The sequence below is a fragment of the Miniopterus natalensis genome, chromosome 3 (genome assembly GCF_054644295.1).
Source record: "Miniopterus natalensis isolate mMinNat1 chromosome 3, mMinNat1.hap1, whole genome shotgun sequence".
Classification (NCBI taxonomy): domain Eukaryota; kingdom Metazoa; phylum Chordata; class Mammalia; order Chiroptera; family Miniopteridae; genus Miniopterus; species Miniopterus natalensis.
In genome coordinates, this window is record NC_142083.1 from 6,674,411 (window position 1) to 6,818,589 (window position 144,179).

At 42.4% G+C, this 144,179-nt stretch overlaps 3 protein-coding genes and 1 long non-coding RNA gene across 6 annotated transcripts; 3 read left to right on the top strand and 1 right to left on the bottom strand.

The window, feature by feature from the left end:
• Window positions 1-3,007: 3,007 nt before the first annotated feature.
• Window positions 3,008-27,569, top strand: PRKAA1 (protein kinase AMP-activated catalytic subunit alpha 1). 3 transcript variants are annotated; one of them, XM_087815285.1, is made up of 9 exons: window positions 3,008-3,128; window positions 13,363-13,504; window positions 15,107-15,200; window positions 18,352-18,496; window positions 20,190-20,277; window positions 22,271-22,495; window positions 23,744-24,230; window positions 24,329-24,455; window positions 27,225-27,569. In XM_087815285.1, exons 1-9 carry the CDS (start codon window positions 3,029-3,031, stop codon window positions 27,467-27,469), a joined length of 1,653 nt encoding a protein of 550 aa, XP_087671411.1. In that variant the 5' UTR covers window positions 3,008-3,028; the 3' UTR covers window positions 27,470-27,569. The 3 variants fall into 3 exon arrangements, with proteins under 3 accessions (XP_087671411.1, XP_087671409.1, XP_087671410.1); XM_087815283.1 differs by lacking the exon at window positions 3,008-3,128 and adding an exon at window positions 3,773-4,334 and having other exon boundaries at window positions 13,363-15,200; XM_087815284.1 differs by lacking the exons at window positions 3,008-3,128; window positions 15,107-15,200 and adding an exon at window positions 3,773-4,334.
• A 6,649-nt stretch (window positions 27,570-34,218) lies between these two features.
• TTC33 (tetratricopeptide repeat domain 33) lies at window positions 34,219-61,905 on the top strand. Its single transcript, XM_016223796.2, has 5 exons — window positions 34,219-34,409; window positions 38,369-38,590; window positions 52,223-52,304; window positions 53,676-53,807; window positions 56,934-61,905. The coding sequence occupies exons 2-5, from the start codon at window positions 38,370-38,372 to the stop codon at window positions 57,285-57,287; spliced, it is 789 nt and encodes a 262-aa protein (XP_016079282.2). The 5' UTR covers window positions 34,219-34,409; window position 38,369; the 3' UTR covers window positions 57,288-61,905.
• Window positions 61,906-67,563: 5,658 nt separating this feature from the next.
• On the bottom strand, window positions 67,564-77,666 carry PTGER4 (prostaglandin E receptor 4). Its single transcript, XM_087815047.1, has 2 exons — window positions 76,771-77,666; window positions 67,564-68,577 (listed from the first exon to the last, which is right to left on the bottom strand). Exons 1-2 carry the CDS (start codon window positions 77,629-77,631, stop codon window positions 67,999-68,001), a joined length of 1,440 nt encoding a protein of 479 aa, XP_087671173.1. The 5' UTR covers window positions 77,632-77,666; the 3' UTR covers window positions 67,564-67,998.
• A 3,476-nt stretch (window positions 77,667-81,142) lies between these two features.
• On the top strand, window positions 81,143-86,888 carry LOC107545964 (uncharacterized). Its single transcript, XR_001604081.2, has 3 exons — window positions 81,143-81,414; window positions 85,151-85,279; window positions 86,810-86,888. It is a non-coding gene; the product is annotated as an uncharacterized LOC107545964 (long non-coding RNA).
• The last annotated feature ends 57,291 nt before the right edge of the window (window positions 86,889-144,179 follow it).

Consider the following 144,179-nt stretch of genomic DNA (forward strand, 5'->3'; position numbering starts at 1 on the left):
ACCAGAGCCGGGAGCATGACTCTTCATTTCCTATCTATTCAGTGTCTGGTGGTTCTCAGATGCCTGAAGAAAAGGAAGTGAAAGTCGGGAATGGATCAATGGGAGCATGAAAGGAAGAGAAAGTGGAAGGAAATATGACAAAGTTTTTTAAAAAGGAATGAAGGAAAGAGAAAGCAAGGAAATAAAGACGTCTTATTACTTTCTTAGAAACTGTTAGTTGGAATCAGTTTTTAACGGGACAAGAAAAACACCAGCTGCTTAGACTATGGGAGACTGGATGACTCCTAACTTTCTATTCAATCCTTTGATCTATGATTTTAGGTTTTATTTCTCCAACAATGCTTTTGAGTGAATGCTGGCATTTAATAAATATTTATTAATAGAATTATAGTCTAAAATAATACCAAAGCAGAAGCAAACTGATGTTTCTGCTAAAAAAAGTTTACTTTCTTAATTGGGCCTTCATTGTTTCATGGAGAGATTGGCAGTGGGCTTGTAAAATTCAGCTTCCGTTTGCTCTGTGGCTTAACTGGCACTGTACTGAGCTAAGGGACCTTGTGATTTTTCTTTTAAAGAAATAACTGAAACTTGGGTTAAATTCTAGACATGATACAAATTTAAAGTAATTGAAGATACTATTTCAGGGGGTGGGGGGGATTACAGTGCTTTGTTTTCCCTAAGAGAGTCCAGAGAGCTCTGTGCTTTGTGGAGATCCAAAAAGCCTGAGGTGCGGAAGCTCACAAGGCAAACCAGGGAATGACAGGTGAAGAAACCGGAGAGCAGAAATCACGATGGTAACCACTTCTGCCCCCCGCCCCCAATATCTCAGCAATCAATAGCTTCTCAACTTTTTGCCTTTCAAAATATGAGCAGTCCATAATAAGTAGGAACTGATGATCTCTCCAAGGCTAGCTGTAACGGACTCTGCTTATCAGATGTAAGTCTAAGCTCAGGGCTTGCCTTCCCCTGCAGTCCTTGCTTGAAACAACACAGCACTTAATGCACGATTTCAAACATGGGAAACATTGAAAAATCACGACAGTTGGGTAACTTCCACTGGAAGAAAGTAACATTTTTAGTCTTTTACTTTTTTATATTATTTTCACGAAGAGTCCATCTCTTTGCCCATTGACACTGGCCCAAATGCTATGACACTGCAAAATTGAGATCATATAAGCTGGTTTTGGGGGTTTTTTGGACACTGGATTCTGCTCATGTTAGAGAAACATAGCTGACTAATAAACTCACTTTTTTTTTTTTTTACAAATCAAGTATATTTATTAAAAGTAAGTATACTTTCTCTACTTCCCCTATGATAGGGCGTGATCCCATTGTATAGGGAATAGTCTACGTCCTACTCTCTCCAACAAAGATAAATATTTGTCCATTCCTGTTGGCTTCCTCTCTGCGCCCTCTTTGGTCACCACACTCATGGTTGGGATTTCTGCTCAATAGTTAAGAGGCCCCCAGCCAGACTACATAATGTGACAAAGTGTGGAGTGTCTCGTTTGTACAGGTAGGATCTGTCATAAATTTACCAAGACAAGAATTACAGAAAAAGGGTTTCTGCATTCACCTGCAGCTCATGAAAAATACAGTGGGATCCACAGCACCCTCAAAACCAGCATGTTGTGACCACAATAAAAAGTGCAAAAGGGCAGATGTCCGTACTGTGAAAAAGTTGCAATAAAGATGCTTGGATTGGAAAAAGCACGCACTCACTCCTCAAGTTCACAGGAGCATCCCTTCAGCGAGTGCAAAGCAGAAAGTGGCCAAACCTTTGGTAAGATTCAAGCCCCAGGTGGCCTCAAGGACTTCCAGCCAGGAGGGCATGGCTCACACCTGCCTCAAGGGCCCTGGCGTTAGAGCCCTGGCACCTCAGCCTCCTGAACCACGAGGGAATTAAGTCCTAATGCCGCAGCTGTTTCAGATTAAAAAGTGCAAATCATTTTTATTTAAAGATGGTGAGAAAGTGTTCTCATCAAAACACTATTTTAGATGCTGGTCATTGTTACCTGCTAAAAAACAGGTTGCCGACTGACCTGATGCATGCACCCGCGAGCCTTGCTTTCAGTTCAGCGAAAGCCTACATTTTATTGGTCATCTGACAGACTAATTCCAATCCATCGAAAGGTCTGGGCGATGCCCCAGTCCTGGACCCCAAACAGCCGCACGTCCCCGACCTGGCCCTTCCCAGGAGCTCCCCCTGGGGAGGAAGTTTCGGGGAAGCGTCCGGGAGGCGGCGAGGCTCACGTCGCTGCCGGAGCTGCCGCGGTGCCAAGAGCAACCTACCGCTCCAAGTACAAAGACCCGGGCGCAGCGGGTACGCGCTGCTCCGTCAAAGCAGCGAGCGGCAGCGCAGCGCGGCTTCTAATCCCCCGCGCGGGGAAAGTGCAAGGGCTGGACGGCGCCCGACACGTGTCAGGTCAGGCTGCCGGGTAACGCCGCGCGCGGGCGCCGCTCGAGCGGGATCGGTCACCGGGACGGTCCCCCAGCCGGCGGCGATCGCCGGGGGGACGGCGGGGGGCAGAGGCTCGGCGGGGACGGAGGGGTGGGCGCCCGGGAGGCGTGGCCAGAGGCCAGCGACCAGCGGCCGGCGACCAGAGACCAGCGACCAGAGACCAGCGAGTTGTCCCGCGCGCAGGAGGGCTGTGCGGGGCGGGAGGGACGCGGGACGCATGCAGGACGCGGATGCGGGAACGCGCAGGTGGGCGGGGCCGGGGCCGGGGCCGAGGGCGGGGCGCGGGGACGCGCAGGTGGGCGGTGCCGGGCGGGGGGGCGCGGGGACGCGCAGGTGGGCGGGGCCGGGGCCGAGGGCGGGGCGCGGGGACGCGCAGGTGGGCGGGGCCGGGCGGGGGGGGCGCGGGGGCGGCGCCGGCCCGCAGGGGGAGCGCGCGCGCCGGCGGCGGCGGGGCCTCGGTGCGCGCAGGGCGGCGGCGGGCTCCCTCCGCGTCCCACCTCCGCCCCCCGCCCGCCCTCCGCCCCCCGCCCCCCCGGCGCCCTGCGCAGACTCAGTTCCCGGGGAAAGATGGCGGCGGCCGAGAAGCAGAAACACGACGGGCGGGTGAAGATCGGCCACTACATCCTGGGGGACACGCTGGGCGTGGGCACCTTCGGCAAAGTGAAGGGTGAGGACCCCGGGGCGACGCTGGGCCCCGGCCGGGACCGGCCGCTCCGCTCCTCGCGCCTCCATCCCCCGGCCCCGCGCTCCCGGGCTCCGGGCTCGGCAGCCCCGGTCCCGCGTCCGGCGGGAGCCGAGCCCGAGGCCGGCGGGGCTGCGGCGCGGCCGGGCGGGTGGGGGCGGGGTGGGGCCGGTCGCCTTGGCGACGGCGCCGCGGCCGGGGGCTGGTCGGGGCGGCGGCGGCGCGAACTTGGCCAGGGGCGCGGCGGGGGGCGCGGCGCGGGGCCGGGACCCGAGCCCGGGAGCGGCCCGTGTGCGCTCCCTCGGCCCGGGGCCAGCGTCGCGCCCTGTCCGTGCCGGGCATTGTCCTTGTTTCCGTCCCCTCCGGGAGGCCGGCGACCTACCTGCTCGCCGCTGCCCCTGGGGGAAGTGTGTTCCCCCAAAGCCAGGTTGCTGTGGGGGAGCTCAGGGAATGGAACCGTGGAAGAGGCCGTGTGTCGGGAAGGACCCTCCCGGGGGAGGTGACGAGGGGCCCGGTCCCGAGCGCACGCCGGGCCCCGCCGCTGAGCGGGGCGCAGCCCGTGCGCCAGACCGGGGGCCGGGCGGTGCTGCCCCCAGACGGTGCTCGCTGGCCCGCGGCTGCAGCGCCTTCATCTGCACAGGGCATGTATGTGTCGACGAACAATTTAGTGCCCGTCATTTGAAAACATTTTTCTGTTTTTTGTTTTTTTGTTTTTGAGAACATTGTGGGCTCTCTTACCCTTGGGTTTCAACACAGTATTCTGGAAATAGCAAACTTGCTCTCTAGTCCTCCAGCTTCTGGCACAAGAAGTTTAATTGCAAACTTTGTGAGGCATACATATATATATTTTTTTCTTTAAAATATTTGACTTTGCTTTTAGGACTGCAGAGGAGAATAGTATGAAACAGGTAATAATTTATGGCTTTGGATACGCAAGAGCCTATGACTTACGTATAGATATTCGATGTGAAAGAAGGAAACGTTTCTGAAAGTCTGTACAGTGAATTGACTGAGCCTTGCCCTACCAGAGCTAAATAAACATTTTCTGATTTTATCTAGGGATGGAAGAGGAGAACCCTTCCTTCTCTTGCCCTTTCTGAGTCATAGAACTGGAAAATTGCTGTGTAGCCCACAGGGAAGCAGCTGCCTAAACCTTCCTATGAAAATCAGCAAGGCCAACAATCTAAGAAAGTAAGACGCAAATGCCAGAATAGGGCGATAACAGCCATTAATTAGGGTGGGTCTGGATTAGGTCAGTAAGACGGTTCTTTCTGTGCCCTTGAAGTTATCTGTTTTGGCTATGCTGTCTCTTTACTTGTTCACAAATTACAAACTGCTTTTAGTTTGCAAGTATTGGTAAAAAATGCTCATTGATGCCCCCAGATAGTGATGACTCTCGATGCCGTCACCTCTCCCACAGTTTTGCTTGGATTAGGTTGCTCATCATGCTCCTGCTGTAGACCTGAGAGGAGTCAGGTCTCACTTTTTTCAGTTTGCTAGGGGGCTTTTGGCCTGGCAGATAGGAAAGCAAGAGGAAGTCTTGTTTTCTGGACTTGGTCTGTGGTATGGTTGTGACGTGAGGAGCAGTGGCTGCTCTTCCTGAGCCTTCAGGCCTCCACTCGTGCCTCGCTCACACTGTCCGTCCGAGTCAACAGCTTCATCAGGTAGGTCAGCAGCTTCACCCCGCACAGAAAGGCCAGCACTGGTCAAAGCGTCGCAGATGTGGTTCAGTTTGTACGTAAATACATTAGTTGATGTTGGTCAAAATCCTCAACCGGTACTTTTTCTACCCTCACCCAAGTATTATGTTTACTGATTTTTAGAGAGAGGGAGGGAAAAAGAGAAACATCGATGTGAAAGAAACATCGATCAGTTGCCTGTCATAGGTGCACCAACTGCGGATGGAACCTGGGTATGTGTCCCGACCTGGACTTGAACCTGTGACCTTTTGGTGTACCAGACATTGCTCCAACCAGCTGAGCCACCTGGCCAGGGCTCACCCATTTTTAACAGTTAAACAGTTGGGATGCCTTTTGCCCCAAGTAATAGAAAATCCAGCTGAACCTGGCCAAGAACATCTCTTTGGGCAGTCCTCTCTCCAGAGGAAGTGCTCGTGCACCTCTTCGAATCTCACTGGCTCATCCTGTCCCTTAGGCCAGGGATGCCTTGTGCCAACCAGCTTAGGCTATGTTCCTAAGTCGGCACTAGCAAGGGAGATGGAATTACCCTTACAGGGACATGGACACTCTTGGATATGCGTGTGTTGTGTGGGGGTGGGGGAGGGGATCTTCGAAGTACTTGGGTAGTGTGGGGAGACAGGGTAGATACACAGACATGGGTATTATTAGGAGAAAGGGGGATATAGATGCTCAGAGAGCAGGCAAAGATAACTACTATAGTGGTGATGTTGGTAACTTACACTACCCCTAATTTGACAAGAATTCTTATGAATAATATGATTAGCCATGTATTTCAATGGAGACAGTTTGGAGTAGATAGAGCTTTTAAAGTTAGTTAAGCACATTGGTAAATTTCACATAGAAAAGGAATCTAATAGAAGATGTGATATTGATAATGCCGGAGAATTCCCAATGTAATATTCCATGCTTAGATGAAATTTAATTTTGGGGAAGGAGGGGACTGTAAATTTATAGTGATTATTTTGTTTCTTATTACAGGCTAAAAAACTTAATGGTAACATTTTGAGGGGAAAGTTGAAACAGACAACAGGGGTAATTTGGAATTATGCTTGAATTATCTTTTATTACTTCCAAGGTCTCCCCCCATGTGACTATTGCAGTAAATTAAAATGGCAGTTTTTGTTAGTTTTCCAAGAGAAGGCTGTTTTTTTTTAGTGGGGTGGATGGTCTTTGGCAAATGAGTTGCTTATACATAGAATCTATTAAGTTGGCAAGTATTTCTACATAAAACTGCAGTGTCAGGTAAATAGATGACTGTTCTCTTTGTGAATGAATCATAGTGGAAGTTACTTAAACATTTCTTTAAGTAAAAATCTATAATTGAACTAGAGCTATATATATATACACATCAGCATGGGTGAATCACAAGTATATAAGATTAGGTCACTAAAGCAGAAGCAGCAGAAGAATGTTTACACTCATTTATATAAATTTTAAAAACATGCAAAAGCATTCATATTTTGCTAGTGGGAGTATAAATTGGTACCACCTCTGTAGAGTGTGACAGTATTTATTAAAATTAATCCAGTAATTTATTTTCTAGGAATTTATCCTATAGTTATATTCATGTGTGTGAAATGAGTTATTTATTGCCATATTGTTTGCAAATTCAAAAGATTGGAAGCAACTTTCTAATAGGACATTAGTTAAATTATGGTTTATTCATACAGTGATGTGTCTTGCAAACATGAAAATAAAAGCAAGAGACTTTATATAATTTAGGGGACAATTTCAAGGTATACTTTTAAGAGGAGAAATGAGGGAGTAGCAGAATGATATGTATAGTATACCTACCATATATAAATATTAAAACCAGGCAAATATGTGTCTAAGTGTAACTGCTTATTTATGAATAAAGTGTCTCTTTAAAGGTACACATGAAACTGCTACATTAGTTGTTCAGGGGAGGGGAGCTAGGTATCGGGACATTTCACTGTGTATCCTTTTTGCACTTTTGAATTGTGTAGTACGGGTATTATGTGTTCAAAGAATAAACAAAATTAAATTTGCAAGAGAGGCACAGGAAAACAATATTGTATTGTTTATGGGTTCAAATTTGTGGGAAACACTGCATTCAAAATAGTGGTTATCTCTGGGGAGAGGAAGGAGAAAGATCTGGGAAGAGTCATACTGGATTTCAGCTGTACTATTTTACTGTTTAATGGTGGGTGAGACATGGATATTTGGTATGCCTTTTGGGATGGCTGAAAGTGTTGTTAAAGGTAGATTTCCCCCCTCAGTCGGGTAGGTCAGTTGGTTGGAGTGTCGTCCTTACACCAAAAAGGTTGTGGGTTTGATTCCCGGTCAGGGCATATACCTAGGTTGCAGGTTCGATCCTCGGTTGGGGCGCATGTGGGAGGCAACTGATCCGTGTCTCTGTCTTACATCGATGTTTCTCTTGCTCGCTCTCCCCCTTCTTCCTCTCTCTAAAATCAATGACCATATCTTTGTTGAGGATTAAAAAAATAATAAAGGTAGCTTTCTCAAATTTCCACCAATAGCTTTTAAAGTTTACCCCTCTCTAGGATTATTTTTTTGCTAATATTTTTATAAATGAGACTTTTAATGTTACAGTGGGGAAGTAATCATTAGGTGATTAGAATATCTTCAATCGATATTTCTATCTGTAGGTGGCATCTCTTTCCTATTTAAAATCCTCTCAAAGTATGATCTTGTTTCACTTCAAGATTGCATATCCACCCAGCCGCCGTGGCTCAGTGGTTGAGCATTGACCTATGATCCAGGAGATGGAGGTTCAATTCCCAGGCAGGGCCCATGCCCAGGTTGTGGGCTCAATTCCCAGTGGGGGCCTTGCAGGAGGCAGCCGATCAATGACTCTCTCATCATTGATGTTTCTGTCTCTCTCCCTCTCCCTTCCTCTCTCTGAAAGCAATAAAGATATATTTTTTAAAAAAGATTACATATCTGATTAGAAGAGCAATTGTTACAATGTTCTACAGTTAGACAAAGTTCCCTTTAGAGAGCAAGAACAGGTTGTTAGCTAAGATTTAGTTGACTAATTTCCTGTTCGTGTGAGGGAGAGGTGAATTCTGGTAACCTTTGCTTAATGATGTACAGGTCTTCCATTTCGTTCAAAAGTAACGCCTTAGCACTACTGTTACACAGCGAGAGTCTGAAAAGTAGAATTTTGAGCTTTGGAAAAGGGACGCATCTCTTAGTAATGCATATCCTGGCAGGGTCCATTTATGACATTGATCAATTATGAAGCAGCAATTAATTTGGCTGCAACTGAGCTTAGTCAGTGGCGAATGTTTAGTTTACTTTTGAGAAAGCTGGGTTTATTGTGAGGCTTAAATGTGAGAATGTGTGTTTTTTCCGTAAGCTATAAGACACGATAGTTTGAAAAGTATTATGCAACATAAATTCTAATTTTGAAGTATTTTGGTAATTGGGTTCAAGGCAAATATTTCTGTTCCTGTAAGTAAGGAAAACACACAGATAATCATGTGATGGCCTTAAATTACCAAGATTTGCTGGGAGGAAATAAACAGAGGGAATATTGCCTACTCTGAAAGAGGAAATATTTTAGACTCATCAATGTTGGACATTATTTGAAAACCTCGGAAGGAAAAACCTATATCCAGTTAAGACTGGGAAATACCAGGTTAAACAACTTTTAACAGGTTTCTTTACTACAGGGCTTTTCAGAGCTTCTATAGCGTTAATATGCATAGTGAGTTGTGTTTTTTTTTTAATCATGAGAATATCTGACTTTTTAAAAAAAATTACTGATTTTAGAGAGAGAGGAAGGTAGAGAGAAATATCGATTTATTGTTCCACTTATTTATGCAGTCATTGGTTACTTCTTGTATGTGCCCTGACCAGGGATTGAACCCGCAACCTTGGCGTATCGAGATGATGCTCTAACCAACAGAGCTACGTGGCCAGGGCCCATAGTGAGTTTTGAAAGGGGAGAACATATGTCCTTTCCCAGACTTCCTTGATTATGGAGGTTTTTTCCTGTGGAGAGTCTCCAGTCCTGGTGTTTTGTAGAGCATACTTTATAAAATTTATTTTAATAATTTAGTTTTATAAGTTTTCTAGCCCACAGAAAATTAGAACTCCTAAATTAGAACATGGGAGAGGAGGCTGTAATAGTTGGCTCTTGATAGACTGTGAATGATGGGACACAACTTTAAAAAGCAGAAAACCACAGGAGCTGGACATACAGTCTAGGAGCAAGAAGTCCCATCCAGCCAAGTGACTCCCATGATGTCACCATGCGAGGGTGCTGGGAGTAACTGATGCTCATAGGTGTCGAACATCTGCTTGGTCCCTAGTCATGTACAGTGTGTTCCATTTAAGAGCGCTTGGGCATGTGGAGTAGTTTAAAAAGCCTGCTTTCAGAAGAGATTACTTCTGTTAGCTTGTTAATGTTAATGGTAAATATCATTTTAGAAAATTCACTTATAAAGTGATAAACTTATATCAGTTTCCTAGAGCTGTAGTAACAAAGTACCACAAACTGAGCAGCTTAAAACAACACATTTATTCCCCCACAGTTCTGGAGGCCAGAAGCCCAGAATCAAGGGGTTAGTAGAGTCACAGCCCTTTTGAAAAAACTAGGGGGGAGTCTGTTCCTTGCCTCTTCTAGCTTCTGGTGGCTGCTGGTGTTTCTTAGGTTGTGGCAGCAAAACTGCAATCTCTGCCTTGGTCTTCACATGGCCACATCCTGTGTGTGTGTCTGTGTTTCTTTCTGTGTTCGCTCCTCCTCTTATAAGGACGCCGGTCACTAGATACAGAGCTCACCCTAAATCTAGAGTGATTTCATCTTGAGATCCTTAGCTGATGAGGTCTGCAAAGACCCTTTTTCCAAATAAGGTTACTTTCTGAGGTTCCAGGTGGACTTGAATTCAGGGAGGAGAGACACTATTCAACCCCTACACTTGCCTTTGTATTTTATATGCCTATAGTTTTATGCTCTTCATTTCTCCTTAATAATACCTTAATTTTTTTAAAAAAAATAGGTCTTTCTTGATTTGAGGGAGAGAAAGGTAGAGAGAGAGAAAGGGAGATAGAAACATCAATGATTAGAGAGAGAGTCATTGATGGGCTGCGTCCTGCATGCCCCCGACGGGATCGAGCCTGCAACCGGAGCATGTGCCCTGACCAGAAATCAAACCCCGATCTTCTGGATCCTAGGTCGATGCTCAAATGATGAGCCACGCCAGCCGGGCAATACCTTAATTTTTGAGTAACTTTTAAGTTGGTTTGATAGAATAAATAAAATATCTTCTGGTATCCTGTCTTAAAACATTGAAATTGATGCCAGGCAGGTTTTTAGTAGACAGGGTTCATCTTCTTGTACCGAAAGAAGGTCACAGTAGCAGTGCCTGGCGTATAGTAGTTGCAGGTACTCATTAACTATTGCTTAAATAAGTAAATGAAGTTTTAGCATAATTATTGTCCTTTTTAAAACTATAAGACAATAAACTAAGGGTTCCTCTGATATGTTTAACTGTTTGTGTTCTATGAAAAGGATATTTATATTTGTGGTGTTGTACTAAGTAATATCATTTGAGGATTGTCGTTTTTTTAAAAATTACTACCTTTCACTTGGCCCTTTTTGGAAAAAGCACAATATTTTGAGACAGACCTGGGTTCAAGTTTGGCTTTGCAGGCCACTAGCTGTGCGACCGTGGGCAGGTTAATTCCTCTTACGGTGCTTTGCTCCCTGCAGAGTGTTGCTGACGACACGGATCTTCAGGGCTGCTGAGGGGTCTGCATATCTGGTACACGGTGGGAATGTCGTGAATAGTAACTAGTATATTGTACGCCTAAGTTACATTGCATATTAACTAGATTTAAAATACTATTTAAAAATAGTATTTGCTGAAAAAATCTGATTTAAATTCAAGTCAGATGCACCTGTTTTTTCCTCTGCTCTTCTGTGACTGAACGTGTTCCTACAGTTTTTAGATAGTAGGTGAAATCCCTGCCAGGGACTTGGTGCTCTGTGAATACAGTAAACCCTCGATTTTGCGGACTTCGATTTAGCGGACGAAATTTCCAGTCCATATGTCGTATGTGAAAATTAACACCCTGTTCATTTTAAAATGCTTTTAACCAAGATTTGTGTATAATTAAATAAACAGGTGGGTTGATCCTCTGCTCCCTAATTACTCATGAGTTGGATTTTACTTGATTCCCTGTCCCGTTCCCTCCGATTCTTGCTCAGTTCTTCCTCATTTTTGGTTTGTGTTGCATAAATGTTTCTGTCACATTTGTGCTACAACTTACTGCTTTCGAAATGATTTGTTTCTGTTGCAAAAGTCATCTTACTCTGCTCTTATTTCATAACTTCTATATTCTCTTAACTATCACCTTAAAATAGTTAATAATGTGTCCTAAAACACTCATTTCTTGGGTGACCTTAATGTGTATTCCCCCCTCCCTTTTTATTCTTTTGTACTGTAATTTTTTTATTTTTTTTTAAACTCATGGCTATTTTGGTCACTTTCAGAGGCTAGGAAGGTCCGGGAACCCAGGTCGCTTTGGGTCAGTACTGTTTTCCCTGGCAGCATTAACTGGCATGCAGGAGATGCTTACTGCATGATGCCAAACGAATGGATTTGAGAGAATGCTTTGGAGCTCCTCTTGCATTTCCTTATTTAATGACAGAATGTACTTCTGGGGTTTGTGATAATTCCAGTTGTTTCTTAAAGCTACTCAGGATTGAAACTAAATTAAGCAGGGTATGACATGAGAGGAGACTGGCTGATTTGTGTTGGAGTTTAGCCTAAATGGATTCTGCTTTAATATTCTTTCCAGGTCTCAGTCTGCGGTATTATCTAGTATTGTGCATATTTCCCAGTCTGTCTCAGCTGTGCAATTAATGGGAAAAGGTTCCTAGGAAGCCAGGGCTTGGAAGTTTGGGGGGTAGTTGGGACAGAGGTGATTACTATTTCAGGTATCAATAAACTGGGCCTCAGAAAGAAAATGCTTCCTGAATTGTGTGTATGTTTACTGATTTTAGAGAGAGGAAGGGAGAGAGAGAGAAACATCGATGTGAAAGAGAAGCATTGATCAGACCTGGGCATGTGCCCTGAGTGGCAATCGAACCTGCGACCTTTTGGTGCACCAAAGGACACCCAGCCACCTGAGCCACACCAGCCAGGGCCTGAATTGTGTTTTTACAACCAAGCTGGTTGCTCTCAATCACATCTGGTTGGTACTGGAGATTGGAGAAAGCCTTATCAGAAATAGGAGTGTGCTTGATTCCCACAGTTCATTTTAGCTCTGACTGTAGGGTTTTCCTCCTCACTAATTTCATGTATATTTAATAAGGTTTTGATAGGAGTATATCCAGTGCATTCTGTTACTCTGCCATTTCAGGAAGCTGCTCTAATTTCTTAGCCATGGGTGGTTCTGAGATTAGTGGAGCTATATAAAGGGCAGTTAAATTTAGAGATTCCTTTTACCTTGTAGTAATTTAAAAATGGATTTTCACCTTATGATTCTGTGATAATCCTTTGGGTTCCAGTAGACTGTGCTGCAGTTGCACATTTGCTCCTTTGCTGGGAAGGTTGTGTTGTAGGGATATTGTGAAGGTTAAAGGATCTCTAGATTGGAAGCTGAACTTAGGTGGAAAGTTGTATTGGAAAGGATTGCGCGTCAGGACTCTGACTTAAACACACTGAGTCTTATTTAACAAAGATTTTCCTCTCCCATTGCGGAATATCTGTATAACTTGACCTTGGATTTAATACTATTAATTAAAATATTTAAGCAAAGTAGCTTAAAAAAATTCAGAATACTGCGGAAGTAGCCCGCCCTGGTTCTGGCTGAGTTGGGCTTTGGTGGGCAGGGCGCCGTCACTCGCTGCCTTGGTTAGCCTGCTGGGGCAGGGCACTGACTTGTTGAAAACCATTGTACCCGATGATCTGTAAGGTTCTTACTCCTGGGTTTTTGGTGTTGGTTTTTACATCCTCAACCGAGGACACTGATTTTAGGGCGTGGAAGGGAGAGAGAGGGAAACGTCCATGGGAGAGAAACGTCGGGTGGTTGCCCTCCTGGACGTGCCCAGCCTCCAGGGTCTGTGAGTGACGCATCCACACAGGCGCCTGATTCCGCGCACAGGGTTTCTGGTCGACCGCCTCTTATGGTAGATGGATGTTAGCTCTTACACCTTTTCCTCTACACCTTCATTCTCCTAATAAAATTATATCATTCTTTAAAAATCCATATTTGGTGTTTTCATAATTGTGATTGTATGTCTGATAGCTTAAAGAATGAAAAATAAATGGAGAGACGATAAAAGAAAAGGAAGTTTCTTTTCTCTCTCCCTCCGCCGCCCAGCCTCCCTCCCTGGAAGGGGACCCCTGGTACCATGTTCCTGTGTGTCCTCCCACTTAGTCACTCACTCAGATATTCACGGGTAAATCGGGCGGAACTGGAAGGAAGTTAAACCCGCTCAAGTATTTTCTGAGAATGCTAAGATTCCTACTCTTAGAATGTGTCTAACTATGTACTAATTCATTAAACGATTTCTCCTGCAGTTGGCAAACACGAATTGACGGGGCACAAGGTCGCTGTGAAGATACTCAATCGACAGAAGATTCGCAGCCTCGATGTGGTAGGAAAAATCCGCAGAGAAATTCAGAACCTCAAGCTTTTCCGCCATCCTCACATAATTAAACTGTAAGACCTGATTATATTAAATACAGCCTTACCACTTTCCATCATCTTTGTTAACCTAATTAATACGATGAGTGAGGGAGACGACCGGCGTTTCCTCGGTCTGTTCCTGAGGGTGATGTTTCTCCCTGTTCTGTATCTGACCCCACTCAGGGTCCCGGAAGCCTGCGTTCCCGTTTCGCCCTGTGCGTGTCAGCAGTTACCATTCTCACTCGTTCTCTTCTGGATCGATGCCCTTCTGATAGATAACGTTCAGCGCCCTGTTTGCTGCAGGACCAACAGGGATTTGCTAGGACAAACTCTTAATCCCCAGATTTCCACGTGTCAGTTACCCTCACTAGAGACAGGCAGTCAGAAGGGTTTTCCCCAAGCTGCTGACATCTGATAAGACAAAGAGCAGATAATAGAATGTCAGGAGTCCACTTGTGCACAAGGGCAGTAACATTACCGGTGCTTCTCAGTTGCCAGTTGTAGGGTTTTTAGGTACTTTGTTCACCGCTCAGCTTTATGCTACAGGTTGTAAGTTAAAACTGCTTAGACTTTTGTCTGAACTCAATGACTCAAAATCTGTTTCACTCTCACCTCTTCTCGTGTTGAGGTGTCATGGTTTCAAATATGTCCGTGTGCTGATGGCCCCTAAGCATCCACCTCCCGCTTTGAAGCCTTTGCCCTGAACTCCAGACTCACGCCCACTGCCTGCTTTCTACGTCCGTGTGGATGTCCGCGAAGCACGTGAAACTCCACGTGGCTGAAACAGAACTCGCTGTTCCCCTCCCAGACCGGCTTTTCCCCGTCTCCCGCATCTCAGTTAACATCCAGCTCCTCAGGGCAGAAGCTTGGGAGCCACCTTAACTTCCCCACCGCCCTCACGTCTGCCGTCCATTCCATTCTCTTGTCTCCGTTCCGCCATTGCCATCACCCCGGTCTGAGCTCCCTTCATCTCGCTCACGGACTGACCGCTGCACCCACCGGGACTGTCTACGGTCAGTGGTCAGTTCTTCACGTTGCTGCCACAGTAACGTGTGAATAGGCCAGATCACGTGACTACTTTGCTTGAAACCTGCATCTCTCTTAGAGTAAGAGCCAGATCTCCATCCCGGCTTGTAAGGTTCTGTGTCCTCAGGTCTCCAGTCACCTCTTTGACTCCACATCCTATTTCCCTCTCCCAGGGCCCTCTGCCAGCCTTCCTAACATCACTTGAACATGCCAGGCAGGCTTCCACGTGGGGTCTTTGCCCTTGCTGTTCCCTCTGCCTGGTTCACCTTCTTCCTAGGTAATGGCACAGTTTATCCGGTACTTCCACTAGGCTCTGCTAATACCACTTTACCAGAGAGGCCCTCCTTGAACACTCCAGGTGAAAGATCCCCTTTAGTTGCTTTATTTCTCTTTATAGCATGTTCCACCCCCTGAGATGACGCTTATTTATTGAATGTTTGTTGCCTGGCTCCTAGAACATGAACTCCAGGAGGGCAGAGAAGTTCTGTTTCCTGCAGTTATCTCAGCTCCTAGCACAGTACCTGGAAGATTGTAGGTGCTTAATAAATATTTATTGAATGAATGAGTTCATATGTGTTAATATTGGTAGATAATGTTTTCTCTCACCAGGTACCAGGTCATCAGTACACCATCTGATATTTTCATGGTGATGGAGTATGTCTCAGGAGGAGAGCTATTTGATTATATCTGTAAAAATGGAAGGGTAAGCAGCTCCGATTTAATCCTGTATCTGTTTGTAACTCCCCCCATCCCTTACTGGCTTCAGGACACTGAAAGCAGTTTTGTTAAGAGGTCTATTTAATAACCATTTCCCTTACTCTTATGTTTGTCTAGAATCATAGAGTATTTAGAGCTAGTAAGGACCTTAAACATTATTTCCTCAGCCTACTTACACAGATGTGGAAACTGAGACCCACGGTTTATATGTTTGCTCGAGGTCACATGACTTACTAATGACAGAACTGGAATGAGAGCACAGAACCCATGATTTTCAGACCTAATTCTCGGGGGCATACAGATACTTTACATATTTATCTTTAAGTATATATTTAATCCTTACTAGGCCTTGCTCGTCAACCCTAGCCACATTTAAATTGCATTCATTTTCTGGTTTCAGAAATCTGTCGTACCTGAAGTAGTAAGGACAGGCTCCGTGAAGGAGGTAGGAGTTAGACTTACAGAATGTAGAGCTGGAAGGAACTATAGAAGACATTTTGAACAGTATCCTAAGTTACGGATCCAAAACCTGAACGCTGCCCCCTGCCCACACTGTTTCTCACACCCAGGTTATGTGGTTTGCAAAAGCCTCTTACTGAAAAGCTGCACCTAGCACTGAGAATCCATTTTCCCCCCTCTGAACCTTTCTTTATATCAGTCATTCACTTGTTCTGTATGGCCTATGTTTATTTTCATCAAACTCAACTCATTAACCAAGTTCATCCTGACTTGCCATATCTTAACATGGTTCATGTAAATTTCAGGATTCCACTTCTCTATTCACCGTGTATCCCTCCACCTCCCTTTTTCTGCCTGGAGAAAATGGAAATAGACACAGGTTTAGTTGGCATCTTGTTTTCTTTTCCATTTTTCATTTCTTTGTCAGTTTGCTTTACATTATGGGAATTTTCTTCAGCTTTTTCTGTTGCATATTAAAATTTCAGTTGTCATATTTTCTGTTTCAAAGATCTTTCTTATATTCTGAAATTTTCTTTCTTTAAATAGCCTGTGTTTTCTCCACAGGTGTAATGATCTTATCTGAAGATGACAATTAGTTAAATGTTTTTCTCGGGTTCCCTGCATTGTTCCTGTACGCTCTGTGCTCCCTGCTCCCTGGTTTTTTAATTCACTTTATTGGTCTTCCTTTGTCTTTTGTGCATTGGCCCTTCCTCACTGGCTGTCCACTCACTTGAGAATGGGGTACTAAATGCCAAGCTCATGTGGGTGGAACTTACTGATAGGTGGGCCTCCCATAGGTTGATTAGGTAGGGACCTGTCCATTTTATTAGGGTACACCAAATGTCAGTAACAAAAAACATCTTTCCTTGGATCAGATAGTTGCTCCAGAAAAACCTTGCAGTTTCTCTGAGGGTATCAGCTTAGCTGCCAGCGCTCGGAAGCTGGATGGGGAAGAGGCTGCAGGTGTCCCTAGTTAGTATGTTAACTTTCACTTAATCCCCTTGTTTTCCTTCTGGTGCCTCATCCCTGCCTTGGTGTCCTTGAGGACAGAGCTGAGTCATCCTTACTAAAGAGTAAATCACGGGTCTTATTCCCTAGTAGAGGTGAGATTAAAACGTCTTTCTTCAACCAGTGTCCTCTGTTTTCGGCCCACCTCTCACATCTACCTTCAAAAATTCCCAATACTTCCCATTTCTGAGCCTCTCCAGGGTTCTGTGTACAGACAAGTTTATTACTGGTCTCTGTCCCTGTAGGCTTGGGTTTCGCTAGCGTCCTGCCTGGCGAAGTCTTGGGCACTGTTCATCTGCTCTCCAGCATGGTGACTCCTCTTGATTGCTGTTGTCTCTTCTCTGGTTCTTTTGTCTTTATGTGCTGATGTCATTTTGGTAATGTTTCAGGGAGTGGAGACCAAGGCTCAGTCTGTCGTGTTTAACTGGAAATGCGCTTTGACCTTTCTAACCGACCTTGTAGATCTTTCCCTCATCCTTTGTACTGTATTTATTATCAGTTCAGTATAATCTTCATTGTTTTGTAGCCTCTCGAGTTATTTTACCTCTTATATTTTGTTTAGTCAATTAAGTTTTCTTCTCTTTCACATTTAGAACACATTCTTTTTTTATTTAGCACAGTTGATATAAATATTTTAAAAATCAACTTACATTTCTTCTAGAAATAAAGGTGTTAGATTGCTAATTCATTAGTATTCTTTTCGGAGGAAGGGTGGGTATCTCATAGTACTTTGATCATTTTAATTTGGTTTTCAAAAAAAATTATTTCATCTTTTCTCCCAGATCATCCATGCAATTTAAGGTATAAAAGTCTGGTTTTAGAATGCTAATATGTGGTCTGAGTTAGAGAAGTGCACATTAGAGTTCGCTGCCTAAAGAATTAATAGCAAGCATGTCCAAGTAATGATTATGGAAAAAACAAGAAAATATGGATAAATGAAAGATAATTTTTAAAAGAATATTTTTTAAAATGTAGTTTTAGCATAAGATAATCATTTCAGTACGTAGATTAAAGGTAAATGCTTTTATATTTTATAAAATAAGTGGAATTAAGGTTTTCCTTTTGTTAGAATTAGAACGTCTTTTATTTCAGAACATGAGATGGTTGCTTGCTAATTCATTGACCGTACTTAAGTGTCTTCCTCATGAAGTCTAACATGAAGTCCCCACCACAGCATAACTGTGTCCTTGCCCTGCCTTGTTTTTCTTCCGTGCACTATATCACGCATTCCTTTTGTCTGTTCTCGTCAACTGTGTTAGGTCCTTTATTTTGTTTCTATATATCATTAAACAGTGCACGGCACGCAGTAGGTGTTCAATAAATATTTGTTAAAGGAGTGAAAGATGAAACGTTTTGAATTTATAGAAAACATGTCTGGTTTTAGGCAGAAATTGAAACTATTTGAAATAGCTCATGAGATATAAAGGAAAGCAAGCTGTAACAATGTGGCCATGACAGTGGTAACATTAAAAACTTGTTACTGACTTGGGTTCCAAGATCCTCTCAGCATTTCTGTTTTGTGCTGCATCTCCTCTGCATTTCAAACGTGCATTGTAAATGAGGTTCATTTGGAAGGTTTCATGCATTCATACAGTTTTGTAGATTGGAGAATTATAGGTAAAAGAACTTCTTTTGCACACACCTTTAAGATGCCTCTCTACTTTTTTTAGCTGGATGAAAAAGAAAGTCGACGTCTATTCCAACAAATCCTTTCTGGAGTGGATTACTGTCACAGGCACATGGTGGTCCACAGAGACCTGAAACCCGAGAACGTCCTGCTTGACGCACACATGAATGCCAAGATAGCTGATTTTGGTAAGGAGGTTTTTATAGTCATATGTTCATCACGTTTAACGAGCAGGAGTAGCATTCTTCAGGTAACTTCCACTTTTATGTAGTAGACCTAGTATCCCAGAGTAGTATAGCTTCACCATTTTGTTCATGAGCATACAGAAAGGCGAAAAGATAAGGCATTCTATTTTTTTAGCTTTATGTCTTCTTTAAAATTGAGTTTTGTGACAGTAGGTAAACAATTTAAGTTGGTGGCAGTAGAGACGTCATCAGAAGGAGCCTATTATGTGTGAAGGAGCAGCCTATTTCCAGTGTGTTCTTTTGATCAGTTATGGAGCAGGTGGAGAGACTGGGATGGAGTTATTCAAACTTTGAAAGCCAGAAGGTAAACTATATGAACAAAATTGTTTAGGGGGAAAAAAGGTATTTTAAATATTAGAAAAACAATTTTATCTTGAGAAAAACGTCATTTCAGCTTGAGGAACGTTATTTGGATTGTGAAAGATGAATTTAATTTCCTTTTATTTCCTGTATAAACTGCCATTGACATTAAATCTAACAGAAAAGTGGATCTCTGCAATGTTTTTTGCTTAGCTTCATTTCAAATCAGAGATTTTCTTATAAATATTTTTCTGTTTTGAATATATATATATTTTTTAGTGTATAGAAATTAACTGAACATGCCAACCAGCCCTGAGCTGCTATTTTTTTGTTCTGTTTTTTGGTAACTGACTAAATTATTTGACTTCCTTATACCTCAGTTGTCATAATTACTTTTATATAGAGGACATTTTTAAGAAGGCAGAGGTGTCTTTTTGGAGTAAAACTGTGAGGGAACTCTGATTTTCAAAATTATTATATTCTGTTAAAGAAACGGGGGTTAGGAAAAACTTTCCATTTTAATTCTCTGTTCTACATTTTTTCTAGTAATTTCTGTATTAATAAAATTTAAACTTTTTTTTAAAAAAAAATATCTTTATTGATTTCAAAGAGAGGAAAGGAGAGGGAGAGAAAGAGATAGAAACATCAGTGATGAGAGAGTCATTGATCAGCTGCCTCCTGCACACCCCTGACCAGGACCGAGCCCGCAACCCGGGCATGTGGCCTGACCAGGAATCGAACCCCGATCGCCTGGATCGTAGGTCGACGCTCAACCGCTGAGCCACGCCTGGCCAGGCTGTATTAATAAAATTTATTTATTTATTTATTTATTTATTTATTTATTTATTTATTTATTTATTTATTTATAATATTTATTGATTTCAGAGAGAGGAAAGGAGAGGGAGAGAGAGAGAGAAACATCAATGATGAGAGAGTCATTGATAGGCTGCAGCCCGCAACCCGGGCATGTGCCCTGACCGGCAATTGAACCCTGATCGCCTGGATCCTAGGTTGACACTTAACCACTGAGCCATGCCTGGCCGGGCTGTATTAATAAAATTTAAACATGCCAAGTTTATTCCAGTAAGCTCAGTGACTAATAGCTTAATATATACTCATTAAACTCCAAAAATGTAATAACTTTAAATGTTGAAATAGAGTACAAATTTTAGGGCACAGGTGCAAAATATTTGGGAACAGTAAAGACTAGAGGATTTTGTTGAAGCAAAGAATAAAATGATTATTTTAATGCAGATTCAGTTGTATTGTTTAATGGAGTTTTGCTTTTATTTTTGTCCTTGGAAAATCCTGAGGAGTCGATTTTGTGCATTTCTAGGTCTTTCAAACATGATGTCAGATGGTGAATTCCTAAGAACCAGTTGTGGCTCGCCCAACTATGCTGCCCCAGAAGTGATTTCAGGAAGGTAGGATTGACACTCCCTCCCCTCAGTACCCCTGTAATTGTCCTTTCCTCCTGGATGTTGTTAGTCTATAGTATGTATAATGTTTAATTTAGTGAAAGGAAAAACATTTAAGGCTTATTCTTTTCTTATCCAGAAAGTATTCTTTTTTAAATTTTTTTAAAATATATCTTTATTGATTTCAGAGAGAGGGAGAGAAACATCAGTGATGAGAGAGTCATTGATCGGCCACCTCCTGCATGCCCCCCCCCCCCACTGGGGATCGAGCCTGAAACCCGGGCATGTGCCCTGACCGGGAATCGGACCGTGACCTCCCGGTTCATAGGTTGATGCTCAACCACTGAGCCACGCCTGGCCGGGCAAAAGTGTTGTTTTAAAAATAAAACATTACAATTAACGCCTCCATGTATAGAGGAGAATGTTGGTATGCAAGGTCAGTGTTATATTACAGTAGTTAGATGAGAATACTTACGTTTCCCCTCCTGTGGAAGAAATTGAAGGTTTAAAATCAGTGAGGTTTAAAGGTAGGTGAGACATTAAAAACTTGAATAATACTGAAGTATCTAGTAGTTAGAAGTGGTTTACTGTTTACTTAGATGAAGAATTAAAAGGGTAATGTGTAACTTTAATTTTTCAAATAGATGGTATTTTGGTCGTAGCTTAAGGTTTTATGATAAGGTGTATTATCACCTTATTACAGAGAAGGCTCAAGTATTAGTAAAATCTTCAGACTTCATTTATTTTGAATTTTCACTTTAAAAATCTTTTAGAGACTGCAATATTATAAGAATTCTAACCTCTTTACTAAGCTAATGTGTGAGGTGAAAATCTTTGTATGGTGCAGCTTTTTGAATAGTTTAGACGACAGGGAAGTCAAGTTGTTTGAAGACTAATTGTTCCTCGTGATACCACTGAGATTCAACACAAAGTTGATTTGATTTTCTTTACTAGTTTTTATAGTTAGCTTGTAAGAACTTTTATTCAAACCACGTTTCTTTGTTTCAGATCTTGATTAATTCATAATGCAGAAATATTGTAGTACTTTCTTCCTATTTTCATAAGCTTGCTTGCCTAACCTGCTCAGAGAAATTATATTTCTGTAAAGTCATGGCTATGAACAAGGCAGAAGTGTCCTAATTTTAGATTTATCAGGTTTTATCATTTTATGTTAACTTAATGTTCAGAGTTCTTTAAAAAATCATTTGTGTTGTCTGAATTCTTTTGGGAAGAAAACAATTCAAGACTTAGATACTGGGGGCAGGGTTAAATAAATGAAAATAAACGTATTGTAATTATGAATATATGCAATTGGGCCATGACTAAAGTCTGATTTTTCTAGTTTGTATAAGGTCTTTCTGTAAGATCTGGAAGAATGGAAACTTCTGTTTTCAAAACAGTGTTTATGGATCAGTTTAACAACTTCTTTGACCAGCTTAAAGAAACTGTTTCTCTGAAGCCAGACTTTGATGGGTTATCTAACCAGTCTGCAGCTAGTCTAGGCAGTTGGCTGCAGTGTGTTGCAAGTAGAACCGTCTTTGAACCAGTTGGCTTGGCTTCCGCCCACAGCTGCAGGCCCGCTTTACCTTGAGGACATCTCGGGTTATTGGGGAGGCTGGATTTAGAGTCCATCAGTAAAGAACATTCTCAGTTGGTGAAAGATCATTTCCTCTCTCTTCTGGAACCAAACAACAGTGGTTTTAAATTCAGCAATGACATATTAGTTCAAGGTTTGGCTCTATTGGTTGGCTCTCAGGAGCACATAGGTAGTAAGAACAGAATTTTAGCTATAGACTGTAACTTAAAAAACAAATTTTTGACTTTTGCTTTCAAAGAAAATACTGATAGAATTAGTACAAAATCTTCATGTGTAGTATATAGCACTGATTACACAAACAACATTCTGACTAATAATTATCTGTACTTAAGATTTTTGATTAAATGATTGACTCTCAAGTTACTAATGATTATTTAATCCAACGGGCATTTCCTGTTGCAGACTGTATGCAGGCCCAGAGGTAGACATATGGAGCAGTGGGGTTATTCTCTATGCCCTGTTATGTGGAACGCTTCCATTTGATGATGACCATGTGCCAACCCTTTTTAAGAAGATATGCGATGGAATCTTTTATACCCCTCAGTATTTAAATCCTTCTGTGATTAGCCTATTGAAACATATGCTGCAGGTGGATCCCATGAAGAGGGCCACAATCAAAGATATCAGGTAATAAAGCAACTTGGAGATAATCAGATCTAATAGTATCAATATTGTAAATTAAGTGAAAGAAAACATTGCAGGACAGTAAGCACTGTTTCTATGTTAAACAATTGTGTATAGACACATTTATTTATTTTATTAAAAAATATACACTGTACTGTAAGATTGGTAGGAGGGAGGACTTTCACTTTTTACTTATGCATCTTTGTTTGTTTTGAAATTGTAATAGTGAACATTGTATACTTTTTAAGTTAAAAAAATAGCTAATGAAAAATGAAAAGGACCCTGGGAGGGTATTAGATTTTGTAGTGATTCTTTAAGATTTTTTATAGTATGCTTCATATTTGACTTTTATGTATTCTCATTAGGATGAATACTTTTTAATGGTAAATTTATGTGTAGCTATTTGAGTTCTAATCTCATGAATTATATTTTTTCCTCTCGTTCATCTCAAGGAATTTGAAAATTTTAATATAATCAATGACACATACTTTTTGTAGTAGCAGATGCTGAATCCCATGAAATTGCTGTTTTGTAGGTTAAAAAATCCATTAATGTTGCCAGTTACTTATGGTTTAACGCAATAGCTTAAATAAGCCAAAAGTGATGGTGAAAAATCTGCTTCTTAAATTTGGACGAGACATTTCAGAGGAACACTTAAAATTTGCTGCCGACCATGTTTCGTCTACCATTATGTCCGTGTGCCCTCCTTCCCTGGAATTTCTCTTTGGTCTTATAATAGCTCAATAGCACAGTTCTCTGAGATGGAAGGAAGAAATGAGATGCAGCTCTGGGGCTAGTAAACGAAGGCATTAGGGTAACAAAGGAGGAGGAAAGGTTTTATGTATGTAGACTTCAGAGCCTGGTGCCTTTCCATTCAGTCCGTATGCTGTAGACTAGCCAAAAGAGACCAACTGATGAAATGGACAAATCATTCTCTAAAATTTATGTTTTAAAATATCTGAGAGATCTTTTTTCTTGTTTTACATATTTTTTCCAACTTAAATGTAACCTCAGGTATACACATTTCTTTTCCTGTTACTACAGTATTGCTTTCTCCCTTTTAAAATCAAAGGGAGGCTGCAGCATTTCCCCTAATATATACAATGAATTGTGAGCCAGAAGAGGAAAATCTCAACTTAAAAAAACATGAGTATAAACATAAATGAATTTATATGCTAAATTCCCCAAACTGTTACTTTCAGTCTCACCTCTACTCACAACCCTTCTTCTTGCCCTGCCTTTTTCTCTCAGGGAACATGAATGGTTTAAACAGGATCTTCCAAAATATCTCTTTCCTGAGGATCCATCATATAGTTCAACCATGATTGATGACGAAGCCTTAAAAGAAGTGTGTGAAAAGTTTGAGTGCTCAGAAGAGGAGGTTCTCAGCTGCCTCTATAACCGAAACCACCAGGACCCGCTGGCAGTTGCCTACCACCTCATAATAGACAACAGGCGAATAATGAATGAGGCGAAAGACTTTTACTTGGCCACAAGCCCCCCCGATTCTTTCCTCGATGATCACCACTTGACTCGGCCCCACCCCGAGAGAGTGCCCTTCTTGGTTGCTGAAACACCAAGGGCACGCCATACCCTGGATGAATTAAATCCACAGAAATCCAAACACCAGGGTGTAAGGAAAGCGAAATGGCATTTGGGAATCAGAAGTCAAAGTCGACCAAATGATATCATGGCAGAAGTCTGTAGAGCAATCAAACAACTGGATTATGAGTGGAAGGTAGGAGAGAAAGCATTCTGACGATTAGCCCATTGGGCAGACCTGTAGTGTTTTATAGAATTGCTTTTGACTTTGTTTTTGTCCCTACCATATGCTAGGTTGTAAACCCGTATTATTTGCGTGTTCGAAGGAAGAATCCTGTGACAAGTACGTACTCCAAAATGAGTCTACAGTTATACCAAGTGGATAGTAGGACGTATTTATTGGATTTCCGAAGTATTGATGGTACGTCCTTGACAAAACGCCAGAGGTGACATACTGGCCCTTGTTACTGAACTGGGCTTTTTGTCTTTGATTCTTTTGAAGTTTCTTGAATTGTCCCTAGTAACTCAACAGCAAAAGAGTATGAGATGTGAGATCCTGTGCCCTCGTGATGTCAACATTTGTGAATCTTGTTATTATAGTCTTAGAGTATATTGTCCTTTTAAGATTATCTCGTAGCCCTGGCTGGTTTGGCTCAGTGGTTAGAGCATCGGCCCTCAGACTGAAGGGTCCTGGGTTCGATATTGACCAAGGGCACATACCTCGGTTGCAGGCTCAATCCCTGGCCAAAGCTGGGGCATGTGCGGGAGGCACCTAACCTATGTGTCTCTCACAGGATGTTTCTCTCTCTTTCTCTCTGTGAAAAGCAATCGGAAAAATATCCTTAGGTGGGGATTTAAAAAAAATTATTTTGTAGAATCCTTAAATTCTTAGGATCAGACTGCATTAGTATGTGTTAGCAGTTAAACATTTCTGTTTTTTTGATGTGGTTTATTCTGGTAAAATGTTTTATTTAGAAATGTTGACTTTTCCGTAAGTGTTTATTAATTTTTTGTATCTGATATTTTATAAAATTTTTATTTTTCATGTAAGGATAAGAGTATAGTTATTAGTTTTTAGAGTTAAGTGACAAGGCACTGTAAATAGATTTGATTAGTAGCTCATAGGACAAGGGATTATTTGCTGAGTAAGTTTTCTTGCAGGGCACTTAGAAATGTTTTGTAGGAATTTCTGGTTATTTTTCTCTGCTGAACCAGCCTTTTCCTCTCAGCCTGACACTATAGACATTTTTACGAGTTACATGATTCCAATTTTACCTTTCCATAAGTGTGCTTGAATAATAGGTCATTTTTTTATTTTTAAATATATCTTTACTGATTTCAGAGAGAGGAAGGAGGAGGGGGAGAGAGAGAGAAACATCAATGATGAAAGAGTCATTGATCGGCTGCCTCGTGCACGCCCCCCACTGGGGATCGAGCCCACAACCTGGGCATGTGCCCTGACTGGGAATCCAGCCATGATTTCTTGGATCCTAGGTCGATACTCAACCGCTGAGCCATGCCCAACTGGGCAATAATAGATCATTTTTATATAAAATGCACTGTAGAAGGATTCCTGAGACTAAGCATCTTATGTCCAAGGTAACTATCATAGTTAGCCAACAGTGACACCTTAAACCTAGACTGTTGTACATTTCTATTTACCAGCTACTATAAATAATCAGAGACAACCTGATGATCAAGTCACTGAAATATTTAAAATTTTAAATTAGGTCTTTTACTTGGTCATTAAATTAATGACCTTCCTAAAATACCTTGAATTTTATTAAAGAAACATTAATTATATTGAATATCGTTTTACTGTTTCAGTAGTTAGAAAATGAAAATCTGTATTTAGCAAATGCATCTCTGATTACCATTATGTATAGTTTGCCAGAATATATCCTCCTCAACTATTTAGATTGATTAACTTGAAGTAATTCACTGGGGAAAGCAGACATTTGGTTTTGTTGTTGCTTTTATTTTTCAATACGGAAAATATCTTGAATGGCAAGGTATATACATATGATAGACTATAATACTTACAGTAAATGGTAAATAATCTTGATGTGGTTTGAAATTTACATTAACTCAGATTTCCCATCTGTATTGCTGTTAAAACTAATTTACCTTATATATTAAAAAGCCTGTTGGAACACATTTGACTCATAATTCAAGTAAATATTCTTTCTTTCTCCATCATTATTAAAAGGTATAGATGTATATATAAAAGTTCTCTCATAAACAAAGCCTATAATTGTTTATGGCAATTCTTCATTGGCCCAATCGAGTTAAGATGTGTTGCCATTTTTGTTCATCTGAGATTGTATGGGATTGTCAGGTGAGATTCACCTATGAATATCTTTTCTTTATAAACTCAAAGATAGTTTCTACATAGTATCAGAAAGACAGGTTTGGGCTGCGACATGCTAGCCAGACTTGTTTGTCTGCTTATCTTTATGTCCAAAAGGTGTTTATCTGCTAATACATACTAATGCAGTCTGAGATATGGAATGGGCTTTACTTTTCTCATTGTTTTTGGATCAAATTCTCAACCTTAGCACCTGGGTTTACCAATGCAATGACCATTTATTGTTTTTGTATTGTGTTCCTAAAACTTTAGTTTTTCCCTGCTTTTGTTCATTAATTTGTTCATTGTTGCTCTTTTATGAGATCTTAAAGTAAATATGAAGAGAAAATGGGTGAGTGAAAAGCACTGTGATGAGGGTTAGGAGACTTGGGTTCTTGATTTACTGCTCAGTTCGTACCTATGGCAAGTCACTTAACTTTTGTGGTTTGTTTTCATATTGATGAAACAAGGAGTTGGATGAGATATCTTCCAAAAGTGCATTTATTCTATGATTTCATTATAGAGGGATTCATTTTTATTGCTAAGGACTGATGTTTATTAAGCCCCAAGTTATTAGTTTTTGGGCTCTTAATCTTGGATTGCAAGATTGATGAGTAGCTACGTACTGTACCCCACCTTGATTAGCCATCAGGAGAATACATGTTGTGTGTAAAAAAGATGAGTAATTTAATACTGTACAGATGCTCTGCCTGTGTTTGAGAAGGTATTCAAAATAGACAGGATCTGATAGCTGGTCAGTGGTTGCAAAGAAGAAAATGAAATACTATTAAAAATTTTGGGGGGTGTAATGGATTATAATAAATTGAATTATTTTTTACCCAGATGAAATTACTGAAGCCAAATCAGGGACTGCTACACCACAGAGATCGGGATCAGTTAGCAACTACCGATCTTGCCAAAGGAGTGACTCAGATGCTGAGGCCCAAGGAAAGTCCGCAGAAGCTTCTCTTACCTCATCTGTGACCTCACTTGACTCTTCTCCTGTTGACTTAACTCCAAGACCTGGAAGTCACACAATAGAATTTTTTGAGATGTGTGCGAATCTAATTAAAATTCTTGCACAGTAAACCTAAAACTTTGCTTATTTCTTTGATAGCAATAAGCATGCATAATAAATCATAGCCAAATGCTTCCATTTATAATCAAGTTATACATAATTATAACTGAGGACTGGCCTTTTGGAATGCATTTTGCACAGGGATTGGGACATGATTAATAGTTAAAAGCCTAATGTGCAAAAATGAATCAAGATAATTTTGTTCACTGTTCAGTGGGCATATAGCATCATATAATATACACAATGAATTATAGGTCTCAGGCTCACTTGATTTTTGGCTATTTTATATTTAGTGTACACAGGGCTTTGTAGAATATTAATTTACCATAAAGGCCTTCATATGTTATTACATGTTGTTACATATTTGCTTCATAAATTTATTCAATAAATATTTGCCTAGAATCCTCAGAGAACTTTATAGCTGGTTTTGTTTTCTGAGCTCCTTAACTTCTTAAGTAGCAAGTATCTTCCAACAGTAGGTTCAGTCTGAATGACTCTTCCATATCCCACACTCTAATAGTCTATAGAATATAGTAAGTCACATCAAAGATAGTAGACACAGGAAAAGTCTGGTTAAGTCCAAAAAACACACAGCACTAACATATTCAGATATTCTAGGCACTGGGCTTAATTTTCACAATCTGTCTCATATTCTGTACATAAATTGCTCTTTTTGTCACAAGAGCTGAATTGCATATACTGTAAATAAATCTTGTTTTTGCCAATCTCACCTGTTCCTCTGCTCCTCACATCAGTCAGTATTGAATGTATGCAAACACTTCTTGTCATTTGATCACCTGTCTTTTAAACTGATTCAGTGCACAGAACATCTCTTACAAACCATTTTAAATGTTCAGATGTGACTTTTTCTCCCAAATTTTATTATAAACATTTATACATGTGTATCTACCACTGGGATTCATCACTGGTTAACATGTTGCCGTATTTGCTTTCTATCTGTGTATATGGGTTATAGTTATAGGTATACGTGCGTACACATGTTCTTCCATGCACCGCTTGGGTGTTGCAGACATACTCATCGCCCTCAACACTTCAGGCATGTTCTAAAAAATATTTTTAAAAATAATATTGTCCCCCCTAAACCATAATCCTGTTATAAAAATAATTCCCTGATGTCATTTAATCATGTGTATTTAGATTTCTCCAGTTGTCCTCCAAATTTCTTTTATAGCTGGATTATTTCAAACCAGATCCAATTAAAGTTTACACATTGTATTCGGTAATGGCTTCTTAATCAGGTATGACATGATTATTTCAATAAAATGTGGAACAAATTGGGTAGTTCCAAATGGTCACATTTACTTTGAATTTGAATTTTTTAAAAGCAATATGGGAACTGCCTAAAGATGCTGAATCTTCCTAAGATTTCTGATTGATAGTCTTTTTCTTGCTCTTAGTAATAATGTTACATAATAGGTGTAAATGAAGATTTAAAGTCACCTCAGATAAAATTGGTATCGTGTATGCTAATAAGAAATAAAAAGGATTACCCATAATTGCCTTATACTATTTTAACTTCAAGAAATGGATTTTTTCCTATTAATCATTTTTCCATTGCAACAGAGCTATCTTTTTTTTTTCTCTTTTAAGACTGTTAATGTAGGATTGTTTTATTTTGTCTTTTTTTCCCAAATACAGTGAGCACCTGTGTAATCAGACAGTAATGTTCTCAGATGTCATGATAGCTTGTGTAGTTACTGTAGTTGCAAATTTGGCTCCAGTGCCCCTAGAAACATGCACTGAATTCAAAAGAAAAAGGCTTCTTTTTGTCCAGGGCTTGTTCTATTCTATTTAGAATCTGAAAGCTATATAAAATAATAGGAGTTCCATTTAAATATAAGTTCAAAACTGTGTTTTAACTTGTACGTGGCCCTCTGTTTTGAAGATACTGATTTTATGTAGGCTCTCTAAATGCAGCATTGTTCCTGATGTTAAGAACAGAAGACTATTTTTAAAGTTACAAATTTGTATATAGAACTAAGACATTGTTGTAATGTCTCTCTCTAAGCTGTTGTGGGGGGGGGGCAAAAGGAGGGCCAATTAAATAGGACCTTCTAAAAATTGTTAATTTTGTAAACTTTGCTTCTTTTTAAGTTATTGTGATTCCTTTTTAGTTATTGAGTTTTATTTTGAAGATATTTAAGTGTTGCACTTGTACAAACAGTATGATAAATGCACAGACTATTGCAGTAAATTCTTTTTTAAGCTGAGATATTTGAAATGACAACTTTGGTTGAGTATATAAAGGTTGCATCAGATTTTTCACAAATTTATTGTAGTTTGCAAATTCTTACTAATTGAAGATGTAAAGGAAGTCAATGCAAATGATTTTTAATCTTTTTTTATTATCTTTTCAGCAATTTATATTTTTTGTGATTTTATGCAACCACATTTTTACTTTGTTTTGACAACTGAAAGATGTATAAGGTTTTTGCCAGAAATGTACTATATACATAGTTTTAAATATAACAGATTTTACTGATATGTAAAAAATTTTGCCATTAAAATAAATGATTTCTCACTGAGAGGAACTTTTCTACCAGGTTGGGGGATATGGGAGCTTAATATATCATATCTAATTTAAAATAATTTCACTGAAATAAACTCCATGGCTTTTACTTTGATTATTTATTCTCTTGAGCTCCTTTTATAGTTTTTCAGAGTGTTCAATGATTTTATACAAAAAGTTCTGCCGTCTCATACCCCTGCCCCGCCCTTTTTGACCTTGTAGTGATACCATTCACACTGAATTCCTGCTTGGTGGACTGTGGCCGTGTGTAGAACTCCATGCATCCATGTTCTGTCACCTTTGGAATGAAAGAAAAATATGTGGTGGTTAAATCTCTTCCCCTTAACCCCTTGCACTGCCCACATCCACAATAGAAATCTCTTTTACATTCTGAGTTCTGGCCAGATGAATGAAATTCTACATACAACATAACTGTAAATTGGTATAGTAGGGTAGAAATCAATCTTTGTGGTGCAATGTGCTGAGATACGTTCATGTTTGTTTTAAATGGAGTATATTTAAGCATAAAATTTAAGATACTTTGATTTAGAAATGGATAATAAAAAAACCATCGTTTTTCATTTGTTACAACGTGCGTAACTTTTTTAACCTCTGGGGAAAATCAAAACAAAACAACCCGCTTTTTTATAGCTGACCATCTGTGCACCTTCCTTTTACAATGACATGCCTAAATATGAATCACAGTGCTTGAACAAATTTTAGCACTCAAATACTGTAATTTTTGTCTCAACTAAATTAGTTTTGAGTTTATCTAAAAATCAACCACCTGAACAAAATATTAAGATATATGTGAGAAAAGCAAAAGCAGCTACCATTTCTCTCTGGCTGCTAACATTAGATTTAATTAGAATTCCACTACTGGTATTAAGCCTTGTATCCCACATGACATTGTTAGGCAGGGCTTGTACTACATCAGCCATTTTCAACCTTTTTCATCTCATGGCACACATAAATTAATCGCTTAAATTCCACAGCACACCAAAAAATATATTTTTTGCTGATCTGACCAAAAAATAGGTATAGTACTGACTTATTCACACTGGACGGCTATTGCTGTATTGGTTGTTGTCATTTTATTTGACCATCTAAGGGAAAAAAGGCCAGTGCCCCTGACTGAATAGGTATTGCATGTTTTAAAAACTCTTGCGGCCAAACCACCAGTTGAAAATCGCTGTACTAGATCGCTGACGTTCTAAATCTTTAAAATAGCTGGAACAAAACAGTACTAAAGACCATTATGGCCCGGCTGGCGTGGCTCAGCAGTTGAGCATCAACCTAGGATCCAGGAGATCGAGGTTTGATTCCAGGTCAGGGCACATGCCCAGGTTTCAAGCTTGACCCCCAGTGGGGGGGCGTGTTGGAGGCAACTGATCAATCACTCTCATTGATGTTTCTATCCCTCTCCCTTCCTCTCTCTAAATCAATACATTTTTTTTTAAAAAAAGGACATGAACAGCACATAAGGTTATTTTATGGAACTTATAAACTGTTCTAGGTACTTACCCTGACTACACAATTATATGAAAATTGTTTGAAAGTCTATGTTGAATTGTTTATTGTGAGTGCCAAGAAATCCTATAATCAATTTAGAGGATTGCTAGCAATTAGGAAGATGATCATGTCTGTAGGCAGAAAGCACGGTAAATGCATTAAATTTACCAATAGGTGCATCAAGATCATAGACCAAAGTACGTAGAGAAATGATGGGTGGGGGTGGCCTTTACCAGAGTAGAGTGGATCGAGTTGAGTTGTGAGAAATTTAGGAAAGACCCCTAGAAAGCAGTACAGCTTCACAGGGCAGATGTTTTCTAAAATCACAATTTTTGTTTCAATTCTTGAATTTTATCAATGGCAACTCTATCATTTGTTTTCATGAAGAAACTAGCTCCCTTTGTTCAATGTCAAGGCCTCAGAAATACCCAAGCCTGCATAACCAGCTGGTCAGCTGTGAGTGAAAGCTGTGTTCTGGTGAAAACTACACATTTCAGTTTGTACTGCAGTCTCCCAGGTGCCTGTACTCGAGACATCACACTTTGTGGGTACAGCACAAGTACTTGGTGAATACTCCCCAACCTTGTCATACGCAGTATTAAAAGGTGTACTCAAGGGTCATTTTAATAATTTTTACTGCTTCCTCAAGGCCATTTTTGAGTGTGTGGGGGGGAAGAGAATGACCACTTGAATAGTGTTGTCACTGCCTTGACAGGCACCCAGGGGCCATCACTTTCACCCACTACACTCTGCCACTTCCAGTGCAAATGTCAACATTGTGAAAATGTCCTCAGAGCAGCATGAAAATAGTTTTGACTTTGAAAGGGTTTCCGGGTCCAAGTGTTTACCGCACAGGGACTGGTCTGGAACCGGTCCGTGTCAGGCCGGCCTGTAGTGTGTGGATTCTTGACTTTGTGTAGGAGAGATGTCACAGCACGAGTCCAGGTGGGTTTGAGTACGTTTTTTAAAGCTGGGGATGGCGAAACAAAGGAAGGCCTTAGGGTAGAAGCAGCAACAGGAGAGAGCCTAAGTGCTGCTCTGTTTTGGCTCCCTAGAAATGTTATAGGAAAGAAGTGAGCCAAGATGGGGCTGCTGTTAGCTCACTGGGAAGTCAGAGAAAGGGGGGGCCTTGGAGACAGATCAGGCGGTGAGCCCGGGTCGAGCTGCCACTGCCTACTACTTCCCTGGCTGCAAGTCTCATGGCACCCTTAGAATTTAGGAAGAAATAGTTTATGCCGGGGAAGGGGGACAGGAGTGCTCTAGAGTGAGCCCCCATTGAGCCTTTGTCCTGAGGGCTTTTTATCCCTCTTTTTTCCCTGCAGGTGAGAATCTTAGGGGAGGGTTTCAGTAAAATATCCATCAGCTTTCCTGGTGCATTCTTAATATGCTGATGAATCAAAAGGAGTGTATAGAGTTTGGGGTTATTCTTTGGTTGGTTTCCTTGTTACGTCTGTCTGGCTTTAATGGGATTTTTGTTGTTTCCGGACTTCGTCTGCCCTTGGGTTTAGCTGGCACAACGGGCAGTAACTGGGCCTTTGCTCTCTATGTCCCAGACCAGGGTGATTTAAGCTATGGAGTCTATGGTTAGGGCGGGCAGTAGAAACCAACTGCTTTCAGGTGTCCTCGGCTGGGGAAGATAAGGCCTGGCGCTGCACCAGCTGGCTGTAGGCTGTCCAAGTTGTTGGGCCTTGTTTGATTCTCTCAGTTTCCCTACTCCACCAGCGCAGGAATTTCCCTAGCTTCTGCCCGCGGGAGGATGACCCCTGCAGAGCTCTGGTTCGCATCGGCGGCTCCCAGCGGGCCGGGGCGGCAGCAAACCTTCCTTGCGGAGAAGTCTGGCGGCAGGCCTCTGGGTGGTCACAGCCGACGGTGGCTGTGCCGGCATCGGGTGGGCGGCCCCGGCTGCTCTAAGCACAGGGCGGCGCGCGGGTGGGCCCGTCTCCCCGCGCAGGTGGGCGGCGCGCGGGTGGGCGGCGCGCGGGTGGGCCCGTCTCCCCGCGCAGGTGGGCGGTGCCGGGCGTTGGAACCCGGGTCCCCGGAGGCGGCCTTCCTTTGCACCGAGCGGCCACGGAGGCCTGACCGCTCCCCCGTGTGGCTTTCCCGCCCTCACTGTCTAGACGTGAACCGCGGCTCTCTTCCGACTGGAATCCTCCCTCCTCTGCCCAACTCGTGTTTTCCCCCGGGAAGCCCACGGGGGAGCCAGGGCGCCCCGAGCTGCTCCCTGAGCCCTCCGCCGGGGAGCCCGTCTCCGGCCTCTGCGCGTGGCCGGCCTCCATAGCTAGGGCGTAAACTCTTTTAAGCAGGATGGGAGCTTTAGGCAGTAAATTGCCCCCGATCGCTTTTCCCGCGCCTCGGCTGCTTTACCTTCCGCCGGGTCGGCCGCGTTGCGTCGCGTCGCGTCGCGCGGGCTTCCCTCTGGCTTCTCTCCCAGCGCCCTTCAGCCCGCGCAGCCGCAGTTCCCCGCGCTCCCTCCCGTGGACGCCTGCGCACTCGGCGCTCCCGCCTGCTGCTAGGGGGCGCTCCGAGCTCGGGCGGCCCGGACTACAAATCCCAGAGGGTAATGGCCCACAGGGGGGCGGCCGCAATGGCTTCTGGGATCCGTGGTCCCGGGGAAGGGATTGGCGGCTGAGAAAGGCTCTGAGGAGCGCCTCTGGGCTGGAGCCCAGGCTTTAAAGGTAGGCAGGTCGGAGGGCGCGCGCGGTGACTTCCGCTTCCTGTGGGCAAAGGGCAAGCGGAATGTAAACACGGGGCCCGTTGAGTGGCCCTCAGGGAACTGGGCGCCCGGGGCGTGCTGCACTCGCAGGGAGAGCGGGGAAAGAAGGCGCGTGGGTCCTCGTTTAGAGGAGAAAGCAGCTTCAGAAGTTGGAGCTGCGTCTCCACGCGGCTGCGGCCACGCCGGGCCGCTAAGGTTGGTGTCCGGGCGCCCCTCGCAGCGGCGCCGGGGCGGCGTGCGCGGCCTTGACCTTCCCGTCGCGGAGGGAGGAGCGGGGCGGGCGCCCTCGGCGGCGGCTGGGGCGGGGCTGGGGGCGCGCCGGGCCCGCGGGCAGCTCCGACGGGCGCCCCGCGTTTTTATCCCTGTGGGAAATGAAGGCGAGTCGCTCATGCTGGCTTCAGTCTCGCGGGGACATCTTCGGGTAAATCGCTTCTTGAACTCCTCGCCTCCGAACACCTCCCTGGACCGGCCGGGGTCCGCTCGGCGTCCGGAGCCGGCTCTGCCAGCGGGTTCCCGCCTGGGGGTCGCGCCCCGGCCGGGCGGGGAGCCTTCCCTGGCTCGTCCGGCCGGCTGCAGCCCTCGAGGGCCTCCTGGATCGCTGCCCAGCAAAAGAATTTAGAATCCAGCGTCGTTGTTTGGAGTTTGCACGGCAGTAATTAAACATAATTCTGCGTAAAGTGAATTTGTCTTGCTTTGTGAGTTAAACATGAAACCCACTTAATTATGATTTATCCGTGATTTTTTTGTATCATGGTGGAAAATGTAAAGGTTAGGATGTTGGTGCCTTGTGCATCTGACTACACAGATTCAAGAAAGATTTTTTTTTTTTTTAATTTATCTTTATTGTTGAAAATATTACAGATATCCCCTTTTTTTCCTCTTTGATCCCCTCCACCCTGCATCTGCCCCCCCACCCCAGGCCTTCACCACACTATTGTCTGGGTCCGTAGGTTATGCACATAAACATATAAGTTCTTTGGTTAATTTCTCCCCACTCACTCCCGCACCCCCAACTTCCCACTGAGATCCATCAGTCTGTTCTATGCTTCTGTGTCACTGGATCTATTTTGTTCATCAGTCTATTTTGTTTATTAGATTCCACATATGAGTGAGATCATGTAAAACGGAATCAGGAAGAATCAGAAAACCTGAATAGGCCAATAACAGCTGATGAAATCGAAGTAGTAATTTAAAACCTCCCAGCAAACAAAAGCCCTTCTCCGAACGGCTTCACAGGGAAGCTTTCTAATTCTTTAAGATGTAGAAGAAAGCCTTCTTTTTAAGAAGTTTAAATTTAATGTTCAAGTAGCATTAGAAGAACAATAAACTCATCCTACTTACTGAATCAATTCAGAGTGTTAAATTCTCCAAAGCAGAAAGCATGTTGTTTATGTTGTAGGACTCGCCCTTCTTTTAAACCTGGCTAATTTTTATTCTTCAAAATCCACCGAAGCTGAAGTGTTTCTTCTCTGACATCCTAGCACTGTTTGTTTACTCTCTTCTAGCACTTATTCTGTATTGTAATTGGCTTTACTCTTGTGGTCTCCAGACAATTTTGAAGAAAATATAAAACGTACTAATGGTTTTGGTAGGAGAGTCGTGCCTTTTAACCTTAGTGCGCCCTTGGTTCCATTTGGCATCTTGACTCATCCCTTATTGTTGCTTTTCCTATTCACAGTGACTGTTTCAGATCTTTTCTGTTCTCATGCCTTAGGTTCATTTCTTTCCCTTTTACTTGGAGCAGATGACTAGCCTCCTCTTTTCTCTGAAAAATGTGAAGCTTGGGGTATGAAATTTGTCATTTTCATTTTCCTCTACCTCTGAACTTGCCTATACTTTTCATTCAATATTTGGTGTTGTCCGAGAGGAATGTATTCTTGTCCCTCTCTTCAAGGCTAAACTTGTCAGTTGATAGGGGTCATCAGGCCTCTTACAAAACCTCATTGTGTCCTGACCTCCACAGCCTCTGATCTCTAGAAGATCCTAAAGGATTTGTGGAGGAGATTGGCAGAAATGCCTGAGGCAGTGGGGTGTGTGGCTTTTTCCTACGGGGTTGAAAACCACTGCGTGGGCCCTTGACCTATACCTGTCTTCAGCATTTGTAACAGTGGTTTGGGTTGGAGGATGGGGGACGGTAATGGGAGTCTAAATGAACTATTAATTAAAAAAAAAAATACACGTGGATCTGTATGTCTTTTTCCTTTTCTCCCACCCTAACCCCCTGCTCCCAATAATCTACAGACCTGATCAATGAGTTATAATGAATTTGTCTTTAGTAAATTAATACAGGTGTCCGTCTATTAATAGAGTGCCTCACAAAGTTCCCTTTGGAAACTTGAAACCAGAAAACCAAATCATCTTCATTCTAGTCAGCTTTAGGGACAGTCATAAACACAAGACTTCTTTCTTATCTTGAATTACCCTGGTATCTTATGAGACTCCTCATGGTCCACTCTCTCACATGGTCCTCACTCTGTGCCTCTGGACTTCTGTGCCGTAGTCATCACACTTTCATTTTCAGGCATTTCTTGGTTCTTCCCCTAACTTGCTTATAGTCATCTTCAAACATAGGAGTCTCATTCTCTCATATTATGATAGGTCTGGGGAGAGAGAGTGGCATTGTTCTAATTTCCTAGTGTAGTTTATAATCCATGACTTCCCTAGGCTTTTCTAAAAATCCCTGCTCCTTTGGAAAGCATATGGTTCACCCTATCAGCCTATATATTTCTCGATTGCTGTAATTTATTGGCACTCATTTATACTCATTAAGAGCTTAGACACACAACCCATAATTTTCTTAGCCCTCCAAGTTCTGTCACTATCTAGGACCTTTCCCCATGGCTGGCCTCACAGCTGCCCTCACTTTTTCTCTCCCCTTCCTTCTAATGATTACTTACTGTGCTTTTACCTCAGTCATGTGCCTCGGTGGTGAAGACTTTGATATCTGCTAGGACTTACTGCGTCATTTCTCTCTTCCCCTTATCCCACAATGCCCTTCTTGGATAATTTTACGAAGACTTCTGGTTTATTGTTTTTCCTGTTCCTCGGGTTGCTCAGTCTGTTGATCATAGTCTCCTTGGGGTCATAGACTTCGCTAAGAATGCACACGGGCATATAAAAACTTACATACAAATTTCAGAGGTTTCTCAGAATTTTTAAGTACATCTATGTAATTAGTAAGAATTCTTGGATCCCTCAATAAATCCCTTCTCTAAATAAATATTTGTTGAATTCTTCCAGGGTTTCCTTTGACGTTGTTCCATCAATTGTTCTTTTATTCTTTCTTGTCCCTTACATTTGTACGTAATTGCAGATTTACAAAACAATTCAACATTTGTTACCTTTTCAAATCACCAGCTGTGAATTTGCCAGGTGTGAATCTCTTAAAACTTTTTATTAGAAGCATATATAAAAAGAGAGAGAAAAGTATAAGGAGGCTTATGCACCCATCCCCTAACTTCCTCAGCTGTCAATTCAGCAATCTTTTCATCTGTATTTCTCCTCTACTGCCCCCACCTCCCACTGGTTACATTGAAACAATTCCTAGATATTATGTAATTTTATGTGAAATATTTTAGTATGTATTCCTAAAAGATACGGGTTTTTTTACAAACATAATCATAATACTATTTATCATACCTAAAAAATAACCTTATTATCATCAAATATCAAATCAGTGTTCTGATTTCCCATTTCCTCCCCATTGGCCTGTTTGAACCCAGAGCTAAACAAGATCCATGCATTCTATTTGGCTAGTATGTCTCTCATAATTTGGGGGTTACCTCCCATCTTTTTTTTTTTTTTTTCTTTCCTGGCAGTTTATTTCTTGAAGAAACCAGCTTTATTTTTATTTTTTGCTGTCTGCATGCTCATCTGCATCCCGTATTTTTTATAAGCTAGAGCCTTGGTCTGATTCAGGATTAATTTTTGGCAAGAGCACATCATGGCTAGCGTGTCCCCTCCATCAGGAGATGCATAATGTCCAGTTGTCTTTCTTGATGTTAGCAGCCTTCAGTGGTGATTTCCTAGGGCCACTGTTTAATTAGGAGTTAAACGGTGGTAGTCTGATCCTGCTATTTCTTCTTCCCTTAGTTGGAATACTTCTATAAGGGGCCAGGTTTGAAATTTAAAGCTCTTTCTCTGTCCTTCTCCAGAATGGCTTCCTTCGGATGGAAGAGGAAAATTGGCGAGAAGGTCTCAAAGGCCACTTCCCAGCAGTTTGAGGCTGAAGCTGCTGACGAGAAGGATGCAGTTGAGGGTGATGAAGGGAACGGGCTTCATGCCACTAAACGTAGGAAGGAAAGTCTCCTCGAAGGCTGTGCTGAGAAAAGTAAACAGCTGAAGGATGAAGGAGCCAGTCTGGCTGAAAATAAAAGGTATGTTTTAGAGTTTTCTCATACAGAACATTTATATTTTCTGACTTGCTTTCAGTAGTGGGATGAAGAGTTATGAATTCTCTAAGTTTATGTTTTTAGGATCTGATCTAGGTGCTAAATTAAAGAAATAGGTTTTAAAGTCACCTTTAAACATTCCCATAGAATCTGAAAGTTTGTAAAAAAAAGTCTGCATGATGCTTATAATGTCTCTCCTTTGCTGTCTTTTTTGTTCTGTCTAAAGTAGAGTAAAGACTCAGTAAAATGTAATCCAGTTTACTGGTTGGTTGGAGATGGTTAATTCTTGGTGTAATTGACTTTCTCTTTGTGATATTATGGACCAAATAAATTAGATGTTTCCTGAATAGCTTTGGGGGCATATATATATATATTTTTAAGTAGGTGTTCAGTCATTTTTTTCCATTGACTTCTTATGTGCTTTAGTAAATGTGGAATTTGATAATAGCCTCATTTATTCTTGGTCCTTCCTCGCTAAGCCCTTAGACTTCCATTATTTAGATCTTCCTTCTTTCCCCCTCTGCTGTTTTTTCTACTTTCTTAGTCCTTTCACCTTCCTCTGCTTAGCTCCTTCAGTGGAACCAAAAACCGCTCTTCCGCAGATTAGTGGGGAAAGGACACACAGTTTAGTACATTGTGTAGAGGAAGCTGGAACTTCGTACAGAGAAAAAGAAAGTGATCTGTGTCATACCACGTATAGAGAGAACTCTAGAGGCATCACAACTCTCTATGCGAATAAAAAAATATAGGAAGTATCTCTGTGACCTAGATGTGGGAAAGGCCTTTTTATTTTTAAAAATTTCACGTCTGTATTAAAGTTGAAAGAATAGTTGAATCTCCCATATTCCCTCTGTCTAGACTCAGAAAATTTTTAAAAATTTTATCTTTTAATTACAGTTTACATTCAGTACTTTTTGCATTAGTTTCAGGTATACAGCACAGTGGTTAGACAATCATATGCTTACAAAGTGATCCCCCCGATATTTCAAATACCCACCTGGCACCGTACGTAGTTATTACAGTATTAATGACTGTATTCCCTAAGTTGTGCTTTACATTAGATTAAAAAATTCTTATCAGTTGTTTTATTTATCTCTTCCTACACATACACATGTACACACGTAATTGTATATTAGAATTTTTTGTGTGATTTATTTGAAAGTAGGTTGCAGACATTGTGGCACCTGGTTCCTGAGTCCTCGTGCTCCTCCTAAGAACAAGGGTGTTCTCTTCCCAAACACGAGCTGCTGTCCACCCTGTGAAAATGAGCAGTACTGTGATCTGATATCCACTCCACATTTAGATTTTTCCAGTTTTCACCTAAGTGTCTTTAGTGTTTTTTAAAAACCAGGATCCAAACAAAGTCCACACCTTGCATTTGGTTATTGTATCTCTGTAGTGTCTACTTGGGTCCCCTACTTTTATCCCCCATGACACTGACATGTTGAAGAGTGCAGACCAGTTTTCTATTTGATTGTTTCCTTAACTTGTTCCTCTATCTTGTGTATTTCTTGTAAACTGAAAGTTGAGTGTTGAGGTTTGATTTAGATTCTGATTAAGCACTTTGGAGGAGAAAACTTCATGTAATGTTTATGCTTTACACTGTGTCTTATTGGGAAATAAGGACATGTGGTTGTTATTAGTGCAGTTATTAGTGCAGCCACTGAAAGACACTGTGCCTATGTCAGTCTGTTTGCTGTGTGTAATATTTGCTGAAAGCCACATTTTTATAAAAATCTTGAAACATTTATCTTTGGTGAAGGAAATACATTATACTAGGAAATTATACTTGAGAACATGAGGACTGTTGATTTATTTGCCCTAAAGATATGATTTTTTAAGACATGTGTGTGATCAGCAGGAGTAGTATCTGAATAGGTTGTTGGTAGGACAGGATACTCTTCAGATTATCCAGCGATCTAAAACCAGGCCTGTGTGCTTTTGGCTGGTATCTTCCATGTGGTACTGAAGAGTTGGAGAAATTAAAAGCAGTGGTGCTGAATAAGTACTACGGCTTTTCTTTTCTTTTCTGTTCTTTTTATATTTTTCCTAATTGGTAAGGGTGGTTAGAAGATTTGTTAATCATTTTTGTCATAAATGAGTCAAAGTTGAAAAACAAATATTTTAGTTTCTAGATCTGTTCTTATGTTTGATTCTGAGTGTAATCTTTTATTTTAATATAAAACATAAAATCATGCTTCAGCTCTACTATATCAGCACCTTGAATTGGGAAAGAAGGGTAGAAAGTAAATATCAGGGACAACAGTTTAACAGCCTAATGTTAGATTGCGAATTCCCATTTGTGGTATTTTAGGCACAAAAGTAATTTGTCTGGTAGAACTTGGTGAGAGTGGCATTCTTCTGTCTCAGTTAGAAGGAAACCAACTATAAATTTTCCACATTTGTGAAATCACTTTCAGAACATCCATAAAACATCTTTAGAAATTCCCGTAAATGCTTGTTAAAAGTTCATTAACTTTGTTGTTTTGCCTTTTCCTCTAGACCACACTGGTGTGTGGAAGGGAAAAGCTATTCAGTTATTGCCATGGGATTCTCTCTGAATTTCCTGTGTAGAGAAGAGATATCAACTTTGTCGATAAACAGAATAACTCTTGTTTTTTTGCTTGCATGTCAAAACATTGAGTCATTTCATTAAAATCAGCTGGATTAGATGCTTTATTTTGAATGAAGGACACTGAGATCAGTAAGTTTTTCTGCTCATTAGCATTTCTTTTAGAGTAATGTATATACAGCTCTAGGAAGTAACTAAACAGAATTAAAGGAATCTAGTCGAATTAAGTAGTTTGGTGAGTCTATGCCAAAAATAAGTAGAAATAACAGTTTAAATTATCTAAGAGAATATTAAACTTGATTGAAAAAAATACAAGTAGAAAATAATATAAGCAGAAATAGTGAAGTTAAATTAAAAAACAACAAAAAAATCCTCATTCCCTGCCTTCCAAATCAGCTCTATCTTAAACCACCCCATTTTCACTATTCACGTATTTTAACCGCACTGGCCTGCCTTGTGTTTTTGAATACAGTTCTTACACCACTTTACTTTATAGCTTCCTGTGTGAACAGCTTCTCTCTCCTGTTTTCAGATGGTGGTCTGTTGTCCTTCCGATCTCTTCTCACATACTGTGTTCTCAGCATGCCCGCCCCCCTTACCCCAGCCTAACAGGGCCCCTCATTCCCCCTTCTCCCTCACAGCAGCCTTTTAAATTTTCCTCTAGCATTTCTTCTGTTTGGAAGTTACTTTATTCACTTACTTAATTTTTTTATTTATGTGTTATTCATCTGTCTTCTGTGGAAAGATAAGCTTCAGGACTGTAGGGATTTTGTCTGACTTTTGTTCTGTGTCCTCAGCTCTTAAAACAATTTGCGGCACCTACCAGGCCCTCAGTACCTATTTACCAAATATTTATAAAGCTGCTATTTTTAGCTATGTTATGGTTAAATAGTTTTTTGTGGATTAACTAGCATTTATTGCATTGTATCTATGGGAGTAGTCTGAGAATATATTTTCTTTTCTATCCCAAACACAGCGGGCCTTTGAGAATAGAATTTTCCCACCCTCCTTGTGCATGAGAATATGGCCCTTGAGAATTAACTGCTCTTTTCTCGGTCTCCTCCCTTTCCCCATAGTCCACGGTGTTTCCCCTCGCCCTCCGGATTATTCTGTGTGCAGAAGGCTTTTGTTTATACAACAGGAAAGTGACAACAGGTTTTACGGAATAGTGGCTTAAGGGCTTGGGCCTTACCCTAGCTCTGCCAGTTGCTAGTGTTGTGATACTAGGCAAGTTATTCAGCTTCTCTGTGTTTAAGTTCCCTCTTTTGCAAAAAGTACCTACCTCATAATGCCATTGTGATGATGAAATGAACTTACATATGTAAAGTACTCAAGGTGGTACCTGCCACATAGTAAGTACTCAATAAATATTAGCTATTATTAATACCACTATTATAGTATTCTCAATTATTCTGCATCTTTTATTGGTGATACATTTTCTCGCTGGCAATATTGTTTGCTTCACGGGGTTCTTGTGAGGCTGAAACCCATTGATGGATACAAAAGTACTTTAAAAACCAGGTATGGACTTCAGCATGCAGCCAGGAGGCAGTATCAAGAACTTGACCTGGACAGCCCCAAGCAACTACAATATTAGATAAAACGTATGAAACAACTGTTTTCAAACACTGGATAATAGTTGACATAGGACTCTGATCTTTGAGAGTAGGGACACAAATGATTTGATCCCTATGACCTCCCTCACTTTCTACCTGAAGGCAATTTCCAGGCTATAAGCACATGATGGGGAAACCAGACACACCATGGTGGTCTTGCTGAGTTGAGGAGATGGAGATTGCATTTCAGAGAGGCTCAGGCAGCTAGAAGTTGTGGAATAGTGTACCAGAGAAGAGGGAGCTGCTCAGAGAAATTGCTCCAGAAATCTGTATGAGGTTCCTTTGAGTATTTGTTGAACATTAGGCCATTCAACTGTGAGGAAAAGTCCACAAATCCTAGTAAGATGACCGAAAAGTTGTAAGCTGAACCTATTTCGAGAGTTCATCCAGACCAAAGAGATAGATGTTTAAGCTTCCACCTCCCAGAGTGGAGATGCCTTGGAGGTCATCAGGGACATTAACTGGAGTCCACATGGAGTCTGTTGTTCATTATTAGAATGACTACACAATCCTGGAGGGAAGGCAAATCTAGACCTTTCCTAGGGCTTAAAAACAGATTTTCACAGGTTCAAACTGATTGCATGTCAGAACAGAGCCAAAACATTCAGATACTTAATAGCATATAACATTTACAGTTTCCAACATCCAATAAAAATTATTAGACATGCCAAGCAGGAGAACATTTTGACCCAGGAGAAAAATCAGTCAGTAAAGCCAGACTGAGAAATGATGTAGATGATAAAAGTAATTGATAAAGAGGTTAAACTGGTAATAACTATGTTCACATATTTAAAAGGTAACACAAACCTAATCAGGAGTGAAGTGAATGATGTAAACAAATGGAAAATCTAGAGGCAAAAAATGGAATATTCTAAATAAAAAAAATACCCCAAATAGGATTAATAGCTGTGTTTGTTCAGTCCTTGGAGAAACAGATGCCAAGACCAGATTAAACGTCATGCAAACATTTTATTAGTGGAATCACCGGTATGAGAGAAAATGGTAAAGAAGCTGGTAACCTGGGAGAGTCGTCAGTCTACAGTGTTTGACCCTGAGTGAAGGAAAGAGGGAAGAAAGATTGGCTAGAAGTCTCATGGGCTGTTGGTTAAGACCTCGGTAGTCTTAAGTCAGGATCCTCCATCAGAGAAGTCCCGTGCCCCCTAGGAACGGGCCTGTCTTAGTATCCCTGCTGCGCTCAGTCAGTGTAGGGAACAGCCATGGAAGCTCGTCTGTCCTGCAAATGCGACTGTGGACTCAGAGTGTAGCAGCTGAGGTGGAGGTCTGCTCAAGGGAATGGAATGACATCTTTAAAGCTCTGAAAGAAAACAATGATCAGCTTTGTGTTCTATATACCACATAAATGTCTTTCAAAAATAAGGCAAAATAACTTGATCAGGTGAACCAAAGCTGAGGTAACTCATTGGTAGTAGGCCTGAACTTCGAGAAACATTAGAAGAAGTTCTTCAGGTGGAAGAAAATGATAACCAGATGGAAATCTGTATCAGAAGAATGAAGGGTGCTGGAAATTGTAAAGTGTGGGTAAAAATGAAGACCAGTGGTTTTTAAAGTCCTAAAATCCTTTAAAAGATAACTGATTTTAAAAAATTGTAGCAACACATTGGAGATTTATAACATATGGAAGTAAATGTGTAACAACAATAATAAAAAGCATGTGGAAACAAATGGAATTATATTGCCGTTACACTCTGACATTACGTGGGAAGTAGTATAATATTATTTGAACCTAAACTCTAACCAACTGCTAAGAAATAATAAGAGGGTCATAAGCCAATAATGGGGATAAAATGAAATAATTGGAAATTAAAATTTTTAAAAAGTGCCATTTACACTACCACCCCCAAACAAAATCATCAGGAAAAAAATTCAATAAAGTGTGTATAAGAACTGGACACTGAAAACTATAAAGCATGGCCAAGAAAAATTTAAGAGGACCTACATAAATTGAGATATATATATATATATATGTTCATGGATCAGAATAAGTTTTGTGAGTTTTCCCCAAATTGTGCTGTAAACTCAACGCAATTCCACTGACAATCTCAGCAAGCTTGTTTTTCTAGTAACTGACAAGCTTATTCTAAATTTTGCATAAAAATGCAAAAAATCTAGACTGTCAAAACAATTTTATGGAACAAAACATACTTAGTGAACTTATATTGCTTCATTTCTACACTTACCACATTCTTGGATGCTGGACCTTTATAGTATTAGTGTAAGGATAGACATATATAGAGCAATGAAAAGAATATGAGGTACAGAAATGACTCATGTGCCTGGCCAGCTTTGGCTTAGTGGTTGAGCGTCAACTCGTGCACCAAGATGCTGCTGGTTCGATTCCCTGTCAGGACACATGCTCAGGTTGCAGGTGTGGTCCCCAAGTAGGGGTGTGCAGGAGGCAGCTGATTGATAATGTTTCTTTCTCATCGATATTTCTATCTCTTTCTCCCTTTCCCTGAAAAAATCAATAAAAACATACTAAAAACAAAGACTCATGTATATTTGGTCAGTTGATCAAAAATTAAAACTTCTGATTATCAAAAGGCATAATTAAGAAAACGAAACATCAGGCCACAGACTAGGAGAAAAGATTTACAACACATATCTGATATAGGACTTATTTCTAGAGTATATAAAGAACTCTCACAACTCACTTAGACACTATCCAATTAAAAAATGGACAAAATATTTGAACTGAAGCTTTAGAAAGAAGATATGTGACTGGCCAGTAACCTGCTCAGCATGATTCGTTATCGGGAAATTTCAAATAAAACCACAATGTACTACTACATAACCACCAGAGCGCTAAAATTGAAAAGACTGACAGTGTCAGGCAAGGATGTGGAGCAACTGAAATTTCATACATTGCTCATGAAAATATAAGGTGGTTTTACTACTTTGGAAAACAATCTAGCTGTTTCTTATAAAGTTAAAGGTGCACCTAACCATACAATCCAACAGTTTTATGGCTAGATATTTACTCAGGGGAAAAGAAAACTTATATCCATGTGAACACTGGTCTAAGTGTTCTTAGCAGCTTTGTTCATAGTGGCCATGAACTGGAAAGGACCAAAATGCCCATCAGCAGGTGAACGGGTAAATAAATTGTGGTATATCCATCCAGTGGTATCCTAATGAGCAACGAGAACAAATAATTGATGCGTCCAGAATCATTGTGCTCACAGAAGTCAGAAAGAGTGCATATAGTCTGACTTTATCTTTGCAAGTCTTTTAAGAGACAAGTCTAATCTACAGTGACAGAACATCGGTGGTTGTGTGGGGCCAGGCATCAGGGTGAGTGACTGAGAAAGGGCACAAGGAACTTTTTGGGTTGATGGAAATGTTGTTTGTTGTGATGATTGTGGTATTTGCATGGGTGTATATATTTGTCAAAACCCATTAAAGAGTAGGCTTTAAATTGGTACTGTTTTGGTATATAAATTGTTCCTCAGGAAATTTGATTTAAAAAAACAAACTTGAAGTATTAAATAATTCTGTATTTGTTTCATGTATCTCTGTAAATGTTCAGGAGGTATTTTTGTTCCATATTTGCTATTATTTCACAAGTTGGTTGACAGAAGGAACAGTTCATTTATTTTTTAAATATATCTTTATTGATTTCAGAGAGAGGGAAGGAGAGGGATAGAGAGAGAGACAGAAACATCAATGATGAGAGTCATTGATCGGCTGCCTCCTGCACGCCCCCAACTGGGGATGGAGCCTGCAACCCGGGCATGTGCCCTGACTGGGAATCAAACCCCGATCTCCTGGATCCTAGGTCCATGCTCAAGTGCTGAGCCATGCCCAGCTGGGCCAAAAGGAACAGTTTAGATTTCAATAAAACTCTCCCTCTGAATATTGCCAATTTGGGGGTCTTGATCATTTTATCACCCTGTCAGCCTTCGTCAGTCCATTCTGCTCTGGGAGCAGTGACAGGAGCCCCAGTCTTAGTCCAGATGGTGGGTGGGGACTTTTGCCATTGAATGTATTCACAGATCTTGAGTTTGAATCTCACCTCCTCAGTTTACCAGTTCAGAGGATGTATACCAATCACGTAATATGTTTTGGGCTTTTTCTTTTGTTGTTGTTGTAAAATGACAGTAAGGATTAAGTGCAACACAGTGTGGGCCAGCTGTGAGGTTGGGACGCGCAGTCATCTCGGGCGGTGGGGAAGTGGGGATGCCTGTGGAGGAGCTGCGCAGAGGAGGCGGCAGGGAGGAAGGTCGATGGGAGAGGAGGGAGCCACTTCTATTCCTGGGGTGCATTCTTTCGCTTCTTTTTTTAACCCTCATACTTTCTCATTTGGTGTTATCTAGCACATGGATAGTTGTCTGAACACATTACATGGGGCACAATCCAAGTGTTCATACCAGCCTCCCTCCAAAGGCGACTCGGTTCTGTCGCATCAGTCTCCTGCTCTCCAGTTGGCCTCATTAGCGACTATCACCACTCTTAGAAAATTGGGTTTGCAATGGAATGGTTTTTAAATCTGAAGGATTGTAGTATTCATGATTCTTTGTAACCAAAAAGTGGTTTACTCTTCTACTCACCCTCTAGATAATTTGAGTGCTTTATAGAGACAGTATAGTGAGCCTAGTGTTTGCATGAGGATTTTGAAGTCATTTTATCTCTGTTCAGGGCCTAGCTTTACCATTTCTATCTGTATAAAGTTTGGCAGGTTACCAGCTTTTTACGTATCAGTTTCCTCAGATGTAAAATGGTGAGTAAAGAGCAAGTGCCTGTGTAAATTTAGCACGCCACCTAGCACCTAGCAAGCACTCAGTACATGCACGTTAGATATTGTATTTTAGGATTTTATGTGTGATTGGTACATTTCATGTAGTATCAATGTTTTTTGTAAGTGATTTTGTTCAGACACCTTTTTCTAGAATTATTACTAACTAGGATATACTTTCTCAGTAGTTACAGTGTGGGTCCTAACTTTGATATGTTGGCTCTTAAGGTTTCAACCACTAGGTGGTGATATTTGATTGTGTTGGTCTGTTTTTTTCTTTGAGAATTAGTGTGTGTGTGAAGCAGGAATATAATTAGAATTTACCATGAATTTGTCTCCTGTCTAGAAAAGTATTTCTATCAAAGTGAACTTGGGGGTGATTTGGCCATGTGACACACAATGTCCCGAGTGCCAGCCTGGCTATATGTAATGACAGTGACCTTCATTTTGATGTCATGTGTTCCTCCCTCTCTTTTGGCTCCTTCTCACTACAAGCAAACCCTGACAGCATCCATTTAAAAGCTCCCCTTGACTCCACATGCCCTACCATTTCTCTGCTCCCCTTCAGCACGAGCTCCATTGGTGAATCATCCTCTCAGTCCATTCCAGTCAGGCCTCTGTCCCCACTAATCTGCTGACCCACTCTTAAAAGGTTTTATCTCTGTTCTCATGTACTGTCCCTCTCACGGGCAGCACAGTTGACCACTCCCTTCCTAATCTACAACAGTGTTGTGCCTGTCCTTTGTTTCAGTGTCCACTCCTTCATTTTCTTTGCTTGGTCTTTTCTTTTGCTTATTTCTAAATATTGGTGGGCCACAGTATTTAGAAAGTACTTGTCCTTTCCACACACAGTCTTTTCCATCATAAACTTGCATGGTCTCCGGCTCTCAGCACCATCTCTAGACCGATGACTGTCTGCAGTGCTGTCTCCTCACCTGAACCCCAGACTCTCCAATCTCCGATGCTTGCTTTAGACCCACTTGGATGTCTAATTAGTATCTCAAACGTAACATGTACTGAGCAGAATTCCTGATTTTTCTCCCAAACATCTGGTCCTTTCCATTCTTCCCTATTCAGTAAAAGGCCCCACCCTTTACCCAGTTACTTAGGCCCAACAGCCAGGCATCAACTCAGCAGGTTCATGTGCCGACCAGAGCTTGTCTTCCCCAGTCACCCTCAGTTCCCTACCTTTGAGACCATAAGGCCCTGCAGCTGCTGTGTCCGCACAGACCAAAGAGCCCATGTGCGGTGCTAACTGACAATGAATGACCATCCCAGCTCTACGCCAGCCAGGTTGACCTGTGGATGCTCTGGAGGGACTGGATCACACACCCAGCAGTGTGAGTGGGTTAAGGCCTGGTGGGGAAGAGTCTAGGGATCCCCCCCTACACATATGGTTAAACCCATCCTCATAGCCATGGCCTGCTAGGGCCTCAGTGATTGTGGCTGTGGCCTACCTCTCGCCTCTCGCTTGCCTTCCTCCTGCTATAGCCACACTGGTTTTCTTTCCTTTCCTCAAAACATGGGGTGTTCAGTCCTGCCTTGGGTTCTTTTTGCACTTTGTCTGGAATGAACTTTCTCCAGATCTTCAGTTGGCTGAGGACTTTTTAACATTCAGATCTCAGCTCAAATGTCCTCCTAGAGACCTTTCCTGACCATGTGTTCTGGGTGGCCACCCGCTCACTCCCTATCACATCCCCCCATTTGATTTTTGTCATGGCACTTGTCGTATTCTAACTTACGTTTGTTGTCTTTTTCTGCCACCTTTACACACAAATGTTCTAGAATGTAAGATTTAGAAAAGGAAGGTCTGTTTATATCTTTTAAAAAAAAATTTTATTGAATTTATTGGGGTGAAATTGGTTAATAAAATTATATAGGTTCCAAGTGTACAATTCTATAATACATCATCTGCATATTGTATTGTATGTTCAACACTCAAAGTTAAGTTTCCTTCCGTTACCATTTATCCCCCCTTTACCCCCTTCCACCTGCTCCCACCCCAGGTCTGATTATATCTTGTTGAATGCTGCATCCTCAGTTCTTAGAGCCCTACCTGTCCCAGGGTAGGTGCTCAATAAATATTTATTAAGTGAATAAGCTGATAACTACCGAGCTCATTAAACTTGAAGCTATAGTAAATTAGAAATTTAATTAGGAGCAAAGTAGCCAAACACTGACATTTGTATCTGGTAATGAGTGTGCTATCTAACTTATTCGGCTGGATCACCAGCTGTTCCTTACCTCAGTGCAGGCGCAGGGCATTCATTATCTTACCCTGCCCTTGCGCAACCCCTGGAGCTGTTCCTTTTGCTTCCTTCCTTGTGCTGGTTCAGTTGGATACTGTTAAGGTTGCTTTAAACTGGCTGATCAGACTTTGGTCACTTATTAACCACAGTGACTTTAAACCAAGTTTTTATCTTTAATGCTTCCCATCCAACAGCTGCAGCAGGGCTGTGTCTGCTCAGCATGTTCCAGACTGAAGTTGAATTAGTAGATATGCTTGGAGTGTATCTACATTGTGCTCTGTGAGAGCATAATTCTGAGAGGCCATTGATCTGCTAGGTGCCAAGTTTCCTCTGACCACAGTGGGGTTACCCTTTCTTTGTAGGCCAGGAGGAGCAGAGCACTCGAGCACCCACTGGTGGTCTTGCCTAGATCTATTGTTCATAAGTGATTATTTAAAAAATTATAGTATTCCTGTCACATTCATCATCTGTTTTCAGCCTGTAAAGAACTTTTCCTAATAAGCATTTGTTTAGAGGTTTGTTATTTGTATTTATAAATTTTTGAAGGAAGAGTCACTATCTTTGGCCCTTACAAAGGTTTTGAAAACAGTGGTCCTTGCAGATCTGGTAGCTGTCTCTGCATATTCAGATGTGTTGCGTGGACGGCCAGCCAGCCTTTGTGGGTGATCTTCAGTGTATAGTTACAGATAGCCTGATACTACAAGATGACAACAGCCACTGCTACAGCCGACAGTGGCAGTTAAGGCAGGGTGTGTAAAGCACGCTCCCTTCTGTGGGCCCTAACTGTGCCAGCCAGGGCAAACTCACTCTGAGCTGGCCATAGCCCATTTGCCCTGTGCTGAGATGGCATAAGACCCCGGAAATGGTGTTGCCCATTTGTATTATTTACTATAGTAAAGGAACTATTCTATAGCAGGGTGAAAACAGAGAGAATGTACGTTTTTATGTTCTTGGACTTTGTATTTCTACCAAATTCTTCCCTTATTTCTTCAGTTCTCTACTCCCTGCTTACAAATCAGTACAGATCAGCTCACATTTTGGTGCTTATGTTTGGTTTAGATTCTCATACTAGGTAGGAAATTACAAGCACACATACAGAGGACATGAAGGGTCTGGAAAATAGGTAACAAGAAGTGATTCAGAGAAGATAGCACACAATGGGGCTTCATATACTCTGAGAGAGATTAAAAATGCTTCATACCCCTGGTTTTTATTAGCATTACCTGGGGAACTTTTAAAAAATGCAGATGCCTGGGTCCTGCTCTGAGAATTTCTGTTTTAATTGATCTGAGGCAGGGACGTGTGTGTGTGTGTGTGTGTGTGTGTGTGTGTGTGTGTGTGTGTTCCCCTCCATAATTGATCTGAGGCAGGGACGTGTGTGTGTGTGTGTGTGTGTGTGTGTGTGTGTGTGTGTGTTCCCCTCCATAATCTCCATAGATCATTCTGTATATAACCAGGAATGAAAACTGGTGGATTATGTATTTTATGTTTAGCTCTACAAAGCAGAACTAGTAGCACTGGGGGAAAGGTAAAATACAGAAAGGTACAATGAAAAATGTTCTGTTAATTAGAACTTTCTCCTCATAGAGATATTAAAGTGTACGTGAGTTAACCTTTGTGAAGGGTGTCATAGAGATGACTGCTTTGGATAATGTGTAGGACTTAGTCATTCCTGAAATTTATTTAAAAAAGGAAGAGTGCTTCTATGCTACAGATTGGGCATGGAGTGTGCTAGATCAGTTTTGGGCATATTGAGTTTGAGATGTCTTGGGGACATCTTGGTGGAGATGGTAGTTGGCTTTGGAGCTCAAAAGAGAGATATGACTAGGAGAACCTTAGTGAAAGGTGGTAGTGGCAGTGACCATCTCCATCCTGGTTTTCCTTTATCTGACCCATGTCTTACGAACTTGTCTGCGTTAATAGTGATGAACCAGACAGGGTCTCTTTTCACGGGGCTCATAGACAAGGAAACTGAAAACTGAAGAGTCTGTACCAAATTACCTGGCAACTTCTTAAATTGTCGCCTCTGTCAGCCAGATTGCTGCAGTCTAGAGCCCAGGGTTGCAGCTGGATTGTAAAGTCCTCAGAAAGGTTCTTTATAATACTTCTAAAATGAGTGACAACATATGTAGACATTGAGGTTGATGAAAAAAGAAATTCTTCTGGTGATTTCTCAGCCCAGGAAACAAAATACTGGAGACAGATTTTCAAGATCTCTTTTATTTATATTTTGCTTTTTTCTCTTTTGCTCTCCTTTCCCTTTATCTCTTAAATTTTCCTGCTTTTTGTAACATCATTATTATCAGTTCTTGAATAGAGATATTGCTTGATAAACAATTATTCCCTAGTATCTGGTCTTTAAATTTGATCATGTACTCTCACGGACTCATTGGAAATATGATATAAATGTAACCTTAACAACCACAGATATCGAGAGGCGATTCAGAAGTGGGACGAAGCACTACAGTTAACCCCAAATGATGCTACCCTATATGAGATGAAATCACAGGTAAGGACGGAAGAAGGCCCCTTTCATTATGAAACTGCACTGTGTTTGTTTGGTGAGCATGATGAGCCAAAATAGCATTTTCTTCTTAAAATACAATTATTTGGGGGAAAAAGTTTTATATTATTTGTGGCTTTTCCTTATGTATTGAATTAGAAATTTGTTTACCTTCACAATGAAGTTAACTGTTATTTCAACCTAGACAGATGGACATCTTTTAAAAAGTCCCTGGTGTTCTCCTTAATAAATGAAATGTGTTTGCTTCCCTTGGAAATTAATTGTAGTGGGCTCAGCAATAACTTAGTTTCCTCTGATGGATTGGGTTCTAGATGATGACATTTCTCTGAAAATGGCCTAGCCCTTAGCAAAAGGTTAAATAGACTCAAGTTATGAATAATTTAAAAATAACAATTGTATTTAAAAATACATTTCTAATATTTTGTGGGAAAGTTTATAAAGAAAACCTCTGAGCCCTTGGATTAAGTTATCCAAGAGACTTCAAGTCTCAGCGCCTTGAGCATATTTTTGGCAGGGAGCAGTTGCAGTGCCGCCTTCACCCACACACCTACCACCCTTCCTGATGGTGAGGTTAAACATGGGGTGCATTCTTCATTAGTTGTGATTTTAGTTTATCCAGGAAAAACCCAGATTATGTCTCTTGAATAAGAGGGGTATGAGGACCTTCATTTGGATAAGCTAATTTTCATTCTTGAAAATGTATATATTAAAGGCAGGATTTGTGGTGAACTGTATGAAACGAGTTGTTTAATTTGGAACTTGGTAATGGTGGTTGTTTCACAAATTTTGTGAAATGTATGTGCTCCCAAAGAATATAGATAATATCCAGCTCTTTTCCATGGATTGGAAGTGGAGGGTTCTGGAACTCCCTGGTTTTTCTGATGTGTGATGTGAAGAACCCAGTTGTGGGGAGGCCTGTTGGTGTATTTGCATGGTTTTTATAGCAGGAGGATGTTCACTGGGGACCAGATGGGTGGTTGAACAAATTTACATCTACCTAGTTTAACAGCAAGACCTGTGGTACCCTAAAATCCACGTTGTACACAGAATAAATAGAAGTGGAATTGAGAGATCAAATAATTCTGAGCTACCATGGCCAGAGTATGACCAGAGGGACGGTAGGGTTCAGTAATTGGGAAGGGACTAGTATACATTTTTATAGTATTTCAGGAGTAGGAAGAATATAATTCCTGACCCTGAATGGCAGTGGATGGGATCAGAAACACTGAAATGCTATGTTTACCAGACTAAAAATACACTTTTAAAAATGAAAAGGGTTATTTATGTATGGTTATCTGTTAGTAGTTTACTAGTTTATGAATGTTACTGACAGGTTTTGTTTTCTCTTTACTGTAGGTCCTAATGTCGCTTCATGAAATGTTCCCTGCTGTTCATGCAGCAGAAATGGCTGTGCAGAGAAATCCACACTCGTGGGAGTCTTGGCAGACTCTGGGGCGTGCTCAGCTGGGATTGGGAGAGATAGTCTTGGTAAGGAAGTCAGATGATTATAATGCTAAAATTTTGTTTTGACATGTTTTGATCAGCGGAACCCAAAAGTTCAAGGAATTTGGTTTTCTAATAGGTTAACAGGAAAACAAACAAAAGCTTATGTAGTACTTTTCCCCATTTCTCCTTTATTAAAACTTACAGATCATTATGCTTTTGGTTGTAAGTGCCTATGGTAATGGAAAAAAACCTCTAGGACAGAATATTTAGCAAAAAATTGTCCTATAAAGAAAGAAAATACACTGTAGGTGGGATAACAGATACTTTGAATCAACCAATAAAAGTAAACTTATTCAGAATTTTAAGTTTTAAAAAAATCTTTGCCCAAAGATAGGTTTATTGGTTTTAGAGAGGCAGGAAGGGAGGGAGAGAGAAAGAGAGAAACATCGATCAGTTACCTCCATATGCGCCCTGACTGGGATGGAACCTGCAGCCTGGGTATGCGCCCTGACTGGGATGGAACCTGCAGCCTGGGTATGCGCCCTGACTGGGATGGAACCTGCAGCCTGGGTATGCGCCCTGACTGGGATGGAACCTGCAGCCTGGGTATGCGCCCTGACTGGGATGGAACCTGCAGCCTGGGTATGCGCCCTGACTGGGATGGAACCTGCAGCCTGGGTATGCGCCCTGACTGGGATGGAACCTGCAGCCTGGGTATGCGCCCTGACTGGGATGGAACCTGCAGCCTGGGTATGCGCCCTGACTGGGATCGAACCTGCAGCCTGGGTATGCGCCCTGACTGGGATCGAACCTGCAGCCTGGGTATGCGCCCTGACTGGGATGGAACCTGCAGCCCGGGTATGCGCCCTGACTGGGATGGAACCTGCAGCCCGGGTATGCGCCCTGACTGGGATGGAACCTGCAGCCTGGGTATGCGCCCTGACTGGGATGGAACCTGCAGCCTGGGTATGCGCCCTGACTGGGATGGAACCTGCAGCCTGGGTACGCGCCCTGACTGGGATGGAACCTGCAGCCTGGGTATGCGCCCTGACTGGGATGGAACCTGCAGCCTGGGTATGCGCCCTGACTGGGATGGAACCTGCAGCCTGGGTATGCGCCCTGACTGGGATGGAACCTGCAGCCTGGGTATGCGCCCTGACTGGGATGGAACCTGCAGCCTGGGTACGCGCCCTGACTGGGATGGAACCTGCAGCCTGGGTATGCGCCCTGACTGGGATGGAACCTGCAGCCTTTTGGCATATATGGGACAACACTCCGACCAACAGAGCCACCTGGCCAGGACAAAACTTTAAGTTTTTATATAAGAATACTAGTTGTTAAACTGTTATTCCTTTATCTATAGATACGGTTCTTTCCATTATGCTGTGAGACCCTTGGAGGAACTGGAAGTGTTAATTTTTCCTCATTTAATGTTTTTTAGGGATCTGTTTGAAAAAATCTAAATGTGTAATTTTTATGTAAACTTAATCTGTTCTTCTGAAAGACGAGTGGTTAAAAATTACTTTAGTCAATGTCATAATGAAGGGATACTATGAAAAATATATGAAAGCAAGCTAAAATTTCTAACAGTTCTTACTAAGGGGTGGGCAAAAGTTGGTTTACAGTTCTTACGGAAAATAGTACAATAATTAATAAATAATACAAGAATAAACTCTATTTTTCGAAGTCACAACTGTAAACCTACTTTGCCCCACCCCATATATATTAACATAAGAAAATACACAGTTAAATAGAACAGGCAATAAATTAAAAGTCAATAGTTGGGCATATCTCTATGAGTAATTATTTAGATTTTTATGCAGAATTGGGTGTGTATGTTGGAAAATGAATATGGGCTTGGTTCTTCATTTTCTAATTATTTGAGGTGCAAAGGTAGGTTATTTTTTTAACTTGAGATCTTTTTTAACATAGGCATTCAGCGCTATAAACTTCCCTCTTAGTTCTGCTTTTGCTGCATCCCATAGTTTTAGTGTATTTTCATTTTCATTTGTGTCAAGATATATTTTAGTTTCTTTTGATTTCCTTTTGAACCTACTGATTGTTCAAGAGTGTGTTGTTTAATTTCTACATATTTGTGAGTTTTCCAGTTATCTTTTTGCTATTGATTTTATTCCATTTGAGTCAGAAAAGATGGTTGGCATGTCTTTTACATTTGTTAAGACTTGTGTTGTGACGTAGCATGTGATCTGTGCTGGAAAATGTTCCGTGTGTGTTGAGAAGATGTCTGTCCTGCTGCTGTGGGGTGAAAGGTTCTATGTGGGTCTGTTTGGTCCTGTTGCTCTATAATGTTGTCCGAGTCTTCTGCTTCCTTATTGATGTTCTTTCCTTCCGTTGTGTCAGTGTTTACTTTATATGCTTAGGTGTTCTGGCGTTGGGTGCATATGTATTTGCAAGTGTTATGTAATTCTGGGAAGTGACCCTTTTATGATCATGCAACGCCTGCCTTGTCTCCCATGACACTCGCTGTGTGTTATCATTACTGTGGCCTAAGCTCTTGGCTTCAGTGTTGTGCATTCCTGGTACCTCCTGACTGTGCTTTAGCCCAGGAAATCCCTAGGTTTTATGTATTTGCTGATCTGCAAAAGCTGAACGGTGTGTCTGCCTCGTTTTGAACTATAATGTCGGCACCTCTATTTTTTTTTTAATCCCCACCCGAGGATATTTTTCCCATTGCTTTTCAGAGAGAGTGGGGGGGGGAGAAACATCGATGTGAGACATGCATCGATTGTTGCCTCCCACACATGCTCCGACCAGGGCCAGGCATCGAGCCTGTAACCGAGGTCCGTGCCCTTGGCTGGAATCAAACCCAGGACCCTTCAGTCCACAGGCTGATGCTCTAACCACTGAGCAAAACTGGCCAGGGCTATTTTGATGGGCTTTTAACCCTCTTCAGCAGTTTGTCACTTTCACACTTTTATAACCTTTGTTTTTTTTCATCATAATCATCATCAGTGGTTAGATCACAGCCCTAACTTCCATCCTTAGAGTCTGTTATGTTAAAAAAAGATACCTATGTATATATAGATACTGTACATGGATAATATATACATATATATAAATATATAGATCGCTATTGTGGATTATGTTAAATACATTCATTTTTTTAAAACAAAGCAAACAAAAAAAGCTGACCTTTTCTTTCCCTAGGCAATTCGAAGTTTCCAAGTAGCCCTTCATATCTATCCAATGAACCCCGAGATATGGAAAGAAGACCTTTCTTGGGCAAGAAAGCTTCAGGAGCAGCAGAAGGCAGCCCAGAGGATTAAAAAAGATGAAGCACCAGCAGAAGTGACACATGTCTCACCAAAGTCCATTCCTGACTATGACTTTGAAAGTGATGAGATTGTTGCTGTTTGCGCAGCTATTGCTGAGAAACAAAAGCCGGTTTCAGCAAATAAAACCATGGTTATTGTGTCCGCTTCTGGGACTGTGGAGACTGTGAGTGAGAAGGAAGATGGTGCTGCCCCCCCAGATGGCGCTGTTTTTATCAGAGCCCGATGAAGCTTAGCGGGAGCTCTCTGAATCTACCTTTTGATTGCCACTTAAAGTTCAGGGCAGACGGGCATTTACTCTGGAGAAACAGGGTCAAACTCCTGTTGTAAAATCAGTTTTTCAGATGAGGCATATAAAAACTAAAGGGTAGAATTATTATATAGTGTTTGGACTATGCTTTGATAAGTTATGATTTAAACTTAAGATTAGAATTCTGACTACAGTGGGTTTTTATTAATAAACTTAATCCAGATATCTGAGTGAATGCATTTTAAAGGCAAGACTTGGAAGTGATGCTTGAATAGTGAATAACTTGGCCAGTGTTATTAAAATGTTGACTCGTTGACCTTTTTATGATAAAGGAAGTGGGTGATTTCTCTCCCTCCTAAAAATACACTGCTGTTACTAGTCACTCTTCTACTTTTCTTGTTTCATTAGAGTAACTTTGTCACAAAGCTTGAGTATTTCTGATGCTCATTTTGATCCAAAGTTGTCATTTGGTTATATGTAGGTTCTTAGCAAGTTCAGCTGGAAATGCATGCAAATGTGTACGTTCCGGACGGTTCCTGTAGATACTCTTAATTCTGATTTATGCTTGTTTTGACTATAAAATTATTAAGACCATGGTAGTTGCCACCTTCAGTATTTATTGGATGTGGGGAGTTCTGATAAATTGTAACAGTGATGGTTTTATTTTTTTAATTGTTAAAGTAGATAGTCTTTACCACAAGCGAGTCATTTTTAAGATGTGCATTTTTTAAATGAGTGGCTCTTATAGCTACATCATAAATTGTACTGCAGTGTTGTCCCAGTCAAAAGGAGTATTTTCTTTATTTTTAAAAGCTTGAAAACCTCACCCTGGATGGTGTGGCTCAGTTGGTTGGGTGTCATCTCGTGCACCAAGAGGCCGCTGGTTCGATTCCTGGTCAGGGCACATGCCCAGGTTGCAGGCTTGATCCCCAATAGGGGGTGTACAGGAGGAAGCCGGTCAGTGTTTCTCTCTCTCTTCCTCTCCCTTCCTCTCTCTCTAAAACGTGTTTTAAAAAAAAATAAAAGTTTAAAAACCTTGAAAATACCTTTTGCTTATAACTTTTCAGCTGATGATTGGGAATTCCTTTTCTGGATAGCTTTTTTGGAGCTGCTCAGTAAAATGAGAAATAATCACAGTTTTAAATAACAAAATTGTATCTTTCTAAACAAACAAACAGGGATGTTATTAGAGTTCCAGTGGGATTACAGGCACAGCATACATGGAAACTAAAATGTGATTATGGTAGAATCTTACAAATAGAGAAAGATATATTGAAGAAATAGTCATTGAAAAGCACAGTTATATCCACAAATCAATATTGTCATTGCTAATGTGAATTATTATTTTTATAGTTTACACATTGTGGGACAATTATATGGGACAGTTGGGTACTGTTACTCTGGACACTCAGGAAGCTATTATTGGTATAAAATTAATTTTATCCTTGTTGGAGATAAAAGTAAGTTAATTTATTTAAAGAAATTTTCCCCTGTTGGAGCATGTAAGTAATGGTTTATATTTTTCTGAGATGATTTTTAAAGTTTTTCTTTTAGTGGAATGTTTGCCTCTTTTTTCAGAGTCAGAGAAGTCAGCACTTGTCTTAGAAAGTATTGCATTTCCTCCCAAAGTGATATTAGAAAATTAGCTCTGGTTGGAGAGGTTAGTTTTAGAATGATCCAAAAAACAAATTAATTACATTTTATTTTGTTTACTAAGAAATATTCTCAAAGGGTGGATAGTTGGGTATCTAGAGAAGTTGGTGTGTTGTGTTAATGGGTATTTGTTTATTGTATAATCAGCAAATAAAGTTTTTTCTGCATTTTAAAGATTTGCCTATTATTTTGTGTTGTTAGCTTTTGAAAAAGATTTATTTTTTCTTATGTGAAAGTATGTGAAGCACTTTGTATGGTCTCTTGCATATGGAGTACTCTCTAAGTGCTAGATTTTTCTATGAAGACCTTGAATTAGCTTGGAGATATTTAACCTCAGTTTCTTCTGATTTAAGAAGGAAGAGAACTTCTTTGTAATCTTTTCTTTATCTGAAATTCAGCAGTCACTGCTTTTGATATTAGGACAGATGGTTCTCAGTTGGGGGTTGTTCCTGTTGTAAAGTCTATGCCTCAGCCCCAAAAGAGGCAAGACCCAGGATGGGGTGCCAGTCGCCACTAGGAACCCAGTGTTTCCGCTGAATTGACATCGGTCGGCCAGGCTCGTCTTCTTACTCAGATGAGACACAAGGTGCTTTACACATAAGGTGGAGGAGAAAAGGAAATACCGAATTATAGAGAAGAAAGGCCGCGTATTTCCCCAGGCCCCAAAAGGCGCTTAGCCGATACTCTTCCGTGGTGAAGAGAGAGGGCAAATGGATTTTCTAAGGCTGCGAGTACTGATACACTGACGTTTACTAAACTTACTAACTAATAACAAACTCTTTTGAATCTGAAAGAAAGAGAATCGATATTCATGGTAGCAGTATAAAGATGTTCGGTACACTTTCTGAAACTACACTACACACTAAAATTATATTGAATGTAATTTGTATTTTTCTTGGTTGAAAGTTGTATGGCATAGGAACTCATTAGTCAGAACACTACATCCAATCCATGCCTGATAATGAGAATCATGTGTTATTTTCTAGACAATAGTTTCTTACATTGTAGAGCATTTATCTTAAATCCGCTACCAAATGCTGCATAAACATTGAAAACTCATGCAAGGTGTAGATCACAAAACTTACATCTATTGCAGTTGGGGTCTGTGTACAACATTTTATGGTAGTAGTCTAAGTATGAAAAGCTTTTAAATTGATGTTATATGCAAAAGTATAGTGAAGACTTAAAAAGGTTGGTCTCAGAAAGCTGGAGTTTGCATGATTATAACTGATCAGTATAGCCTTTTTAGTTTGAAAATTATATTTTATGTCATGGTACCAAAAGCTTGTTTCATTACCTTCTCCTGCAGCAGGAAAAGGGCCAGTCATTTCTTTAATTTCAGGCTTTGTGAGTCAGAAGCCCTCCTAAGTTGACTCTGGACTTTGATCTTATGACATAATTTATCTAAATGAGCTGTGATTTGACGTAAGAACCAAAGTTCCGTAATCATCTTCAAATCGATGGCAATGTTAAATGTGTTTTTTTCTGAGAGTGTATTAAGCTGGTGGTGTATTTTGTAATTGATGGTATTTTAGAAGTGAGAAGGTGTAATTTTTTTTTAACCAGTACAGAAATTTGTACATGATTTACTCATTACCAAAGCAAACTGAAATATGCCACTTTAGTCACTTGCAATTCAATATGCTCACTTGAGTGGGAGAGAAGGGGTGGCCTATAGCTAGCGTACCATGAAATCGTGCCTTACTGTGTGTGAACTTCACCTGGCATGTGTGCCGAGGTGGAAGAAAGGTTGGGAAACTTGATCTTCACTTTGTTGGGAAGGCAGAGGGTAGAGATGGCTTCCTTGCGCAGTGCTGCTTCACCCATTAACCAAGGAATCCTGATCTCTCTCTTCCACCCCACCTCCTCAGGAGAGGGAGTTTAGGATAAATAACTGGACATAAAAGCTCCTTTCTCTCCTTTTGGGTGGATCGCGGCTGCAGAGAGCCAGAATTTAGAGAGATGTCAGCTCGGCAGTGAAGGCTCTGCCTCTGTGGTTGTGCAGGGCTGACCACGCTTCATGAGAGGTCTAATTCTGGGTTTGGCATTAGGTGGCCATTGTTGGCACCAACGTAAATTACATCTCTAACCTAGACTTCTTCAGCAGTAAACCTGACATGCCAATTCTCCATCTGCCTGACTCCTTTTGTCTCTCGTGTGGCTCAGAAGTCAGGAGGGGACAGAGGATATTATGTGCCTCCCTCTAACCCCAACAAAGATTAGTGCAGATTATTATATTTCAAAGCAAGCACAAGACGAAAACCAAATTGGAAAATTTTTTCTAATTTCAGATTTTTTTTAAACCATGGAAATTCTATTGAAAATGGGTAATGTTAATTATAAGGTAACATGTAAACATTTGGATATTGAAAACATCTACTGACTTGGAATTGTGATAGACCACACTATTGACTCTAGGTTTAATTGGAAGGAAAGAGTGTGAGACGAACCATGATGTCTTCTGGGAACATGGTTAACTTTCTTAAAGTATAATTTACATACAATAAAACATGCGTTATATACAGTTTGAGGAGTTTAGACATGTGAACAATTACACAATCGCCATTACCATTAAGATGTAGGATATTTCCCTCATCCAAAAAGTTCTCGTAGGCTCATTTGCAGTCTTCCCCTCCACCCCAGCAACCAGCACTATTCTGCTTCCTGTGACTGTAAATTTGACTTTTCTAGAATTTCAAATACAATATATACTTTGTGTCTGACATTTTTGGCTTGATCTAATACTTTTGAAATCCATGTTGTGATTCATTCATGTTACTGTGCATATCAGTAATATGTTCCTTTTTATTGCTGAGTATTATTCCATTGAATGGATATACCACAATTTGTAGCTTTACATATTGTTGATGGACATCTAGGTTGTTGATGAATATCTTGAGTTTTGATCTGTTATGAATAAAGCTGCTATGTATATATGTCACAAGTCCGTGTGTGGATATATGTTTTCACTTCTCTTGGGTAAATACCTGGGGGTGGAATTGCTGAGTCTTATGGTAAGTATATGTGTAACTTTAGAGGAAACTGACACTTCCAGTTTGCATTTCTACCAGCAATGTATTAAAGTTTCAGTTGCTCCATCTCCTTGTCAATGCTTGGTATTGCTGTTGTTTTTAATTTGAGGCACTTCAGTGGATGTGTAGTGGTATCTCATTGTGGTTTTAATATGCACTTCCCTGATGATATTGCGCACCTTTTTTATGTGCTTATTTGACATTTGTATCTTCTTTAGGGTAGTGCCTGTTCACATATTTTGCCCATTTTTTATTGGGGTTATCTTTTTATTGAGCTGTAAGAAATTTTTTCTATGTTCTGGATAAAAATCCTTTATGAGATCTATGTATTATAAATATTTTGTCCCTGTCAGTGGCTTGCATTTTTGTTTTCTTGATACCTTTTGAAGAGCAGAAGTTTTTAATTTTGATGCAGTCCAATTTTAATATATTGCTTGCTTTTATGGTTATACTTTCTGTGGGCTGGGAACTCTGTACTTACCCAAAATTGAAAGATTTTCTCTTTTCTTCTAGAAGTTTTACAGTTTTAGCTTTTAACTATTTCAAGTTCATTTTATGTATGGTAGAAGGTAAAGGTTGAGTTTTTGTTTTTTTGTTTTTTTATATTCAGTTACTCAAGCGCTATTTGTTGAAAAACTGCCCTTTCCTGTTGAAATACCTTGGCATCTTTGTTGAAAATCAGTTTACCATGTACTGTAAGGTTTATCTAAGCTGTGTATTCTGTTACACTGATCTGTTCTTATGCCAGTAACACACTGTCTTGATTACTAGCTTAAAAACTGTAATCTTAAAAATCAGTGTGATTTTTCTAACTCTGTTCCCCCTGCCCAAAAAAATAATTTTGCTATTCTTGTTTGTCTTTCTATATATCTTTTAGAATGAACTTATCTCTATTTAAAGTCTGCTGGGATTTTGATTAGAATTGTGTTGAATCTATAAGTCAGTGTCGGAAGAATTGCCATCTTAATGTCAAGTCTTTGAATCCATGATTGTGGCGTAACTGCATTGTTTTAGGTCTACTTTCATAATGCTTTTTAGTTTTCTGTGAGTAGATCTTCCCATATTTTTAAGTTTATCCCTAAATATTTAATATTCCTGATGCTATTACAGAGTGCTTTTAAAATCTTATTTTCCAATTTGATAGTACTACTTAGAAAAACAATAGATTTTTGTATATTGACCTTGTAGGCTATAAGGGTCAAATGTTCTCTCGCTGAGTCTCTTTGGTCTGGTTCCATTTCTGGTGTACCTGGAGAGCAGTCATGAGATACTTGCAGCATCTAGACTCAGGTTTGGTGTGGGGGGAGTGGTGGAAGAGGGCAAACTTCATGGCTCGTTTTGAAACTAGTAGAAGTAATTAAGGGAAAATGAGTATTTCTGCATTAAGGTTTATGGCCAAAGGCATAGCTGTCAGTAAATACAAATTTGCCTTGATTTTCCCTGGCCCTTTGTATTTGTGGCTCCAGTAAGAAGCTTTTAGATAGAGGTGGCTGTGCTTTGAGGAAGGACTCTTGCTTTCCATGGTCTTCCGGTCAAACCACCTTAATAGTTCTACCAATATCAAAATATTTTCTAAAATATTTGACCTGGTTGTTTAGATCGTCTTCAAGATTATGAGATGGTGTTAAAATTACTTGTCTGCTATATCCTATTGGGACTGGGTAAGATCTAATAACAGCCAGTTAGACAATCAGAACTTTACTATATAGAAAATTTGAAGCTCTAGATGGCCTTGAACAAGTTTCCCAGAACAAGAAACTATCTGCATAACATAGTTGGTAAGCCTTATGAATAAATGTGGAATAAGGTATATATGTGGATTACAAGTAATATTGAGAGTTTTTCTTCTTTGGCTTTTTTTGGGGGGGGTCTCTTTACTGCATTAAATACTCTAGCCTCCTGTCAAATTTTTTTTTTATTAAAATTTGTTTAATGTTGACATTATTGCAGATAACCCCCATTTCCTCCCCCCCCCACTTGTCCACCCCCCTCTGGCTCTCCCTCTTGCCTTCACCACACTATTGTCCATGTCCATGGGGTGTACGTATGTTCTTTTGCTAATCTCTTCACCTTCTTTATCCAGTCACCCCCACACCCCTCCTCTCACACCCACCAGTCTGTTCCATGTATCCATGCTTCTGGTTCCATTTTGTTCGTCAGTTTATTTTGTTCATTAGATTCGACATATAAGTGAGACCATGTGATACTTGTCTTTCTCTGACTGGCTTATTTCACTTAGCATAATAATCTCCAGGTCCATCCATGCTGTTGCGAAGGGTAAAAGTTCCGTCTTTCTTACAGCTGCATAGTATTCCACGGTGTAAATGTGCCACAGTTTTTTTATCCACTCATCTCCTGATGGGCACTTGGGCTGTTACCAGATCTTGGCTGTTGTAAATAATGCTATGAACATAGGGGTGCATATATTCTTTCTGATTGGTGTTTTGGTATTATTAGGGTATATTCCCAGAAGTGGGATGGCTGAAGGCTATTTTATATATATACTTTAAAAAAAAAAAATTTAGAGAGAGGGAGAGGAGAGATAGAAACATCAATAATGAGAGTCATTGATAAGCTGTCTCCTGTACACCCCCTGCTGGGGATCAAGCCCGATACCTGGACATGTGTCCTGACCAGAAATAGAACTGCCGCGTCCTGGACCATAGGTCGATGCTCAACTGCTGAGCCACACCAGTTGGGCACTGAAGGCTGTTTTTATAAGAATAAGCCATACCCAACAATAAAGGCATTGTTATGGACTGAATTGTAAACCCCCCCCCCATTCATATGGTAAAGCTCAAACCCCCAATGGGACTATTTGGAGATAGGGCCTTAAAAGAAATAATTAAGGTTCAATGAGGTCATAAGGTTCGGCCCTAATCTAATATGACTAATGTCTTTATAAGAAGAGAGAGACCAGGGATGTGTGTGCACAGAGAAAAGGCCATGTGACAATACAGCAAGAAGGTGGCCATTGGCAAACCAGAAAGAGAGCACTCACCAAGAACAAATCTGCCAGCACCTTGATCTTGGACTTTCAGCTTCCAAAACTGAGAAAATGCATTTCTGTTGAAGTTGTCCAGTCTGTGGTATTTGTTATGACAACCCTAGCAAACTAATACATATAACCCAGTTAAAATGATTTGAATAGATGTTTTTCCAGGTAAAATATACAAATGGCCAATACCATATGCAAAGATTCTCAGTGTCTTTAGTCAAACAGGGAAATGCAAATCAAAACCACAGTGTGACCACTTCACACCGGTTAGGATGACTATAATCAGAAACATGGACAGTAACAAGTGTTAGTAAGGAAGCAGAGAAATTGAAACCCGTATACATTGCTAGTGGGACTGTAAAATGAAGCAGCCACTTGGGAAAATTTGCAGGTCCTCAAAAAAATTAAACATAGTTATCGTATGACCCAGTAATATCACTCCAGATAGATATATAGAATTGAAAACATGTTAACACAAAAATTTGTACAGCATTATTAATAATAATCATGCTATTGGCATTATTAGTAACAGCCCCAAAGTGGAAACCACCGAAATGCCCATCAGCTGATGCATGGATAAACAAAATGTGGTATATCTGTACAATGGTATATTATTTGGCCATCAAACAGGAGTGGAGTACTGACTCACGGTACAATATGGATGAACCCTGAAAGCATGCTAAGTGAAAAAAGCCAGACAGAGGCACATACATATATTGTAGGATTCCATTAACACCCAGAATAGGCAAATCCATATCATGGTTGCCAGGGGTTGGGGGCAGAAAATAGGAAGTGAATGCAAGTGGGTATGTGGTTTCTTTCACTCAAGAGCAGTGATGGGTGCTCTCCGTGAACATACTAAAATACAAGGCAGATTTTAAAATACGTGAATTATGTTTCAGTAAAACATAAGCCAGAATCAGTGTTCTGGATGGGGAGCCTGAAGTAAAGGATGAGTGATTTTATGCTCTGATATTATGTTAATAGTGCTAACTTGTGAATGAGGCTTTAGTTTCCCCCCATGAACATGGGTGGTAAATGTGTTCGTGTGTATGTTTATATATGTGTGTGTATATATACATTCATTTATATGTAAATCTAGGTGTTGTCTCATTGTGTACATGGGAGAAGAGCCTCTTTCACAAGTAAAATACTATCTGAAAACATCACTTCTTAGGCATTGGTTAGTATACTTGGTGAAACAGAACTATTGCTACTTCTGTTGGTGAAACAGAACACTTCAGAAGTTTGAACCAGATGCTCTTTTTCTGCACCATCTCTGCCTCAGCTGGGAATCACTGTTCCATCAGGCCTGTGAAAATGACAGTCGTGTCTTTCTGACATCATCCAAAAATACTCTTAACAACTTGCAAATAGCAAACCGTGACCTCGCTTCTGGGGACTATTGCTCCTTGAAGTGTTTCCTCACACAGGCAGTCAGCATCACTGAGGAGCTTTGTAGAAATGTGCCCCCCACCCCAGACCTACGGGATCAGAAACTGTGTTTTCAAGCTCTCCCAGTGACTGATACATACATTCTAGAGAATTTACAAACAGGAAGCAATGCTGTCTCCCACCACCCATACAAACAGGGAGGTTTTGAGTACGCCTCCTACCTACAGCTTGGTTTCTAAACACCATTCTCCACTAAGCAGACCCAAGGCTGTGTACTATTCTTGCACCTTTTCTCTAAATTTGACATATCAAAATAAAAATTTTCAATATTCCAGTCGAAAAAGATACAGCAGATGACCTGAAACAAACAAAAAGCACACCGTTCTCCGAAAACCGAGAATATGGAACTCTGAGTGAACGTATTTATTTATTATAATCTCCAAAAGAATCTCAGTTGGTACAACTGCTTCTTTAAACCATATCACTATCAGGGTCAGAATTTAATTACAACCAGGCAATTCACAAAAAACACTTGTAAGCAACAAAACATGCTTAATATTTCTTTGAGGAGGTTTCCTTCGCACGTGTATAGCGTTATAGGGCGTGATACAAAACTGTTAGAAGGTGACTCTCCTGTGCCCAAGTTCTGCACCCCGTGTCTCCTTAGACTCATCCAGCATCTGCGAAAGGCTGATGGAACCAATCCTTTCACATCTCAAAGTAAAAGTCGTATGGTGCGTGCAATCTATCTGCCTCTTAGATTTGCAAGGATGTTCTAGAACATTCCTTAAGTAAAACTATGCACAAAATTTCGGGGGGGGGAACAAGCTGCTTAAGACTTTTTACTTTTATATTGTACACTTCAACTGGGTTGTTTATTGAAGACTTTTTAAAATTTATGTTACATTTTAAAAGTATCAATTTGTGGGGACAAAAGTAGAAAATCTTGGCCAGGATGTTCGTTTCTCCAGAAACCACAGTTTCTGGATAAATACATGTAGCTAGCACTAAACAATTTTCACTATGTTATTACACATAGCTTGGGAAAGAACTTTAATATTTTGGACTGTAATTTTCATGTGAATGTTCAACACCTCGGCCTGAGCTTGTTTATGAAAAACAAAAGCTAACGTGTTGCTTCGGCTCGTCACACCGGGAGGAGAGGGGCTACTTATACCTTGTATTAACAACAACGAACCTTCTCACAGAGAAGAACATACTTTAAATACCGTAAGTCATATTTACAACAGTAAAATTCACATTTCATGCTTTAGTGAGACGCTAAGTCACCCAGAGCCCTGCCGTGTCCTGGACGCGCGGCCCGTCTGCTCCGTGCGCGCTGGGCCGGGCGCAGCGCTGGGGACGCGCGGCCCGAGCGCAACGCGGCGCCTGCCCGTCCGGCAGAAACCCAGGGCCCACTGGGCGCCGGGCTGCGGGCCTCAGGGCCCCGCGAGCCAGCCCGACGATCCGGAGAGCGCTCAGGGCCCCGCTGTCCCTTTGCGGGGCTCCGGGAGCGAAAGCAGCGCCCCGAGCCCTGCAGACCCCCTCACCGCGCGTCCACTGCGCGGGGGCCGCGGGCGCCCGGGGACAGCGCGTCCCTCTGTCCTGGCCTCTATATGCACTTCTCCGAGCAGCTCAGCGTCTCGCTGGGGAAGGTGACCCGCAGGGAGCCGCCCTTGGGGGCGCCCGCGCCCTCGGGGGCCAGCAGCGCGCGCTCCGCGTCCGGCCCCTGCGAGGAGTCCGACGTCTCGGAGACGCGCAGAGTCCGCAGGGAGGCGGCGTCGCCCCGCGCCCTCGGCGGGCTCGCGCCCGGCACCCCGGGCAGCAGGCCCCCGCCCGCCGCGCCCGCCTCGCCCGGCTCGGGCGCGCACAGCAGGGTCTGCGACGTGCTGCTGATCTCCTGCAGCTCCCGCGCCAGGAAGGAGCGCGCGTGGCCCGACAGGGCCGACGACGTCCGCCTGCTGTCGGCGCAGCGCGGCCCCGCGCCGTCCGCGCCCGCGCCGCCGATGCGGCAGAAGAGGCACTTGACCTTCTCCATGGCCTTGCTGAGCACGGTCTTGCGCAGGAGGATATAGATCCAGGGGTCCAGGATGGGGTTCACGGCGGCGATGCGGATGGCCTGCAGGTCTGGGTTTCGGCTGACCTCCCGCACGAGGCTGGGCTGGTACAGCTGGTTCACGAACACGCGCACCTGCAACAGGCGAGATGCCCACGGTCACGCTATCATCGGCCAACCGGGAAAACGTTTGCGTGCAGGGGCTCTAATGTTCCAACAATCAGGTAACTGCCCTCTTTTCTGCTAATAAGCGCCCCCCCCCCAAAAAAAAGGGAGCAGCCCCAGGAAAACTACAAACTGCGCAATTACATTTGTTTCCTGTTAGTATAACTTGAAGTATTTTTTGTAACACACCACTTTTAGACTAAAGATGTCATACAAAAATGCAAAGCATGTACAGGTCTCTCACACACACACACACACGCACACACACGCCGTTTCCTTGAGAAGCATGTGATTAACTTCCCTCTGTGAGTGCTTTCAAGGTTTGGGAATTCTAATGAAGTGCGTTTTCTTTCCCGTCAATACCCTTTGATTTCTTATTCCAGCTGCCATTTAGATATTTAATTGAAACTCATTTTGTAAGTCAACTAACCGTCTAGTCATCACAGACAAGCCCAGAGATTCCTTTATTTTAGAGTCCAGAAAGAATATACCTGAAACTTTTAAGCCACTGTCTGGATCGCCTATCATCCAGAATGACCAGAGAAGTTTTTATTTCCTTCTGTGAGTCTATTCCCCAAACATCATAAACTCTTCCTGTAAAAACCGGTTCCAATCTTTTCCCTAACGGCATTCCTCATCTGGTTATTGCATTAGCCACCGAACTAGCTTCCGCACCTCAACTGCCCTCCTCTCCCATCTACCCTCCAAACTGCCACCAGAAGGTTATTTCTAAAAAGCAGATCTGGTCATGCTATTTGTCTCCCTGCTGCTTGCGAACTATGGTTTTGCTCAACAACTGCACTCAGTGACTCCATCCTGAAACTCCAACCAGAATCCCATTCTGCATTTCAGCTGGGAGATAGCCAGAGCTAAAGAGCACCCTGGACACACCAGCAGGGCTGACAGCTCATTCCAGTGCAGTCTGAGCTATTTCAGGCAAGAGGCAGGTGGACCGGCTCACATACCCACGGGCTAGGCACGGCGTAACTGAAGTAAACACAAGGAGACCCTAATGACTTGCTTGCTGTTTTGGAGCTTTATCTTTAGAAGTTAAAAAATTTTTCTTTTACCATAATCACTTATTTACTCACTTTTTTTTAAATAATTTTCATTTCAGAATGTAAAGTTCTTTCTAATTAAGTACACAATCTTGTGAGACAAAACATCTATGTTTTCTTCCCACCATAATCTCTACTGAGGTTTTCAGCTGTGTTCGGACACTCAAGAGATCCGCCTCCCTTAGATCTATGTGCCTCTTCTCAGATGAAATGCTGCTGAGACCTAGAGGTTTTGGGGAACTTATCCAGGTCCCCCCACTCCATTGGTGGCCCACTCTGGTCGGGCCTCAGGACTCCAGATGACTGACCTCTACGTTGCTTTTTCTGTTCTACCAGGCTGGCTAGCTTTCTGTTTAACAATTATTTCCCAGCAATAGAATTCTTGGTCAAAAGCATTAGGTTTACATTTTACTCATATCACATACTGTGTTCCTCAGGATAAGGGAAATGATGGATGAAGTCAGGCCCTCTGTGTGTACATAGACTCCGGGGAAAAACCTATGGCAGGGTTTACAGAACTTGAGACTTGCGGCCTCTAGGTGGCAGTGTTGCTCCACTTGGGTCGTCTTGGTCCCGCAGACCTTCCTAGGCAGCATTTTGCCAGCCATCTCCAGGACTCTCTCTTTTCAGAACAGAAACTTGGTTAAGTCTGAACTTAGCATTTCTGACATTTTTAAAATTTAAATGTTTTGTTGCTGGTTGCTCCCCACACCACTACCTCAAAGAAAACATGGTTACTAACGAAAGGAAGACACTTTTTGAACAGTTAAAATGGATGTCAAAGGAATGAAGTTTGTAGCTATTTAAAGGAATGTATTAGGGGTTAGCATTCTATTTTTACATTTCTATGACCTTTGAGAAAAGTCAGAGTTTTGGAAAAAAAAAAAATTAATAATGGGCTTTAATAATCAAAGGTGATGATAGCAAGGAAAGAATCATTTCTGAGCCTCACTTCCTCCACAGCAGTAATTAATTTTGACTACTGTAGAAGGAAATGAAAGGAAGCCTATACAATTTAATTGATTTATTTTGACAGGACAAAAGGAACAACAAACTTATTAATATTTTTTATGTGCACAGGAGTTCACAAAAAAGTGACTAAAAGCAGCTTATACACCCATCTTAACCGAGAAAAGAGGGCTTGGGCTCCAGGGAGGTCACATGTGGGGCAGTAACCAGGGGACATATGGGGGACTAGTGGAAGATAGGAGTTATTTTTTTAGGAAGGCTTATGCAGGCTCATCTTGGGGCCAGCTCTGTCTCCTGCGATAAGGGCACTCTCCTCACCCTGGTCCTGGAGGGAGGGAGGAAGGCCACCTTCATGGAGGGAAACCCATGCCATGCTTTTAGGCAGATAAGGGCAGGAAGCTAAGGAAGCCCTATTTTACAGCTCCACGGGGGAGGGGTAGCTACAATTAATTAACACAAGGCACAGTGTTAAGTGGGGACAGTGTTTCAGTCATGGGGTGTTCACAGGGTGGCAAAAACGTGATCAGAAAAGCAAAATTCCAAATTCCGGTGAAAACATTCTCAAAAGTTGGTTAAATGATTTTGAAGAGAAGTGAGACGAATGAGTTTTGCCTTTGCGACACGTTCTCAACGCTGACAGACCCGAAGTACAGAAAAAAAGACAGAAATGAATGCAAGCCCCACGCCCTTCGTGACACATGAGACACCGTAGCAACCGCTGCCTCACTTTCAAGGCTCCTTGGCTCGCTCTCCCCAAAGGGGGAAACCCCAGGTTAAGATGAGAACACCCTCAGCAATGTCACGTGGGTAGGTGAAAGCGCCTTTCTGGAATTCTCTTCCAACAGGCCACGTATGTTGCACAGATAAACACGTTTGGGCAGTTCCCAGTGTTGGAAAAGCCTGCTGCTGAGGGAAACAGAACCTCTAAATCGGGGGGGGAGGGGGGGGCATAAAAAAATTCACCAAATACAAACAACATCCATAATCCCTTGCAACTTTAAAAGTCAGTCTATTTTTTAGTAGCAGCAGATCTCTGCGTGTAGTTTATTGTTCATGTTGGCATGTCTTACAACCCCCTCAACTTCCCGAGGATGACTCGAGTTGCAGGTGCAGGAGAAAATATGACCCTTCTACGGAGTGTGTGCCCTCAGCAAAGTCACGAGGAGGCCGTTTGCCACAGAGGTCGAGGCCCGAGCTTCGGAATCAGGCAAACCCCCGCTCAGACCCGGCCCTGCTCCTTCTGACTTACGGACAGACGGTGAGAGCACTTAGTGAAGTGGCTAACACTGACCTGTCTGTGGGCTGTCCCTGCCCTTTGGGTGACCCGTGTGTACAAGCTTGGCCACGGTGGAATCTATCAATAATTTGAAGGCCACGGCTCAGAGGTAGCTTTTGGGTGCAGCTAATGTTTAAGAGGGACCTGTTGGCAGGGCACGCCTGACTGACAAAGAATGCTGAGCCCTGATGAAACCCATTCTCTGTCATTAACTGTCAAGGTAGAAACGCTTCCCAATAAGTGACAAGCTCCCGGAGCCGGGCTGGTGCGTGTGCCTACTTGTTCTGTGCCAACCGCATCAAAGAAGTGCCCTGTGTGTGCTCAGCTATCAACTGCCTTGTGAAACTCACACAGCTGTTACCAGAATTGTTACTTTTTTTCTCTGTGTGTGTGTGTGACAGAAACAAAACAAAACACATTAGGTAGAAAATAATGAAAAGAGTTCTGACTGGGTGGTTGGAGCTCAGATCTCCTTTGCTTTAGGTCATTAACTGGCCAGATACCGAAGGCAAATTACTTCATGTCTACAAGTCAGTCTTTACGTCAAAAATTTATTTCTGAAGTGTGTGTATATATACACACACACTTATATATATATATACTAATTTTCAACATTCTCCAAGCATACGTAAGAATCACTTCAGCTCTGGGGAAAAGACATCTTGTTAGTAGATGCTCAGTGAAAGCAGGCCTCGCCACAGGGCAGCACCGCTGGGGAGAGCGGGAGATGAGGGCTCACCCACAGCCCCCCCAAGCTGCAGGACACAGATTCCGCGTCTGCGGGTGAGGAAGCTGAGGGAGAGGGAGCGTGTTGGCCAGCCCCGCGTTCTTCCCAGAGCTTTTGTCAATGGCAGGCCGGATGTAGGAATACTTTTATGTTACTCCGCAGTCTTCAAGGTACAACAAATAGGTCTGCGAGGTTAGGTTATGACTAAAAAACTGCTTTTAGGAGTTGCTAGTGTTTTTTTGCTCAGCTCAATTGATTTGAAAAATCATCCAACCCTTCAGGTTCTGCTGTAACAGTCCCCAAATCTCTGGTGCTCCTGGACCTAGAGATGCGAAGCTCACTCGTCTGAAATCCCATCACGTGTTTTACGGCTCCACTTCCATTTCCTCCGGGAATCAAGGGTATCTATTTATGCAGTTTTCATGTGCCCTAATGAACCTTCGCTGATCAAATGCTGGGGAGGGCTTTACACAGACCATTAGTGTACGCTCAGCAGCCAGAAACACGCACAGGAAGCTATTTTCCTAAAGACCTAAGTTTCAGGCAGAAGGCTAATCGCATTGGCCATTGTACCCCTAACAGAGATTAATACTTGTTATTTCAAAGCCAGAAGAGAGGAAATTAAAGAAACAGTAAACAATACACAGGGCAGTGCCTGCATGGGGGGAAATGCCTCTCCCAACCCTGTGGTGTGACCGTGTAGTTCTGAGGCAGAGATTTGATTACAATTGTTATCTTAACACTAGTAACCACAAACTTAGGCACCACGGTTGACCTAGCTACACACTGACGCTGGACCTTAGGAGGCTGTCTTGCTTGCATATTGCTAAAGAATACAGTCCCTTTTATTTATCTTAAGGTGTAGACGCTGTCATTTCTTCAGCTTCTCCTGTGTTTAAAAAAACCAGAGACTGGCTGACAAGAAGCACCGTCCCACTACATGCTGTCATGTAATGCTCCTTGGAGGTTGTACTCACACCTGTTAGTTGATTATGACTCACTTTAGAAAATGTTGAAAGTTCAGCACAGTTCCTCATATCCACAACTAACCTCCCAGCCTCTTTCAGATGTCCAATCCAAGCTCTATGATGAGACATCCATGTTTTGAATAACAAATTAATATTTCCTCTTTATACCGAACTCTGTATCAACTGTCCTCTAGGGGCCACCATGGCTTTTTCTTCCCTTTTTTCCAAAAGACAAAAACTTGGCTGCTTTTCAGCGACCGTCGAGCTTTCTGAAATTCCAAGCAAACCGTGTGAGCAATATTAGCCCTTCCAAAGCTTCTCAGTGTTTTGAAGGGTTTGATTTTCCTCACATAGGATTAGCAACCAACTTGATTTGATAAAGTTGAAAAGGAGAGAGATGCTTCATTCCGTTTTTATTGGAACTGATGATCGGCCCGGCTGCTTTACATGCCAGACTCAGAAACCTTAAGCTTAAATTACAATAGAATATGAGAAACATGAAAAAACAAGGTTGCAAGTAGAAGCCAAAGAGGGCTGTGGTTGGGGACACATTTCCCTTTTAATGCTTCCAGTAACTGCTAAACTGTGGGTGGGGGGGGTGGGGAGTATGCATATCATTTTTGCATATCACTAACTTACAGTTCAATTGATTCTGAAACTAGACTTGGGTGGCCCAAACTAAAGGCTACCCACACTGAAGCCAATGCCACTCGCATGATTCCTTGTTACTTACAAAGGTATGTAAGAGCTCCCCTATGTGTTTCCTTCTTAGCTGAGCTGGTTTCAGTTTTCAGGGTAAAATTACTTAACATCCACTACACGTTAATGACTTTCTATAGAGTGCACAGTATTCATTACTTAAAATGTGGTTAATTTGAAAACCACAAATATAGCTCCCATAATTTCTTGCCTCTGGCTTCTCCAGTAATTTCAAAGGCTTTGTAATAAACGGCCCTGCACCACGGGCCACGTCCGCCCTTTCAGCTGGAGGAGAGCAATTCATCTGTGACTGTGAAGCAACCAGTGGCTTCACATGCTCGCCTCCAACCGAAACACATCTAAAAAGTGGTGCAGGTTGCTGACCTTCTAGCTCTGATTCCCCTGTTCCTTAAAGTGGACATTCCGTAAATAACCGCTCGCTTTGTCATTTACAGTTCTGCAAAACATAAGGCGGAGGCCCGAGAAGGGAGCCCCAGCAGGAGCTACGTTGCCTCTTCCAAAATCTCGTCTTCTTTGAGTTGCCACTACATACAGTAAAATATATTTATGTGGCTCAAGTGAGACTTAACTCCTTAAATTATATTGGGTCCTGGAATGGTTTAAAGCTTTTGACCAATTATATTTACTTCTGTTTATATAAACTGGCAAGAAGCTACTGTACACTGGCTCTCAGCCACCTCCAAGTTCCTTCCATCCACAGTCACTTTGATCAGAGATATAATATATTTTCTTAAAGAGATATAATATTTTTATATTAACTATCCCCGGGCAGTGTTAATAAGGGAAAGAAAAGAATAATGTGTTACATTTATTTTCTCTTGCTCCCAATCAGCATAAGAACGAGAAGTCATCTTTTGAGTTCAGAGTTTAGAATTTCCAGGCAAGCTGTGTTTTGAGAGATGAAAAAACTCAGAAGTAGTTGCTCTTAAGGGAAACTCCAGATAAAGTATTGTGTGCATCTGCCCATTTGTTTCTAGTGCATTCCGTCCTAATGACAGGCGATGCACAGGAGAACTAGGTAGGTTTCCAACTTTTCTGCTTATAACATTTTAAAAGTTAACTCAGAGGCCATTTTATAGAAGGTGATGTCCTGAAAACAAAGTGTACCCAAACCCAAACCCAAACCCACACACCGTCTGAAGGCCAAAATTCGAAGGGCTGTGGAAGGAAGGGTGATGTCCTGCTGTAAGAGCAGGGCGCGGAGTCAGAGAGGTCTGAGCTCTCACCAGCCGCAGAGTTTGGACCCGCAGTAAACAGGATGACCATCTCCAAAGCACCTTTCCTCTAGAATGGTACTGTACCTCTCATAGCTGTTGCAAATTCAAATTCAATACCCCATGTCCCTCAGCCTGCCTGTTACAGACCCTCTGAGAAACCCTGCTTTCCGGACCCAGCAGAGAGCGAAGGAACCATCCCATGCGGCAACTGTCACCCACACAAGCACTGAGATGTCCTCCCAGGCACAGCAGGGAAAGAGCCGGGAATCTAGCTGACAGTGGAGCTCTAGGTAAGGTGCGGGAGTTAAGACTAAAGAGAGTTTGTCTTCTAGCTCTAAAATTCTACAGAATCTACTCCCAAACCCTACACAAATCAACCACCCGCCCCCCAGATCCCACAAGTCGAACAGTGCCCAGGAGAGACGGGCACCCCTGGTGTCTCGGGCTCTGCTGCCCTCTGTGGAGGCCCCTCAGTGTGGAGGCCCCGGCTGAGTCTCACTGCAGCGGTTTCCCCTCCACATCTGATAAGAGGCGGGGGTTCCCAGAGGCTCAAGGCCAATGTCAGACAGCGACCGGTAGGGGCTGTCCCAGGAGGGAAAGGAAGCCAGGCTTTCGGGAAGCACCTGCCACATTTCGTTAGGGATGCGGTCTGAAGGGAGGCTGGGCCCGCTGAGATGCTGAGGGTGGGGATCCCAGCCCCGTCCTGGAGACGTGCCCACTGCCCAGGGCTGAGAGGGGAAGGGGGTGAGGATCCCAGCCCTGACCTGGAGACATGTGCCTACCGCCCAGGGCTGAGAGGGGAAGGGGGTGAGGATCCCAGCCCCCACCTGGAGCCGTGCGCCCACTGCCCAGGGCTGAGAGGGGAAGGGGGTGGGGATCCCAGCGCCGTCCTGGAGACATGTGCCTACCGCCCAGGGCTGAGAGGGGAAGGGGGTGGGGATCCCAGCCCCGACCTGGAGCCGTGCGCCCACTGCCCAGGGCTGAGAGGGGAAGGGGGTGGGCATCCCAGCCCCCACCTGGAGACGCGCCCACTGCCCAGGGCTGAGAGGGGAAGGGGGTGGCCATCCCAGCCCCGACCTGGAGCCGTGCGCCCACTGCCCAGGGCTGAGAGGGGAAGGGGGTGGGCATCCCAGCCCCCACCTGGAGACGCGCCCACTGCCCAGGGCTGAGGGGGAAGGGGGCGGGGGCGGGACGTGCGCCGAGCGCAGCCCCAGGCCCGGCCACTCACCACGAGCGGGATGGAGCAGATGAGCACCACCAGGGAGGTGGCCACGAGGAGGATGACCATCTGGATCTCGGCGCCCGCGATGCGGCGGAAGCTCCGGCGGCGGCGAAAGTCGCTGAGCCGCGGCAGGGCCGGGGAGGCGCTGGCCGGGTGGCCGCGGCCGGCGGGGGCGGCGAAGGCGAAGGCGGCGGCCGGGTGCTGCTCGGTGCCCAGCGAGGTGCGGCGCATGAACTGGCGGTGCATGCGGAGCAGCGCGCCGCACACCAGCACGTTGCAGAGCACGGTGGCCAGGATGAGGAAGGAGCTGAAGCCCGCGTACATGTAGGAGAAGGCGGCGTGCGCCGTCACGTTGGTGGTCCAGTCGATGAAGCACCAGGTGTCCGGGTACTGCAGCCGCGAGCTGCCCAGGCCCATGTTGGGCAGCGCGCAGAAGAGCACGTTGGACGCGTAGACGGCGAAGAGCGTGAGGCCGGCCAGCCGCTTGTCCACGTAGTGGCTGTAGAAGTAGGCGTGGTTGATGGCCAGGTAGCGCTCGATGCTCATGGCACAGATGATGCTGAGGCCCGACAGGCCGAAGAAGAGCAGGATGAAGGTGCTGTACTCGCACAGCGCCTGGCCGCCGGGCCACTGGCCCTTCATGTACGTGGCGATGGTCACCGGGCTCACCAGCAGCGTGCCCAGCAGGTCGGTGACGGCCAGCCCGCACACCAGCGTGTAGAAGGTCGTCTCCTTCTGCTCCTTGCGCGACTTGCACAGCACCACGATGGCCACCAGGTTGCCCACCACCCCGAAGATGAACATCACCGCCGGGATGGTCACCGGGCTGTTCAGGGAGGCGGGCGCACCGTCCGCAGGGGTGGCCATGGTGACGGCCGGCGGCACCCGGCCCTGCAGTTCCAGGCTGGGTCTGGGGAGAGTGGGAGAAAGACACAGGCGCCCTGAGCGAGCGGAAATTACAACTAGCAAGGTGTCAGATCCGCGCCCAAGAAACAATATGCTGATGAGACAAGAACGGCTCGGTGCTACTTTGTGACTTGTACGCAGCCACTTGCCCACTGCGGCTACCAGCACCTCCAGGCTCGGGATAGGTCCTGCGCAGCACCACTCCACTCGCATTAATATTGATAAGTTGGCACGGCCGTTCTCTCCTCCCCCCCCCCAACTCAACTTCACTCCACTGCCAAGAGGAACACCACCTATCTCAAGGGAAAAGTGGTTCGCTCTCATTCCCGACACATTCTGAGTCAATACAATTCTCCTCGGAAACAGTTAGGAAAGGCGACTTGGAGAGAGCGCGCGCGCTCCCCTCCCGGCCCCGCTCCCCGCCCAGGGCCCCAGCCCCATCTCACCTGAGGTGGCCGCGGCGGGGGCAGCCGCGCGAGCCCCCGGAGTCCAGCCTCGGATGCGCTGGACGCGCCTCCAACCTGCCCTCCGCCTCGCCCTGCGCAATGGGGAGCTTGTCAAGCCTTTGCCTTCGCAGAGCCGGGTCTCCGAGGCTGCCGATTTTCTGGAACCGGGGTTAGAGTGGCCAGCTTTCAAAAACGCGGGAAGCCAGGAGGGCAGCGGGTACGGGTCTGCTCTTGGGTTCCTTCCCGTCTGTTTCTCGGGTCCCTCAAAGGTGCTCCGAGCTGTGCGGAGCCCGCAGGTCCAGCCCGTGGGCGCACAGCCCCCGGGTGCGCGGCCGCGCGCAGGCGGCGCCGCGTCCCGTCCCCGGCTCGGGCCGCCCTCCTCCGCGGTCCCGGGCAGCGCGCGCGGCTACTGGGGCTGGCGGCGGCCGCTGCGGGCTCCCTGGGGGCGGCTGGGGGTCCACTGGGCCTGAGGCTCCCACCTGGGGCCGCGCATCTTCTTCCTCTCGGCCGCGGGGTCCGGAGCTCGGCGCTCGCGCTTCCAGCCTCCCTCTGTACAAACTTTTCTCGCGCTTCAAGTTTCGCTGCGGGGGCGGGACTCGGGGTGCGCGGCCCGGGCGCCCATTGGCCGGGCGGGAAAGGGCGGGGCGCCGCCAAGGAGCCCGCGGGGCGCGCGGGGGCGCGGGGCGGGGCTGCGCGAGTCCCACGGCGCCGCGCGGGGTCGCTCTGGGCGGCTCCCCCGGCCAGGCTGGGGCGCGAAGGGGGCGGGGACGGGTTCCCGCGCCTCGGGCTGGTGGTGTGCGAGGCGGGGAGTCTGGGGAGCCCCGGTGCTCTCCCGGGCACCCTCGTAGCCCCCCTGAACTCGGCATGGCGGGGGGCTCCGAAACCAGCATCTCTAACTCTGCCTGCAGCCCCGAGCGGGCTATCCTGGCACCTGTGCGCGCGGGTCGCCGCGTCCGGGCGCTGGGAGGGGCGCTCAGCCGCGTGAGGACGCCGCCGGGCGCGCGCGGCCCCAGGGTAGGAGCAGGGTGCGCGCCCGGGCCCGGCGGGTGGGTTCCGAGCTTGGGCGGGGGCCCGCGGGGAAGCCGTCCCCTCGCCGTCGAGGGGGTTAGTCGGCAGTTCTCCGGCTCGGGGCTGCGCGCCGTGGGGCAGCCCCAGGCAAAAAAGGAGCCGGACAGCGACCTGTCCCTGGGCAGGTGGCGGAGCGGAGCCCAGCTGCTGCGGCGGGAGGTGGCCCGCGGGTGCCACGTGCGAGAGCGGGGAGCGTGGGAGGCTGCGTGACCGCGCGCCCGGACCTTCCTCCCCCGCGAGCCCCGCCCTGCCCGGGGGCGGCCGCGCCCCCCGCGCCCTGCCCCGGCCACGTTAGAGGCCCTCGCGGGGATCCTCCGAAAGGCGGTGCGGGGCGCAGAGACTGAGCAGAGGAATCTCCAGTCGTCCCCTCCACGGCCAACTCTGGGAAAAGCCCGCTGGCTCTGCCTTCTCCCTTTGAATTATAGTTTCATTTCTTTCATGGTGGGAGCAGTCTTTCTGTATACTCATTCGCTGCTTTTACTCTATTTCCTAAAATCAGAACTAAAAAAGATTGTGAAACGTTACGGTGTCACCGTTTCACCCTATTTTTAAACCATAAAGTGAGACAGTGCGGGCCTTCACAGAATTTAAGTTCCTAGAAAAACCCCGTTCCTGGCGCCCTAGGCATGCATTTTAACATATTGCATTTCCCCGCAAGGTTAGAGAATAGCTCTGTCCCCCTGTGTGATACGCAGGCACTGGGTCCTTAAATGTTATTTCCCGAATGAACAAACCTACGAATTTATCTGGTTCTCCAGTTATTCTCAAGTGGCACAGTTACAGACGAGTAACATAGGCCAGGAGGCCACTCCAGGTTTCAGCGGTAGACCCAGCTTGACCTGTGTGAGGCACCATGTGGATATATTAATACAGCAGAGCTCTCTTGTTCACACCGTTTCCTTCCTCGTGAATATCAGGGATTCAGAAACAAAAACACATTTCTTAGCCAACATAAAAAGAATGGATGGCGATTGGTTCATTTCTTCGAGTCCTCTCTCTCTCTCTCTTTTTAAAATGTCTTTATTGATTTCAGAGAGAGGAAGGGAGAGGGAGAGGGAGAGAGAAACATCAATGATGAGAGAGTCATGGATCGGCTGCCTCCTGCAAGCCCACACCCCCGGGCCTGTGCCCTGACTGGGACTCGAACCACGATCTCCTGGATCCTAGGTCGATGCTCAGCCTCTGAGGCACACCACTGGGCTAGCGTCCTCTCTTAATCGCCACTATGACCCCTCCTATTGCCTGTGCTTCCTTTGAATAGGACATTCTACCATCGTGTCAGCATCGAAAACAAATCGACACTAGAAATAGGAAACTGCACATTCTACTTCCATCCCCCACTGACCACATTACATCACTGTCATCACCCTGTCAGGCGGTTGTCGGTAAACATACAAAGGGGAGGTGGGAAGTCCCACTTGTTTCACTTTCTGCTAATAAAAACATCTTTCCAGTTTTCTTTCCATTTGAAGTTCCTGAAATGGAAAACAGTATGTGTTAATTTTTCATGATACAGTATGTTAAATATAAAAATTGAGGCACACTGCTGAGATAATTTCATAGTAATCAGAGATAATAGATACTACAGGTCTTAGCATGTCATTGATAAATTGGGCTTGCTATCGATGGAGCTGTTTCTCTTACTAGTCCTTTAAATTTTCTTTCCACCGTAGCGTTAGGTAGATGAAAATAAATAAGAATCCAGGACACAAGACTAAAAAATGTGATGAGGTTTACCTGTACCCTCTTCAAGTTTAGCCTTCAGAAGTGGCATTTGAAGATTTGGGAAACAAATCGTTCTTACTTCAAAAAACTGGACCGTGTAGTTCAATTTCCCGTACGCTCTGCCAGGAATCTACTTCGCAGAAGGAAATGAATTGCCGTGATTATGTGAACAGCTTTTGTCACTGTTTATATATTTTCAAGGAAGGTATTTTTATTGTAACCATTGTCTTCTCTCCTTCCCTGCAGTTTCTGCCTCAATCCCCACTTCTCTGCGCTGGGAGACCTTGGTTCAGCTCTTCAGAACTGTCATTAAATCCTTTCTGAAGGTTCGGACTAACCCAAGAATGGCCTGCCTGACCAGTTCGATGGCTCTCTCCTGGCTAATTATTTGACTGTTCTTTTGAGTAAACGCCATACGGTGAGAACCCAAAAGAGAAGGCTGCTTGGAGGCTACCAGCCACATCCGCTTTGACTCGGTTGAATTGTCCTTGGGTCAAAGGAACGGGTAAGAAAAGGGGATAATTGCTGGGAGGAAAGCAGCAGGACGAATCAGGTCTGGCCTGGACCCCTTACCAAGCCCAGGCTGGCCCGATCTAGAGCATTCCTAAAGCACTAACGTTCATGGAGCAATGCCTGTGCAGAGTGTTTGCTCTCTGTCTTCCATGACAGGCCATGCGGATACTCAAAACAGTGGGAAAGGCATCTATCTGGTACAAAGAACACAGTGGCCTTGGACACCTTCGCCTTCCACAGGCTCACCCAGTTGGTTCGGTAGATCACGAGCGTGCCAATCACCTGACCCTGGGCATGAAAAGAGGCCCAGGATTGTGTCTGTGGCCCTGATGGCCGCCCTCCCATCTTCGTGGTGCATGGCAACCATGAGGCCTCCTAATAATTTTCATTTTCTAAGCATGAATTTTATGCTGAGTCTAGCGTGTGGAGTTGTTGCACGTGTCAGTACTGTGATGAACTCCCCGGCCTGTTCACATGGTGATAAATTACTGCTGAGGAGGCTGGTTGCCACCAAGTGATTGCTTCAGGCTGCATCTTTCTCTGGCAGTTACATTCCTCCAAGTGAGGGCTTCCTTCCCTTTTATTCTTTCCCTCTTTTTGCTACAAACAAATATTTCGACTGCACACCCATTGTAGACTGAGCTGATGAGCAAAGAAACGGGATGGTTTGCTTATTGTGGATCGTTTTTGAAGTCACAGTTGGAGAGAGAAAGCCTTATGAGTTCAGGTTGCCTCATCTACAGGATAATGGACATTCTGATTAGATTTCTGTTTCTTCTAACACCCCCTGAATTGCTGAATATTTTAGCACTTCAGAAGATACACACTCTTCAGTTGAATCAACCACACCGCCACCATCTGTAGTTTGTTAATCACTCTCCACAGCATTTTCACTCTTACTATGATCTTATTAGTTACTTTCTGAGGATGTTCGGCAGGTGTGATGCAGATTGTCACGTTTTCCCCAATGCTGTTTTTGTTCTTTCTGGAACACATAGCTGGATGTTATTTCTCATACTTGTGGTTATGTGAAGGTTATGTGGTTATGCGACTGGATTCCAGCCAATGGAATGCAGGTAGAAGCGATGTGTCCGCTTCCAGGCCTGGTCCTTGAGAGACCCTGATCCACAGAGTTGCTCTCTGCCTTCTTTTGCCAACAAGATACAAGGCCCTGGTGGATCACAGAGCCATTAGAGAGAAGGTGACTGGGTCGCTGAATACCTGCATGGAATGGGGCCCTCATTCCAATCCCAGTGACCCTCATGGGACAATGAAATGAAAGAGGAACAGTTCACTGAGACTTGAGGGGCTGCTTGTTTTGTCGGTTAGCCTATGACTCATACAGTATGATCGGAAGCATCTCTCTTTAATATTAACAACGGAGGCACAGAAAAGCCATGTGACTTGGTCCAGATGCCTCAGCCAGCTGAAATGTATCCAGTGCTTAGTCTGTGTGAGACACTATGCTGAGCGCTTTATACATGTGCTTTATGTATCTAATTCTCACAAGAAAGGTACTACCTAGTAATATTTCCATTTTATAGATGAGCAAACTGAAGTTTGGTTATTTTTAAAAAGACCACACAGCCTCTGGGGATGGTGGTGCTGCGGTTCCTGCAGTAGAAGTGGCTGCTGGCTGAGGCATCCTGACCACCCGTGTGCTACTGAAAACTTTCCTATTGACTCTGTGTGTGACTGATTGTCTTTCTAATAAATTCCTTTCCTGCTTAAATTGACCATACTCAGTTTCTGTTGCTTGTGAATCATAACTCCACCCAGTGCAGGGAGGTTAAGTGAGTTACAGGTCACATTGTTGATAAGTGACAGGGCAAAAATTTTAATCTAGACCTGTCGGATCTCCAAGCCTGCACCCCTAGCCTCTGTATTAGCCCAACTGGATCTCTATCCATATGACTCTTAGTCTTCTTTTCTTTCTTCCTCAGTGTCATTGGCTTTGAGATAAAGAAAATCTGGGTTCAAGGCCGTGGTAGGAGCGGCTGTAGTGAAAAGTGGTTTTTACTAAGGTGGTTCTTTTGAAGTTTAAGTAATAGAATAATTAATACAAATAAAATGTCATTTTCATATTAAAAACAAATATTAGCCTATTATTGCAGTTATCATTATTACATACAATCATGTCCCCAAAATTCACTTCTAATGATTGTATGATTAGTTGTTGGGCATAAATTGTTTAGAGGGCGTTGCAATAAGTTGAGTATTTATAACTTTGATAGAACATATTTTTGCCTGAGCCTAACCCCAAACATCCAAAGACTGGTTGTGTATATATTCACAAAGAGAGAATTAAGGTAATTATTCAGGTAATTTAAACAATCCCCTTCCCTGTCTTTTAATGAGAAGGGAAGAATTACTTTCAACGAAATGATTTTTATTGCCTACTTATACTGCTGCGCTGCATTAGATAATTGCCCAGGAGTACATTTAATATTGGCTATGTAATCACAGTGTTAATTAATGAGATATTAGTGAATTTTACCCCAGATGCAGAATTCACCTGGTTCTCTTCCAGAATAAGTCTCTGATTTTTTTAATTGGAGATCTTTGTATGAAAAAATGAGACACATTTGTTTGGAAGAGATGAATGCACATCTGCCTGGAAGCAGGGCGTCAGTGTGAGGACCTTGCAGGGGAGGGGGGCTGACCACTGGGTTATGCCACCTGCTTCCCCTTCCCCAGGGACCTCTCCCCACCTGTTACACAACAGAAGACCAAAGCTACCACATTCCAACACAAGATAAAGGTAAAGCTTCTCTGACTAATGACGGTATAGTCACCGAGCCACTCACCACCCATCCCCGTGTTCCCAGGAAGCAGAAAATCCTTCACAATATTTCTGATGAGCTTATAACCACTATTTAATTTTCTATTTTATGTGAAGTAGTTTACAGCTCCTGCAACTACCAAGGGGACAGACGACTTCTATGACATTTAAATGATCAAATACTTCCTTATGAAGTCCTGGCTTTTCTGTTCACAAACACAACCAAAATCAACTTTCTTGCTTAGTTTGAGCCAACACATAACAATGAAGTGAAAACTGTTGTCAGTAATGTGAATGTGCCAGGGATTATATAAGCCCTTTCCCTCTCCCTCTCCCTCCCTCCCTCTCTATCCCCCCCCTCCCTCTCTCTCTCTCTTTCTCTCTCTCTCTATATATATATATCTCCATCTCTAATCATCTCTATCTTTCTCTTTATCTTAGATAAGCCTATGGTAAACCTTCCCGGCAGGTGGCATTATAGTCCCTGTAGCTCTATCAAGATGTAAAGATAATCTAATGAACAAAATAAACTGACTGAACAAAATAGATCCAGAGACACTGAAGGATACAGCAGACCCAAGTATTTCAGAGGGAAGGAGTAGAGGGCGGAAAGAGATTAACCAAAGAATTTATATGCATATATGCATAACTGTGGACACAGACAACAGGCCTGGGGAGGGGGCGGGAGTAGGCTGGAGGGGGTTAATGGAGGAAAAGGGTGACATCTGTAATACTTTCAACAATAAAGATAAAAATAAATAAAGGCACTGAGAAAATCTGCTTTCATTTGGTGCATCTCTTATGAAGATGAGGTGGGATGGGCGTAAGTAAAGATTTGCATAAACTTCTGGATGCAAATGAGAGGAGTGGGAGATGATCATCTATGGCTTTTTGTCCTTCCCTACTCACCACAGACCTTGCTAATCAACATTTTTCCTTCTTTCAGGGGCCTAACACCAAGCTACCAGTGATGGCAGAAGAAAGGACACTTCGTCGCCATGCTTGATCTAGCATGTGGCGTGTGCAGAACTGGTTCGAAGAGATTCTACTATGGTGGTTTTGTAGACCTGTGTAGGTATGTGTGTGATGTCCTCCTTGCTTGGGCAGTTCTGGAGGGGCCATGAAGAACCTTTAGCAGGATTTTTTCTTTGGAGGGAAAACTTTTTGCCAAGAGAATATGAAAGGGTGTATGTAGCAGGAGAGAGATCTTGATCTTTAAATATGTAGCTAGAAAAAAATCTCAATTAGGATAGAGGGTCCTGCAAAGCATATGTTACTATAAAAGAAACCTCAAGGATGTCCAGAATGTATCTAACAGTGTAATGCCTTCATGCAAAATACCCACATTTGTATTTGGGAGCTGCTGAAGAGGCAGAAATGACTTGTACTTGGGTCAGATTGTGACTTTTCAGTCTGAATGTTTTCAGCTAATGAACTAGCTAAATCTTTCGATACCTCAAGTAGAATTTGGGGAGTCAAGCAGGGAGTAAATGATTGGGAAAAAAAATGAATTGCAACCATTGAAACCTAACTTTATTTGGTAAATACTTTATGATGTTTCAACATATATAAAATGAATTATTTGGGAAGTTGATCCATTCAAAACCAGTGGCATAATTTTCTGTAATAATGGAATCCTTTGGGTACTATTTCCCTAAACGATAACACATTTATTATATCTATTTTATCTTTTGTCCTTGATGCTCCTGTACTTTAACAATTCTTAGTTGTGCAGAGCAGAATACATGTTTTTAGTTATATTTATACAAGTTGAACTCTTGCTGATCTCTTTTGCCAAAAGGGTAAAATGCTGTTTATTTCTTGACTCTGAATGCAGTGCAGTGTACAGCTGACTCTAGCACCAGAGAGAAGAGAAAACTCAGTATTTAGTCTCAGTTTGTACCTCCCTTAACTATTTCAAAGAATTGAGATTATTCAGGCTGATTTTTTTGCAGTGCATCAGTGTTCAGTGTGGACACTTGCAAGAGCAGAGTCGTTTTCTTAAATATTTTTCTGACCTCCAGTGTTTGATGAGGAATCTCAGAAGGACACAGCTTTCCACTTAATAAGTATTTTTGAATACAAAACAATTTATAGAATAAAAATTTACTCTATAACTTGATAACCTTTGTAAGGTATGGAAGAAGAATATATATTGAAACATTGGTTGTCGGGAAAAAATAAGTTTTAGGAGTAATATACTCAAGTTCTGAATGGGTGCATGGTCTTGTTTTTACCACACCAGCACTCTTCCTTACCAAGTGATACTTTATTTTATTAACATAAATATTGAAGTTATTACAGCATTTTCTTTGCTTTGAGTCTTAGTTCTTAATTTTATTTGAAAATCCAATAGAGAGAAATAGTTATATGCTTCAGCTTTAAGGCATTAATTTAGTAACTATGGGATGTTTTCTCATGGTAACACAAATACTTAAGGGTAAAAATACTGACAATGAAAAATTCCTTTTCGGTTTTTTATATCAAAGCGTTTGAAAGGTGGTAGATCTGGAAAGAGAGAAAGGAAGGAAGAAGGCAGAGAAGAACCCTGGGGGTGGTGCGGGGAGAGAATGACCGGGTGGTAAGTCAGTTGTGCATCTCACAGGCACACCGACAGGTCAAGTGCGGTGTATGGAGTTCCACCTAGAAGTCTTCAATGCAGCAAAAGACAAACCTGAAAGGAGAGCCTGTGTGTCATCAACTACTATTAATAAGGTAGGAGATTTGGGTGACTTACTAGAAGTTATCTATATTTTAGAAGGTCCAGTATCATTGCAGGTGTTTCTCTTGGAACGAGGCATGTTACCTTTTCCCCAAGAGACTGACCAGAGGAAATATGCTTTTCTATCCATTCTTTTTCCCCATTATAAAGATATTCTAAATATGAGAATAGAGAACAGTATAAATTATTTTAGACAATATCTATTTTTATAATGGATGGACTCCAAAGAGTAAAACTGTAACCTTTTGAAAGTAATACAGCTTAGAACATATTCTCAGTGTTGATCCTACCTAGTTGAAAGGGTGTCATGGTCAAATACACTGTGGAAATGCTGTGCTCTATTCGCCGGTTAGAAAGCCTTATTGTGTATTGTCATGAAAGGCCTGGCGATATCTAACAATTAAAGAAGTCAGAACTGTTTCACTTTATTTTAGTTACTGTCCTCCAGGTTTATCTAATATGCACTTTTCATCAACCACATTCATTACCATGACATGGGTTAGAATTCCTTGGAACGCATAGAGGGGATCTTCCCAAATATGACAAAGGGTGGACTGTTTTTCCCAGGAGAGGTTCAGAGATAAACATTGTAATTTCAGTAGATATTTATTTTGATGTGTTGGGAAAATGCATGTCTCACTCCTGATTGTGTGGATATTTTCATTAATTATGGGGGCTAAAAATATTAATATTTAATACTTTTCCTCCTGTCTTCTAAATTCTTCTGGGCTGGGCTAATCAAATTAACATAACAAGAGAAAATCAAATTTTAATCCACAAGCATGGAGAATCCACATAAGCATGAAAATTCCAAAGACAGGCAACGTTGGGTGTATAAGACATTTTGGACAGAGCAGAAAAGGAGGGTAACAGGGATTTTGATTTTAGACGGGAGAGTGGGCAATCGATTTATAAGTCGTTGAGGAAGAGCAGGACAAGCATCGCAGGGATGTCCCCCTAACGTGACTCAGAAACAATGGGACACTGGGCTGTCCAGCCAAAGGCGCCTGCCCGAGGCCCTCTTACTAACCACGCTTAATTCCAAGTAGGCTAAGAAAGCATCTTAAGAGCTCCTTCCAGAAGCAGGTTTCTCTGCCTGAACCTCCTGGGCAGGAAAGGTGGGAGGGCCAACGTTTCTATCTGAGTTTTGTTTCTTAATAAACACCTTAAAATCAGTATCTCAAAAGGGCAGCTTCAGGGTGGCAGAATTTTCATTCCCTTCATTAGCAGGAAGCTAGGTTAGTGTATGTAAAAAGGAGTAGATTTAAAGGAAATATAAAGTGAGTAATAGTAGAGATAATATATAGTATGGCAAAGTCATGAAGGAGGTAGGGGAATGAAGGCTGGGAAATTCTGGTTTAACCTGTAAGTACAGGGATGGGCAAAAGTAGGTTTATAGTTTGTATGGAAAATAATACAATAATTAATAAATACTAATATAAGAATAAACTCTGTTTTGCGTACTCACAACTGCAAACCTACTTTTGCGCCACCCTGTGTGTTAAGTAATTTGGGCGCATACATTCAGAGTGGTGGTCAGGAAGCCTAAGGAGGGGGCAGTTAACTTTCTAGCTGCGGCTTCAAATAACTTTGTGACCTGGGAGGAGACGCCCGTTTTAGACCGGCTTTCCCATCTGTAATCAGCGGACTGAAGAGCCCCTGTGGCGGACTTCAGCTCGATGGCGTGGATGCGAGCGGGAGGGTCTTGCGGTGGCCTGGCCCGCGTTCGGGGCGCGGGGGGCGCACTGCGAGGCCCACAGGGAAACGGCGGCGCGCGTGGCTCGGGCGCACTCACCGAACGTTGGCCGGGCTCTCATGCTAACATTTGGTTCCTGGTGTCAGTGGAGCAGCGAGCTTTGTTCCTTGGCATGTCATTATTTGGGGTTTCCTTGGCATGTCATTATTTGGGGTTCCCTTAAGTCTTTTTCTCCAAGTGGCTGAACCAGATTCCTGGGTTGGAGCCACCTCTGTGTGAACGGGGCACCTTGCTCCAGGCCGTCCCCTAAGTGTCTGCTCAGAGGACTAGGGTGCCTGGACCGCAGGCATCTCCTCCTTTTCACCCCCACAAAGTTTCTTCTTATTTTGGAGAATTGACATTCATATAATATAATATTTATTCTTCCAATCTGGTTTTGTTTTAAATTTTTAAAAATACGACTTTTTGAGTTAAATGTAGCCCTTTTGGTTTTGTTTGGACTTTTTTTTTTTTTTTTAAATGATTCTTGGTTGTTTTATGAGTGGGATCCCGTGTCTTATTACATTTTCTGGTGGCTTATTGTTAGGGCAGTATAATGTAATGGTTTTTGTGCATAAACTCAGCCAGGCCCTGTCACTTACTAGCTGTGTCACCTTATACAAGTTTCATAACCTATCTGTTCCTTAGGGTGTTTTTAATTTCTAAAATCAAGATAATAATACCCCTTTCAGGATTAAATGAGTAAATACATTAAAAAGCACTTAATACAGTGCCTGGTACATAGCCCTCAAAAACTCTTAGCTGTTGTCACGGCTGGCGTCTAGCACAGTTTTTTGGTCAGATTACTGAACTCTTGTTTGTGCTGGTACATTGTCTGTTAATTGTCTCGAAAGTTCTAGGTCCATAATTATATCAGATGAAAAGAGTATCGAGTGAGGTGTGTTCTTCCTTTCTTTCATTTTTCTAGAGAAATTCTTTACCGGGATTTTCAGCACATTGTCACATAGAGGTGGATGGTTTCTGTGTCTTTGTAGTGACATCCCAACCTTTTATATTATCTGTATACCATCATTTGTAATCAATTTTATGTCTTTTTTTTTTTTTAACTCTGTTTTGACATGAACATTTTTCATGTTGCTTTACATTACTTGCTCTGGGTTATATCTAAAGTTTCACATTTTGAAATATAGTAATATTAGTAGATAAAACATATGTAAAGTTTAAGTAATGATGATAATAGGAGTATCTGTGTATGCATCTAGCTTAAATAAAATATTAGGAGGGACTTAGGAGCTGCCTTTCCTGAATTGTATGGAGAATTTTTATCATTATTTCTTTGCTTTTGTTTTTCCTTTTACCACCAGTGTCTACATATTACCATATAGGTGTATTATAATTTACTAAATAGTTCCCTTATTTTTGATTATTTAGATGGGTTTGCATTTTGGATGTTGGGAATAGAGCTTTTCCCTCATTGAAGATCATTTCCTTGGGATAGATTCTGAGAAGTGGAATTAGTAGGTTAAAGGGTATGACTGTTTTAAAGGCTTTGAACAAATATTGATCATCAAATTGCTTTCCAAAAGGCTTGTATCAGTTTATGTTTCCAAACAGCAATGTGTATGTGTTGGATCATTCCAGCCCAACACCCGTCAACACTGAGGGTTGCTAACAGGAAAGGCAAGAAATATACTCCTAGTGAGTTTGAATTTTTTAAAGACCAGTTAATTTTTGAAAGATACTCTGTACACATAAATGTTCACATGCCACTAGGGTTTGCCTTGATACATTTTTATAAGGAGAACACAGCTTCGTAAATAACAAGTTAGATGAAGAAACAGAACATTATCTGCACCCCAGACGCCGTCCTGTCCTCACATCCAGTTTAAAGACCGTGTTGTCTGATAAACCCGCTGAAGAGAGAACACAGACATTGCTTTGGCCACTTTAGTTTTGACAGCCAGCAGTCAGTTTTCAAATCGTGAAGGACGCCCGGCCGGCGTGGCTCAGCAGTTGAGCGTCAACTCATGAACCAGGAGATCTCGGTTCAATTCCCGGTCCGGGCACAGGCCCGGGTTGCAGGCTCGACCCCAGCAGGGGGCGTGCAGGAGGCAGCTGATCAATGCCTCTCTCATCACTGATGTTTCCATCTCTCTTTCCCTCTCTTCTCCCTGAAATCAATAAAAACATATTAAAAAAAATAAAATCATGAAGGATGGACTATTATGAAAGGCTTATGAGTATGGAACCCTGTTCCTCTCCTCGTAAAGTAGTGGATTTATAATTCTGACTGGAAATCTCTTCCCTTTGCAATGGCTTTATGTCATTTGACTATCAAACTAGATAGCTTTGCATTTACTCAGAGTTTTTATTCAGCCAAGACAGCGGATTTCCTGTAGTGCCAGCACCTAAGTGCTAGTGAGTGTAACGAGGGATCACTCCTGATGCTTAAGCCGGACCTCAGGGGGCAGAGCTGAAACCCGCTGAACTGGCGTCTTCACTTCACGGGCACCTTGGGTGAGGCTGATGCACGCAGATGGCCCCCGGACCACACTTTCAGGAAGGTTGCTCTGGAGGGTAAATGTCTTTTCTTGACAAAAGAAATTCTGAAGCAGTTAGCTAAGAAAACCCTTCTCAATCGCCCGACCTCAGTGTTTTAACAATATGCAGTTGAATAATTTTGTGCATTCGTCTTGCCTCGGCCTTCTTCCTATAGACCGGGTGCTGGGTGTTTACCTGGGAGAGGTGCAGTTAGTGTGCCCAGAACGGGGAGCAGCTAGCTCAGAGCGCGCCCCTTGACCGCAGGGCCTTGGCTCTGACCGGGTGGAAAGGGCCCAGCTTTTCACAGGGTCACACTTAGGTATTTACCTCCTTGGGCCCTGGGTCTGCTGTCTGTATTATCTCGGTAGCCAGGTGAAACACTGTACCTTGAGGTTTTACATGACTGTCCCAGGAGCAATAAAACGGAAGCAAACAACCAACTCTCCTCAGTGGTTTTCTACTGAATGTAAGTTCGTCTTTGGTGCTGCAGGTTTGTAACTGGATTATTTTATAAAAGGGTTGGTAATCCAAATTTCTAGTAAAAAAAAGGTTCAGAAAATGATCCCTGTTTTCCTTTGCTAGACAGTGACTAACACCAGAATGCATATATTTTTGGGGAGTCCTTTTAGAAAAAGCAGAGCGATGACTAAACAGTCAAATATTAGATGAGTACTCAGGAAATTTTTAATGGGGTTTGGCTTTTGCGTTCAATGATCTTAATAAGAGGTTTTGCTTGTTCTTCTGGACTTGATGGGTTGAAGTCTTATCGATTCTATACGCTCGATGTTGTTTAAATCCATTTACTTCTCTCCATCTGTCTCCCACCATCCGGGGCCATCCACCTTCACTTCCATGGCCAGAGGCTCCTGTCGGAGTCCCCTTCTGTTCCTGCTCTCTTCCAGTCGGTTCCCCACAGGACTTTCAGAGTGGTCTTATTAATATAATTAATTGAGTCATGTCATTCTTCTGCCTCAGATCCTTCACAGGCTCTGAAAAGTCCTGGTGGTGGCCCACAGGTTCCTGCATGACCTGCGCCTGGCCTCCCTTTGCAACCTGAGCTAAATCCCGCCTTCCTCCTGCTCTTTGCACCCCGGTCGCATTGCCTCCCTCCGCCCCTTAGTTCTTTGACCCCTCCAAGCCCTTCCCTGACTCGGGGCCTTTGTGCAGGCTGTCCCCTCTGCCTGGAGGTCTCTCCCAGTTCTCACCTGGCTAAACCCCACCCTCTTTTAGGTCTATGCTTAAGAGCCACATCCTTAGAGGGATGCTCCAAATCTGAATTCTGTCTCCCTTTTTCTCTTCATTGCATATTCTTTTTTCTTAGTACTTACCTCAATCTGCAAACATAAATGCATGAGTTTATTAATACCTGCCTTTCCCACTCGTCTGTTTTGAGAGGCAGGATTATGGCTGTATCCTCAGTGCCTAGCATAACCCCTGGCCCTGAATGAATAAAAGTCAAGATTTGTAATTACCCAATGTATCAGGTATCTCCTGCTGTGTAACAAATGAATGCACACACTTAACCCTTTACTTAAAATAGCTACTTAAAACAACTAACAGTTCTCGCGTCACAGTTTTGGTGAGTAGAGAACTGGGAGTGGCTTGTCTGGCTTGCTCGGGTTTGGGGTTCTCATGAAGTTGCAGTCAAGATGTGAGCCAGGGCTGTACACATCTGAGGGCCTGAGTGGGGCTGGAGGGTCTGTTCCAAGAGGGTCACTCACCGATCCTGTGGTTTATTAAGGCCATTGGCAGGAGCCTCAGTTACATGCCACATGGGCCACTCTATAGGGCTGTTTGAGTGTTATCACATGGCAGCCAGTTTCCCCCAGAGAGATGGTTCAGGAGAGAAAAAGTTTCAAGGAGTTGTAGGTCATTGCTGAAGTAGAGCCCAACGTCAGCAATCACATAGTGTCACTTTTACTACATCTTATTTGTTAAAAGCAAATCACCAAGAATAGGTCAATGGAGAGGAGATTGGGTTTATCTTTTGAAGGGAGGAGTATCAAAGAAATGTGTGAACTTGTTTGAAAACCGCAGTTCTTTCTCTGGCCACAAATCGCTTATATTACCTCCCGCTAACCCCCAAAAGACTTGTTTCAGTTATCAACTCCAAATCCAGGATGTTGGCTTCAAAATCAGGTCCCCGTGCAGAGGGTCTCCTTGGAGGTAGCCCCTTAAGCATAGCTGCTTTAATACCACTCCTCTTGACCTTAGGACCTACGAACTGAAGAGACAAGCTCTCTCCTCCTCCCACAGCCAGCCTGCAGTGGTGGGATAGGACTAGCCTAACCCCTGTAGACAGTCTTGTTAAGTAGGGACAATGGATTGTACACAGGAGTCCTTGGTCCATGGCAATTCCAAAGTCCAGCTGGGCACAGAGTCCAGTTCTTGATTAGGAATCAAGGCCTGGAAATAATTTTTCATGGCTCTCGGCTCCACCCTCTGCTCTTATTTCCAACCTCTGAGCCATCGTTGGATGTGTTTATTTTGTTTTTTTTAATGGAAGGTAGTATGTATTTGCAATCAAGTGGTTTTTTTGCAGCCTACTTCCTCCTTGTAAAAGTTTGGGAGTGTAGGGTCTCTTTGCATTTATTCTCTCTGTCCCTCTCAGTCCAAGCTGGTGGTATCTCTGCCAACGTGATACATGTAAAAATGTAAGTATTAGCAGGCACAGGAATTATATGGAGGAAGAGATTAGTTCTGCTGTGGGCAAGGAAGGACTGGGAAGGATCTAAGATAGATGCTATCTAAGCAGCATTTTCAAGGATGAATAGAAATCCGTTAGGAAGAGCACAAACAGAGGAGCGATCTGCCTGTGGGAAAGAGCATGTGCAGAAGTGTGATAGACTACAACTGTAATGTATATTTAGGCACACGCACATAATTTGGTAATGATAGAACATACGGCATGCCGGGACGGGTGTGTGTGTGTGTGTGTGTGTGTGTGTGTGTGTGTGTGTGTGTGTTGCTCAGACTTTGCAAAATCTCTACCTCAAGACTCATTGAGATAGGGTGAGCTTGGGGCTGGAGCCAGATGGCCAACTCACCAACTTCACAAACGCTTGTTAGTGATGTGACTTGGAGCAAGTCACTTAGCCTTTCCAGAGCTTGAGTTCTTCATCAGTAAAATGGGGGCAATAATAGCACCTACTTCTCAGGGTGTGGTGGATATTAAGTGAGTTAATATAGGTAAGGCACTCACTAATGCCTGGTACATAGCGAGCACTCAATAAATAGCTGTCTTACTACCGCCCGTAAAGATGTGTCCTCCCTAACCCACGAGGCATGTAATTCATCTCTCTTTTGTACATGACTTTACAAGTATTTTCACATTCATTCTCTAAGCACTTACTTTAAATCCTCTTGTTTCAATGTGCATATTAGCCACAGTCACCTTTCCCATGTACATAAGTTTGACTCTGCAGGCAAAATTTAGCAGCTACAAAATCTGCATTCCCTCCTTGCCTGCTTATTAATACTACTTTCCATTTCTTCATTGTCTTTTCCAGCAAGTTTTTAAATAAGCTCAACTCTCACGATTATGAGAATGAACACAGAGGTTTGAAACACAAACACACACACACTCTGCAATTCTCGTGAGAAATAACCTATAAATTACATATATATTTAAAGAGACAGAGCTTTATTTTCTTAATGGCTTTGCCTCTTTTTCCTGAGGACTGTCTTGATTTCTTTTCGTTCCTGGAAGTAGGGCCTGCGTTAATTTGCATGACTGTGTGAAATATTATCAGAGATCTTTAATGGAACTAAGCAGATTATAACATAGTAGTCTTTTGATTCCCGGACTATAGCTCTTGACCACAAAAGCGGTGATTAACGTGGTATCTATTACTTCCTACATCGTTTCTGGGGCCTGGCTGGCCGCCTTGGTTTTTAAGGAGAAGACTGAACTTGACCTTACATTGTTGGGAATCAGGGCTGAAGTTTATTAGCTTTGCCTTAATTAAACCCGGGCCGTAGAGTAGGAGCAAGGATATCACTGGCCCTTTGTTACCTTTGGCAATCCTCCCTTTTCTTTGGTGATAAATTACCTACCCTTTGGCCTCTGATTATGTACCAGGGAAACAGGTTATTGCTTTGTGGAACAGAAAGGGAAGTGTATTATTGTTTAATTTTCAACTGCAAGGATTGGCATATTGTATCAGGAACAAATAAATCTGAATAGTTACTTATCTGGTGTTTAAGCAATTCTGGGCTGCTTTTATTGGAAAGAGGGCCGCCTTTCCTTATGGAAGGCTGTCTGCAGAGGCTGGCCGATCTGTAGGGGAGGAAGCCACAGCTGAGTCTCCGGCTCCAGACGTGAAGGAGGCGTCTTCTCTCCCAGGGAGTGAGACAGTCACTGGAGCAGTGCCCACAGAGTACAGAGGCAGTTGGTGGCATATTTCAAATGTTTTAGAGGCGATGCCTCCATGAAAAGCAGGAGTTTGCCACACTGACCCTACATATTTTCACCACTGTGCTATACCTAACACAGGTAAATTGAGAAAAGAAATTAAAATAAATGTCCATTTAATAAGCACTTCAGATTAAAGTATTTTAGGATATAAGATAATTATTAGGACAACTGACCCAACAGCTAAAGACTTAACCATGCAATTACCGTGCAATTTTTATAATTCAGTTTACATGTTCAGTTTTACAAAATAGAATCAAATATATGAGAAAATTCCTATACTATTTTGACCTCAGTAATAAAATATTTGACTAGCTGCCTACTATGTGCCAGAATACAAAGGAAAAAAAATGCAATAGCACAAGTAATGCATGGTACATGTCAAATTGAGAAGCTGACAGTAAGTGGAAAACAATCTTCTAGAAGTAATTGGAGTGCTCAGCATTCTAAACACTCAAGAATATAAAAATCTCTTGGAATAACTTAAAGTTAGAAAACTGTGTAGAGTTTCATATTTTCTATTATAATCGTGGTGGTATTACTTTTCAAATCTTGATATAATCCTCTAAACATTTTTCTAAATATATAGTATAATGAAGTTTCTTTGATTTTGCTTTTGAAAGGATTTGGACTTGGGGACCAGGTAAATATTTCTTTTGTTATTGAACAGCGTCTTCTGTGAAAGCTTCCCTGGGCTTAATGTTTATACTTCTTTCCGTGTCTGCTTTTCTTTAAAACATAAGTCCCTCGACTATAATGGTAGCAAGCTTTCAAAATAAATCACACAAGCTTCAGGAATGCCAGCATTCTTAACGAGTTAATTTCCTCCCCCCTGTAAATGTGCAATTTCTTGATCACTCTTTATGCCATAAGTGTGTAGCTTAGCCTTGCTTGCATCTCCAGTAAACCTTTGGTCTTCATTTTCTTTATCTTGTACAAGTGATTTATGTGCCGTTCTTCAGTAAACTACAGTCAGAGAGTTGGAGTTTGAATGTTTATAGTCATTTTCATTCCCAACTCATTCTCACTGAAATCTGTAATAATAATAGAAAGTTCTAGAAGAACATATGCATTGTTGTGCACTGAATTGTGATCCACCCCCCAAATTCATATGTCGAAGCCTGAACCTCAGAATGTGACTGTATTTGGACGTAAGACCTTTCAAGGGGTAATTAAGTTAAAATGAGGCTGAGGTGTGCCCAAATCCGATCGGATCGGTGTCCTTATAAGAGATTAGGACACACCAGGGATGTGTGTCCACCAGGAAAGATCACGTGAGGACAGCCATCTGCAGGCCAGGAAAAGGGCACCCGACACAAACAGAATCTGCTGGCATCTGTACCTTAAACTCCCACCCTCCAGAACTGTAAGAAAATAAATTTCTAGCTCCTATAATTTTTCCCCATCTTTCACCTGCTGCAGTTATATGTGATGCTCAGTAATCTGTCCCTAAAATACCAAAGGTAGGTTAAATTGCTTTAACTAGGCTATACTTAGAAATATATGTCCTGATATATTTTTTATCCTTGCAGATATATTAGCAAAAGTTTATGGATCATAGCGGCAAATCAGATGGATTCTCTGTAAAACTTTAATGGGAACCTTCAGTTTACCAGACCCGAGTTTGATGAGCACTATCCTTGGCCTTTTACTAATTAAACATCTGGTGCCCATTTAGTCAGGTTACTTCACTCTCTAGTTTAAGATGCTTTTTTATCTCTAAAATTCTGTTTGAAGTCAAGTCCTCTACTTCTTATTTCTTTTGTTTAAAAGATAGTTTCATTTATTTTTATTTTTATCCTGATTCTCCCCACAAATTCCCTCTGCCCCTATAGTCTCTGTAATACCAGTGGATGCTAGTATACTCTGACAGTCTCTGGTAAAGAACATGTTGACTGCATTTCCCATTTTTTAAAATTTTTTATTGATTTTAGAGAGAGAAAGGGAAAGAGAGAGAGAGAGAGAGAGAGAGAGAAAAGCTCCAACTGGTTGCCTCCCTCACATGTCCCAAATGGGGATTGAATCTGCAACCTGGGTATGTACCCTGACCCAGAGTCCACCCCCTCACCTTTTGGCCTATGGGACTATGCTCTAACCACCTAAGCCACACCAGCCAGGGCGTGCTCTTCTTTGCTGCTTGCAAAGACTTACCTTGGGTGGTTCCATCACCCCCACAAACCCTGTTCAGAAAACAGGTGGAGAGATTAGCAGATGACTGAAACCTGAGTTAATTGCCTAATGCAAGGCTAAAATTTTCCATAAACTTAATCAACCAAATACCTAGCAAATATTTGACAGACTAGGTATAAGACAGATAGTCCTTAGCCCTAAGAAATGTATATTCTTAACCAGGGACGTTAGTGCTGACGTATCTGAGATGTTCAGAGAGTTCTGACTGCATGGCACTAACGATAACTGGGTTAGAAATGCACGGAAGGGAGAGACTGGGTTTGGGATAGTCGGCAGAATCTGATGGAGGAAATTTGACCTGTAGAGTGTCTTTAAGGAAGAATAATATGTATGACGCTTTAATGCATTCATTCATTCAACAAATGTGTATTTAGTGGCTACAATACATTGAACTTCTCTAAGTGCTGGGAACACAGCAGTTAGCAAAATGGGAAGAAACTTTGCCAACACAGAGCTTTCATTCTAATGGAGGTAGGTAAGGGAAAAAATGAATACGTAAAATAGATGCTATATCAAATGATGATAAATGCTATGAAATTAAAAGAATGTTGAGGTTAGTAAGGTAGGCATGGGGAATGCTCTAAGAAGTGGCAGTCAGATAGTATCAAGCTAACCCTTTCATTTTACAAATGAAGAAACTGATCCTCAGATGTGTTAAGTAGCATAGCTAAGGTGGCCCAGTTTGTGAACAAGAAAGGAGTAAAATCCAGGCTTACCATCTCCTAGTCTAGTGTCCTTTTCAATATGCACGCACTTCCTCGATGGTCAAGTCACAGAGGTGGGAGTGAGCCGAGCTTGTGTGGGGCAGACACTTAGGGTTGGGGTCAGTGGAAGATCTGATTCGATGGGAAAAATTGTGCCAACTCCAGAAAGCCAGACAAAGAAGCTTAGACTTGCTGTGGCAATAGGAAACACACTAATAAAATGACCTTCAGAAAAATTGGGAAATATTTAGTTGATTATTAGTTCATGCTTCCCTTATGGGATTGCCTTCGCCCTTTCCTCCTCCCCCCGAGTTCCCTGAGAAATGATTCCATTGTCTAATGCTGTTTACCGTCAGGGAGACCAGTGATGCTGTGGTTTGTCTCAAAATGAGAAATAAGGCATTTTGGATAAACACTAATAGTTAATTGCAGCTCCACATGTAGGGGTTAAACTGCTGGTGAAATGGATGTAGAGTGAGAATTGAATCTAGACGGTAGGTTTGGATAAAATGAGCCAGTTCAATCAGATGCAGATTGAGAGACGCTGTTACTCATACTCTCATCATAAATTGGGGGTTAAGTACTTAAGTTCCTTCAGGAGCCAATACATGAATTATAAACCAGATCATACATTTCCTTAAGTGCTTCAATCACTGTTGTTGATTCATTTTTATTTCAAGTTTCCAATAATGACAGAGAGAGAGAGGGAGGGAGGGAGAGAGAGAGGGAGAGAGAGAAGGAGGGAGAGGGAGAGAGAGAAGGAGAGAGAGAGGTAAGTGCTTGAATAACTGAATCAGTGTCAAGCGTTTTGCATGCAGTATCTCATCTAATCCTCACAACAACCCTATAAAGCATGTAGTATTATTAATCTAATTTTATAGGTAAAGTAAGATATCTTACCCAAAGTTACACAGCTGGTATGTAGCAAGACTAGACCTTGAATTCTGGCTTCTCTGGTCCCAAAGCTGGGCTTTTTCATTTCTGGACTATTTAGTCTCTGCCAGATGATTAAATATATAAGAGCCTGGGAGCATGAGCATAACTGTAAGAAGATAGAATGGAGGAGATTGGGGTTTTAGGGAAGTGGAGATATTTGAATTTGAAGGGCTCCTAAAGTTGATGGGAACCAAACCTTCATTGCTCAGGTGAAGAAGGTCAGTGCGGGAGGCTAGGTGCCGGTGCTAAAGCCACACAGCTGGTCATGGCTTGGAGTGCCCAAGATCTCAGGCTCCCAGCTTCTCGTTCTGTGCCCCTTCGACAGACAGGGCAGATGGGAGCAAGTTGTTGGGGCCAGTGAGTGGGCAAGTCACTTTCACTCCAAGCCCCAAGCTGAAGACAGGAGAAGAAACTAGGGAAGGACTGAACTGAGTCTTGTGAGTAACTGAAGTGCTTTATGGAGCCCTGTGTGGCTCTGATTACCCCATAACCGTCCTTTGTTGTAGCAACAGAACGAGCTTGCCTTTGATTTCGGTGTCTTAGGTGCCTTGCACTTTAGTCCCAACACTTTGCCGGGATGACTCGGGTAGGGAGCTAATAGGTGTGCCTTTGCCTCGTGAAAAATGTGAGGCTTCTCGAATACCCAGATCTGTTGTTGCCTAGATGGAGACCCTATGCGACTCCCAACAGCCCCACCAATATTGCCGATGAGAAACTGAAATACAGAGAGGTTAAGTGACTTGTCGCTTTTGGGTAATAAACTGGGGTAGCTAAGAAGTAATAAAGAGGAAAAGGGAGGTATGTTAACCTGTTACCAGAATTAAATTTGGGATATATGTCCTATTTTTATAGGTCTGGGATGACATAAGCCCGTTAATTTGACATAAATGAATAAATGTCTTGTTCTTAAGAATACCCACCTGGGCACCTAGCTTCACGCTCTCTCATGGGTCAGACTGATGCCTCCAGAGCTCCTTTATCCAGTTTTAGACTTCTCACCTTGGGGAGAAGGGAGGTGGCGCTTCCACTTCTGGGACCTTCCCCTTGGGGCCCTTGGTCCCTTGCTGGGGCTGCCTCACACCTGCGTACGTCCCGGCCAAGCCCAGAACACGGGAGGACCGGACACCAGAAGTCCAAGGTTCAGGGCCTGATCTGAACGTTATTTGTATAAACACAAATGATGTGGACTGTTTTTACTTTATTTATCTTCAAGGTTACTCTCTATGTTCAAAACTTGGCTGCTCATGGTGGCATTTCCCTGACATAAATGCTGTGTGTCATCGTGTCCCCCCAGGGGTCACCTCCTTGTCCATGTCACAGCATTGTTGTGAGACGGCAGGTGGGTAGCAGTTAAATGGGAGTTACGGTATTATTACTATCATGTGTATTTGATGGAAGCTGAAGGTTAGGTCAGGATAATTCCCTGAAGTTCTGACTAGTGAGAAATTCTACCGTTTGGTCTTTGCCACATTTCTCTAACAAAGCCAGGAACTTATTTGGCATCTGTTTCTCTGGAGCTCAGAGTGATTAACAGATGTGATTCAGTTCCCCTGCGAAGTCCCCAGAGGTTGCAGGCAGCAGGCACATCCGCCCGGCAGAGCTGTAGGGGCGGCAGGCTCCAGGTGAAAGGTTCCCTCCAGGTCGTGTGTGTTTTTGTGGCGGAAGCCTGAGGTTGCTTGCCTTGCAGCCAAGTGTCTCAGTAGCCTTGTCTTCACAGGACAAGGTGTGCTTGTGGTTTTGCTGTCTCTCAGAGACAGACCTCCCCCTAAGGGACTGTCGTCCTCTATAAAACTATGATAAAAATGCAAGAGGAACACAGTCCTCAAGGTCTGCACTTATTCTACTTGCTCATAGAGTAAAATAAATTCAGAACCTTAGCCAGAATTTTCTAGAATTCCTTACCTTGAAAGCAACTGAAAAGTTGAATGAATGTGACTAAAGCTTACGATTAGGGCAAACATGATTTATTTTGCAAAACATGACCCTTTGAGAACAGAGCAGGTTACTGTTACCTCGCAACAGGCTTAGACCGGGGCTGTCCTGGGTAGGCCAGGCTTGTGTGGTCACTCATCTCATGACGGTGGTGGCCGTGGGGCAATATCTCTCAGAGTTGGGTGCTTGGCACATTTCATTCATTATGTTAATATGGAGTAAAGTCCTATTGTAGGTGCTGTGAGAAAAATAATAGATATATGCCTGCTGTCCTCGAGGAGTTTACAGTTTCGGGAAAGAGAGCTATTACTAAAAGTCAGCACAATGCTGGTATGTTTTTCAGTCAGTCTCTGCTGCCCTGGTTTTAATCTCACAGATGATCTGCACTTCCTTATTTGAAAGGAAATGTTGCCACGTCTTTGCCAACTTCATTAAGTGCGATATACGCTACAGAAATTCAGTTCTCTTTATAAAGTGTTTTCCTTTTGCAGTTGATTTTACAGATGTTTTCAACTACATTCTTTTTATGGACCATGATAATACTAGGTCTGATAGAAATATTCTAAGGGTAAGATATGAAAATGTTTTCTATAAAACTCTATTCACTTAATGTGAGTAAGCATATTGCTTGTGTAGTCCCTTTAAGTTTACAAATTACTTTAACATAAATACTCAAATATCCGCCAGGGCAGGGACCTTTCTCTGTCTTACAAGGAAAACACTGGCACCTAGAGCAATGTCGGGTGCATAGGGGCTACTCAATGAATACTTGAAATGAATAAATTTTCTAGAACATTTTAATTATTTGTCCGGGGAATCATTTATTCAAATGAAACCCTACATAGATTTAACAAACAAAGCAGATTATAGTAGAATTTTTGTGGCTAAAAGGAGGGCCTGGTCTTGGGGTCCATACTCTCACCTCTCATAACCCCCATTCCTCAGAGCAGATATGAAAACTATTCATCAGAGAGATGGAATCTTGGAGACGAAAGAGTATTAGATCACGTAGTCAGAGAGCTCGTTTTATCTATAGATGAAGAAAACAGAGCCTCGTGAGTTTGAATAAAATGCTGAAGGCAATGTTGTGTGGCATGGTCAGGACAGTCGCTCAAATCTGCTGGCTCCAGAGCAGCGATTTTCCTATTATAACCAGAGCCGGATTAAAGGGGGTATGAGCGAGGTGAGCCAGGCAGCTGGGGGAAGCCAGTTTGCCAAGGAGCTGGTCATTACTGGAAAAGTAACAGAGATGGAATAAATTGTATGTACTGAAAGACTACCAAATTTTGTTGGAAGAAATATTTTGATAAGTTATGTGCATGAGGTGTGAGATGCTCCCAAGTGATGCATTTGAGAAACTGCAAAGAAATAGTCCTCAGACTGCTTTCAAGAGAGGATAGGTATGGCTACCCACAGGGTCTTGGTTTGTGTTGTCAGATTTGGGGTCAGATTTACTGATTGAAGAATTGAGCAGAGGGCTTTCTTTCAAATAACAGTTGAGCAGTTGTTTAAAGAATCTCAAGTCTGGGTTCAGTCCAGATGAGAGAACTCTGATTTTTTCACTTGCATGTAAGGAATTGAGAGTCTTCCCCTTAGAAACAGAAATATGTTAGACTGTGATACTGTAATCATGTAGATAAACCAAGACACTGCAAGGGTTTTCCCAAAATTGCCCTCACTGAGAGAAGGGAAGGATATACCCACCTGATGGTAACTTTTAAAGAATCGAACCAAAATTGGGGGCCATTAGAAAAAGTTTAAAATTGGCTTCAGTATGCAAAAATCAGTTAATCAGTATTATTGAATGCTTCTCATGCTATTATAGTAATGTTTATATGGCATGCTGTGGAAACACATAGGATATCACAACCGGTATATATAGTGCAATTAACAAAAAGAGCAGTATTAGGAAAGGTGCTTGCCTTTGCTATGTATTGCACTTTTGTGGTTTTTATTCTGTTTTGTTTAAAAAGTGCTAGTCCTGCCTCAGAAAAATGATTTCACTACTCTAATGGGCCATTACGCATAACTTGAAAAACAGCGCTGCAAACAATACGGGAAGAATCAAAGGTAAGCTTTCTACAGGGGAAGGTCTGCTTGGGGAGAGAAACTTAACCTACAAACCACTGCAGAGTATCTTAAGACGATATTTTATTAGTTGTGTGATGCAATTTAAGCATGATGGGCGTTCATCTTTTATCACGTGTTTTCTGTATTAAAATACACAGATCTGAGGTAGAGAAGACAACTTCTCAAAAGTATGCTTATTTTAAACGGTATGTCATATTCCCAAGATGCTCCTTTTTACATCCTCTTACATCCCTGAAACTGGGGTGTGCCTGACAATTGATAATATTTTCCAATGGCTGCTTTGGGGCAGCTTGCTCATGTGTCATTGGGCGTATGCAGTCTTGGTCACCCCTGCCCGTAGCATGACTGGGCAGACGAAACCCTTGACCACTTCATGCTCTAAGCCACTTGAAGAAGGAACATGAATCTTTTAATAAGGAATTCAGTTTAAGTCTAGTAAGAGCTAGTGTCAGCATCAGAATTTGCACAATGTTGTTAGCAGCCTGGAGAAAAATCTCGAGAGCAACAGTGGTGGCGACTTCCAATAAAAGGCCATTGTCCACATGGAAGTCGATGCTGTGTGGAAAACACATTGATAACTCTGAGCCAGAAGGTGAGTCTGGACTTCTATATTCACTTTTATTTGCATGTGAGGAATATATGCTGAAAAGCCTATGCCTAAATAAGTGTAAGAGAACTTATAAAGAGGCTATAAAAGGCTATAAGTAAAGAGGCTATAAAATAAAATTTCTAAGTGATAAGGAAGCATAGTGTCACTGTTTAATCAGTTGCACTTTTTTCTTAGTAGCACATAAAATATTAATGGCATGTTATACTCATGATTAGTCATAAGCAAATGCATTTTAAAACCACACTATAGTGCCACTACACACCTACTAGAATGACTAAAATTAAAAAGACTGACGGAACCAGTTGCTGGTGAAGGTGCGGTACTATTGGAATGCTCACGTGTTGCTGGTGGGAGTGAAAAAATTCTATAGCCATTTTTGGAAATAGTTTGTCACTTTAAAAAATAGTTTATCACACACTTAGCATATGTTCCAGCAAGTCCACTTTAAGGTATTAATCAAAGAGAAATAAAAACATGTTCTCACAAAGATTTGTATGCAAATACTCATACTAGACTCAAATTGGAGACAATCCAAATGTCCATCAACTGTCAATGGATAGATAAATTGTGGTATGTACGTAAACTGGATAGTATTCAGCAATAAAAATGAATAAATTATGCATACATACGACACCATGAATAAATCTTAAAAATGAAAAAGCTGGGCCCAGGCCAGGTAGTTCAGTTGATTAAAACATCACCCTGATACTCCAAGGTTGTGGGTCCCATCCCCGGACAGGGCACATACAAGCATTAACCAGTAAATGCGTAAATAAGTGGAACAACAAATCGAGGTTTCTCTCTCTCTCTCTCTCTCCCCCCCCCCTTTCCTCTCTCTCTAAAACCAATAAAGAAAAAAAGAAGCCCTGGCTGGTGTGGCTCAGTTGGTGGAGCATCGTTCCATGCACCAGAAGGCTGCCGGTTCAATTCCCAGTCAGGGCACATGCCCAAGTTGTGGGTTTGACCCCTGATTGGGGTGCATATGGGAGGCAACCAGTCGACGTTTCTCTCTTGCACTGAAGTTCCTCTTTCTCCCTCTCGCTTCCTCTCTCTCTAAGATCAATAAAAATATTTTTTCTTTAGTGACCACTACAAACTAGGGGCCTTTCATAGGCTATCTCACTTAACCCTCACAACCACCCCAAGAGACAGGTCTTTCTCGTTTCCATTCTAGAGAGTAGGAAGCAGGACCCAAGAAGGCCAAGGATCTTGTCCGCAGCCACACAGCTGGTCAGTGAAGACGGGTCCTCTTCACCATCACACGGGGCCTTCTTCCTGTCGGATTTGGGAAAAGGAGCCAGTACCTTTCAGCTGGGATGAGAGGAAGGAATCTGATCTCATCACCCACACTACCATGTACATTAATTTTCTTAGCCTATTTTCCTCAAAATGTAGGGTCCCAATCTTCTCTCTTCTATTTTCTTATGGTATGAGACCTTGGACAAGTCTCCCTTTTTCTATAAGAAGAAAAAAAAGTTCCCTGAAGAAACTGGAGCAAGTTACTTTACCTCTCTAAGCCTCAGTTTCTCTCCCTGGGAAATGGGGACAACAGCAGTACTGATCACATAGGGTTGTTGCGCAAATTTGATGGAGTTAATGTGTGTAGAGCTTTACCTGAGTCAGCATTTCAGATTGTTGTTAATAACGCTACTATATCCAGAGAATATTTTGCACGCAAAGGGAAGTAGGGACAGAAGGTTGTATGTGGAAATATTTCCCTTACTTTTCTACTTAACCTTAGTGACCAGAGAACTTGAGATATATTTTTGACCTGAAAAAAATCTTCTAACTCCCTTACTTTCTCTTTTGTGATAAGAAAATAAACTTAAAGAATATTCAATGGCTATGAAGATTATTAACTGCCGATGCTGTGTTATGTTCAGTTGTCTCTCAGTTTGGCTTGGTTAAAAAATTTAAGGAAAGCCTTTGCCTGTCATTCAGCGTTGAAATAGAAACTATAACTAGAGTTTTGAAGTATAAAGAATGTTAACATTTATGAATATCTAAATTAATTTTTTGTTCAAGTAGAATTGCTAAATTTCCCCCTTGCCCCATGTTTTTTTTTGGTATTAAGATAAAAAGAAAAGGCTTTGAACAGTTAAACATTGCCTCATAAAATAACAAGTTTAAAGACTAATATTCAAATTACTGGCATATTATTTGAGTGTTTTATATAAAACACGCTTAAAACATGACATCCTCACCATCAATTTGTTGCAAGAAATTCCCACATAGTATCATGCAAAACGGAACATCCCATGGGCTTAGTTGCAACGGAAAGACCTGTGTTGATAGCACAGCCTCCATTTAGAATTTTTAATTCAACAAACATTTATTCCAAAGCATTGTTCTGCAGTGAAAGGAAGATGACTAAAAGCCTAGTCTTTATGGAAAGTAGTAATGCAAGGAAGGAAAAAGGGAAAGGGAGGAATGCCATGCGTGCCCAGCTGATTGGGAAGGGGAAAATCTAGGCTGTGTGTTGGGCACGGGGCTTTGCATACTGAGATCAGCTGGTGGCGGGACCCCCGCCTCAGCCTCTTCTAGGTAGTAAAGGCCTGTGATCACAGGACCCTCCTGAGGGGTCCGCGTCTGGCCTGGCCCCCTTCCCAAAGTACTTTCATTGCAGTGAACCAAATTTAGGTCAAGACTTTGCCTCTCTTGGTGGTGTTTTTCTCCAGTTGGGGTTTGGTGGTTTTGCTGTGGCAACTTGTTTTATGGTTTGAGTCCTGCCTTTGATTGTGTAACCTCTGCACACTGTTTTATCGTTGTTCACTTCCCTTTTTCTTTCATTTCGAAACGACGATAGAGGACGCAGAGTGTGTAATGATGAGAGATGTAGGGAGCGGCAGTGGGAATAAATGGAACTTAGAGCTGTTATGTAAAGTGACAGTCCGAGTCCCCAGCAAGGAAGATTCCTGCGTCTTCTCCACGCAGCCCTGCCAAGGCCTTTACCTTTTTCAGAGCAGTCCCTCTAGGCTGCCTGTGAAGAAGCCCTCATCTTACAGGCTATGAGCTAGAAAGACCCTTCTGTCCGAAAATTACCCTTCCAGGTAATTCAGGAGATCCCGAGGGTACGTTTCCCTGCCAAGGAGCAGTAAAGATAGCTCAGGGAAATTTCTAGATGGTGCTGTTTTCTTTCAGAGACTGTCATAAGAGCATGGCCGAGTATCCCCAGTGAAGGATTCAGGCCAAATGCAAAGCTCCCAATTAGAGCATTGAAGTTTGGATGCCAGTTACAAACTGATGATGCCATTTATGATAGAAAGAGGGGCATTAAAAGCTTGATATTTAAAAATATGAACACATTTCATTAATGAATGAATGAATAATTCAGGGAGACAGTAGTTACTGAGATTGAGCTTAAAATCTTAACTGGGAATGCAACGTCTTCAAGTGCTAAGATTATTAATATAAAAAGGAGGGCGAGTGGAAAATTTGCAAAGTTGATATAGTTTTTGTGGTTGAAGTTACAAAGCTGAACTGTTGTGTTTTTCTTAATCCCCACCAGAGGATATTTTTTCCATTGCTTTTCAGAGCGTGGAAGGGAGAGAGAGAGAGAGAGAACCATCGGTGTGAGAGAACACGTTGATTGGTTGCTCCCTGCACAGGCCCTGACCAGGGCTGGGGTTCAAGCCTGCAACCGACGCACATGCCCTTGGCTGGCATCGAACCCAGGACCCTTCAGTCCGCAGGGTGATGCTCTAACGACTGAGCCAGACCAGCTCGGGCACAAAGTTCAAGTGTTTTAAGGAGAGAAGAACTCAGCTGTGTTTCCGGTTGACAATATATTGCAAACTGTCATTCAAGTCAATTGGCTCCTGCTTATACCTAAACATAGAGCCTCTCAAAGGATCCAGTGTCTGGTTTCCCCAAAGAATCACAAAGCAACTAATGTGCTTAACTTGTTTTTATCAACATGGGTCAAACTGGTAGGATGCTTTCCTGTCTTTCGCTTTGGGGTGGCCAAGTCTTTCATTTTTTAAGTCAAGGCCTCTTACTTATCTTTGGTATAGGGTAATATTACCTAAAATGTCCCCAATTTTACTTTTTAGACAAATTTACTGTCTTGAGTGACTGGTTCTCTTGTAGTTCCCAGTATAAGGTCATCCAGAGCAACCTTTTAAAGTCGGTCACAACCTTGAACAAATGTGTGTGAGAAACCCTCCGGATTTTTAATTTCTTATTTCTATTGACATATAATCCTACGATTCTAGGTAATACATGGCATCAGGTGGCGTGGAGACATTTCTGACAAGCCGTGAAAGGATAAAGGGAAAAAGCTTCTTTAAATGTGAACAGAGGAGCAATGGATGGTAAACAATTTCCCCTAAATTATAAAGCAGTTATTTTTCCTATTTCAAAACAAAGTGCAGTGGGATAGGTTTTCTTGTCCATTACATTTCTAATAAAATCCTAGGTAAAAGAGTCAAAGCAATAGAAATGATTTCCCCGAAACACCAGATGTCCACCCACCTGTGAGGTTGCTGGCAAGAGCTCTAACCTTGTAGTTCGGTAAATACCTTAATTAAGTCGCACCCACTTCTGCATCATTAGAGCAGGCCAGAAGCTGGGACTCTGTTCGGAAGTCGGCCTGTGTGGGTCTGTGTACTGTTTGCTCACACCCATTTGGGCATTACGTCATCGGTGCCCAGCCAGGTCCAGCTGGCTGCTCGTCAACACGGGGTGACTTGGGGCCTCGATCCTCTCGTGTGAGATAATGACGTCTGCTTCTAGACTGGCTTGGGTATGAACAGCGCGCTGCGTGGGAAAAGCCTGGGAAATAGGGAGCACTCAGCGCATCGCAGCGGCTGCCTCTCTCCTCCCTTTCGTGTGATATTGAAGTTCTCTCTCAAGCATTATCATCGTCTAGGTATTGGCTCAAGTGCCTACAGTGATTGTTTTTTACTTATTGTGTCTGTCCATTTAGTCAACCATTTATTCAAAAGTACTAATTTAATATTATGTTCGTGCAGAAATGAATCAAAACGTGATCCCTGCTTCCGACGAATTCACAGTCTAATAAGACAAATTAATTATGGAATTTAAAGCTTTTAACTAAGTTGCAAATATCAGTTTCCCATTTCAAGTACATCATGTCCCCTTATTCAGTTACAAGGGCTCTTTACCCAAAGGTCCTCAACATTGGCTGAACACCAGAACCGTTGGGTAATTTTCTTAAAAATACTAATGCATGGCCCTGCCCAGATCAGTGAAGTCAGAATCTTGGGGTGTGGGTGTGTTTTAAAAGCTCCCAGGTGCAATCAGAGTTGGGAATCCTTGGGCTAGTGTCAAGCCACACTCCACCTCCTGGCCTTGTTCTGCACATCCCTTTTAATGTTCCTTCCATCCAGCGCCATTCCTTCCTCTTCTCTCTGTCACTGTCCCCCATTACCTTCAGAATGCAGCTTCAAAGGCGTCTTTCCAGCGACTGTTCCATGATTCAAACCCTAGATTCTGCTCCATCCTGCCTGGTGCCCTCTTTATTGCCATGTATCATTGTTCCATTTGAATTTATTGACAAGTGAAATTTATATGAGTTTTCTTTCTCTATTTCTTTTGTGTGTTTTGTTTCCCAAATCAGTGCAGAATCTTCTTATGGGAGAAGATTAGATGTTCTTTGTACACTTTTAAAAAATTGTTGACACTATTACAGATGTCCCCCATTTCCCCCCGCTTTGCCCATCTCCACCCAGCCCCTGACCCCCCTTCCCTGGCCTTCACCACACTGTTGTCTGTGTCCATGGACTAAGCATATATGCTCTTTGGTTAACCTCTTCACCTTCTTTTATCCAAACCCTCCCACCCTCCTCCCCTCTGACACCTGCCAGTCTGTGCCATGCCTCCATGCCTCTGGTTCTGTTTTGTTTGACAGCTTATCTTGTTAATTAGGTTCCACATATAAGCGAGATCACGTGGTACTTGTCTTTCTCTGACTGGCTTATTTCACTCAGAATTATAATCTTCATGCCCATCCTTGCTGTTGCGAAGGGTAAGATTTCTTTCTTTTTTACGACTGCATAGTGTGAATGTCCCACAGCTTTTTATCCACTCATCTCCTGATGGGCACTTGGGCTGCTTGCAGATCTTGGCTATTGCAAATGACACTGCTGTGGACACAGGGGCGCATATGCCCTTTCCGACTGGTGCCCTGGGATTCTCGCTCGCTGTTTCACAGGGCCTGTACGTGGTGGCCTGTACGTGGTGGCCTGTACGTGGTGGCCTGTACGTGGTGGCCTGTACGTGGTGGCCTGTACGTGGTGGCCTGTACGTTGTGGCCTTTATGTTGTGGCCTTTACGTTGTGTCTGGCCACTGCGGGCACTCGACAAGTGGTTCACTTCTGGTAAGCAGATTTCATTCTCCAGCCTGTGTTGATGTTAGCAGCTGTGTGATCTCAGTATGAACGACTGAACTTTTAACTTGACTTTCTAACTCCAAATTTAATCCCTTTTATCGGCCAGTCCTTGGAATTTAGTTTTCCTTCCTTCCCACTAGTCCAAATGAAATGTTTTAAAATTTCTTATCTTTAGGCAGTTTGGGGGAAGGTACCTACATTAATTAAACCCAGTTAGAAAGAAAGCCATAGCACTGAGCCATGCTCTGCTAAGTTTCTTGAAGGCAGGGACCATGTCATATTTATCTTTGTGTCCCAGACACATGGGCAAGTACCTGGCATACAGCATTTTCCCAATAAAGATTTGTTGACTTAATTGAATTAGTCTATTCGTTAAATTAAGGTTCTGAATTCATCTGTCGTGCAGAGTATTTAGGAAATGAGAAGCATTTTTCATAGCATATTTTCTCTGTAATTATCTTTTTATTACTTATAAGTTCTGAGAATCTAACTTTTCTGGTTTATGTCACTGTGCCTCCCTGAGCTTTTCAGTTCTCTGACATCTTTTTGGGTTTTGTGTTGGCTCATCCTGCTCATTGATCTGTCTGGCTGTCTGTGGATCTGTGAGTATCTAACATTTTACCTAAACAGGCCCATTCCAAATTATTGCATTCAATACACTTAATTTTATTTCTTAAACCTCATTAGAGAAAACATGGAAAATATTAAAAGGAAAATAATATAAATGTCCGTCAATTAATTTCACTCAAAGAAAACCACTGGGAGTTTTTTGGTATATTTCCTGCCAATCATTTTTTTATATGCATTTTAAAAGCATGGTTGTGATCCAAAATTCAACTGTTTATTCAGTTTCGCATTTTGATTTATTGCTTTAATACTGTAAACTGTGTTTTCTAAGGGTTTATAAATCCTTTGTTAAGTTTTACGTAATGGATCTGTCGCATACTAAGATATAAATGTAAAAAATTTTAGTAAACCATTCTCTTGTTAATCTTTTGGATTTTACGGCTTTATTTTACCATAAACTACCCCGTCATGATCACCTTCATGCATAAAGATTTGATTTTTCTATAAGTAGGGTTAGATCCCAGAAGCTGTGCCCAAGAGTATGAACATTTTCAAGTTCTTGATACAGGTGAATAAATTACTTTCCAAAGGGTTGTAATCTTCCACAGCCCCGCCAACCGTGCCTAAGAGCTTCTATTTGAATGAACTCTTGTCAGACTTAAGGATTTATTTTTTCATATAAAAAGACTAGTTCTCATTTTATCGAAGATCCCACTGGAGGGTCTCACTGTACACGTCTTTAAGGTTTTACTCCATTCATTTTGGCATATTGCCACCCAGCCTGTGAATCTTTCCACACCAATACTATCCTGATGCAGTGACACTTTCCACACCAATACTATCCAGATGCAGTGACTCTTTCCACACCAATACTATCCTGATGCAGTGACTCCTTCCACACCAGTACTATCCAGATGCAGTGACTCTTTCCACACCAATACTATCCTGATGCAGTGACTCCTTCCACACCAGTACTATCCAGATGCAGTGACTCTTTCCACACCAATACTATCCTGATGCAGTGAATCTTTTTCACACCAATACTGTCCTGATGCGGTGACTCTTTCCACACCAATACTATCCAGATGCAGTGACTCTTTCACATCAATACTATCCTGATGCAGTGACTCTTTCCACACCAATACTATCCAGATGCAGTGACTCTTTCCACACCAATACTATCCAGATGCAGTGACTCTTTCCACACCAATACTATCCAGATGCAGTGACTCTTTCCACACCAATACTGTCCTGTTGCAGTGACTCTTTCCACACCAATACTATCCTGATGCAGTGACTCTTTCCACACCAATACTATCCTGATGCAGTGACTCCTTCCACACCAATACTATCCTGATGCAGTGACTCTTTCCACACCAATACTATCCTGATGCAGTGACTCTTTCCACACCAATACTATCCTGATGCAGTGACTCTTTCCACACCAATACTATCCAGATGCAGTGACTCTTTCCACACCAATACTATCCAGATGCAGTGACTCTTTCCACACCAATACTGTCCTGTTGCAGTGACTCTTTCCACACCAATACTATCCAGATGCAGTGACTCTTTCCACACCAATACTATCCAGATGCAGTGACTCTTTCCACACCAATACTATCCAGATGCAGTGACTCTTTCCACACCAATACTGTCCTGTTGCAGTGACTCTTTCCACACCAATACTATCCAGATGCAGTGACTCTTTCCACACCAATACTATCCAGATGCAGTGACTCTTTCACATCAATACTATCCAGATGCAGTGACTCTTTCCACACCAATACTATCCAGATGCAGTGACTCTTTCCACACCAATACTATCCAGATGCAGTGACTCTTTCACATCAATACTATCCAGATGCAGTGACTCTTTCCACACCAATACTATCCTGATGCAGTGACTCCTTCCATATCAGTACTATCCAGATGCAGTGACTCTTTCCACACCAATACTATCCTGATGCAGTGAATCTTTTTCACACCAATACTGTCCTGATGCGGTGACTCTTTCCACACCAATACTATCCAGATGCAGTGACTCTTTCACATCAATACTATCCTGATGCAGTGACTCTTTTTCACACCAATACTGTCCTGATGCGGTTGTTGCTGTGAGGAAGCTGGTTAGTTGGCCTGTATTGAAAGCACTGCGGGGGGTGCTGACAGGCGGGTTGGAGCCGACAGCTCGGCGTGTGCTGCTAGAGGAGGCTGGTGGGAATGCGCTGCTATGTGTGTCCTAATAGGGGTGCTGAAGCCACTGTGTCACCTGTGTGTCAGCACATGCTCTTATAGGCTGAGAATATCACCAAAGGGAAATGGAAGCTTAATTATCTTGGTTAGAATTCCTTATACAGGAGTTTGGGTCTCTAAGCTAGAGGAAGGCATGAAGTCACAGGGCATCTACAGACTCCTGAAAGTGGAGTTTGCTCCTTAGGGGCACCATGGACTCTTTGGATGGTGTTATTGACTGAATTAATATCTTCCATATTTTATTCCATTTAATCTTTCAAATTCATTCTGACACCACATGAAAGCCAAAATGTGGTTTTTACTTTGGCACCTGGTCAGTAGGAAATTTTATTTAGCGCCATGGTCAAGTTGGTTGGAGCACTGGTTTTTAAGGTGTCATGAAAGAAGACTAGATATCCATTGAAGTAGTGGTGGGTGGAGAGGACAGTATTATGCAAATATATGAAATATTCACTTTTCAAGGCACTAATCAAATGTCACATCCTCTCTGAAGTCTTTTCTGATCCCCCTAATCCCCTGTTTGTTCCCCTCTAGCATGTGGACCCTCTCACCCCTGTAGCAAGATAACATTGCATTAGAGTGACTTGTTCACATGACTGTCCCACACCCAACTAGGGTCTTGTAGAAGACAAAAGAAATGATTTCTACAAATCGTGTCCCTACTACTTAGTAGGTGTGACATTAGGTAGGTGACTGATCATTGGTTACTGGGTGATGGGAGGAGGGAGATGTAAGAGAAAGGGGAAAAATTCCTAAGTGGGTGATCAATGGCCTGTGTACTAAATGAGCTGTTTCAGTCAAAACAGACAATAAGAGATGTCTTCCTCATTTTATAGATGAGAAAGTGGGTCATAGAGGGGTTAAGCAAGTCCTCAAGCGACACAGCTGGCCAAAGACAAGGCCAGGTTCAGCGTGCAGGTGTTTTAATGCTCAGTTCCATGTTCTCTCTAATCTTCCTCAGTGCAACCAGCTTTAGAACAGGTGATGAAAATAAGTTATCATCCGATAACGTGGAGAGAATAGCCATAAAAATAAGCTTCCTCTCGTTAGGGTACATGTTGATTCCTTCTGGCATATTTTAGACTAATACAAATGGAGAAATGCCTTTATATTCATTATTAGAGTTATGATATTAAGGGGTTTTGTAGATTCAATTGTTAGAGTTCAGATATTAAGAAGATTGAAGAACTGAATTCTCCAAGAAACACTTTATAAAAAAGTTAATGTTTTAGTGTAAATGTCACATAATGATTACTTTTATTACATGTCACATTTGGACAAATGTCATATTTATTTTTATACTTCATATTTTTTGTGAGTTAATTAGATGAATGAACTTATATAAACAAAAGTGTGTTGGCCCATAGTGTATTAAGTGCTCTGAATTTTTTTTTTTAACATAACATTCTATAACCAGGTTTTTTTCTGTTGTGAGACATGCAGAGGAGGCAAATGAATGCTTGTTATGATAGCTGGAAGACTCTATTGACAATTTAAAAGAAGTTATTCTGAGTTAAGGAAGGTTCCAGTAGAGAGAGTTGGCCCAGTAATCAGCTCATACTCTTGACAGGTTGAATAGAATTTCACTGGGTGTTCGAGGGGCAAGATCCATGAAATAAATTACTCTATTTCTCTCTTTTCCTTTTAAGAGCAGCCACTAGAAGCAGCCAGTGGAAGAGGGTCACCGGCAAGGCTCCTGGTTTCCCAGAAACTCAAAGGCAACAGATAGATGCCATGGAAGCAAAGGGGCAAAACCAAAACTCAAAACTAAACTTTTTATCTTTTGAGAACTGGAAAGTGAGATCTGAGAATGCCAATGGAAAGGGGCAAAGGGAAAGAACATGGGGCCTGGGAGGGAGCACAGGCCCACAGATGAACTCATTGGTCCGCTTGGGTTTCAGTCTAGTGCATCTTCCATGTTTCCCACCCAGGGAGCTTCCACACCCCTCAATTTTCCCATTAGTAAGAAGAGTGTGAATGACAAAAGAAGGTGCTCTTGTCTTTTGGAATAAGATAAAGGAATGAATATACCGGCTAAGATGACAATCTAGCCATCACCCCAGTTCTAGCTTATGGCTTTAATTAGCATTATTTTCTCTGATTATTTTTAATTACCCTTATAGCCCATAAGCACTTTGGCAGGGTTGTGCTAGGGAAAGTTACTATAAACCAAATTATGAATTTTATTGCTCTAATTGGAGCTGAAACCCATGGCATCAATTAAATCATCTTTTCTTGTGCTCTTGATTCATGTGATCGTCAGTGTAGGGATGTATAAAACCTCAGTGCGGACTAATTATGTAATTCTTTAAGCAACCCAGCCGCAGTACATTAGTAACACCCAAGTTGGGAGAGGCAGGAATCTGAAACTCACTGGGGACATCACTGCGAGCGTTGGGACAGCCTGACCTGTGCCCCTTCCCTTCTTGACTCCACATCACAGAACTCAGGCCAGGAACATAGGAGGTTCATGAGAGGTTCTCATGCAGACACCGAGGCTGATCTGCAGTGTGACCTCCATGTTCAGTTGCTGATGGTCCATCGCAACTTGTCAGGCAGTTTCAAGCCTGCATTCCAGCTTCAAGTAGCACTGAAGTCACAGAGTCTCCTGCAGGAAGGAGAGTTCCGAGAGGCATTGGGAGAGCTGGTCCTGGCTGCCACAGTAAATAGAACCTTGAAGTCTCGCAGGCTTACCAACGAAATGTTTATCTCTTGCTTGCTTCCCAGTCCATCTTGCAGCTGTGGCATCTGGAATGTTCATTGTTCATCTGCAGTTGTGAGTGGGAAAAGAGGGGGGGGGGGAGCTTTAGCCTGGAAGTGATGTGTTTCCACTCAGAGTTGTTTCGCTAAAGTTAGTCACATGACTCCAAGTGTACTTGCAATAGAGGCTGTGAAATATAGAGGAGTTCCTGGAAGATTTGATGGGTGTTCACTGTCCTTGACACATCTCTGTACAGCCCTGGGGATTCCACTATAGCGTCAGGTACAGATGAGCCAGCCGTAGTTCTGTAGGGAATTCTTTTATTAAAATAAATTAAACATGCAAGGCTATTACAAAAAAAATCAAGTTATCCTTTTGCAATGTCATGATTCTCCATGATCTTTAACTGGACTCTTCCATGGAAGCCCAGCTGGAAAAAAACAAAGCAGAACACTACACAATCAAGTTCTGCTGCAGGTTTTAGGTTGCAAGACTTTCATTTAATTTGGTGTCTGTATTAGTCTGCCAAGGCTGCCATAACAAAATATCATAGACTGGGGCTTAAACAACAGAAATTTATTTTCTCACAGTTCTGGAGGCTGTGAAGTCCAAAATCAAGGTGCCGGCTGGTTTGGTTCCTGGTGAAGGCAGATGACCACCCTCTCTCTGTATCCGAATTTGGCGAGGGACAGTGAGCGAGCCCTCCAGTGTCTCTTACTGGACCCTAATCCTGTCACATCAAGGCTCTATCCTTATGACCTCATTTAACTTTAATTACTTCCATAAAGGTCCTCTCTCCAAATGCAATCACATTGAAGGTTAGACATTCAGCTTATGCGTTTTGGGGGGACGTAAACATTCAGTGTCTCACAGGTCTGAGAAGCCCTGATGAGAGCTGAGTTCCTCTTGGCCGAGGGAGTGATGAGAATGGAGGAGAAGCTACCAGAATGTTAGTTAATCATCTTCGTTAAGCCAAGAGAGGACCAATGTTTCATACCAGATTTTTGTTGTTGTTTAGGTTGTTGAAATAACTAAGCCTTCCAGAGGCTGGTTCAAATTGTTGTTGCAAATTTTTTAAGGCCCATCCATCTGTGAAGAGATTTGTTGGCTGAATGTTGCCTCTTTCTTAATTGCCTCTGAGAGAGCTGGTTTCTTGAAAGTTGCATGTGGTCCCATTTCTTTACAAAATTTTATTGAGTTTGGATTATACTTGTGTATCTGTCAGTTCTAGGAACCCAAGAAGGGTCTCATGTATTTTTCTAGAGTCAGTTTCAAAGTTGTGCCCCTGAGAGACCAAGTAAGTATTCATGCAAAAAATGGTCATCTGGAAATCCTTAAAGGATGTCTTTAGAAAATAGAGAAATTAATAGAGAAATGTTGTGTTATTTAGCTATCAGAACATGTTACAACAAAGCAATAGATGAAACTGGCCATGGTTCCATGTAGAAGCCAGCACAGACCCAGGGAAATATTTGGTCGTCTGAAGCATGGCTGCAAGCCCTCTGGGTTGTAGAGGACTAGTTGGCAGCAAACTCACACATGTGTTTACTCTTAGCTTAGTCTTTTATCCATTGTGAGTCAACTTTTGTATATATTAGTTCACGGGATTTCAGCTTTCCCTTACATCATCTACCACACATTGTAATTGATGGAAGCCACCTTTTAAAATAGCAAATTTTATGGCTGAAGGAACATTTTATCAAAACAAGTGCCTTGTGAGCAGCATGGCTACTAGATGGAAAGATTTCCACAAACTTCCAGCCTCCGTTCTCATTTTACTTTCTGCTCTCTCCTCATTGGGTTCAGGAGGCTGCTCCCCACAAAATGAGAGTCAGAACCCTTGTGCTGTCAGGCAAGAGTCAGAATTGCTTTACCTTAAGCCACATTTGCTTCCACAGATTAAAAGACATTTAATATTCTGTTAAAACACCAATTAGTTAAAAGTTGTAAAGTTTCCTGAGAAAGGAGAGCACCCATTGCATGAGTTTAAGGAGTTACTGCTTTTTAAAATATTTATGAAACACCTTGAAGTACAATGATCTGTGTTTCTAAAAAGTTGTTTTGTTTGAACTCAGCAGGATGTTGTGATTATTGTCTGAATTCGTGAGTCTTCTAAGAGCTATAATTAGACTATGGGATAGATGGGAGACTTGGCCCAGGGCCGGGACGTGGGAGGAGGTCCCTGCCAGGGAAGCAGAGCTGGAGTGGAGTGACTGCAGTGGCTCTCCTGCTTTCTCCAGCTCTAGATGGCAGCAATATGGCAGAGCAAAGGGAATTTTTCTCACAAATCCTCCAACTCCATACCTTTGTCATAGCTAGGGCACTCTCTTGGTCCTAAGTATTACAAGTATAGAAGGAACATGGGCTTTGGCTTCAGAAAGCTCTGGTTGGAATCTTGACTTTGTTTCTGAGGAGCTGTGCAGCCTTGGACAAATCACCCAACTCCATCGGTCTCAGCCTCCTAATCCATGAAATGGGAGAAGTACTACTTTGTAGTGTTGCTTCAGCATTAGAAATACTGTGTGTCACGTAACTATCCGGCCCAATTTGTTCTGGGTGCTCAATAAATTGTATTGGTAATCATAATTATTAATAGTAACATGAGAAAAAGGAGGAAGGTAAACACAATCAACAGCGACCATGATTTATTTGGAGTTGGGCCTTGCGTCATAATGGCTTAATCAGATAAAACCACTGATTCTAACTGGTTAATTGGCTACTCCCTTAAGAAAACCACTATTTGTATTTTAAAGAGGTCTCCTGTAAGCATTGCAACAGTTTAACCCAAAGAATGGTTTTGGTAGGAATTTCAAGCACAGAGGCAGATTTGGGGAGCATGCCTGACTTTTGACTCTGAGATCACATTTTATGGGGGAAAGTTGACAGTGCAAACAGACCCTGGCATTTTACATGGTTTAGTTTAAGAGTGTGGTGTGTAATGTGGGGATTAGAGCAGAGCCCAGAAAAGGGCCTGATGTATTTATATTAGTGCATTTATAAATCAATCTTGTTACATTAAGATAAAGCACGACAATATTAGTCCTCTGTTGACATATATAATGGGCTTTTCTACCCCTGTTATGGCACCTCATAGTTTCCTGACTTATGCTATCAGTGTTCCAGAAAGAATGAAAAAAATTAATATGGATATTTTCTTTTCCCCTCCCTCCCTCCCTCCCTCCTTCCCTCCCTCCCTCCTTTCTTTTTTTCCTTCTTTCTTTCTTCACCCGAGGATATTTTATCTTCATTGCTTTTCAGAGAGAGTGGAAGGGAGAGAGAGAGAGAGAGAGAGAGAGATCGATGTGAGGGGACACATTGATTAGTGGCCTCCTGCATGCTCCCCATCAGGGGCCAGGGATCGAGCCTGCAACTGAGGTCTGTGCCCTTGGCTGGAATCAAACCCGGGACCATTTGGTCCACGAGCTGACGCTCTAATCATGGCTGGTTTTTCTCTTTTATAGTTTTTTATTGAGATATGATTGATATGGATATTTTAGAAATAATTTATTTGCTGATCATACTTGTATTTTTAATTACTCAAATAATGCCTATATTCTAAAATGTCCCAACAATTCATAAGTACATGAGATAAAAATAGAATATTTTTTACCCCAAAGAAATTCATACCATTTTAACTTCAAAATTTTTATGGAAAAAAAATCAGCATTTTACTCTTTCTTGACATTGGAAAGATAAAGAGGGGTCTGGTGGCATTCTGGCGAAGGTTTTCAAACCCTGAGCATTTGAGACAAGCACACCGTGATCTCTTTTATTCCTGGGTTCTTTCGGGATGACTCCTCAACGTAGGATGGCAAGATTAGAACTCGAGCTTCTGGCCTGGGCCTCCCCACACAGGTGTCAGCAGTTTGTAACACATGAGCACATGACAGAGGAACTTAGAATCCTTGGAGGAACAGCCGGCCTCAGGGCCAAGTGGTAACAATAGTGGAGAGTGAGCCCGCGGCCCCGGTGTGGTGCGCCCTGTTGCTGGGCATTGAGAGGGGCTTAGGGTCTCAGTGCTCTGTAAAGTCAAAAGGGTGGCATCAGGTTTCAAGGTGGGGTTTCTCTCAGGGGTTCCACCTCTAGATTCCCAGCATGGGAAAGTAGCAAGATGTACGGAAATCAGTGCTGAGCACTGTGGAAGGCCTCTGCTGAAATTCTTGCTGCTGAAAAGCCTTTGTGAAGGCCTGTTAGAGCTCTTGCTCCTGTCCAGCAGGAGCTTATAACCTGTGACTGCGTGATGGCAGCGGACTTGAAGGCCTGGGCACAGCTGAGACGGTGTTGAACATATTTGTGGGTGCGCCGTTGTGTACAGGAAGGAGTGTGTGTTGGAGTGTGGAATGGCTGTGATAATAATTTAGGAATGTACATACATATATATTCCCCCCTCCATCCCTCCTTCCATGTAGTCTCCACAGCAAGTACCTCTTTTCTTTACTGAGTGGCTTAGGGCCCCAGAAAGGATCAAAGCAGAAGCTTCCGTACGTCCTGGGGCCTAGGCCAGAACTGGCAAAGTGCCACTTCTACCATATTCTGTTGATCAAAGAAAGTCACAAAGATTGCATGTCAGAGGGAGAGATAGACGAATTTCTTGATGAGAGGAATTGCAAAGAAATTGGGTCATGCTCAGTTCACCACAGTGTATATAATGTACAGCAAGGCATGCAATAATATCCTCGAAAAATTGCTATTACAGTTTTTGCTCAAAGGGCAGCTGTCACATCTAACATGTTTACACCCAATAACAACAACACAAATGGTCTAACTCCAACGGCCCCAAAGGTCAACTTGCCGACTAGCTTGGCCCAAGGTTTAAAATTTTTCTGACCAGTGTTACCTATAAAATTTTGTAGAGTTGGGGGTGAACTTGAAGATTACCTAGACCAATGTCTTTTGTCAAAAACAAGTGTGTAAACAACATTACACATATTAAGCTGTAACACACCAGTGTACCACATCTGCTAGCTAATCTGTTTGTATGACTAATTTATTGTGACTTTGGTTGAGGACAGGATCTAGGGCCATAGAACACAGGGCAGAAACATTTTACATGGAAGGGAAAAAGTGGGAAAATATTCAGAGTACGGGTGTGTCCACACCCTAGAAAGGTCCCGAGAATGGAGACTGGTGTGGTTAGTCATAGAGACACTAAGGGATTAGAATTGAAGAGGGATCAGAAGATCTGTGAGATGTGTTTTACCAAGATAACAATTTTGCCGGAGAGAGGAACTTGAGAAGTGACTTTCTACACGTCTGTTCCCATTTTTCAGAGGGAAGACTTCTTGGAAGAAGTGTTTCAACATCATTGGAAAAGAGAAGCAGCTTTCCTGTGAACTGAGCAGCTAGTGCAGAGAAATGCTGCATGAGCTTGTCTTTTTCCTGTCCTTGAATCAGCTCAAGGATTACCAAAAGTTAGATACTGGACAGACCCTCGCCTTGGTTTCTCTATAATCCCTCTTCTTCATCTTCATCGAGGAGTGTGTTAGTCGAGAGACCCGAGGTGGTGTTGCTCACTGACCTCTGTTATTTTCGGGATGTATTGGTTTTGGTTCGGGATGTATTGGTTAGAGACTTAGAATGTGTGCTTATCCTATTTGGGCCCAGTGAAGCCCAGCCTGCTGGCCTGTGGCCCCTGGGCTTGTTGAAATACATTTTCTATCTCATTCTGCATTTGTCCTTGCAAGCTGGGCCTAACAGCTTTGGTCTTCTCATTTTTGGAAAGTGACGGGAATGCTTGGAGGTATCCATATGCCTCAACATTCTCTTAAGGAAGCTTCAAGAGGAGCTGAGGTCACTGTGAAGTTAATAAGTTTTGGTCTGAAAAGGAAAACTCTGTGAAGGAGAAAACAGTAGGCAAGGGATTTGCCCCTGAAAGTGATACAGCCAGGGATTCCCTCCACCCCACTCCTGAGCAGGCTGATGGCATTGGGTTTTTCTTCCCACAGTTTCTGGCCTCTGTCTCTCTCTCCTTATTGACTAGCCCGGCACCCATAGCAGGAGTTTCTGAATGGGATAGAGCTCCTTTTCGTAAAATTAGCTATGTTCTTTCTGTAACTAAGTAATTTTTTTATCAGTCTACTAGCACTGCAATCCCTGAGCTTATTTAGAGGGAATTTATGAATATAGTGGGTGTATAAAAAAAAACCCACAACAACCTGATTCAATTACATATTTTTCTTCTTAGATGCAGAATCATTTCAAATAATCATGAAGTATTTAAAATGTCTTACTGTTTGGGGGCAAAATGCTCAGGTCCAATCTGTTTCTCAGTGTAAAAGATTTATGAAACTTGGAGCTAATTCCCAGCTCTGGGGTCTGCTTCAGCTGGTCCCTTATTATTGAATTAGCTAAAATATGAACTATTTAACGAGTTGAAAAGACAGATTTCCTGGTCTCATATGTTATATTTGCAAAAAAATTTAGATTTCTATTTCAAGAAAGCTTAAATAGAAACATCACTCCAATTCTCTGCAGTTAATCTGTGGGACTCTTGATGGGACCTCCTTGGAAAGCTGGCCACTATAGATATGTGCCTCTATTGGGGTATAATTTTTCTTTCAAAACTTCGTTAAAGCACAACAGGGGTGAATCAATACCTATTGACTCACAGTTTTGGTTTCTCAGTTGTTCCTCTGATCTGGTAAGATGGCTTTTTAACACATTTAGCACCATCAGTAAGTACACCTCTGGCTAGAAATGTTCCTGACTGTTTGCAATATCACTAAATTGCCTTTTTTCCTTTATTTTCCCTCCTTCCTCTTACCTGATCCCTGGATGACAGACTTTCTCAGCAACATTCTAATCTGGTCAATAGCAATCTAGGTGGTCATCAGGAAAAGTGTCATAGGGGTCTGAGCCTCAGAGAAATGTCAATGACTCTAAAACAATTTAGCTAAAGGGCAGAAACACATCTTACAAGGCTTGCTTTTCAGATTCCATGGGAACCTGGGCTAGCATGGGTCTGCCATGAGTGTTTTCCAAAGTTGGTTCACTTCCATGGGCCTAAGTAAGGTTGGAAGGAAGGGGGTTTGGCATTTATAAAATGACTGAGAATTCCCACACTTTCCTTTCCAGGAAACTGAGAGAAGAGGCAATTCCTCCCATCCTGAGCTTGGCCTCCAGACCTGAAGTCCCTTCTCCTTGTCATCAGAGATCAGATTTTAGTGATCACCTCTCAGAGAGCAGCGATCTTCCCATAATTAGCAGAGACACAAGGAATAGGGTAGGACAAGAAGCCTGGTTGTCTTCCAATTTTGGTCAAACTCAGGCTGGTTTAGGTATCTCGGGGAAAGAGAGCAACTTAGCCTGGAGTTGTTTCTGGGACTGGTGACAGGCTGAAGGGGTCAGGGGGACAAGCAGCACCTGACCTGGAAGGATGGAGGGTAAGGAGATATGTAATCCGTCGTGTAATCAGTGGGCCTAGATGAAGAGAGGAGGAGGAGAGGAGAGGAGAGAAGAGAGAGAATTGGGTTATGGAACTGTTCCAAGTGAGCAGAGGTAGAAGAAAGGATTAGGAGGGTAAATATGGATCATCGAGAGACTCTTGCTCTTGATGACAACTCTAAAAATACACCTTCTATGCTAAGGCGTCATCTGACTCTAGAACAATTTTGTCTTCTTTTAAAGTTATGAGTCACACATCTCTGTTTCCGGCATGCAGCATAATGTCTTTCTTCTCTGGAATATAATTTTTCAATAAACTCAAATTCAGCTCTTACTGCATTAAGCTTCTCACTTCCCAGTCTCTTTCGAGCCCACTCTCTATCTAGTTAGATTTCCTTTCCTTTCATGCCACTGAAACTTTTCTTACTAAGGTCTCCGTGTGCTGCACATGAGCACATTCCATGGTCGGTTCTCATTTCTTATCTCTCTTGACTTCCCTACAGCATTTGACACAAGTCTTCCCTCATTCCTTCTCGAAACACTCTCTTCACTTGGCTTTGGAGCGCCAGTACTTCCACTTTTCTGCCTGTCTCATTGGCTGTCCCTCTCAATCTCTTTGCTGGATCTGCCTTCTTTTCATTACCTCTAACTATGAAGAGTGGCTCAGTGCCTTCTCTCTGCCCCTAGGTTATCTCATGAGTTTCCATGGCTTTAAATCCAGGGCCTCCCTAACTCCACAGCTGGCCATTCCCCAGAATTGCAGACTCTGAAACCCAGGAGTCTACTACTCTCCACTTACATATTTAATAGGCATCCCTAATTTAATATTTCTAATGAAAAACTCTGCAGTCCACATTCTACCTCCCTCTCCCAAAAGAAACATGTTATTTGCTTGTGCTCCACTCTCAGCAAATGATACCGCTCTCAACCCAGTTGCTTATGCTAAAAGCCTTGGGGGGGTGGTCATGATCTTTTCCTTACCTCATATCTGCACCTCTAAACCACCTTTCCAAATGACTGATCTTCATCGTCTCTGCCACCACGACCTTATTTCAAACCACCGCCGCTGTCTCCTGGACCATTGCAGCATTCTTAACTCGCTCCCTGCTCCCATCCTGTGTTTATTGGCCATATTTAATTTATTTGGTGAAATGCCTGTGTATGTCTTTCACTTATGTTCCCACTGAGTATTTTAGTTTCTCTTCTGTTTACAAAAATAACACTCACTCAATTTGCAGAATGTCAATAATTTCAGAAAAAGGTCGGCAAAAAGCAGAAGACCCTATTGTGAACCAACCTAAGTCTTGTTAGTTATGCAAAACATTCAGGGCCTTTTTTTTTTTTTTTGGTAGATAACAGTAACCACAACAATATTTGAGGTGGCAATGGTTAGCTTCTTTCCCACAACCTCACGACCAGGTTATAATGAATACATGTCTCAGACCAGATTCTGCTACATATTCAAATACGTATTCAACAAACATTCATTAATAAGCAGGCACAAAACCATTTATAAACTTGATCTGAGGGTCCATGAAGTCTCAGTAATCTGTTCTTCACAGTGCATGTTGGCATGTTTCTATGTCATCTAGTCAATTTCATGTCATCAAATCAATGACTGGATATAGTGTGTATTAGGATTAGGTTCCAGCCCATGAGGGGACCTCTCTTCTGCATGCAGGTGGACAGATCTTTAACAACTCTAGGCAAACCACATTCTTTGAATACTATTAATTAAACCAATGGGAGAGAATTTCTAGCATGTATCATGTAAATAATAATTAGTTTCACCGATAAAAACCTGTATTTGATGTGTGTTAATTAGCAAAGAATCAGTTGTCAATCAAGAATTGAACAGGAGAAAGACTTAGAGTAGCCACCCATGGAAAAGGGTCCTTGCTGATACAATGCTAGCTGGAATCTCTGGGCCATGAATTCTTAAAATAATTATGCTGATCATCTCTAGAATAAAAGTTTGAGCTAATAGCACTTACATAATATAATACTGATAGTAAAGTATTTTAAGGGAAATAAAAATTACTGTAACAGACTCTCTACTTCACTAGATTTTTCTCCCCCACCAACTGAATGGGAAAAACTAGAAATAACTACTGTTAGATATATACTTCTTTGATAAATGCCTTAATTTTTCTGGATAAAACTAATTTAGTTTAATGAATTATAAAACAAACACCTGTATAAAGAACAAACACACACACATATATATATATATATATATATATACACACACACACACACACACACACATATATATATATATATATATATATATATATATATATATATATATATATATATATATAAAAACCCTACCAGTAAAATCAAGAAACAGGGCGTTGCTGGCATCTACCTGAATGATCTCACCCAGTCTAACCCTCTTCCTTCCTCCTGTAGGAAAGTGTCCTGACAAGGATAGCAGGGTGTTCATGTCCTTGGTTTCACTGTAGCTTTACCACCCTAAACAACACATTTGTTCACCTTCAAAATTAATGGTCTAAAACAGAGGCATTTTAAAAAAAGCAATCCGTGAGAAGAGTTTAAATGAGTTATGTTTTTCCTACCCCATCGAACTAACCCCACCAATTAGCTTGTGCTGTCTACGCGCCCATCAGTCGGAAATGGTTCTCTTTAGCCTTCAGTTAGCAGATGGCCCATTTAATACCGTGCAACCCAAGGAACGATTAATAAGTAATAAGATGAACGCATTGAGGTCTTACCGAGCATCAGGTTAATTACTTCACATGCAGCATCTCATCTCAGCATCCATGGTAACCCTGGGAGGCAGACACTGCAATATCATCGCGCCCATTTTAAGATAGAAAACGAAGGTAAAGTTGTTAGGGAACTTCCCCAAGATTATATTTAGTTAGTGGCAGACTCAGATTTGAACCCAGGTTTGACTCAGAGGTGTGTGTGCTCTCCATAAGCACTTATTCCCACGTCCCATGAAAGTGGCCGAAGTGCAGCTCGAGGAAATTGGTTTTTCTTTTCTGTGGCTCAGGGACAGGGCTAGGGTTGCGTTGTGAGACGAGGAATTGTCTACCTCTCTGGTCGGGAGTCCATTATGAAGAGCAAAGGTGTGGGTGTGTTCTTTTCCCTTATTTTGCCTCAGAGAACTGTTAGTCCAACTTTTCAAACTTACGGAGCGAATGTGTTGGCTGTGTTAACCCCTGGCCTGATCAAGGCACTTTGATTAGTGTATAAAATCTTACAAATTCCTGGAATCTCGTCTGGCTTTCTGTTGCCCTATAACAAAATATCCTTCTCAAGTGCTCAATATATTATTTTTAAAAAGCCCCAAGACTCACCTTCTCACCCCCATTATTAGTAATCTGAAGCTGTGTATCTTCATTTGCTAATTTCAAGCAATTGAGAGTTTGTTGGAGGCCTGATGGTATAAGGACACAATATAGATTGAATGGCCCTCTCTCTCAGTTCTGGCTCTGCTTTTTACTGGCTGTGTGACCTGGAGAAGCTCACTAAACCTGTCTGGGCCTCGGGTTTGTTTTCTATTAAATAGAATATATGTTAACAATTACCTTGCAGGGTTCTTGTAAGAATTAAAGGGGTCCAGCACAATGCTTGACATGTTATATATACTCCACAGATTCTCTTCTAAACCTGGCCAGGTTTCAAGATCGTGTACTCCTTTGAAAAACGGGAGTGAGAAGTACAGATTGGTAGTTATAACAGTCATGGGGATGTAAAGTACAGCATAGGAAATATAGTCAACAACATTGTCATAGCTACCTTTATATGGTGCCAAGTGGGTCCTGGAAATATCAGGAAGAACATTTTGTAAAGTATATGATTGTCCAATCACTATGCTATCCACCTGAAACTAATACAGAATAATATTGAATGTGAACTGTAATTGAAAAAAATTAAATTAAAAAAAAGTTATTGTGATTTTTATTGAATAGGATTATAGAATCTGAAGGTTAGAAAGAAACTTACAGGTCACTGACTGCAGATTTCCCAAACTAGCTGGGTGTCACCGTCACTTGAGGAGCTTTAAATTTGCAAATTTCCAAACTTCAATGTCAATGCTACTGAGTTAGTAGGTTTGGGGGCAGAGAGCAGGAGGTCTGATCTTTAAAAAGTTCCTTTGATAATGGTGGAAATATGTCATTATATATTTGTAAAACCCCATGGAATTACAACACCAAAAGTAAACTAATATAAGACATGGACTTCAGGTGACATGGTGAAAGAATGCAGATTCATCGATTGTAACAAACGCACCAACCACTCTGGGGCAAGATCTTGATAGTAGGAGAGGCTGGGGGGAGGGAGCACAGGGGCTTTCTCAGTGCTTTAACTCAGTTTTGCTGTGAACTTGACACTGTCTAAAAAAAGGGTCTATTTTAAAAATAGCTCTATTGAGTATTCAGATGAGCATTCAGATTCGGGAACCGCTGACCTCGGGAGCTCAGCCCCTGAAGCGGAGCACCTGCCGCGGCAGCCGTCTGCTCTGAGTCACAGCTTCCTTCCTGTGCCACCTCCGGAAGCCCGCTGTTCTCCCAAGGCCCGCTCCATTGTTGGGGAGCAGGGCCTTCCAGAGACCGTCCTTATATGGAATTGATGCCAGCCTCCCTGTAACTTCCAACCATTGTGCACGTGGATAAATCGAATCTGTTTCCCACATGAGCCTGTCCCTGTATTTGAAAGTAGCGCTCAGACTCCTCTCTGTCCCATCTCAAGCCTTCTTCTCTCAGGCCTAAGCTCAATGCTTCTTCCTCTGATATAACTTCTAGGCAGTAGCTCTTTTGGCATTTATATTTTGAAAATATTAACAATACACCTGGCACAGGTAGTAACCCAGCAGCATGGAGACCCAGCTTTGGTTTGGGGGCAGGCTGGGGTCCTGGGCGAGGGGCCAGGGTGACAGGAGGCTGTAATCAGCAGCTGTTTGCCAGCCGGCACTAAGGCACCCCAGGGTTTGAACAGCCTGGCCATACTGGGGCCTGCTCATGAATATCAGCGTGGTCAGCCGCCCTCTTTGGACATAACTGCATTGCAGGACATGACGCTCGAGAGTTGGCCTGAGGTGGTCGGGTGGCACTGTGTCCACTGGCAGACCCTGCATCGCCCGTGGCTGTGTGTGATGGAAAACGTGTAGGAGACACTTTCAGCTGAGAGCTGTGTAAGCATTTTTCATCGCGCTTGCTCATTGCAATTTCGCATTTGACTTTTGAACCTGAAGGCAGGTTCATTTATCAGGAGATTTATGGTTCATTGTTTGTTGCCCATATTGGACTCTCGGATTGGTCAGGCAACATGTGGCCCTGCCTCATGACTTCATCCTGCCTGCTGTTGGTGACTTTCGATATCATTGTGATAACAAGGTTGCAGGTGGTAGGGACAGTCCAGGCAGACATGGCTAGAGGCTGCTCTGTAGCAAGTGTTCAATCCGTTCCTTCTGACCTGGCTTGGAAACCACTGGGAGGACACAAAAGGTTCCCAGACCATACCTCAGGCCTCTTGCTTTGGCATCTCCAGGGTGTCAGTTTTGACAAAGCTCTTCAGGTAATTGTGGCACATGGTCAGGGTTAGGGACCACTGTTGTAATGCATGCTCTTTAGGTATTATTTTCAAAGCTTACGAATGCACTTAACTAGATTTTACTTCTTTTCACTGAATTTTATCAAAACTGATACCTTTAAAAATCATCTTTATGCACGATTTCAAAAATAATACTACTGTTAATATCCTTTCTAACTTCAAGCCATGACTTTCCCCTGAGGGGATTTTTTCAAATGAGAAATGGAAGTGGTTAAGTGTCTTGTTTTAAGCTCATTTGAGCATGTTCTAAATTTTTTTCTTTCTCTTTAAGCTCACTGTTCAACCAATTTATTTTAATTTGGGGTTTTCTCAGTCCACAGCCTTCTTCTTTGAAAATTACACCAACATAAATCCAAAAGAATTTTCTCCATCACACGTCTTTTACTTCCCTACCATTAACTTTATTTTATGCATTTAGCAAAACACTTACTTAGAGCTTACCATGTGACAGGCACTCTTCTGTGAGTCTTGCACATACTAACTCATTTAGCATTCATAATAACTCTATGAAGCTGTATTATTTTATCTTTATTTTATTTTATTATTTTATATTTCTCAAATGAGAAAACTGATGCAGAAAGAGGTAAAGTAACTTGCTGAAGTTCTCCTTATCTAGAGAGAATGGATCTGGTTGTAGAATCTGTGTTCTTAGCCACTAGCAAATACAAAAAACGATGGCAGTAAACCTAAGATGGTTTTTAATGTGATGTTTTGTCCTTTTTGGTGGTGGTTCCAACAAATGTCACATAAGTAAACCAAACCCCAAAGTCGCAGTGGTTACCACCTGAACTCTTTTTCATTCATATCAATTCATAAGTTCTAGACACTGAATTCCACATAGAACGTTCTCCATTTTTATAAATATCCTGGCTCTATAATGTTAAAAATGTGTTTGGGAATGAACAAGGGAAATGGAAATGTATGACTTTTGTTCCTTATTTCTTCAATATAATGGAAAAAAATCTGACAGGGACACAATCTGGGTTTAAGAATGTGGCCTCTAACCTTGCCCTTATCTGCGCCTGTTTCCAAGCGGACTTAGTTTCACTTCTCTTATGCCCCTGTTACTTGGCCATTCATTTATTCTTTTATTAATGCAACAGGTATTTTTTGAGAACCAATCATGTATCAGGCCCTGGGGAAAAATGACCAGAAAAATCTAGATCCCTGCCCTCATGGAGCTTAGACTCTCATGGAAGACAGATATAATCAAACAATCACAGTGTAATGTATAGCTAAACTATAATTTGCTTTATCCTAGAAATTATCATGGTGAATTATGAAGTTGAGTTACCTGTCTGCTCCTGTTCTAAGATATTTGAAGATAGCCCTAGGTGTGTTTTCTGTGCTTCCAGGGCTTGTTAATCCTGACGTCCACTTTAGTACTTAATTATATGTTAAATGAATGCAGGAGTGAGCTTTTTTTCTAAATTTGCGTCTAAAATGATTGGGCTATAGTGATTCCAGTCTTGTCTTTGTATTTCAGAATGTGGAAAGATATTGTAATCAGCAATTCAGGAACATTTTATGGGCTTGGTTAATGAATGAGAAGGTGTTTTGGCTGATGTCTTTGGTGAATCACAATTAGAAATTTCACCATTTTCTTTCTTGATATAAAGAACAATATGGAAGAGAAATGAAATTTCTCAGGAATGAGAGCGTCATTAAAGTTTTTGGGCTCATGAAGACATTAAAGTCCGACTGAATCAATCTCACATACTGTCCCAAAGACGAACTTGAGGGCCAAAGGGGGTAATTTAACCAACAAGACACAGCTATTGACAGAGCCACAGGCAGAAACTGGGCTCTGGAAAGTCCTCTTCAGAACAAAACAAAACAATAAACTATATAGTGCTTGGTTTTTTCAGTAAGAAAAAAGAATGCATGAATTTTTCCATCACAGCTTACTGAATTTTTAAAATTTTATTTCGCTATTGGTTGGTTGAGTAAAACGGTCCCATAATTCTTATTTAATGACAAAAGCAGACTTTCCAGAACACAGACTGTTAATGCAGGTTATAATTCTTCTGCTCTCCCATCTTGAATGGCTAGTCCAGGGGCTCGTGAGTAAATGGTGGAGATTGTGGTCCCTGGGGAGGTCACTGGATTCAAAGGAGGTCACTGAGATTGCACGTGGGGATTGAATGGGCAGGAACAGACCTGCCTAAGCAACAGGAAAAGGGCCAATGGACTAGGCTTTCCTGGAAAATTAATTTAGCGGGGTTGTATATATGCACATTCCAAAATGCATTTTCACAACAAAAACGTGAATCTAAATCATTCTGTTTCACTCTAACCTGTTGTTCCTGGAAATTCAGATGAAATTTATTCTTAGAACCCTGCCTTTAAGTCATTTTTATATTTTAAATTATCTGAGGGTGGTGAAATCACTGAGTTCTGGAGCTCTGCCGATTCCCACCACTTGTTCTATTGCTTGATCATTCGTTCACTCGTTCGCTCTGGGAGAAGGTTTGCCCATTGTGTGCCCCTGTACTTGCCCGATCGGGTGCAGGGGTGAGAATGATCACTGGCCAGGCTTACGGTGTATTTGGCGCAGCAGCGCCAAGAAGTTACCACAGCAGAGCCCAGTGGTGCTCCCTGATGTCCCCACAATGCTTGTGGCCTCTGAAAAAAGCAATTGAAAAATACTTATTACAGAAATATCATCCAATGGCTTATATAAACATTTTGGAAATAATTTGTTAAACTGTTTCTGAGGTAATGTTTGTAAATCTTCCAAAAGACTACTTGTGTTCTAAAATATCTCCTTCAAGTTTCGTATTTTCATTCTAGCTTTTGGGTAGTAGGTGCTGAGATGCTTATTTATCCAATTTAAGGTTCTGTACATTAGGACAGTGGCCTCAAATGTGACCTGAGGATCCTGAGCAGGTGTGGCGCCGTGGTTGGTAGTTCAGAATTATTGCAGGAGAGTTGCAATTCCATGTGTGTACCCAAACATTGTCTCTGATAGGATAAGTATACGGTGTCACCCATAAATACACACATACTGAAAATATGCAGGTACTGCTGAGATTAATAAAACGCACGTTAATTTAAAAAAATGTTTCAATTTGTGAGTGCTTCTTATCATAATGTATTTTTCCAATCAACAATTGTTAGATGGTCAAACACTATCATGTGTGTTCCCAAACATTTTTTATATTAAAAAAAGATTTTCATACTCAGAAAGACTAGAAGCCCCTAACATAAAACATGTCCCTCAAGAGGCCTTGGTTTTTTCTTGGTGGACAGACGTCTTGTCTGTCCGTCCTCTTAATACACCTGCCGTTGCTCCAGCGCCTGAGCTCCTGCCTCTGTGCTTTTGCTAACCCTGCGTGCCTTTCTTAACCAAGGGTGTAGGAATTCCACAGCACGCATTTGGTGTTACACGGAGGTGAGATCATAACGCTCTGTTTCGTTTCCTTCACATCTGATTACACTACATCTTTTCTGGGCTCTTCTGCCCCCAGCACCTCACGTCTAAGAAAGTGAAGCTGTCATGCTTTCTGGGCTGGCTGTGCAGGCTGAAGCTAAGGCCCGGCTTCCTGTGAGGCCTCTTGGCCTCGCTGCTGGAGGCCTCCGGCTCCCACTCCTGCCCCGAATCCCCCCCCCAGCTGGAAGCCTCAGACTCTGGCCCACGTCCTCCATCCCTTTTCTTTTTTAAAGTCAGTCTCCTCCTTCCTCTGCGTAGGCTCTTGCCTCTCTTAACACCCCTTTGCTGTCCCAGCGTAGAAAATAAAACCTCATAACCCAGGGCCCAACTCCCTGCTCGCTCTGTCCCCCGCGCTGGTGTTTCCCTTCAGCAGCGGCCTGTCACCTCCCGTTCACTCCTTAGCTTGTGACCATCTGGCTTCTGCCTTCATCTGTTCACAACGGCGACTCGAGCGGGGGTCCAAATTGAACTCCCCCGTCCCGAAACCCGACGGACACTTTCATTTCTTACTTTAGGTGCCCTCAGTGCAGCGCTCCAGCCGCTTGGGCTGCTCCCTTGGGCTCTGGTGTCGCCCCCCCGAGGCTCTCCCTGGCCCCCTGGTGCTCTCTCTTCCCTTTCCCGGGCTGGCTGCTTTGTCCCCGCAGTCGCCTTCGCCTCAGGCCGAGCACGGGGCTCCTGGGGCACTGTCTTTACCCTCGTAAGAGCACCCCCATTCTGTTGAAAAGGGGCGTGGTAATTTCTGCTTTGGGTACGTGTTCTGAGCTCATTGCACATAAACTAGAGCCCCAGTGAGCGTGAAGGAAAAAGCCTGTGATACCCTCAGCGCCCCGAGAGGATCACTGCTAGCATTTTGGGGTTTATCCCAATGCACATATGTACATACATGTTGATGTAGCCTGTTTTTTATAAATAGTGTCGATTGTAAATATATCCGGAATATTGGTCCACAATCTACATTATCATTTTAAGGCTTCGGGGTGATCACTTTGCATGTGTCTTAGTTTCCTTAAACTGTTCTCTTTCCATCGACATCCAGGTTGCTCCCTCTTGTTATTTAACACGCTGCCGTAAGTATCCTTGTACAGACAGCTTTGTAATTTGTCTCATTACCAACTAAGAATAAATTTTTTACTAGTTAAGGGGAGTTTCTGGGGCAAAAGGTCTTTACAGTTTTAGGACTTTCGATGTACTTAACCTAATTAATCCCTAAGAAAATATTAGCTCAGTTTATAAGAATGTCTGACCACGTACTATTGTGACTGCTGGCTTATTTTCTATCTCCCTCCCTACATTTTTGGTGCTCGAGCGTGGTGATGATGGAGATTCCTATCGGAGCAATTATTTGTTGAAGGAACCAATCTGCCTTAATTATTTTGGGAGAGTTTTTTTGGTGTGTTTTCCAAAGAAGCATATTCATGCCTGGTTTTGGGAAAAAAATTTCCAAAAGTAAATAAACTGGGATATATTTACAAGTGGAACATATTGCAACTGTTGGAAACGTTGATGTAGATGGATGACAGTTGTTTACACTATGCTGTTACCCCAAAATATCTAGCTCTAAAACAATGTGGGTGGTGTAATTCCATTTTTATAACAGACACCTCTATGCATAAATCACATTTACAAAATTGAAATTGAGATGTACCATGTTTGATATTTTTGTGTTAAGAGTGCCCACAAACCATTTTATAAAGTATGAATAAGCCATTTAAATCATCCATTTTACCAATGCTATGTCCGCCACCGTTCCTTTGCTCATTCATTGAGTTAACAAGAATGACAGTGTTATGATCCCAGTTTAGCCCTCACGTTATGGGGCGGCTTGTTCAGCTCTGCTCAACTACCACATGGTAGAAGTAATGGGGCCCGCCCGTAGCCTCTTCTGGGCACTGTTGTGAAAGTACAGATTACTTGGTGGTCTTGGGAAAATCCATGTGGAAATCTGGGTATTTTTATTTATTGTTAATGTGCCCTACCTTGATGTTTTGAAATGACTCGGGACTTAATATGACTTAATGTGTGTACCAGGAGGCTTCTTGGGAGAAAGGAAGGAGTCGGATGAAACGTAACACAGTATTACTGATAAAATAGTTATTATTATTATTTTTTTACCACTTTAGGGGACTATAGAATTTTGTTCCTTAGCATCCCCATGACATAATGGTACACATGTTTTCTGTACTTTCCTCTCTCCCTTTCTGGTAATTTTGCCTTTTTAAACATAAAAAAAGTCATCTTCCTTCTGACTGTGTTAAGAGAGACTTTACAAGTCTCAATATCTGTACCTTTGTTCACCACCCTTAGGTCAACATAAAAACCTACCTGGAAATATTTGAGGTAAACTGACTTCTGTTTTGCATTCTATTTACAATAACATCCTTTCCTTTCCTTTGGTGAAACACCAAGAGAGCAAGGTGGGTAATTCTTTTGCAATTATTAGATAAGTCTCTTTTCAGGAAGGACTCATAAAAATTGCTTCAGGTTGCTGGCATCGAGGAATATTTCTTCTTTTTATTAAATGTTCAGAGACAGATTATACTTTTTATTTTATGCTTTTTAACTTTTTAGGAGCAATCTCATCTATGGCCATAGTACAGTTGAGCTAATCTTATGAAGCTGTGTAATGATAGTAATTACTAACATTGACAGCTTTTGGTGTTCCAAAAATTGTTTATTAGTATTGCTATTATTTACTACTTGGCACTGTTTTTAATCACTTTATGGATTTTTTTTACCTTCCTCCTATGCTCCCCACTTCCTGGCATTTGTCCTTACTTATAAATACTTGGCCGAATCCCTGGCAACAAATAATGAGAACAGCAGTAGAAGCAGAAGTGAAAGCAGCAGAATGGGAGGGAAGGGAATGGCCCCGACGGGGCGGGCGCCGTCCGATCCAGCCTCGAACGCAGTGACACGCACTCGGCTGTCCAAAGCAGGGCAGTTTCGGCCATGACAGAGGGAGTTCACTGTACAGCACGCTGGGACAAATTGAGCAAACTGGGACTTTCTGGGGCAAACTGGGACATACGGTCACCCCAGTTAAAAGGGGCCGGGTAGGCAGCTACTGACACATGACGTGACACATGGGTGTGGGCAGGTTTACTCCTTTCTGGCCGCCCTGGAATGTGATTGCCTCTGTCTGTAAAGTCATTCCTAGAGAGGTTTCTGGTCTAGGCCTCCTAATTCATTTGTTAACGCCCTGTATTTTTTTTAGTAGCTTGATACATTATAATTTAACTACCTTGAGCCAAAAGGGACTTCCTGGCAGTCACTGGCTTTGCTTCAGGAACAGGGCCTTGGACGCTGTCGTGGTTCCCTCGGTCTCCAGCTCTGCCCCGTCTGTGCATCTGACTTATCCATTCCGCTGGCCCCAGAGACCATTTCTTCCGTTTCTCCAGCCGAAGGCGGGAATTTGGCTGTTGATGGTTCGTAAGTCTTACATCTGCCAGTCACAGCCACCAAAAAAAGACCGCCTCAGTTCCTGGTGTTTCATGTCTTGAAATCCCCAAATTGTTGAACTTGGTTTAGAAGCTGACCTCCAGTCCCTCAGCTATGGCCATGGGTAAGATTATGGAAGGACATGACGGCTTACTTGTATTAATAATGAGAGCCAAATCCTACAAATAATTAAGGGGTGCCTTAATTTTAAAAATTGGTTTATAATTTGATCTATTTGCTAAAAAGTGAATAAGCCAGGTCCTAGAAATATCCGCTCCTCTGAAAGTTGTACTAGATCATAGGGCAAACCGATGCAACTCAAGTTTAATTCACTCAACACTCATGAGGCACCTGCTACATGCTAGGTGCCAGTGTGGTCAATGTTTGTTTTTACAAAGAAGTCACAGACAATAGAAGTGAAGGATGTCATAGTAAGGAGGGGCCTTAGAAATCACACAGCCTGTGCACTGTCACTCTGGGTTCTGCAGGGCCTTTGGGTTCTGCCAAAGTTTATCTATGGCCATGACTGTGTACAAAGAAATGGAGGGAATCAAAGGGGAGACCGAGCAATAGAATTCTTTTTCTGTGCCACTCGTATCAGCTAGAGCAGCTCCAAACTTTTATTTGTTGGCTCTTTTGAAGTTTCCTCCTTTTATACAGATAGAGAAAACTAGGGATGGTGACTGTCTGAGGTCAACAGCATGGGGGCTAAGAAGGCGCAAAAGTAGCACCCTTCCATTTGCACACCAGTGAGCTGCATGATATTCTCTTTTAGTCCTTTTAGGGATGAGTTTAACCTTCATGGTATTTCTGAGATCCTCGGCCAAGTCGGTCATACTGATTGCAGATGTCCATGCTATTACAGTCATGTACTAATGCAAATGTGGTGACTTTGGGGTTATGAAGCAATTACAATCCTTGAGTGTGATGTAAATCGCTCTGACCCTTTATTGACATTGCTGCCAGATCTTAACAAACTCCTCTGGGTTTGTTAACCATGTCTCCCGTTGAAGTCCTGAATTTACAGTAAAAAAAATGTCAAACTGATGTTCTTAGCAATAGACTAAGAATTATCACGCAAACTCGATTACCTGTCCTCTTAACAGACACTCTGATAGAGGAGAAGATTTGGGGTTAGGAAAATCCCTCTCTATTAATTCTAGCTATTTGTCCTCTAACACTACAATTCTGTAGTCTTTCTCAGACATCATATTAGAAAAGATGTGTCTTTTAACATTCTCATTGTGTCTTTTTAACATTCCAGCTCATTCTGCTCTTCTCTGTTAAAATAATCAGAAGACATGGAAACTCAAATATTTCATATCAAGTCAAAGGCTAGAACTGTTTAGTTAGTATTATGAAAATTATGTTAAATTATTGTGTAGAAGGACTAAAATTTATTCTACTTAAGCATTAGAGCTCAAGACATGGATTTCCTGCTGTTGGGTCTGAGCTTAGAGGGAAGGACTTGGACTCTAATTTTGGGAGACCTCTGCTGGAGTGGAGGAGAGAGGGGAAGCCTACGTTCAGTTAGGGACGAGCAGGAGCAGATCCGATCTGCAGCTGGAAGACATCAGCTGGCAGCTGCAGCTTGATCAGCATGGTGACTGTAACCCAGACAAGCAAAACAGAGTGTGGGAGGCAGTCTGCCTGCGATTTCCTCATGCCAGTATTAAAACACTGTTAGAGCTTACTGATATTTTTCATGAAGGAGAAAAAAGTTCACCAAAAATAGATCTTGATGGATTGTTTTTTGAAGGGAAAAAATAACTTTCTTGAATAAAAATCCTTATTTCTAGATATTTAGGCAATTATCTTTTTACATTTTGCTATGAAAAACAAAACTATGACAGGAATCCTTTTTTGCTATTTTTAAAAAATCCTCACCCAAGGACGTTTTTATTGATTTTTAGAGATAGGGGAAGGGGGGAGCGTGAAGAGAGAGAGAGAGAGAGAAACAGAAACATTGATTGGTTGCCTTCTGCACGCACCCTGACTGGGGATCAAATCCACAACCTAGGTATGTGTCCTGACCTGGGACCTGCAAACTTTTGGTGTATGGGATGACACTCTCACCAACTGAGCCACCTGACCAGGGCCTTTTTTGGTATTTCTCATTGGATGCATCCCAATTTTGCCTTTAGGATAAAAACCTAGAACTAAAATTTATGGGGGGAAGGGTGTGTGTGTGTGTGTGTGTGTGTGTGTGTATTTAAGGTTTTTGATATGTAATCAAATTATCTTCTTAAAAACTGTTCCATTCTTCTGTGGATTTCCTACCATTTAATGGGGATTCACAGAAGTTAAGGATACACTATTGCTCCAGGGACTCCTGAAGTTAGATGGAATGCTCAAGGACCAAATGAATCATTTCCACTGTATTGTATTTTCTGAATATTGTCTCCTTGCCAAAGCCATAACTTCTTCTAGGGTCAATACTCAGCCTAATCTTCTGCCCTGTGTGCTTTGTGTCCCCCAACAGTTAAGTGAACTATTGAGCCAAATCAGGGCAGTCAAATTCTTTCTCTTGAGAATTGGAACCAAGAGGATGTAGCTGGACGTAGTGGATCCTGGAGCCCTGAGGTCTTACAGAGCTAGGGCCAAGGGTGCACATGGCACCAGTTATAGCTGAGCCGAAGTAGAGAACCTTTTCTATGGAGGAGACACGGAGAAAGGAGCAGACAGCAAGCAGCAGAAACCACAGAACGTGGGGGTACACGGCGCAGTCCCGTGGGGCCCGTCAGTCGACTCTGGAGTTTGCTCTATAAGATGCCCCCTTGCTTTCTGCGGTTTGCTCTGTGTTGATCTTCATGTAAGACACCCGACTCCAGGGGAACCGCAAAGCGCTCACTTCAGAGATACCATCATCTGTAAGGCTGATCTTAGCAAATTCAGAGCCCATATAGGCCTCCAAACAGAGAAAGCTGCGTTTCCTGAAATGGAAATTAGGGCATGTCTGGGAAAGGATTATTTTTCAGGTTGCTACAGTTACATGAAAAATGACCACACCAGTCCTGCTCTTAACTGTTTGAACATACGGGCTTTTATTCACCCAACTTCACTTTGATTTATCTAGTACAGTGGTTCTCCAGCTTCAGCACACATCAAAATTAGTTGGGGGGCTTGTTGCAACACAGATTGTTGGGTCCCATCCTAAGTTTCTGATTCTGTAGTTCTTGGTGAGGACCCAAGAATTTATATTTCTAACAGGCTTTCAGGTAATAATGCATCTAGCTTCGGGGCCATACTTGAGAACCATTGAACTAGTAAGGATGTGGACAAGTCCCTCAGAGAAGAAAATGACACAGTTTCTCGTATTTTTTTCTAGTCACTCTTAGTAAGATCTTCTTGGCATTAGCTTGTTTCTTTATTCCCTTTTCCCCTCCACTTCCCTCCATCCCTGTATTTTCCCCTCTTGTAAGCCCTTTCTCTCAGCTGTCATGTTCCACCATGGCCCTTACCACACTGCTTGGCAACTGTCTGCCCAGATAACTGCCAGCACCCCGAGGGCAGGGGCCAGTGTATTTCACTCTGTGTCCATGGACTAGCACCATGCCCAGGCGCTGCAGGCATGAAAAACAAAGGTGTTGAGTGAATGAAAGAATGACTGAAAATCCCTTTCTTTTCTTATCCACTCTTTCGGTCCTTGAAAAAGCCCATTTCTGGAGGACTTGATCCCTCCATTCTCTCTGGTAAAATCAGGAGACTTTTGCTTACCTCTTTTTTGACCTTTATTCTTAGAATATAAGTGGTTTTTTAGGATGGAGTAAAGCATGGAAAAAGAGAGCATGTGTGTGTTCTGTTTTCCTTTTCTTATGTTTCCTTGGCGTTCATCATGTGATATAACTGTGCGAGTCAGTAGAGTTGGTCATTGCCACCGATCATGTACCTCCTTGAAGAATGCCCAGGCCATCAAGTTTTCTTTTGCCCTCTATAACTTATGATTTCTGGTTTTGCTTGAGTAGCAATGCATAACCCACAAAAATAGACTGCCATTCATTCATGTAATTTCTTGTAACTGAAAGGCATCTTGATATAGTACAAAAAGTTTTAGCCTAGGAATTAGTAATACTGGATTTTAGTCTTAGCTTAAGCTTTAATTAGTTGCATTCCTTAGCCAAGTCTTTTTTTTTTTAATTTATTGTTGACAGTATTGCAGATGTCTCCCATTACTCCCCTTTACTCCCTCCACCAAGGCATCGCCCCAGCCCAAGCCTTCCCCACACTATTGTCTGTGTCCACGGACTATGCAAAAATGCATATATGTTCTTTGGTTAATCTCTTCCTGTCGCCCTCAACTCCTCCCCTCTGAGATCTGTCAGTCTGTTCCAAGCATTCATGCCTCTGGACCCATTTTGTTTGACAGTTTATTTTGCTCATTAGATCCCACATATAAGTGAGAGCATGTGATATGTGCCTTTCTCTGACTCTCTTGGCCAAATCTTTTAATGTGATTGTTCCATAAAGTCTTTAATACAATCTTGATATTCTTTCCCAATCTTAATGTTCTCAGCCTCTGTGAAGTTGAGAGGCATATGCTCTCAAGTGTGTGACATGCTTTAGCATATAATTATTTTTATACTCAGGTTTGGCACATATGTCCTTTTAAGTGGTAAGGAGGTCATTTGGTGCAATAATGACATTTCAAAGACTACAAACAAGGCTGTGTGGCAGCGCCTAACCAGCGTCTTCAGATGCTTTAGGAGTGAATGGAGAGGAGCATTTGAAGAGGAGCCAGCAGAAGAGATGTTTTGCATTTATTCCCACGAAGAAGGAAGCTAGAGTTCTTGCCCAAGTCTAAGTACTTAATATTTCAATGAGCAGCAATCAGACCCACCAACAGTCTCTTCTTTGAACGTTTATGATTTATTCTATATCTTGTCCCTGTGGAACTTCCTGAGCAAAGTGATTGTATGTTTGACCCCTAAAGAAGATAATGTGATCCCAGGAAAATGCTGTTTGGCATCTGAAGAAAGTCCAGATTGAAAGGATCAGCGCAGTCACTTGCTAACGTCTTCCAAGTGTCCAGCTGTTATCACTGCAATATGTTCATGTCTCGGTCTTGGGAAGTACAGTTTACAGGGATGTCACAATGGCAGAGTAGTTGGTAAGAATGTTGTTTTCTGCACATTTGACTTGTTAAAAAAACACACAAAAACAGTTTTGGGGAAGTGATGGTGAGGGTGGAGAAACATATTTTCAGGGTGATGAAGCCACAGCAAATTTCCAGAGGAAGGCTGCTGTCACTTTCTTGACCTTTTGAGATTCTCCATGAGGTTTTGCTCTCCATCAGTTTGCTAGTTCATAGGAATTAGGTCTGGTTTAAACCTTGGGGTGGCATCCATAAGTACTGTCTTTTATGGAAACTGTGTTGAATGTGACCTTTAAATTAACTTCTTGGTACTGACTGTGATCTGAGATATTGACTTACTTTCATTTCCAGTTTCCTGATAGTCTTTACCTTAAAAAAAAGAGACAAAACCAAAAATACCTCAATTCAGTTGGATTGGGTGGTGACTGATTTGTGCCTCCTTTCTATAATATTTCCATTTGGTACTTACTGGAATATTCATAAAACCTTAAAATCCTCAAAAGGTCATGTTTATGGCAGCAGAAAGGTGCTTTTGACTTCCTGGGTCCATTAAAAAACACACAAAACTTTATCAAGTTAAAATATACATGTATCAGAAAAGTAAAAATAGCATCAGTATAAAACTAATTAAACTTCCAAATACTGAACACAGTGATGTACCCAGTACTTAGATCAAGAAACCAAACACTATCAGCCCGTCATGTTCTGTTCTAGACCCTTAGTCTTCTCTTCACCAACAGTCACCATGATGCTGACTTCTAACAGCAGAGACTACTTTGCCTGCTGTTATACTTTGTCATGTTTTGTCATAGTAAAGATGTTCTTCATTAGGTACTCTTTGTATTTGGCTTCTTTCATTCAACATGATGTTGGTGAGAGTCATCATATTGCATATAACTGCTGATCCGTCTCATTTTGAACAATGTGCTAATAATGTACATTATTTATCAATTTTAGTCTTAGAATTTGTTGGGCATTCTGGTTTTTTGTTTTTAGTTTTGGGGTTTTGTTTTTGTTTTTTTTGGACCATTGTGAATAGTTTGGCTAGAAACAAACTACTAATGGGACATGTCTTTGGTGAATGTATGCGTGCATTTGAGTTGGATGTATGCTTGAGAGTGGAATTGCTAGGTCATAAGATATTCATAAATTCGGCTTTCGTGTATGCTGCCAAACAGTTTTCTAAAGTCATTGTACCAATTTACTGTCTCATCCTTGGGTGTTTTGATTGGTACTCAAGAGGTAGAAAGGAGAAAGGATGGTTGAACAAAGAGTCTTAATATTAAAACCAGATGGTGGCAAAGGGTGGAAACCTGATGAATGCGCCTTTCGCTTCCAAGACACTGATCTTTTCTTACCCCTTATTTAACAAAATCCTAAATTCCTCTGCCTCTCTTGATCAACCAAAGGTGATGCTTAGATGATGTTGCTCTGAGCTTCCCTTATCAGATAGGAGATGGTTTAAATAATTTTTAAACTGTCTATACTAATGAAAAATTTTTAAAAATGTGTCTCTAAGGAAGATTATTCCTTCCTGACTAGTGTCAAGAAAACGTTATGCAAATGACATATTTTCTTGGTGGTCTTTCTTCAGTTTGCTACCAGCTTCCACTAAACATCTAAAAAGACAAACTATAATGAGTAAAAGAACAGTCCTTATTTAAAGAAAAAATGCTTTCCAGTGGGGGAAACAACACAACACCTTTGAAAACATCTCGACATACCTGCCTGAAAACCTCTCTAAAGAAACTAGAATGAGTTTGAATACTTCCTCGCAGCAAGACAGTCTCTTGTGAGGAAAAACACCCTCCAGTTTCCTTTGAACACCTTTCTTAGAGAAACCTGAGCACTCCAATTACTCAATGAAATATTTCTAAATTCATAGGATATAAGCATTATTGTTATTAATGAGCAATTGAGTGTTCGTTATAGCTTGCATATTAGTTTTATATAAAATACTGTAGTAAAATAGAGTAGGTAAGTGTTTTAGGTAAAATAGAGTCATCTTATGTACTATATATGCATAAACCCCTACGTAATCTACAATTATGAAGAGACAGTACAGGGACTTGGGCCTGGGGGTAGAAAAATAGGGGTGGCTGGGAAGCCAAGTTAAGACTAAGTGGTCAGAAGGACAACAAATAAGCTGACGGAAGGAGTGTCGCCGGCCCTGCACTCCCTGCTCAGAACGCGTGGGGAGCTGCCTTGATCTCCCTCTAACTGCCTGCTCCCTTGCAGACGCTGAAGCTCCTGACTGCGTGCAGCCGATCGAGGCCTGACTGCCATCCCACCGTCCTGGGGCCGCCGTGAGCCGCACCAGCCATCTCGCCCCAGAGCTCGGGCCAAGAGCGCAGTGAGAGCACAACCGGCAGGGGAAGCGGCCGGGCCTGCAAATGGGAAACTCCCGGCCCTCCTTGCACGGCCGCGCTCCCCAGCTTGAGAAGCAGGCAGGCCGGCCCCCGGCCCCGTCCGATGTCCCCTGTGCCGCCTCCCTTGGGCTCGAGCACAAGCCTAATAAAATTTCTCGGAAAATTTCTCTGCCGGGGCTCCTGATTTCTATCTTGGGGAACCCAAGGACTGCAATGCCAGTGACAACAATATTTGATCATGTTTCTTATTCGACTTGAAGGATAATTTTATTATATCCAGGAGTCCTAGAGTATATTCTTTAGTTTTATTTTCTAACCTATTCCTGTGGGCATGTCTATAATTTATTTTGTACAAGTTTCTTGGTTCAGAATACAATATGTAATTAAACATGGCTTCTTTGGGAAAATAAATCATATCGATTCCAGGAATGTATTATGAGTGTAAATGGCCTCTTTCTCTCTCTCTGTTGTATGATATGACTGTGCACACACACATATCAAGCCTTATGGAGTGAAGTAGGGAAAGCTTATTTTTGCAAAAGCAATGCACTCTAGTGTGACTCAGAAGACCCCTGAGTGCTCAACTCAGATGTTCGGATTTTGTAAAACAGGCAATGGGGAGCCAATTAAGTTTGTCATTGAAGAGTGAGATCAGAGGTGCTTCAGGAAGATGATTCTGGGAGGAAATGGAAGATGAAAGAAGATTTAGAAGCCCAACTGGCTCATGTGACAGAACTCCTGGAATTCATAACTGTCTTTGCAGAGCCTTATGAGCCTTCGTTATATTAAGCTTAAAACAACTAAGAATTGAATAGCACCTCACAGGAAATTCTAGTGTGGATAAGCTGCAGATGTGTCCGACTTTTAAGAAAAATGTATGGGGCAAACACATTCCATTGGGAAAAATCAATCCATGAAATCTTAAAAGAAAACCACCAAGATTTGATTTAAAGAGAAATCT

Coding starts and splice junctions, on each gene's coding strand:
- PRKAA1 (XM_087815285.1), top strand. CDS start 3,029: ATGGCGGCGGCCGAGAAGCAGAAACACGACGGGCGGGTGAAGATCGGC. Junction 18,497..20,189: donor TGCCAAGATAGCTGATTTTG/GTAAGGAGGTTT, acceptor GTGCATTTCTAG/GTCTTTCAAACATGATGTCA. Junction 20,278..22,270: donor CCAGAAGTGATTTCAGGAAG/GTAGGATTGACA, acceptor TTCCTGTTGCAG/ACTGTATGCAGGCCCAGAGG.
- TTC33 (XM_016223796.2), top strand. CDS start 38,370: ATGGCTTCCTTCGGATGGAAGAGGAAAATTGGCGAGAAGGTCTCAAAG. Junction 38,591..52,222: donor AGTCTGGCTGAAAATAAAAG/GTATGTTTTAGA, acceptor TAACAACCACAG/ATATCGAGAGGCGATTCAGA. Junction 53,808..56,933: donor GATTGGGAGAGATAGTCTTG/GTAAGGAAGTCA, acceptor TTCTTTCCCTAG/GCAATTCGAAGTTTCCAAGT.
- PTGER4 (XM_087815047.1), bottom strand. CDS start 77,631: ATGGCCACCCCTGCGGACGGTGCGCCCGCCTCCCTGAACAGCCCGGTG. Junction 68,578..76,770: donor TCTGCTCCATCCCGCTCGTG/GTGAGTGGCCGG, acceptor CGCCTGTTGCAG/GTGCGCGTGTTCGTGAACCA.